Source organism: Phascolarctos cinereus, unplaced genomic scaffold (genome assembly GCF_003287225.1).
Source record: "Phascolarctos cinereus isolate Bilbo 61053 unplaced genomic scaffold, phaCin_HiC Scaffold_7;HRSCAF=346, whole genome shotgun sequence".
NCBI lineage: Eukaryota > Metazoa > Chordata > Mammalia > Diprotodontia > Phascolarctidae > Phascolarctos > Phascolarctos cinereus.
The window spans coordinates 70,920,540-71,064,718 of NW_027556180.1; the positions used below are offsets into that span (position 1 = coordinate 70,920,540).

Below are 144,179 nucleotides of genomic sequence, written 5' to 3' on the forward strand. Positions count from 1 at the left end.
ATTTGAACTCATGAAAATGAGCCTTCCTGATTCAAAGTTCAGTGCTCTATCCACTTCAACACCTAGCTACCCTGATTTGTAACATTTTTAGAGGTATAAATGCTCACACTGAAAATTTAACGATTAAGCTCTATTTCAGGCTGGCTCAACGTATCTATGACCTGTTCCCTCCAACTGTGCAGATCACAACCTCTCTCTGCCTTTCCATCTTATATGATTTTTGTCTATCCTTCCATAGATAGTCTGAGGGCACTACATTGGTGATGGGGGCCTTTTTCTAGGTCTCTTAGCATTGCTTGAGTATCAGTTCAGCATGTAAACAGTCCATTTCTTACCCTTTGTTCTCATTACATGAATTTTCCTCTTTTTCTGCTTTTAACTTTACAAAGCATAGTAAACTAAAAATTCAGAATCACAATGTACAGAAGTACTGGAGAACTTTAGGCCAAGTTTTCTGAGTTGGGATATTGTCTAAGGAATTCTCATTAAGACATAATTAAGACATGGGCTTGGGAAGAGAAAGAAAAACAAAGATAAAAATTTTTATGCAAGAAGGGAAACATTTTTTCATTTGACATATTGTGGGCTCAGATTGAAGTATGTAATTCCTCTGAGCCATCTGTATTAGGAAAACTATAATTAAGTATGCCAATTATAATTTTCCTCTATATTTGCTTTATATTGACTGGAATTTATATGAGCTTGTAGTATGTAGTCTATAGAGCATTTGTCTTCCACTGCCTCATAATTTGATTGTACAATGAATGTAAGAAGACCAATTAAGATTTGTGTGAGCATATTCTGAAGCAAATTAGTTAAGAGATTTAGAAAGTTTTCTGAGATTTCTTTAAAAAGAAAGAGAGAAAAAACAAAATATGCTCAGTCTGCTATAAAACTAGAAGAAACTTGGCTATACCAAAAGATCCATGATTTCACTGGGTCTGGCCACTGCCTCCATCCACACAAGTCACAGGCTTTCTACACTTCAGTAGACAGTCTTTATAAATTATTACAGCCAAAAATTTCATCATCTGGTGGTTTACCCTCCAGTGGTAAGCCTCTCCCAATTTAGCTAGAGGGAGCCTCAGATGACAGTCCACTGTAAAGCCCATAATCAAAGTTTGCCTGCTTAGTAGAGCCTTCCAGAGCTTACACTCAGCTGGCACAGCCTACAGGGTTACCTCCACACCACAATGAGGAATTTCCTCCTTCATGGAGGAAAACTAGAAGACAAACTTCCAAATACTTCTTCAAAGTGTTTGTCACTGAAAGGCAAAGTTTTACTAAAGTGTCTTTAAGAATGCTCATCACAAGATTTTTCAAATATCCACCAGATCCAAATATTCTAGCTTCATGAGGTTTTTAAAGCATAAATTGACACTAAACTTCTATGATTCCTAAAGCTATGTAAAGCAGCAAAATATTGTCTATTTTCATTTGGTGCCAAATTGCCACATTGAATCCCTATAGGGCAAAAGGCAAAAAGGGTTGAAAAATATGGTCTGCAACAAGAAATAAAGGGGTCAAAGTCTTATAGATCATTCAAAAATCTCGTGCCAGTACTTTACTATTAATTTTCTAATTAAGAAAAGAATTGGAACATCTGAGAAAATGGCACACATTGAACACGAAAAATAAGACCAACTATTAATTTAACAGTTAGGAAGCAACAAATCCAGAATCAATTACCCTCCATTCTATTACGTCATCAACTAATTAGGGTAAAGGCAAAATTAAATAACAAATTAGAAGAAAGGATAAAGATGGGATAGAAAAATTTTGTATTATGATCGCAGAAGCTCCCACCTGACCTATTTAAATAAGCTGTTGACTGAGTAATGAAAACTCCACAAAAGTGAAGATAACTCTGTTACCATTTCTTAGAGAGGTTCAACCAATGCAAAAGCTGCCACTGTGAGAAGGCCAGAATTGCCTAGAAACAGGTTTAGCCAGAGCATATTTGATCTTCTAGCCAAGTAAAGAGACATGGCAGCCAATGGTGAAATGGGTTTGTATTAGAAGCTCATTTTCAAAATACTATGGAGGAGGATGACAGAAAACTAGAAGCCAACTTGCCTCACAAGTTAAGGAAAGGTAGTGAGAGAGAAAGCAAGTCTGCAGAGAGCTTGGTGTGAGATCCAGCTAAGCCAGATTATCTGAAGCATTGGAAGGTGGAATTGAAAGGACAGCAAACAGATTCAAAATGGAATAGAATTGCTACAATATTTATAGTGATCAGTTTGGATCAGAAATGATAGTGAAATCACCACATTTGGACTCCTTCAACAATACTATGTGAGAATAATAGGAGAGGGAGAGGGAAAGAGAGACAGAAAGAGGGGCAGGCAGAAGGAGAGAGAAAGACACAGTCAGACAGACAGACAGACAGGCAGGCAGAGGATGTCCACAGTGATTGACTGTGCCTGCTTCCTCATCTCTATGAAATCTTTAGGAAATGGTTTACCTATGCATTTAGGGTATTTTGATGAAAACATGACTTGAGTACAGGCAAAACTTTGCAAATGATTTCCTGTAGCATATCTCTTTACAATCACACACCAAACTCTGAGATGTAGAGATCATAAGACCCAAGGAGCAGCAAGATTACAATATGGAAAAATAAATCCAGACCTTGCTCTCCTCTGCTACAGTTTCAGTTATTGCATATTTCTGACCAAACAAGCAAACATTAATAGTCCAAGAACTACTACTCACAATCACTTTTTGGCATCAGCAAGTATCCTTGGAAGGTGTAGGTATCTTTACATATAGTTCATCCTCTACCAGACTATTGTATTACAGGGACACATCTGACATTTCTGGAGAAGTTCCATCCCTCAAGGATGAGTAGGCTAGAATTTCCCAGGATTCCATTTCCTATGAGATTGTGTATCTGCCCTGCAGGAAAATTGCATCATGAGGTGTAGACTCTTGCAGGGAGATTCCTACGGAGAATGAGATGGAGAAATGATCACAATGGTTACCCACTACAGGAAGGGCACAGTAGCACTGTGATCTCCTTTGCTTGCTACCAAGAACAAACTAATGAGAACTGAGAGAGAAAGAAAACTGCAAACTTTGGCTGAGATAGCAGAAAGTGGGACTGTATTGAATTGTCCTCACACCACAGGGACTGCCTATGACATCTTTTGATTCATTTCATTCAGTCATTCTAGTGGATAGATTAGAAGTTGACAAAGATGAATTATAGTCACTGTCTTTTGCCTCTTTTGTATTGCCAGAGCATAGTACAGTGCCTGGCACATAGTAGGCTCTTAATAAATGTTTACTGATGGATGATTGATTGATTGATTCTCTAGTGACTGTGAGATCATGGCCAAGCCACTTAACCTGTCTCTGCCTTTAATTTCTCCACGTACAAAATTGGAATAACATTAGCCCTTTCTTGATGTCTTTGGAAGATAGTAAGGTTAATTAATGCCAGAGCACTTGAAACTCTCTGGAAGGAAGGTACTATGTAAACCTTTAATATGCTTGTTATTTTTCAGTAGTTTAAGTCATGTCCAACTCTTCCTGACCCTATTTGGGGTTTTCTTACTGAAGATACTGGAGTGCTTTGCCATTTGCTTCTCTAGCTCCTTTTACAGATGAAGAAACTGAGGCAAACAGGGTTAAGTGACTTGCCCAAGGTCACACAGCTAGTAAGTGTCTGAGGCCAGATTTTAACTCACATAGATGAGCCTTCCTGAATCCAGGCCCAACACTATTTCCTCTGAGCCATCTAGCTGCCCCTTAATATGCTTGGTCTAGTATTTCATTGGTGTAGGGAACTGCCCAGTAAGGAAACTTCCCCTACCAATACAGATGATCAGCTTCTCTGCAACTTAGAGTCTTTGCACATTGCCTTGGACATTCAGAGGTCAAATCACTTGCCTAGGGTCATATAGTATATATCATAGGAAGGATTTGAACCCAGTTCTTCTTGATTCCCAGGTCAGCTTTCTATTCACTGTTACACAGACTCTATCATCATTACTACTGTTATTATTTCATTTTTACAATGCATATGAATCTGGTCTTAATCCCATACAATAGCAAGAGCCCTATTGGCCAAATATATTAAAATACCATGTTTTGGGGTGGGGGGTGGATTTTAAAGATTTAGGTGTTGTTTTGCAGGAAAAAATAAACATCTTTGACTTGGTTTTCCGTTTTGCTGTCATGACAGAAATACATTTGAGAGTAGGGCTCTAAAAGTCTTAATGCAGCTTTCAACTTTAATAAAAGACAATTGCACTAAGACTTTTGGGATACAGTTCAGCTTTATTGGATTAATGCTAATTTTGCAAAGTCTGCTGGGAGTTTACACAACTGTAAGCAGAAGTGTCCACCTGTTAAGAAACAAAGGAATGGGTTAGGTTTTTTTTTAAATGCTAACTAAAAATCGATTAACTTAATATATAAACAGAATGCTGATTCAACGAAAATTAGCTAACTTTCAAAGCAAAAATCATACTCTCTTATGTATGTTCTCATACCATTTCAAGCACCAGTCCAGTTGTAGGCAAAGTTGTTCAGATCTTCAACACATTAAAAAAAAGTTACCTATAGGGTACAGGTTTCTTTAAATGGTCAGGCTCAACACCTGCACCTAATGAATGGCATTTTCAAGATCTTTGGACTTAGTTTAAATCAACATAAGGAAAGAAAATCACCCCCTTCATCTTCATCCAACCTAATATAGGAAGAGCTCACTGTGTCCTGAATCGTAAAAAGGTCATGGATCCTTTGAAGTGAATGGAACCTCTAGGGGTCATCTTGTTTATCACCTGTCCTTCAATAAATTAAAAATGGGATAGAATGCAAACATTCAAGAAAGAAAGGTCACCTTCTTACTACCTCCTAGGCATCAGGAAAATCAGTTGATCATCTAAGCTAAAATTTTTACGAACAAAAGATTTGAGGACAAAAACATTGCCTGTGATTTGTATCTCCTGTTATAAAATAAATTTTTTCAATTTGGAAGACAAAAAAAAGCAAGAGCCCAACAATTCAGTTCAATTTAATAAGGTTTTTTAAGTGCCTACTATGTGTCAGGCACTGTGTTTGTGCTTAGAGATGCAAAGGCAAGAAGGAAACTGTCCCTGCCCTCAAGCAGTTTACATTCTGTTAGTATTTTTTTTTACACATTTATTACCTAATTTGGGCAGCTAGGTGGCGCAGTGGACAGAATACTGGACCTGGAGTCAGGAAGACGAGTTCAAATTGGACCTACACACTTACTAGCTGTGTGACCCTGGGCAAGTCACTTAACCCTATTTGCTTCAGTTTCCTTATCTGTAAAATGAGCTGGAAGGAAATAGCAAACCATTCTAGTATCTTTACCAAGAAAACTCCAAATGGGGTCATGAGGAGTGGGATACAACTGAAATGACTAAACAACATTTTAAAATTTATTTTGACTCTTTTTTAAAAGTCTTAACTGCTCAGCTCTTGTGCTTTTCTTGGGATGGGGGGTAGCAAGTCTTTATTATATATTAATTTTTATATGTGCTAAACATAATCTTCAAATGAAAATTCAAGGAAATTAAATTCAGAAGCACATGACTACTCTTCCTTCCCATTAACTTCTTTCAACCAAAAAATAAAAACAATGAAACCACAAACAGCTTTTCTTCTTACAGTTACTCAAAACAAAGAAGTCTTCCTGTGCTCTGAAAGACATTGAAATTCAGCTTGCTTTGGGAAATCCAGAGACAAGAACTAGGATTGGTCCAACAAATCATTTGTACAGTACAGGAGGTGAATTCCAGTCCATGATAAAGGAAAAACCTTTCTCTTAGGAAAATTAAAAAAAAAAAAGTCAGGACTCCCTTTCTATACTATTAATCTTAGAAGTGGCTTTGAAAAAAAAATCAAGATGGTAAAAACTAAATATAGCAAATAGTATTTTTAAAAATCCATTACATTCTATTAAGCTTTTCTTCCTGGAGTTCAAATAAATAAAGGAAACTCAGTGATATTCCATGTAAGGAGTGGGGAGAGGGAAGGTTGTTTACCATAGTACACCCCACCCTGTAAAAGTATCCTTTAGAGTTCCCAAAAAAGTTCATCTAAGGGACTACACATATCAATTAAGTATGAACAGCAGACCAAGAATCAATACAGTTTTTTAAGATTTAATTATCTTTCCAGTTAGAGATAATAGACTAGCTTATTTACAAATCATTCTGTAATGAAAGAAAACCCCTGTAATGAAAGGCAACCCCTGTTATCTAAACCAAGGAAATGTCTCAATATCCAATAGTTTTTAAAGAGGAGGGGAATCTTTCAAATAAATAAAAGGAGAAAACTATCCTGACATCCCTATAAGGTACAGTCAAATATCCCTTCCTTTTTGCTAACAAGACATTTTTTCTCAATCTTTTGAATCATACATATGTCAATGGAGTTGTACAAGCCTCTTCATAGTTTTAGAGTGGGTGGGTTTCTTTTTAAGTTCTTGCATTATTCTAATGCAGTTTGGGAAGAGAAAATATCTCAAACTCTTTTAGTTCACTAAATATTTCCCTAACCATTGATTACTTTCTCCCAGAATCTATGTATTTTAAGTAAACTTTCTGCTGTATGTTTATTGTGCTTAAGCACTGATTTCCAAGTATCCTTGCTAGGGAATACCTGATTTCCCAGAAACTTGCTAAAACTTCCACAACGAGCCTTTTTACTTTTGAAGGAAAAACACTATTTTGTCAGGTAATGATGAGAACCCAAAAAAAAAAACTCAGACCAGACAGAGAGTGAATAAGTACTCTAAGTTTGGGAAAATCCACAATGTTCTTCCAACTTAAAATGTTGGTCACACAGTGGTCCCACAAGAGAGATTATTTTATACTTCTTGTAGGAAACCCATATTTGACTATTCCTTTTGCAATATTTCCTTTTAAACTATTCCCTTTTTTTTGTTCTATCATTGACAAAAGGCTTTTTTTGGTCATTTTAACAGACTGAGTATTTTTCAAATCCTGGCATTAGGATTGCAATATGGAAAAGGCTGAATGTGGGACTTTGGAAGGAAATATCTTGCAGAGATAAAAGTTACTTGCTACCAATCAAGCTGACATTTTTTCCTGAAGAAAACATAATTAACATACCTTTTTTATGTAAATGTACAGACCTAGGTTTTGGTCTATCATGGGTTACTAAAGGAGGCTGTAAACTCTTCTTTGAAAGCTTTAAAAGCAGAATGATTTTGAGTTGTCAAGAATGTCCACTAATGTCCTATTCCCATGCTCCATCAGAGCACTGAGGCAACCCTGGCTTTTCAAGGCTATCTCCATGAAGTCCAAGCATTGATAAGCCCATGCCAGCCAAAGAGGCATTAAGCGTAGGCTACATGTCTATTGTTTGAGGACCAGCCTGACTGAATTTGAAAAGACTGATCACAAAGTTTGCCTTGTGCAGTGGTGTGCTGGAACCAGCTTGTGCAAACCCAGGAAAGCCTGTTCTTACATTTTCACTATGAGCATTTATGCCTTGGAAACCAGTGAAATGCTATAAATCGGGGCTTGGTTTATTGTTTCATTCATTGTCTAAAATTAAGAAACTGATAGAGAAAATCTTAATAATGCAGATTAAACTTAAAAATGTGTTGTGTGTGGTGGTATATATGTATACATATATATATATATATATATATATATACACACATACATACATACATATATGTACATGTGTATATATATTCCCCCAGAAAGCCAGTTGTCAAACATTTCCCAACATGGTCAAGAGGGTTTAGGTATAGCAGCTTTGAGAAATCACCTTACCAAGTCCTAGAAGGATTTTGATCAGTCCTTGAGGGAGGAGTATTCACCCTACCCAAATCATGAATCCTTGAAGTAGGGAATGGGAGACCTGGTCCTGTCTGAAGTAAGAGGTTTCTCAAGATGACTTTTTCATATTTCCTTCCACTGAGTGATTCTAGAGGGAAAGGAGGAAACTTTTCAGTGGGAAAGAGTTCTCACAGAAAATGTAATTCAGATGGAAAATAGTTGAATTCCTTTTTATTTTCCTTGATTAAGTGGATGGCTCCAAAAGCCATTCCAAAAAAAAAACAGACTAAGAAACACATTTTAACTAATAATCTCCATCTACCCTTATTGTATTCATCCAGAGAATCAGAGATTTAAAGTGGAAAGCACCTTCTCCTCTGATACATAGGAGGAAGCTGAAGGTTAGAGAAAAGAAGTAATTGACCAAGGACACAAAATGGCCTGGCTGGGCTTAGAGATGAAGAAACTGAGGCTTTTAAGAGTTAAATGAGTTTCCCAGGATCACAAAGCTACAATCAACTAGCAGAGGTAGCATGGTGGTGTGAATAGGGCACTAGACTTGAGTCAGGAAGACTTGGGTTCAAATTCCACCTCAGATAATTGCTAGCTTTGTGACCATGGGCAAGACCCTAACCTGTCTGTGCCTCAGTTTCCATATTTGGGGGTGGGTTGTACTTGTTGGCATATGGGGTCTTTACCAGCTCTAATTCTGTGACCCAAGATCTGAACAGAAGACAGATCAATGCAGCATTTAATCCAGTACCTGGCACATAGGTACTTAATAAGTGTGTATTGATTGACTAATCAAAGTCCAGTGCCCTTTCTTCTATAGTCCAAAAAGATGCTTTTTGTATAAGCAGAGAATGTCTTTGTCTTAGGGTCATTCTGCTATTCTCTGTCTTCAAAATGGAAGGGGTTTATTTGCTTCTGCTTATTAGGTTGGTTTTTATTTTGCTGCGAGCCCATGAAGGTGACACAGTATCTTATTTAGCAAGGAAGAGTTTCCTATATATTTAAACAATAACAACTAATTTTTTTCATTCCCAGACCTCCAATAAATCTCATTTGCCCATGGCTTTCAACTGTTCAGAACTCACCCAGGGCTTGGCAGGTGTGGCATTTGTACGGAGAGAGCTGAGCAAGGATACCTAATGAAGATAGAAAGAATCCCAAGTCCAGAACCACAGCCTAAAGTGAGGGAAAAGTACGAGGGAAGCCAAGAAGGGTCAGCCTGGGCCGGGGGCGGTGGGCAGCCTCTGGACTCTTGCTCAGTTTGCAGAAGGGAAGCGTTGGTGACTTTGGTTTGTCTTCCCACAAATACCACTGGAGTGAGTAGACTTTTTTCTGCTGAGGTGATGCAATGTTCTTAAACTAGCAAAAAAAAAAAAAAGAAAGAAAGAAAGAAAGGGGGGAAAAGGAAAAAGAAAAGAAAAAGAAAAAAAAGAAAAAAGAGGGAGGGGAAAAAATTGGAATAACCTCACTTTACACAACTCCCACTACTCTTTCCTGCTTCTCTCCTGCCCCCCACCACAGAAGATGGGGGGGGGAAAGGAGAGAGGAAAAAAGTTTGGCGACTGTTAAAGGAAACAAAAAAGTTCTCTTTTCCCCACAGCCTGGCCCATGATCAGCATCTCTTTTGTTAGAGGCCCGGCACAGCCTTCCCTACGTGACGTCATGGAGCCCCTGGACCAATCGGTGAGGTGCTGGCCCCGGCTAGGGAATCGGGCGGGTCCCACCTACCTCGGCTCGCCAGTGGCCTCGCGGGGGTCGGGAGTAGAGGGTCCCATATAAACCCCCGCGCGCCACGGCTCTGCGGCTCCAGCAGGCTGCAGGGTTCGAAGGGGTGGAGAGAGGAGCACTGCACTGGAGAGCAGAGGGACCTGTGGCAGCCCCATCTTCGATTTTTCTCCCCGGTCCCTTTTCCCTCCCCTTCCCCACCCTTAGTTCCCTACCTTCCCGGAGAAGTTCGGAGCAAGCCAGCGCTCCATGCAACTTGTTCTCCCGCGGGTTGCAAAGTAAACCAGAAACTTAGGGTGGGGTGCGGTTTGTAGGAGTCTCTCTCACTCCCGCTTTGCAAGATGCACAGGGACCCAGTCCCGGGACGGCGGCTGCTGCTGCTGCTGCTACTTGCGCTATGTATGGGAACATCAGCGCAAGCGGCAAAATCGACGAAAAACCGGAGACAAGCCCAGCAAATGATTCAGCCTCCGTCCCCGGTGGCTGTCAGCCAAAGCAAAAGTGAGTAACTTACTCGGAGAAAAGGCTTTCTCCCAGGATGAGACAAGTCCGCTCAAAGTTGCTGGAGGAAACTTTTCTGGGTCGGTTAATGGATTTCTTAAAGCACCCAACCGCAGGGACAAAGGCATTTCAGGGATTTCAGCGCCTGCTGCTCTAATCCTGGGCTCCTTTACTAAATGATCTAAGAATTCACTGGGGATGGGTGTATGGGGGCGGGGGGAGAGGCGTATTTCATTGGAAAGCCTTTCAGTTCTATAGATCAGATGCTTTTCCATCCAGTACTTTGGTGGATAAATCTGAGCAATGGGCGTTTTCTTGGGATGTCCATTCAGGATTTGGTTGGCCCTTTGTGGACCCTTTGCATTCTCTTCCTTTCCGTACGTTTAACTGCTGAAATGTTTTCAAGATGAAAGGGGGATAGATAGGGAAGGTGGGGAGCGAATGCCTGCAAAAGACTGTTCTTTGGTCAACTCTGAAACTTGGGCATTTGGTTCAAATTGCCTTCAGCCCCTGGAGATACTTCACCGTGTAAGGAAGATGGAATTTCTTTTCCAGCTTTGAGAGTGAACAGTTTTTCGATGGTCTAATGGAAACCACTAAAACTTGCTGAGTGGGACATGTTTCTGTCATTAATCACTGCTCCATTTACCTCCACAATAGCAATGTGGCTTAAGGGAACTTTTCTTTTTTTTTTTCTTTTTAGTCAAGCCTCCTACTGTCTGTTTTTTAGAAACGTTTTCACTTGTGGCCAGTTGGAAATCATTTCACCAAGTAACGTTTAGTTCAGTAACAACAACCAAAACCCACTCTTACTTCCTATACTCCCTAAAATATTGATTTCTGCTGGCTCTAAAGATTACTAGACAACTTCTTAAATTCAGTGCTTTTGGATCGGCTAGTTCTCTCTCTCTGTCTCTGTCTCTCTGTCTCTCTCTCTCTCTCTCTCTCTCTCTCTCTCTCTCTCTCTCTCTCTCTCTCTCTCTCTCTCTCTCTCTCTCCTTTCCTGATGCTCTCAAGGCTCGAGCTCACTTCTATTCACTTCTCATCTTTGTTAATTTCGTTTCTTATTAACCCTATTTAGTTTCTTCATTTCATTATTGTCACTTGAGCTGAGTAGAAAAGTTTCCCTTTCCAGACACGAAATGGAAAGTCAATAAATAATAGATAATACTTTTTCCCCCCTATGCATTCATTGCAGCTGGCTGTTATGACAATGGAAAACACTACCAAATCAACCAACAATGGGAGCGAATTTACTTGGGCAATGCACTGGTTTGTACCTGCTATGGAGGCAGCCGAGGTTTTAACTGTGAGAGCAAACCTGAACGTAAGTGAGATAGTTATTCTCTTTTTGTTAGATGGAGAAGTACTGATCATCAATTAACTAACTAATTAAAATTCTAGGAGATTTTCCTGAGTTCAGAGCTTTTTAGTGTTATAATTTATAATTTTAAAATCTAAAAATAATTAGTAATAATTATCTTTATCCACTCATCTTTGTCTCAGAGGTAACATCTAAAGTCAAAGTAGTTTTTACTTTTAAAAAGAATAGAATGAATTGCTTCCTAAGCCTCCTCCTATTCCCTTTTTTAATAAAAAATATACTTATTATTTGCTCACAAGAGAAAATGGGTAGTTATTACTGAAAAGTGATAGGAGACTTTAAATATGTAAAGAATAGGGGCTGGACCTTCGAATTCATTGGGACCTACTGGCTAAGTCCCTCAACTAACCAGGTTGGCACTTTCTCTGCAACTTATAGTCTTCAAGTCTTAAATGTTTAAACTGCATAGAAGTAATTTTTGTGGACTAGAAACAATACTAGGAGGATCAAATAGCCTTACATTTCAAAAGTGATTTGTCAATTATAGCTTTAAATATGACCCCTAACCTCTTAAGATAAACTTTGCCCCTTTGTTACCACTGATATTTTTCTCTTTAAGACTGTTAAAACTCACCAAAAAGAAGCATTAGTGGGATTATCATGGAAATACTATTGAATAATAAGTTTGTTTGCCCAGTGGGGGAAGGGGTGGGGTGTCAATTAACTGTAGACTTGTGTATAGCACTCCTGTTTGGCTTCCTGAGTCAGGCATCTATATCTCAAACCTCTTCCCTAATAGCATAGAGTGTGTCAAAAGCACAATGCCTTATATGGCACCTATTCTTTATAATGATAATCAGGTCACAAAAAAAGCTTGAGGACCTTTCCAAGGCCATAGAGGCACTATCTGAACCAAGAGGAGAATATGAATCTCCTTAATCCATGTCCTTCACTTTTTTTCATCTACTCTGCCATGTTCTCCTATAGAATGGGAAATGGGTTTTTGTACAGATGGGATTCTAGGAATGTAAAGTTCTTTCTATAATCTTCCCTTTCAGCTGAAGAGACATGCTTCGACAAATATACTGGGAACACTTACCGGGTCGGGGACACTTATGAGCGCCCAAAGGATTCAATGATTTGGGATTGTACCTGCATTGGGGCTGGTCGAGGGAGAATCAGCTGTACCATTGCAAGTAAGGAAGACTTCCTTATGACTGCTTTTCTTCCTAACACCCAATGAATGCCCTCTGGAAAAGGTTACTTAGTTCAGACAAAGTGTGGCCTTCCCTACAAATGTGAACTCAGTTCCAATCACAGACAACTTTCTACTATTGGTAAAGTGCATGATCCATTTTGTGGATACCCATGAGCATCCTGGGCAACTTTTATGAAGCTGCCTAGCCAGATATGAGCTTCTGAACACAAAATGGAATGTATGTTGGAGTGTGTGTGTGTGTGTGTGTGTGTGTGTGTGTGTGTGTGTGCACGTGAGCATGTCTATACATGTGTCTGTGTCTCTGGTTCCATTTCAGAATATAAATTAATTGAGGAATTATTGGTGCCTATTCTTTACTTAAAACACATGAGCCAGTTCTATCAACATGGCATAGATTTAAGAGAAAAAGTGTATATTTGGTAGCTTTATATGTGACAGGTTAACCTGATCATAAGTGTGATTGATCCATACATTCTGTCCTTTTTCACAATACAAATTGATGATGATCCTCAGAAGCTGTTAAATTTGGGTGGGGCAAATAGTTTCATTCATATGTGCTTTCTGTTTTCATTACTACAGCTCATGGATACACTCTAATTTCTTACTGTTTAATACATTACTCTGCAAATAGAACTTTTCTGTATTTCCAAAAGGAAAATATAATCAAATGCCCCAAAGTGTCTAACAGTGAGGGTGCTTTGAAGACTGCTACTTCTCATTAGTTCTAATAGGGACAAGGAATTCATTTTAGTTTGATCTGCATCTTATCAGTTGATTCAATTAGAAGGGTCTATGTGTGTGTGTGTGTGTGTGTGTACATACATACATACATACACACACACAATGTCTTTATCAACTTAAAAGTCTGAGACACCATACTCAGGCATTCGTTTATGGTTAGTCCAGACCAGCTTTCTTAATACTTCAGTTTGGAGATATTCAAATTTAAGGGCTTAAGATTTTCTCTAAAATTTCTCCACCCCCTCTTCTCTCTATCTCTGTCTCTCAAGGATATTTCATGTTTACTATAGTTTCTTGATTTAGGATAATCCATTTAGACATATATTCCATCAGTGTCATCTAGTCTAACACCCTCATTTTGTAGTTAAGGCACCTGAGCCTCAAAGGAATTAAGTGACTTGACCAAGGTAACAGTCTGTAAGTTTAAGAGCCAGGATTTGAACACAGGTCTCCAGACTCCAAATACAGTGCTCTTTCCATTGCATATGTGAGTCTAATGTTTTTGGGAAAGTAAGAATCAGTGACACTCTTAGTTTTACCTTTGTGATGCTTTCCCCAGAGTTGTAATTCTACTCCCAAATTTGTTGAACTAGATAAACACAAAAATAACTCCCTAGTGTTGCTTCTGCCCACTCTGGAAAGGAGGAGTAATATGTATGAAGTGATGACTACATCAGAATTAGAGTTAGGGTCAATCCAGCTGTATTACAGCTGTTTGTGGGAGGGAGGTGGAACATTTACCCCATCCTCTTCATTCTTTTTTTTTTTTACTTCAGTCTGGTCTTAGAAATTAGATTTTCTTTGAGCTTCCAAGGAAGGCAAAATCTGAGATATTTTGTGATTCACCGACCATTCAGATTTTGTGGTAGATATTCCATTGTGAAATGGGTAGAAGAATTAAGGACAATTAACAATAGCGCATACCTTTTAGCATTTCCAGCAGGGAAACTATGGACATTTCCAGTAATATCTCACATTTCTGGAGAATTTCATAATCTCACAAAGCACATTCTTCATAACAACCCAGTAAGATAGAGTAGAAGTTTCATTATCTCCATTTTACAGTGAGGAAACAGAATTTCAAAGAAGTTATATGACTTTCCCAAAATTTCACATTTTGTAACTAGGAGTAGCATTCAAACTTAGGTCTTCAGTCTTAAAGTCCAGTGCTGCTTCTATGTCACTATACTGCTTTTTTCTTTATAAGTTAACATTTTTACGTGTTACATATTAAAAGTTGAATGTTTTCAAGTTACATGTTTACATTCATGGAAAATGACCCTGGAAAAAAATGCCTTCTCTTCTTGCCCTCTTGATAAGAAGCAATTAATTGAACTTCCTTTTTTAAAAAAAACAGATCGCTGTCATGAAGGGGGTCAGTCCTACAAAATAGGAGACACCTGGCGCCGACCTCATGAGACAGGAGGCTACATGCTTGAGTGTGTTTGTCTTGGTAATGGAAAAGGAGAATGGACCTGCAAACCTGTAGGTATGTGGCTTTTTAAAGGTGGGGGGAAAAAGGATGGCTTTCAAGGAGAGATGAGCAGGAACTGTATTTAAATGGACCAAGCTAATAGGACAAGGGCCTTTGTCTTGATAAAAAAAAAATGGAATTGAGTAAAACTCCAAATTTTACATCATCTCTGTTTTGCTGGGTAAAATTGGTAAAATAGTGATTGGTATCACAGATGTGTAGAAGTGAAACAATCCACAGAGACCGTCTAATCCAATTACCTTGCTTTACAAAAGAGGAAACTGAGGCCCAGAGAAGTTAGGAGACTTACCTAGACTCACACAGGTAGTAAGTGTTAGAGGCAAGAACACAGCCAGATCCTCTTGGCTCCAGAGAAAGTATAAGTGTATCATACTGCCTTAGAACGATAGACTTCTAAATATTTCTCTAAAAGAATACCGGACAGAATTGGGGAGGCCAAGAAGCCATTTGCCTGGGTAGAGGGGAACATTTCTGACCCCTGGTATCTGATTCCTATGAGATTCAGAACATTTCTTTAGTCTATGTTGTAAATTATTTATAAGGGCAGGGGGAGTTGCAAGGTTTGGAAGTTTTTTACACATATTTACAAAAATGAGTCCTGAACTAAAACATAAAATGTTGCACTATGTCACTCCTGAACTTTTTCCTTGAAACTGTCAAAATTTATAGAGACTTCAGAAAAAAGAAAAAGAAACCTTCACTCAAGTATTAGAAGGAAAAAACAAAAGTATTTAAGCTGTACTCACTTCAATATCAGTTACCAATTCAAGAGAGTGGGCATTTTTAAAATAAAAGTTGGAGGTTTTGAATAGCTTTTTTGCTATGATCATTCCAATGAAGATTGGAATTTTGTTCTTTTAGATTGTTTTGAGTCTTTTACCAAAAAAAAAAAACCTCAAACCTGGTTTTAATTTAAAGTTCTGATGAAAATAATGTCCTCTAATCTAAAAAGGATGGCAAAAGTCTTAATACCAGTGGGTAAAAGGCAGATAATCTATTAACGGGTGAAAACAAAATCATCTGTCTCCCAATTAAGATGCAGCCTCTTTTATTGTTGGTTACTGTGCACCTAAGGCCTAATTTTGGCAATGGATTTCTTCTTTTTAAAAAAAAAAGTGGCTAGATTTCTGCTGACCTTTACACTTTAAATTATAGGGAGGTTGCATAATTCCAAATAATGCTTTTCTTTTTGTTCCACAGCTGAAAGGTGCTATGACAACACCGGTGGGACCTCCTATGTTGTTGGAGAGACTTGGGAGAAGCCCTATCAGGGCTGGATGATGGTGGATTGTACCTGCTTAGGAGAAGGCAGTGGACGCATCACCTGTACCTCTAGAAGTATGTCTGTTTATCTCTAGAATCTTCATATAGAGTGATAGACATCTGGTCAATGCTCAAAATACTGAAAACTTTGCTCTGGCCCAGAGTTCAGACATTAAGTCTGCATGGAGAAGAATGCGCCCAGAATTACTTTACCTAGCCTAATGATGCTAGTCAGGAATGAATAATGAACTAGCTTCTAGACAGAGAGGGTTGTTTTCCAGGTGAAACTGAATGCAATTACTGACAATAAGTCAGAATTTTTAAAATTCTGTACAGTCAACAAACCCAGTGTCTCCCCAGTTTTAGAAGGGAACAAGCAAGGTGGGAAAAAAGAAAAGTGAGGGTATTTAGAGCATTTGGTTCAGAACAGAAGCAGGATGAGATACCTGGGTTAACCAGTCAAAGGTTTATTAAGGTGGGGATAATTTAACCCAATATCACCAGTCTCCTTCCTCTCCTCTCTTGCTATGCCATTATGAATTCGTTAGAGTCGTTTCATATGCTCAGTCCCCCATCTCCCTACTCCTGCTCTATCCTTCTTCACTTAGCCCTTACTGAGAATCAAAACTCTTGGTTCTCATGAGTCGTGCAAAGAGACCTCCTCTGCATTCTTCAAGAGAAGATGCAATCTGATATAATTCTTAGAAGTCAAAAAGACTTTCACAGATTTTCAGAAGCAGTTTTTAGTTTCAGGAAACATCTGCCACCTGGTTCCAGTGTTATCAGTATCTATGGTACAAGCAAAACAAACACGGTATTCTGAAAAGAATGAACCAATCATCCATTAAAAGGGAGCCTATGGAAATTAATCATCTGCAAAGAAAGGGGGACCTGACTATATATTCAGATGCCCTGATGACTTGAGTTAGAAATCATTAATGATCTTCCGCCTCTCTTTAATATGTTGAAGTAGGACCCAGAACAACAAACATTCATGGGAGAAAAGGTTCACTTAATCTGATAGCTCCTTGCTTTTACAATTTGGGGACATTTAAGGTTTAGCAAATAGAAGCAAAGCCCTAAAATGTGAGTCTTCTTGGTGGGGATTTGAACTTTGAATGGTGCCTATCTCTTGGCTGAATTGCTGGGAGAAAAATTAACCTGAAAGCCAAAACAAGTTATTTGAAGGGGGTGACTTCAGTGAGGTATGACTTCTCCAGGGCCTTTAGTAGACTTGAAAACAAGCAAAATACCTGGGCTCCTGAATCTTTGTCATTCACCTTCCCTCAAACTCCCAGGTGAGATCATTTGTTGCCTTAGGGATTCAAGGCTTTTCAAACCTTTGAGCTAATGAAAACTGTAAGGGTTTGCAGAATTGATAGTAAGGATAACAGGGCAACTTGTAAATATAAATTTGGATTTAAGAATTCATTGTTAACTAGTCTAAGCCTGTATTTTTTTAAATTTTATGTGATTTGGTTATCTTTTCAGGCCCTTTGGTCTTCTAAATTTGTTTTTTGTTTTCTGTTTTTTTTTAATGTATGTAAGCAAAAGAAAGGCAATAAATTAAGTGACAACTTATGTCATGATGCAGAGAAAAGAGTATTGCATTTGAAGTCAAGAAGACTTGGGCTAAAATTATGGCTTTGATATTGCCTTGCGCAAAACATTTAATCTCTGCCTGCCTCAATTTCCTCATCTGCAAAATGAGGAAGTTGAACTAGATGATTTCTAAGGTCTCTTTCAGCTCTAAATTTAATTCAAGAAACATTTGTTGAGTGCCTACTATATGCCAAGCCTTAAGTCTAGGGGCTAGAGATGTGTACCATGGCAAATTGTAAGCTACAATATTTGCTGTCTTCCAGTCAGTCCTTTTGACTGAAATTGGACCATGTCATAGTTTTGGACCATATTAATCTTTTGTAATTACAGTCATTAGAATTTCCATACCTAATTGTGATGTTCCAGCTTAAAAATAAATGAGATGTTCTAGAAGGAAAAAAAACAACCCCATTGTTAATATTTTACTCTTCTAAAACTGTAAGGGACAAGGAAGGATATCTGGAGAGAGAGAAATGATTCAACATTAAGTGCCTTTAATATTTTGTGTGGGAGATGTGAAGACGAATAAGACAAGTCTAATAGCAGAGGTGAGACACAAAAAGATGATTATAAAAGTGAGAATATGGTGAGTGTCATAAGAGAGATATCAGCAAGGCACTATGAGAACCCATGAGGACATAGATAGTGGGAAGGAATTTTAGAAACCGTCTAGTCCAATCCCGTCATTTCACAGATGAAGACATCTGAGGCCTAGAAAGGAGAAGTAACTTGTTCTACTTGAGTAGAAAGCGTCAGAGCTGGAGCTCAGACCCAAACCCTCTAACTCCAAACCTTCCACTCATCCATCAGCGTGACAATGTCGCTCCAAAGGGAAGTGGGGGAGGAGAGGAAGAGGAACATTAGCCCCTCTGTAGTAGGGATTGTTTCATTCTTTGTCTTTGTCTAGTATGGTGCTTATCACACATGACAGGGGCTTAATAAATGCTTGCTGATTGGTGGATTCAAACTTTTACCCTCATTCTGGGGATTTTTCCAAGTCAGGGTCTAGTCTCTGAATTCATAAGGACACCATGCATCAAACACACTGAACTCATTTTTTTTCCTAAACCCAACAGTTTCCCATAAAATCTGGGAGAACAGTTTCAGTAAATTGTGCAGCATAATTAAAGCTCTACTCTCTTATGTTTAAACTGTATCTTATGAGCCAAACTTTCCAACACATGGACCAGCGTTTGCTTTGTTAACCTGCTACTAATGTGTAATAATGATTCTTTCTTTGCTCTGAGGAGGGAGAATGTTTGACCCCCTCCTTAACTGCTGAATGGACATGGCTTTTCTGGGATTTGGAAGGTATCATCAGGAGGGGAGAAGCAATCGGTACCTAAAAGCTTGTTGGTCGCCTGTGGTTTCTACATAAAAATGGGATAAAGAAGCACTTCTGTCTTTTGAATCTGCCTCCTTTGGGCTTAGGGAAAACCTGCTGCCTTCATTGTTTCTAATTCCCCAAGCAAAGGTTCTTACTGAAAAATCAGCCTGTAAAGAACAGTTAAAACGTGAGAGAGAGTTTGGAAGAAAGACCAGTCTGACAGTGATAACAAATGACTACATGAACAGGAAAAGAGCTTTTTTTTTTTTCTGGCCACCGAAAAGGGCAGAAAGTCAAATCCTTCTGCTGTCCTCTTTCACCAAATTGATTCTGTCTTTCAGGAGGCTAAAACTGGGGGCTGTTATTCTTTGAGTTTAAATATGTCACACAGTGTTGAGCTATTGTGGGACTTTCCTGTGTATTGATTGAAATACTAATCATTTCCCGGTTGGGGGCTGATCTGGTCATTGAAATATCCTCTTTCTTTTCATATTCAGATAGATGTAATGATCAGGACACCAAGACATCCTACCGAATTGGAGATACCTGGAGCAAGAAAGACAATCGGGGAAATTTGCTTCAGTGTATCTGTACTGGTAATGGGAGGGGAGAATGGAAATGTGAAAGACATTCATCTTTGCAAACAACTGCTACAGGTAAGGGGTGCCTTCCCACAGAGTGGAAGCTTGAAATATAGAGACATTTTTGGAAATATGCATGAAAATTATCCTTTCCACTAAATTTACCCGCTTGCAATGGTTCTTTCATGTGACTTTTCCATACAGTTAGTTGGAACATCTGGGTGGATTTACAGCTTAGTTGCTTAAGTTTATTTTTTTAATATCAATTTTTCATTTCTAACAGAATAGTTCACATTTATATAATGCATTAAGGTTTACAAAGTGCTACCTGCTTGACCCTCGCTTCCACCCCCAAAAAAGAAGCCTATAAGAGTAGGTGGGACAAGGATGATTATACTATCCCAGGATGAGAATGCTAAGGTAGAGAGAAGGGCAGAGATTTCACCATGGTTGGCCAGCTCCAAAGTCTCTTAGGAATCATTCAAACCCTGACCTCCTGGCTTGCCACTTTTTCTGCTATACTGCATTGTCTCTCTGGAAGTGATGATAATAATGATTAGGAGGAGGAGGAGGATAATGACAATGATGATAATAATAATAAATGACTCTATAATGGATATTTGAAACTGTGTTCTTTCTCTCTCCCCAATTCATGGCCCACAAATCAAAAATAAACAGAAAAAACATTTACTCTCTGAAGAATTCAAGCATAAGACCTCTACTTTATAAGCAAACAAACAAAAACAATTTATTCATCTTTATAAACAAGCAAACAAGAACAATTTATTCACTTTTATAAACAAGCAAACAACAACACATTTTTCACCTTTTTCTGAATTGCCCTACTTTTCAAAGTGTTTTTTTTCCCCTCTTGGAGATGAAAGAGTAGGATTCTGATATACTATATTGTATGTCTTATTGGCTTCTCCCCTATAATAAAGTAAATGTATATATAGACATCTTTCAATTTCTTTGTCTCAGAGGGAGTATGTTTCCTTCTTTTGATACTTAGCTCTTCTACATGAAAAGGCCTTTGAACTGTGTAGCTGCAGTGCATTTTTTTGTATCCCTTAAAAAATTCATGGTCATTACTTTCATGTATTGACATTGCTTATTTGATAAATTCAGAGGATCTTCAGTTTTGTTGTTTAGTCATTTGTCAGTTGTGTTCAACTCTCCCTGACCCTATTTGGGATTTTCTTGGCAAAGATACTGTAGTAGTTTGCCATTTCCTTCAACTTATAGATGAGGAAACTTAGGCAAACAAGGTGAAGTAACTTGCCTAAGGTCACACAGCTAGGAAGTGTCTGAGGTCAAATTTGAATTTAGTTCTTCCTGACTCCAGGCCAGGCACTCTATCCTCTGTGCCACCTAGCTGCCCCCAACATAACAACTTTTAAGAAGGGGATTTCAGAAACTATAGACAAGTAGACTTGCTTTCAGTTCCCAGCAATATTCTTGGAATGATTATTAAACAGATGGTGTGTGAACATTTCAAAAGGGAAGGAGAGATCACTAGGAGCCATCATAGGTTCGCTAAGAATAAAACATTCCTGAGTGAACTCAATAATTTTTGATAGGATGACTAGAAAAGTTGTCAATATTTCTGAAAAGCAAAGCCTTTGACAGAAGCCCTCATGACATTCGTGTGTTCAGGATGGAGAAGAGATAAATTAGATACATAGATGGATGAATTAGTGCCAAAAGTAATGGGCCATCAGTGTCAACCTAGAAGATAGTTCCCATTAGTGTCTAGTAGGGCTCGGTTCTCAACCCCAATCTGCTTGACAACTTTATTGATAATTTAGATAAAGCTATAAAAAGCATGTCCTCTTGTGGAGGACACAAATGAGAGAGGTAGCTGATATTTGGAATGAGGAAACAAGTACCCAAAAGATCTTAAAAGACTGGAACATTGGTCCAAATCTAACAAGGTAAAATTGAAAAAAGATCAATGGAAAGTCCAGCTGTCCATTCCAAAATATCAACTGCTACCCAAGTACAGAATGAGGGAGACTGGCTTAAGAGCAGTTCATGTGAAAAAGATGCTGCAAGTTGACTGCAAGGTCAGTAATGAATAGCAAGGCTCTTTTAAATGTAAATCCTAGGTTCGCCTTCATTCGTAGAATCAAGATCGTTTCCAGATCAAGGGAGGGAACAGTGTGACTATTTTTGTGCATCCCAATCTTGGAGTCATATTTTAAATATCATATGAAGATTGTTTAAAAAAATTGGGGCTATTTAGTTTGAAGATTTAAAGGGAACATGATAGTTGTGCAGATATTAGAAGGACTTGTGGAAAAGAAATGAATTGTATTCTATTTAGCTCAAGAGGGCAGAACCAGAACAAATGAGTGGAAGTTATAAGAGAACAAGGACAAATGGGTCAAAGTTACAGAAATGTAGGCTTTGGCTCAATAACAAAATAGACTTCCCAACAATTAGAGCTGAGGAGAGTGAGCTAACAGTCTCTGGAAGAGTTCAAACTCTAAATGACACTTTGTTAGAGATATTGTTGAAGAGATCCTTGCATCAGATGATGGGCTGACTAGGTAGACAATCCCTTCGGTTGCTTTTACTCCTCTTAACTAATGTGTTCCTCAAATCCTTTGACACTAGACTCAAAATTGCCTTCCATGAAGAAAAGTATATATATATATATATATATATATATATATATATATATATATATATATATATATATATATATATATATATACTATATACTATATATATATACTGTCAAATAGTGTGCCATTTTAGCACTTACATATTTCAAGCTACTTAAGAGCATATTTACTTATATGTGGTATAGAAAAAAGCTCATTGTACTTACTGGTCAGGAAACCTGCATTGTTATGTTCTCATTGTATGATCTTGAGCAAGTCACTTCAGATACTCAATAAGCTCCTTAGAATCCTCATCTCCAAAACAAGGGATTGGAATTTATTTTGCTTGACTGTTCATATTTGTAACAAAAAGTTTTGATTTTCCTTTTTCTTAATGGGGTAGAGGGAATAAAAGTAAATTTTTATTAATTAAAAAATTAATTTAATTTAATAAAAAGTGAAGGATTAAACCTGGTCTCCACCCAGCTCAAGATTCTTCAATTTTGTGATACACTGAGTATTCTTCAGCAGTTTCATTAGGGCTTGTCTTATCTCTCCCATGAGACTATAAAATCCTTCATGCAAAGAATGATGCTTTTTTTCACGCAATTTCCTGATGACAGGTCTGCTTCAGAATTCTGCACTCAGTTTATTCTTGTGAATTTTGAATGCCAGAAATCTATTGAGAAGCTCCCTATTGTGCTAAGTAATTGCTGGCATCTGTAGGGCACTTTAAAGTTTTCCAGGTACTGGGTAGGTGTTATCACGTTTGATCCTTGCAGCCTAGTGAGGCTGGTGCTACAGGTGTTATTATCCACATTCTAGATTTGAGGAAACTAAAGCTCAGAGAAATTAAGGGATTGACAGCCCTTACTGAATTCAAAATGGAAAACTGTCTTTGCCCTCAGGGAGCTTCCATTCTATTAGGCAAGCTTCCTCATATTCTACAGTAAATGGCTTAAGTTTTTCTCTCAGGGAAGAAAAAAAAAGGGAAAAAAATACATGATAACTTCATTATATATTTAAAAGGAATAGAAAGTTGTACATAATAGATTTGCAGTTTCATGTATAATCATCTTTTTTATGTACTATGTTATGGAAAATGTTTGTTTTATTCCACAAATAAAAAATAAAATTAAACAAATTTTTTAAAAAATCAAATGAGGCAATATATGTAAAGCATTTTGCAAACCCTTAAAACACCATGTAAATTCTAGATACTATTGCCATTCTTCTTCTTATTATTATTACTATTGTTACTGTTATTATTATTATTAACAACCTTCATCTACCTTCCTTTTAGGGCCCGGCTCAGTCACAGATGTTCGAACAGCACTGTACCAGCCCCAGCCTCAGCCCCAGCCTGCTCCATATGGTCATTGTGTCACTGATAGTGGAGTGGTCTACTCTCTGGGAATGCAATGGCTCAAGACCCAAGGAAACAAACAAATGTTGTGCACGTGTCTGGGCAATGGTGTCAGCTGCCAAGAGACCGGTGAGCATGACTGGCCATGGCGCCGTACAGTGGATTTTGTGAAAAAGTAGAATTCAGTAATTAGACCTGGCTTTTGTATTTTACATTTTCTCTTTATATAATAGCTAATGATTAATATATATGCATATTTACATATATATTTTAAGTATATATCATGTATAGTTTCTGATACCTAATTTGGGACAGCTGATCATGTGAACTCTTCTCATTGCCCCAGCACAATTGTGGGGTGCTAGAGTGTTTTTTATTAGTTCATCACAGGAGCTCCAACTATGAGAGGTTATGGACAAAAGAAGCACAGGAATAAGTAAGCATAGATGAGTTTTGAATTATTGGAGAAAACCTCTGCATGAATGAAATTGTAGATCCCTGAGTATACATGTACTGCTTTTTTTACCCCAGTCATTATATAGGAGCACATATACCATCAAACTTGTCAAAAATTGTACATCTGTGTGGACGTTGCATGTTTCACCCTTAAGGCTAGGCAGCTAGGTGGTGCAGTGGATAGAGCACCAACCTTGGAGCCAGGAGGACCTGAGTTCAAATGTGGCCTCAGAAACTTAGTAGCTAGCTGTGTGCCCCTGGGCAAGTCACTTAACCCCCATTGCTTCCAAAAAAAAAAAACCAAAACCAAAAACACATAGAACCTTAAAGCTAAAAGCCACTGGTTACTGAGGAGGAATGCACGACCACCTCAGATACATATTTTCCGTTCTTGACGTTGTTACAAAATGCGTCTCTCTGGTCCTCCCTCATCACAACACCTTTCATACAGTGAGCAGAGACATATGATGTCACGGTCTTCTTCGAGAACCCAGCAGAAACCACAATCAGCAATCAGTTTGAGTTTAGTGATATAACAATCCATTGTGGCTCATACATTTGAAGTTTAGCTCAATGCCATGGTTTGCCCAATATTGTGTGATTAACACAGAAAAGCTGTAAAGTAACACTTTTTTTTTGGCTCCTAAAGTAATTTAAACTAAGTTATTTAAATTTTTCAATCTGCTAGTTTTTCTTTTTTTTTGTTAGCATACCTACAAACATGTGTTTTGTTTTGTTTTTTAATGAAAAAAGCATGTAAAAAGAGCCTCCCTCTCTACTAAAAGTCTTTTACGGGGTGCTCTTGCAGACAAAAGGACATGTCCTCCAAATGCCTTGTGAGGGACAGTCAGGAAGCAATTAGCATTTTCACAAAGGGAAGCATAGCAAGGCAGCAGTAGAATCCAGTGTAAACTTCCGCATTGTCTATTAAAATCGTGCTACATGTGAAATTAAGTAGATTATCACTGAAACTCGGTGTCTCCATTTTTTAAAACTGAAGGGCGGTAACTTGTCTCTTGTTACTTTCCTGTGTTAAGATGCACCTCTTTTTTGCTTTGTTTGCAGCTGTAACTCAAACCTATGGTGGCAATTCCAATGGAGAACCATGTGTCCTGCCATTCACATACAATGGCAGGACTTACTATTCCTGTACAACTGAAGGTCGTCAGGATGGACATCTCTGGTGTAGCACCACTTCAAATTATGAACAAGACCAGAAATATTCTTTCTGTACAGACCAGACTGGTGAGTGGCCTCCCAAAAAATAGAAGGGGAAATAAAAAATTTTTAAAAAAAGCAAATTTTGAATTGCTCATTTCTCATGTGGAATTGATAGTGTTTTAAATCCAAATTACATAGACTCATAGAATCTCAGAATTGGAAGACACTTCAGACCTCCCCTTATTTTGATGAATAAATTTGTTCTCTGCAATATCCCTGACAAGTGGTCACCCAGGTTCTGACTGGAAACATCTGTGGAGATGGGGAACCAGATGAGGAACCCATTTCACTTTTAGGAAGCACTAATTGCTAGGAACACCAAGCCTAAATCTGCCTCTTGACTACTTCTACCCATTACTCCCAAACAGAGCAAGCCCTTCTACAGGGCAGACTTTCAAATACTTGAAGACAACTCTTACGTCCTGCCGAAGTCTACTTTCATCCAGGCTAAAAAATCCTCAGGTCCTTCAGCTAGTTTTTGGATGCCATGTTCTCATTCCCCTTCTACTATCCTGGTCTGTTAACCAGTCATCAAGCATTTATTGTGCCAGGCAGGCACTAGGTCTGGACATACTCCAGCTGAAGGATGTCCTTCCACCTAAAATGTGGTGCCTAAAATCAAACACAATGCTCACCTTTTTCCTTTCAACTTATATATTGATTTTAGGCCACTCTGGAAGTATCATTTTTATTCAGATGTCTGGCCCATTTAACAACTCTAAAGCCAGAAGTTAAAAGAGCAAGCAGTACTTTGAGATCCCCCAATTCCCTTGAGAGAATGGTATCTACAAGAAAAATCCTTTCTGACTCGTTTATTTTGGCATTTTATGATTGCGGTGCTGTTAAAGATATTTGTAGTGCAACCCATAGAAAATCCCACAAAGTTGAAGAGTGCAACAGATAGAATGTCTGCATATCTTGGCTCATTTTCTGCATATAATGGCAAATTTTCTTGAAAGTTAGAGCTTTGATCAAAGCTATTATTTTAAAATGTCTTTGCTTGCTAGATGTGAGTGATGATGAAATTTAAATCTAGTTGGAAGGTGAGGATGAATGTGTAAATTTCATATCATCAAACATCTTTGAGGCTGAGGCAGGGTCCTAGGCATGAGGCATCTTTGTATAGCAATTCTTTGTGGTCTAAGATTACAATCTTTTTTTCTTCCTATTCTTATGTCGTTCTCTGTAGTTTTGGTTCAGACTCGAGGGGGTAACTCCAATGGTGCCCTGTGTCACTTCCCATTCTTGTACAACAACCGTAACTACACTGACTGTACCTCCGAGGGACGGCGAGATAACATGAAGTGGTGTGGCACCACTATCAACTATGATGCTGATCAGAAGTTTGGGTTCTGTCCTATGGCTGGTAAGATGAAGTCCTCATCTTAGAAACTGGTTGTGGGTATGGTGTCCACCCTTAATACCTACATCACTGAGATGCTGAGAGGTCCACATGAGATATACTATGAAAACTTTGAAGCACTGTATTAATGAAGCCCCTTTATTATTACTATATGTGTGTATAAATACATGTCTGGTCATTTTTATTTTATATAACTTTTAAGGTATGACTAAAGGTTTTTTCATAGAACTGGGTAAATAAGTAAGAATATTTAGAAATAAAAATTGAGAAGTAGGATTTTTGTATTTTTTTTCTGTAAAGGGACCTTTGAATATTTTGCACGTCTAGAATAATGTAACCATAATTACAGTCGCATACACACTCTATCTGCTTTATCGTGTTGAAGATGTAGCAATCACTTTGTCCTATATTAGTGTTCCAAATCTCAGTTTTAATAGCAAATTGGAAGAGGAAAGTTTAATTGGCATGAAGGAAGCAAGGGGCCTAGTACATGTATTGGAGCCCTTCAGTACGGTCCTAATGCATTAGAATATATTTCCTTTCTACTTTGTAGGGCTCATAGCTTGAAGTCTCAGTATATGAACTACAAGAATGAATACAAAAATTGTATGTCATTTGGTATGCATTCATTGAAAGAAGAAAGCTAATTCTATTCGACTCCAATCTAACACTTAGGTACCAAAAAATTGCCAGTCATGAGTTCTGTTGGATGTGGAAGCCGTGAATCATCCTATAAAAGTTCCCCTTATGCTTGAATTCATTAGATTAGAACTAATTAATACAGAAGAAACAATGCTATATCAGTATTCTCAACACATGCGCTACTAGCAGTTGAGAAGGTCTGTACATCTCCGTTATCTTTTTGCTTTCCCCTAGTCTTAACCCTAATTGGATTCTGTACCAGGTCATTCACAGGCTTATAGTTCCAAGGTAGAAATCCCACTTAGCCTAACCTTTGTCTATACTTAGAAAGGTAGATGAGGCTTTTGTACTACTTGTCTGTTCCATGTTATCCACAAGAGATAATTAACCTCTTTTATTTCTAATATAAAAGTTCTTATTTTTAGATTACAGTCTTTCTCAGATTGTCATTCATTTTTTACCAACTAGCCCATGAAGAGATCTGCACCACCAATGAAGGGGTCATGTATCGCATTGGAGATCAGTGGGACAAACAGCACGACATGGGCCACATGATGAGATGCACGTGTGTAGGAAATGGTCGTGGGGAATGGACCTGTGTGGCGTACTCACAGCTCAGAGGTATGCTCTGTTATATTGAAATGCCATTCATCTAGTCCATGGTGCTGGGGGAACCGAATGGGGCAGACAGCCAATGACATAGCTGGCTCAGCGATTCTGGGATACCCTGGTGTGTGAGCACTTGGACAGAGCCAGAAAATGACTTCAAAGGGCAGAACACAGACATTTGATCACCCTCCTGCTAGTTTTTTACCACTGGAGTCACGCCTAGAAAAGGGGTAGAGTTACTGTAAAGGCTAAAAGAGAAGGAAAAAACAAAAGGCTATGCTGTCGCCATGAGTGCATTGATGAAGATTCAGTTTCAGACAGATAAATGGAAAGGAATATAGATGAGGAATCTCTTGCTTAGAAAAACAGCTCTAGCTTTTTAGTGCTTTGGAAAAAAAATTTTAAATTTGTTTCTTTTTAGTGCTTTGAGGCAGAGGACCAGTATTGTGCCCCCTAGTTCACTGTTTCTGTTGTTTTTATACACGTCCACCTAGCAAAAAGGGCTTTGGCCTGAGCACTGTCTTTCCTCTCTATACCCTTTTGTATTAGTATGTACCTGATGGTATTAACGTTGGACCTTGTAATTTCCAGAGCCAGGCCTAGAACTCAAGGATTCTGACTCTATACGACAAGCTCCTTCTAGTACATCATGTACTCTTTAGAATAGAGGCACTCTCATACTCTTTTTTTAATCTGGTCTCTTTTACTATCACATCATTGTGGAAGAGAATTAAAGGAAACAGTGAAATGGAAGAGATTTTTTTTCCCAGAAAATAGGTATTGTATTTGTGAAAGAGTAAATTTTCACAAAATAACACACTTTATTTCCTGCTTCTCACATATATATGTTATTTTAACTCTTAATTCCCTACATCTACATGGTTCTGAGGAAAACAAAATAAGTATATTACACAGGAGTGTTTTTGTTTCTTTGTTTTGTTTTTCCCAAAAAGTGGTCACTGTTTACATGTTCATCACAAAACAGTAAAAAAACACCATGTAGGTTGGGGACCTAAATAAGAGGGAGGAATTATTTACTCTAAGAAAGAGTAACTTTATTGTTCCCTTGTGAAAACTTTATTTTTAATAATATCCTTCTTGTTACAGACCTATAATTTCATCATTGTAGGGAATTCATGGTATAAACTTTATTATTATTTTAATGATAGTCTTCCTATCCAGACCTATGATTTCATCAGTAGATGGAAGTTCCAATGTGACATTGGAACAGTGGAAGTTCCAAAATCGGACACGGATTAGCAAATAATCCAAAAATTTCTTAGGAGCACTGAGGTTAAGTGACTTAATCAGGATCGCACAACTAGGAGGTGTCAGTGGAGGGACTTGAACTCAGTACACCTGACTCCAATGATGCCATGCTGGCTCCAGACCAAATCCTTTCTGATATTTCCTCAACAGATCAATGTATCGTCGATGGCATCACCTATAATGTGAATGATACATTCCACAAGCGTCACGAAGAAGGTCACATGCTGAATTGCACATGTTTTGGCCAGGGCCGTGGAAGATGGAAATGTGACCCTATTGGTAAGTTAAATTCAAAATTTGAATGTGTAATGCAGTATGTTTAAGGTTTAACATTGGTCTTTGGTCTTAGAAAACATTATGGGCAAATACATGTAGTGCTGATTCTATTACCTCTTCATATTTTAGACCAATGCCAGGATTCAGAAACCCGTACATTCTACCAGATTGGAGATTCATGGGAGAAATATGTTCATGCTGTCAGATATCAGTGCTACTGTTATGGCCGGGGCATTGGAGAGTGGCATTGCCAACCTTTGCAGGCCTATCCAGGTAAGACTCATTAGTGATAGCATTATTACAAATGTCAGTCTGTGCGAGTAAAAGAAAATTACCTATCCTGTAATATATTTTTATAGATTGAGAGTCTGAAGGGACCTCAGAGGTCATGTAGTATAATCTACCCATTTTACATTTGTGGAAACTGAGGCCCAGAGAAGTTGCTGTCTTTCCTAGGGTTATAGAGGTAGTAAATAGAAGATTTGAATCCAGAAACTCTTATTCCAAAGCCAACACTTCTGCTACCATATCAATGTCACTCAGACTTTGAATGAACTTCTTAGTCTTAAAATCATAAAATAAGGTTAGAGCTATAACGAACCCTTTCATTTTAGAGATCAGGAAACTGAGCTGCCCAAGAGGTTCAGTGACTTAACCCAAAGTCACATAGTAACTATGGGCCCTCTGACTTTATATTCAATGCTCCTTCCACAAGACCATACGGTTCCTTGTTACTTTACAAAATAACTAATTATCAACCAGCACGATTCCAGAGTGATTTTCCCCTGATAGCTAAGGTTATTGAAAGCTACAAAAATGTATCTCTGTATAGTTTAGGTTTTAGCCATGTAGAAAATTCCATTTGAATCAATCATTTCTGTTGTATTTTAAAACAGAATCTTTACTACTGTAGAGTTATACAGTCAGATTCCACAAACTAACATTTCTCAGAAGTAAAGGGTTCAGATATCATACCAGTCAATAGGGACAATTTTCTAAATAGGTTAATTACAATTAAATATAAAGCGGGCAGTCTATAACAGCTCACATTTCTGATTTCAGTTCCTACCTAATTCTCCTCGGAGAGACGAATATTTTTCAGTTTGACCTGATGAAAACTGGGTCAAAGTACCCATGATCAGTCAGTATTTGAGTAACCTGGGCAGTTTCATCTGCCCTCAAATGATTTACTAGAGCTAGTTCGGTCTTTATGGGGAGAGAGAGAGACAGAAGACACAACCAACCTTCTTAGGCCGATTTCTCTGAGCTTTCCTTTGCTCTTTAGTGGTTAATACAGAATTATAATAAAGCCTCATGAATTATGGTATCAAACCAAAATTTCTCATTCCCATTTAAATTCACTTTGATGTTAATATAGTGGAATTTGGGCAAGAGTATTTTTTGAGGATCTGATGCTGGGCAAACAGTCAGGAAATTTTGGAGGAGGTGAAATGCATGAAGAAAAGGAGATTAAAGTAATTAAAACCTTCCATAATGATGAATTGAGTGTGCTATAAAATATGAAGGAGGCAATGTAGAATTGAATCAGAGGAGCTGTATGCTACTCTCAGCTTTGGCTGTGTGACCTTTGAATAAATTGCTTCATTTTCTTTATGTGGAAAATGATGGGTTAGATGGAATAACTTCTAAAATCTCTTCAAGCTCTGAAATTCAATGACTTCATTTTTTTTTTAAAGAATTCAACAAGTATTCATTAAGCACAACTTTATGGAAAGCATTGTGATTCTAAATAGTGACCACGTGGCATTGCCACATACAATGTGAGACAAGGAGATCCTCTCCTTTCCTGGGCTCCCAAGTACTTCAGAGACTGTTAAATTTATGCTTTATAAGGCATGGCATGGGATAATGCCAGTCTTAACTTACTTCTCTCCAGGGAACTACTTTAATCATAACAACAGATAAGTAATTTGGATAATTGAGGGTCTATTCTCTCCTTAATTTGCTAAATATAAAATCTGACAGAGATTTCCTATGACTTTCTACAGACTAGTGATTCGTCTCATAATATTTCTTTGAGTCTAAATATAAAGGTGATGTGGCTTTGGAAAATATAGTCTTTTATCATGGTGAAGACAGTAAATACCCAAATATGCTCATACATCTTTGAAAGTATATATGCCATGAAAAGATTATTGAATTTGGTAGGACTTAGGTTAAAATTTCAACTCTGGTACTGACTGTTTGTCTTGGTCGAGTCATTTAACCCTCTCTGAACCTTAATTTGCTCATCTATAAAATAAAAACGGTAGGCTAGGTGATCTCCAAGATCCCTTTTCAATCTCCAATCCTTTTTTTGCAGAATAATCTCTTAGATTGCTAGAATTATAAAGTACATTATAGGTCATAGATTCATGTTATCATAGATTTAAAGTTCGATGAGACCTCAGGGATCAGGCAGAGCAACCCTCTCTATCCCCTTTTATAGATAGTGACCAGAGACATTAAGTAACTTACCAAAGATCGCTTCCAAATCCATCATTTTACAGTTGGGGAAACTGAGGCTCAGGGCTATAAGGTGATTGACCTAAGGTCACACAGCAAGGTAGTGAGAGAGCCATGATAAGGATCCAGATCTCTCAAATTCTAGCAGTGCTCTTGCCTCTATACCTTGCTAGACCTCAGAAGAAAGTTGTATTTGTTTATTTTACTATTAGCAGTATAGTCCTACAGTCTATTGCAATGGTTTTCGAAAACCATCAGAGTTCGGGAAAATGTACTTTTCCTCATAGTTGCCTGTAGGTTTCCATAGAGTGAACTGAAAATGGTGAAGACATGGCACCTAAATGAGGAAGACCCATTAAAATGACATTTCTCCGTTCTAGAAGATGACAGCAAGCATCTTATGGACCATAAAAGACAGAGACATGGGCAGCAAGTTGCCTTTTGCCCTACCTGTGTGGCTGAGTACATGTGCACATAGGTATTCAGTTTATCTCCCTATTCTAAGGTAACCCAGTATATCAAGCCGGGTTGGGCATAATAGGAAAAAAGATAGATGAATGGATGGATTGACAGATGGAAGAACACAGACAGACTGAGAGAGATAGGTAGATGGAGAAATGAGATGGATAAATTAAGTAGCTATTATATGTAGGGTTCTGTAATAGGTGCAGAGATCAATGACACAGATCATGACCCCAGGGAGCTTCCATTCTTCACAGAAAGTTCCTGTTAGGGTTGTAGAAGAAATAGAATAGCAAACAAAGCACAAATTCCTGTAACAAATTATCTCTGAGCTTGCTCTGTTTGAAGAATTCTGTTTGGCCCTCTGTGTGAACAAAGCAAAGATAAGGGACATTTGGTGTGTAAATAAGCAAGTAGGAAAACATAGAGTTCAGCAAATTAAAGAGGGAGATTTTGTAACGGGAGAAAAAAAAACCTGGGTAGAAAACTCATGAATGTTTAACTTCTCCTGGGTTACCTCTGTGGGTTTTTATTTGAACAGTTTGTAAAAATGTACAAATTTCTCATATCTTAATAGTTTTGCTGATCAGGACCTAGAAGGTCAGTAGAGTCCATGAAAGGTTTGGTTTTTTTTTTAAAAAATATGGCTTATAATGGAGAGATTTCACTAATTAAAAACATCCAGCCATTTAGCAGAATGCAAGTAACAGCTAGGTAACAGCAAAGGCAAGATGGTTACATCAATAGACTGGCATTCATCCTTTAACACCTTGTGGGTACTGCTTCCATTGAGATAGTTTGCAACTTTAGTAAATGGTTTTCATGAAGTGATGTGACCGCAAGAAATAAATCATCCCTTGGTGGCCACCCTTCTGGTTGTGAGCCTGTCTGAGCATACCTGGGCTGGTCCTCACATGATAGCTACGTAAGTGTGACATTGGGTTTACAGTAGGAGAGTGCCTAGCTGCTCAGACTTACTAAAGCTTGCACTCATGGCACAATCTGGAAGACTTTCAAAGCCATCTCCATGCCATGATGGCAGTCAGAAAAGGAGGTTAATGGAGGTAGTTGATAAGTAATTTGGATAATTGAGGGGCTATTCCCTCCTTAATTTGGTAGGTGTAAAATCTGACTTAAACACAGATTTCCTATGTCTTTCTACAGATTTTAAAGGTATAGCACTTGACCTTAAGGTCCATTTGCCCATATAATTGAGAATAAAATAAAATCCAGGCCAAGGTCTGAGGTAGGGAGAGCACCAAAATCTTGGGGTGGCTGCAGTTCTGATCCCTCACTTTTGAGTGGGTATGAATCCTTTGAGGACCCTCCATCCTTTTCTAATTAAATCCAATACAGCAAAAGCATACTATGTGTAGAAAACAACGCTATGTGCTAGGGATACAAAAATAAGACAAGCCAACAAACAAAAAATAACCCAGACTTTAAGGTGCTTACATTCTCCAGGTGACATAAAATGTGTAAACACATAGGTACATACATGATTATTTGAAGAGGGAGAGATTGGGAAAAACTGGGACAATCAAGAAAGGCTTCCTGTAGGAGGTGATACAAGAGGTGATTCTTCAAGGATGCCAGGGAATAAATTTGAGAAGGTTGAGTATTCCAGGACAGCCTGTACAAAGACACAGAGGTGAGATATGGAATACTCAGTTTAGGAAACAGGTAAACCAGTTTGGCTGAAGCTGCATCAGGGAGAATAAAATGAAATAACCTTGGGAAGGTGGTGCAGTACATAGGGTACCGGCCCTGGAATCAGGAACACCTAAGTTCAAATCTGACCTCAGGTATTTGTGACCCTGGGCAAGTCACTTAACCCCTATTGCCTCAAAAAACAAAAAAAGCTTTAAATGCTAAATTATGGGGCTGGTTTTTCAATCCTGGAGGAAATAAAGAGCCACTGGAGATTCTGGAGTAGGAGAATGGCATAGTCAGACTTGTGTTCTAAGAAAATTATTCAGGGGAAGTATTAAAAAGGAGAAAGACTAGAAGCCAGGAGTCTAAACTCTAAACCTACCTTTTGATCCTCTTTCTCCTTTCATTTGCTTTTCTTTTTTTGGCGATTGGGGTTAAGTGACTTGCCCAGGGTCACATAGCTAATAAGTGCTGAGGCCAGATTTGAACTCAGGTCCTTCTTACTCCAAGACCAGAGCTCTAGCCACTGTACCACCTAGCTGCCCTTCAGTTGCTTTTCTTGCCTTCCTTACCAAAGCCTGAATTTGGCTGTAGTAGCTGGGTCAAGCTTGACTGAGGGTGAGGAAGCAGAAGGGGAAATAACACTGGGGGAAAACATTCTGGTTATTTTTCTTTTCCCTTTTTAAATCCCAAAGCAAATACACATGGCAGTCATGCCAACTATTTGATTCATAGTTGGAAGAGAAAGTCGGTTGTACTGAATTTCAGTGGCAAGAAGGGGACCAGAAATCCACTAATAGTATTTCAAATTCTTAGCATTTAAACAACGTGAGTGCCAAACACAAGTAATGTGTTGGCGTGCTGTGTTTGATTCCAGATATCAATGATGTTAATGTAATATAAAAACATTCCTAGCCCTCTCAAATGCTCACACCTTTACAATTCTACATGAAATGTCTGTTCTTCCTAGTGTTTTTAGATACATTCCTTCCTTCATTCAACAAGCATGTATGAAGTTTCAACTTCCTTCCTTAAGTAATGGGCCATGTCTGATAAACCTGCTTCTTGGACCAGAAAGCAAACTGAATTCCTGCTTAGGGTTCTTTGCCTGGTGTCCCTTAGGGCCTCTTCTTGGCTCCACTGATAAGTTCCAAATGACTTAAGAAATCATCTAGCTATACTATGATACTATGGTACTATGTACCTCTTACACTGGGAAACTGAGGATTTTACTGCCCCAGTTTTGGTAGCTGGATGATTAGGACGTGTGTGAATATTATGAAAATACAGATGAGAGAACTAAAGCTTTTGGTTTTCAACCAGCTCGGAATTCTTTCCAGATTGGGGGGTGGATTTGTTTTTGTGGATTTCTGAGTCCATACAGGTCTGCAAGTTGTATGTTTGTTCTGACAGAGAATTAAAGGAAACTTTGGGTATAAAAAGACCATAACAGCTAAAATAATAATTAAGGTTGAAAATGAAGACTCACTTTTTTGGTGTTTTCAGAAAACTTAGACCTGTCATTAAGCCAGTGAAGTTTCTTCATTAAACATCCATACTTCTGTATTTGACTAAGGGGAAAAAACCTTCTGGAAAAGGTTAACAGATTAGGGTTTTTCAGTTTTGTCTTAATGAGTTTTAGATTCACTAAAGCTGGAACATGAACTATGCAGTATTCTGATATGTAAGCATGTATGTTCCAGATGGTCCTTTTCTCCATTTAGAGATGTAAGCACTCTAAAAAATTGACTTATCCTCCCTAAATTTCGGATTTCTTCAAATGGGATCCGTACTGTTTTTCTCATTTGTTTTACTAGCCATGTCTAATAAGACTTAGAGGCTGTCCCATTTGCCATATATTTTACAGTTTGAATTGGAGAGTTATAATTGCTTTCTGGACTGGGGAAGTGAGGGACAAGTCTCGATACTTTCACTATTTGAACAGTGAATTAGTGCAATCTGAGGATGTGTTTTTTTAGGAAAAAAAATGAGATCTGGCCTTCTTCCAATGTGAACTGTAGACTGGTTATAAGTTTTAGAAGTGGGGCTAGGTCCTTCATTCTCACCCTATTCTTCTTGTCCAAGATTCTACCATATTCCAAAATATGTTTATGTGTAATTTATACTTTTGGGGCATAGTTTGTGCTAGAATGTCTTAATAATGTTTCAGCATTTTCTCACAAACTTTTTTCATGGCATATTTGGCTAAACAACTACATATCTATAGAATTAAAACAGAGTAATAACATTATAGGGAATAATAATTAGCAAATTAGTAGACTTATTATGGCTATATTTTTCATGCTAAGAGTAATCCTTTGCTGGCTAAAGTGAGACTGCCTTGATTTCAAGGCTTAATATTTTTAAAAGTATTTACTGAACTACTTTAAAATAGAAAACACTGAAAATTCAAACAAAAGCACACATACACACATCACTTACTTAGAGGCAATAATTCAGTGCAACTCATAAAAGCTTGCTGTCTAGTCTTTAACTAGAGTATACTTTAAGACATTTGTGATTTCATTAATGTGAATACTCCCTTCACTGAGGCAACTCACAGCACCTTCCATACCTCACCAGACAATTTCATGAATTGAAAAAACTCAGAAAACTGCCTGGAGGCCAAACTCCTGGTGATGAGCCTCTTCAGATTTAGGTAGGCTGGTGCTTAGGTGAAATGATGCTCACAATCCATTATTCAGTCCATACTTGTAGTCTTTTCTGGCTTGGTAGAGGCTTCTAGAGCTTGCATTCTGCTGTTATAATCTTTAAGAACCAGAGTCACCTCTGTCGATTGATGAGATATCAAAGGAGAACTTTAGTGGAGAAATCATGGCATACCTATTGACTATTAAGTTTGAGGGCATGAATTCTGAATTAAAATGCCAAATATTCATTTTTCAGGTGCAACTGGTCCAGTCCAAGTAATCATCACTGAAAGCCCCAGTCAGCCCAACTCTCATCCTATCCAGTGGAATGCACCCGAGCCATCTCACATTTCCAAGTACATTCTCAGATGGAAGGCTGTAAGTACCATAACCAGGAACCTGGGACCACATTTATCTGGCACCAATGAACCATTTAAGAGTTTGTACTATCATCAAGGCATTTAGTGGCTTAATGGTGGAATATTTACTATATTAATTTTAATGTGTTCTAGTTACTTTAGCTATTGAGCCAATCAACTTTGCTTGACCATTCATGATCCACTTGATTACTTAGCTATCAACCCATCAATGGACAATCAGATTAACATGAAAATTGAGGATTCTAGACTGGTAGCTTTTTCTCTATTTGTGGCATTTCATGGAATTGGGCAAGATTTTTTGAATGGACTTAGTAGTAGTTATGCTAAGAGAAAGAGAGACAGAGAGAATCACCTCTTCCTTAGTATAAACAGAAGGGTAAGACTTTTCATAGATTCATAGAATTTAGAGCTAGCAAGACTTTTAAGACATTGACCCAAACCCTTCATTTTATAGAAAATGAAACTGAGGCTCATTGATGTTAACTAATTTGCCCAAATTTATGCATCTTGCTTGTGGCAGAAGTGAACGTAATTGTCCTAATGTCCACTGGACTTTCAACTATATTTTTTTCATCCTGAAATCTCATGTATCAATAAAAATAAAAAGAGGGTGTGTCATAATCAGATCATCGTTTATTTAGGTAATTAGTTGGCCAACAAGGATTTATTAAGCACTTACCATGTGCCAGGTACTGTGCAAAGTGCTAAAGGTGTAAAGAAAGATGAAAAATATGATCCCTCATTCAAAGAGCTCATGTTTTAATGGGGGAGCTTACAAGCAAAAAAAAAAAGTACATTCCAAAAAATATACATTGTAAATGGAAAATACTCTTAAAGAGAAGGTCCTAGCAGAGAGGTGGAGTTGGGGTTGGGGTAGAAGGAGATTGAGAAAGGCCACATTTAAAAGCTTGAGATTCTTATCTAAACTTTTGACTATCTCCATATGAAGATGTGTGGAGTGGAGAAGAGAAACAATTGTGACTTGTTCTGATGATGGAGAAAAAGGTAACAACAGTTGGTTTTGTAAAGAATAGGTAGACATAGTGGGGGAATAAAGAAAGTTCACTGAAAGTCAACTCTGGGCTCTATATCTCTTAGTAATGCCCTAATTACTATACCATCCAAGGGCTGTGTTTCCTTTTCAAAACTCTAAGCCAGTAGGTAGGCAGTCATAGAGGCCAAAGCTATTGTCCTTGTTTTCAGTTCCAACATCCTAAGACATTTAAATGACAACTTTTACCTTCTCCTCACATTACATTTAACCCTTTTAGGGAAATAAAATATAAAATAGAATTTTAGAGAAATAAAAGGACTTGTTGGAGACATACCTTTTCTTCACTTATCCAAACATCTCAGTGTCAATAGCCTCTTGGAATTTGGAATTTGAAAGAACTTTGAAGATCATAGAACATTAGAGCCAGAAGGAACCTTAGAAATTATCTAGCTCCAACCTTTTCATTACGTACATGAGGAAATTGAATTTTGGCATGTGATTAAGTAATGAAAGAGTGGGTACTGGAGTCCAGGTTTCCTATGCCACCACATCATCCTCTGGAGTAATTTGTTGTTGTTTTCAGATATTGTTAAGTTTTTAAAGCTTCCTTTAACCACTTATTGTTTCGTTTCTTTGTGGTGCCATTTCTGGATGTTTTAGTCTATTTATTCCACATTTGGAATTTTGACTGTGACAGTTTCTCAGACATTAAAACCCTGGTTGAATTAAATAGGTATAAAAGTGAGCAACTTCTAGAGCATTTTTTAAAATTGGAAGGCTTTTCAAGAGCTACAATTTTAATAACTTTGAAACAGATCTTGGATGACAAAGAAAAGGTGAACATTTCTCCCCTTGAACCAACTGGTAGCTCATTTTTCAGTCTTTTCTCCCTATACTTACTCACCAGCAAAGACACACCATTGATGGGAGAGATCTTGGAATTTAAAGTACAACATTGATGGGAGAGGTGTTCAAATTTAAGGTGATGGAAGTTACACTATAGAAATGCCTGGTTTAAACTATGTTTTTGCTTTTGAAAATGCGAGCTAAACTTTAAGATTGAAGAAGGCTGTGATTATTTCCATTTATTCAACTAATTTGGACATGTGAATATTTGAGGTATTTAGGTACCGGCTGATTTGGTCAGAGTTCTTCAGCTATTGGGCATTTCTAACAATTTTTTGGCCTGCCAAGGCTGGTCTAGTTACACATATTCAAATGTCCTCCTGTTTTAAGTAAGATTGGTTCCACACTCCACATCTATCTCCTGGCTCTGATTTGTGTGGTCAATACCACATGAATGAAGCTGGGCAGGATATGGACGTGTAAACAGCATCAAAGGATTGAATAAACAGGAATCGCTTACTTTCTTCTATAGACATGTCCAAAGTCGGCTAACCACTTCTCACTGGGACTATTCATTCCCTTTGAACTAGTTCAAATGAACCTGATTCATGATGACCCCAGAAGCAGGTCTCATAAAGACAACTGCTCTTCTAGGCTAGGTAGACCCTCTATTTCTGCACCCCTTTCCCCTTCAAAGCAAAAGAACTGCTTTGGGTCTTGCCAACTTAAAAGAAAATAAATTGGAATATTTTGGTCACTTTAATCTCAAAATAAAAGATTTCTGTTTTAGTAGTGTTGATATCAAGCATGAGATAAAATTAGTCAAGTCAAAACAGACATATTAAGTTTATTAACAGTATTATATTATAATAGTATCATATCAACAGTCATATTAAGTTTCTGAATTAAAATAAATAGCCTAACAAAAATGAAAGTACCCTCATTGCAGTTGTCCACCCCCTGTTCCTGACCTAAGGATCATTTTGGTAATAATCTTCACAAAAGGGGATGGGCCTGATGCTTTTCATTAGAGATTTTGGAATATATTTCATGATTTTATCCCTGTATACTTGCACGTCTTCAGTTGGTTAATCAACAACCATTTATTAAGCTCCTATCATGTGGTAGGCACTATGCTAGGTACTCAAGATTCAAAAACAAGAATAGAATTAATGAGAGGAAGGAAGGAAGGAAAGAAGGAAGGAAAGAAGGAAGGAAGAAGTAGGGAAGGAAGGAGAAAGGGAAGGCAGGATACATATTTATTAAATGCTTGCTATGTGTGAGACACTACAGATACGAAGACAAAAAGTGAGAGTCCTAAACTGGGACAAACGTAGGAAGGGTATATACTGGCAGCATTGGATGATGGTGGCTAGAAAGAGGCAAGGTGAATCTGGGTCTGGCCTAGATAAGAGAATCTCACCAATCAGAAACCCAGGACCACAAGGTGGGAGCTGGAGTGCCTTATTGAAGGAGGAGGCTAGAGCAAGGAAACATGGGATAAAGGTAACCACAGAAAGTGAAATTATTTTTGCCCTCAAGAAACTTACATTCTATCAGAGGCAACACCATGTCCATGAATGCTTAGGCTAAATATAAGGTACATTTTTAGGAGGAAGACCATTAGCAACTGGGAGAGATCAGGAAAGAAAATGTAGAAGGTGTCACCTTAGTAGAATTTTGAGGGAATCTAGAGATTCTAAATACTGTCTATAATTGCAAAACTTTTTTTGTCTTAAAGAAAAATTCTCCAGGTCGTTGGAAAGAGGCTACTATTCCTGGTCACTTAAATTCTTACACAATCAAAGGTCTACGGCCCGGTGTGATTTATGAGGGACAGCTTATCAGTATACAACAGTCTGGACACAAGGAAGTCACTCGCTTTGACTTCACTACCACCAGCACCAGCCCTGCTGTGTCCAGTAAGTTACTCTAGCCTATGTTACTTTGGCCCAAAGGTTGGGAAACCGACTCTCACCAAGATATTCTTCTCTTTCCTCCCCAAATTCCCCCAGAGATATTCTTCAGCATTGTTTTCCCTGGGGATGGAGAGGGAGGAAAAAATTCTGGGGCAACCAAAGATAGGTACTCTTTTATGCATAGCCTGTTTCCTCTCTGTGCTATCTAGCCAACACAGTCATAGGCGAGACAACGCCATTTTCTCCTCTTGTCGCGACTTCGGAATCTGTTACGGAAATTACAGCCAGCAGCTTTGTGGTCTCCTGGGTCTCAGCCTCTGACACCGTCTCTGGATTCCGGGTGGAGTATGAGCTGAGTGAGGAGGGTGATGAGCCACAATACCTTGGTGAGTTTGCTTTTGACTCATCCTATTACTTGGGGGTTTGGTCCCTAAAGGGCTTGGGAGAGGACATCGGTGTGACTTTGAAATTGTTGATAACATAGTCTGAATTGCTGTTTTGCTTACACAAATGAAGACATTGGCTTCTTCTCATAGTGACGCTGAGTTAATTCTGATACATGCGTGTATTTCCCTGGTCCTCCTTATGTTCAGTGACATTCATTTGCAAGAAGCCGAAGAACTCCTTTTTTGTCATTTTAGGGGACTTGTTCCCGCTTGATGAGCCATGGTGCACCCTATGCTTCTGATCTGTGGCTTTGAACGGTTTTGTTTTTTTTTTTTTGATCTGCAAACTATTTCAATACTTCCTTCCTTATCCCAAATGCCATTTTGCCTCATGCTTTTCTGAGTTCAATTTTTCGTTGACGAATCCACTTAATGCCCTTAGACAGACTGTGCTAACTGTTGTATATCTCTGAACTGATAAAAGGGGATCGTAGCATTGTAGACATCCATAGATACACCACACAGAGACTTGCCTGATCTTCACAAATATGATAATCACAATCATACAGAGAGAGACAGATGGACACACACGTATACACAGCATTTTCCCACTAAAAAATATCCTGGAAAGCCTTATCCCCAACCATGTCAGGAACCATTTCAGCATTACCATGGCACTTTGGGCCTCTCTAATTCATTGATTCATTTATTCTTTCAGTAGGATTTATTGAGTTAGTGCACACATGACATCTGGAGAATTCTTCTGGTTCCATGGACTAGTTTAAGAACTAGTGTCTAAACTACTGAGCTAAAAAACCCAACTGGAGAGTCAGTCATGACTTGGAAGAGGACTTTCTAGGGAAATGGGATGGTTATGGGATGAAATGAAATGGCAAAACATTCTAGAGCAATGATTCTTAACTTGGGGTCCATGAACGTGTTTTTTTTTAGTAACTTGATAACTATGTTTGTATCTAATTAGTTCTCTTTGTAATCCTACGTATTTTATTTTATGCATTCAAAAACATTCCTAGAGAAGGCTTCATCAGATAGCCAAAGGGTCTATGATACACACGTGTGCACATACACATTAGGAGCTCCTATTCTAGGGGGAAAATTATATCATTTCCTGTGCTGGAGATTTCTGGTACTATCCCAGCTCTGTATTTGTTGCATTATCTAGGTAATTTATCCCTATGACTCAGTTTTGCAATTTAAAAAAATATCATAGTAATGGGAGTAAAAGGAATTTTGCTACTTTACCTTCTACAAACATCAATATCGACTAGTCTTATGGGAGGGAAGGTTGGCTTTGGGACAGGACGCTATCTTTGCTCTTGAACAGAATCTGCTTAGTAAATTTGATTTTTCTTTTCAAAGATCTTCCAAGCACAGCCACCTCCGTTAACATCCCTGACTTGCTTCCTGGCCGCAAATACATTGTAAATGTCTATCAGATCTCTGAAGAAGGAGAACAAAATCTGATCCTGTCTACCTCCCAGACAACAGGTGTGTTTACACTTCACAAACACCCAAGACTTCATCTGTAAAACATCATCTCTGATTTTGAGGACATTTCTCTCATTTCTTCCTTGTTCCTTTCACTTATCAGCACCTGATGCTCCTCCTGACCCTGCAGTGGACAGAGTAGATGACACTTCAATTGTTATTCGCTGGAGCAGACCACAGGCCCCCATCACAGGTTGGTTTACTTTCCTCTGCCTTTGGCTGGAAGGGTGTCTTCTGCTATTGGCGGGAGAAGGGGGCAATGGAGAGCAAATTTTGAACCAGGGTCAAGCAAGTATTTTAACAATTCAGAGTTTTACTGAAAATGTGGTTATCTGCAACAAAAAAGTGATGAGAAGTGTAGGTCTTACAATTAATCTGACATAGCTCATGTCTCTTGCATACATCATACTACATATAAACACATATTCCAAATATAAGATCTTGCATAGCAACCATACACATAAGTATGAAAAACCAGTTAGTGACAAAGCAAAATTGTTTACAATTGTTGTTTACAAAACCTTCCACATGCTATTTAGAATATTTCTGATTTTTCCTCACTGTAGCTTTCTAGACTTTCAAAGCAGTAATTCCCGTAAAGGCCTAGTTCAAAGGAAAGCTGTGGAAAAAGAATAAAAAAGGGGATTCTCCTTTCAGTATTTCAACCCACCTTGATCAACAAGCATTTTTTAAAGCACCTACTGTGTGTAGGGCTGGGAATATAATAACAATCCCTGGCCTTAAGAACCTTACAATCACTTCTCCCTTCATATGATAAATTATTCCAAGCTCAGTGAATACAACTATTTGTTGGAAAATCTTTAACCCTCCTATTTCTTTGAGCATTTATGATTGTACGTGAACCTTTGTATGGTGTATTTTGAGAGTTATTGTGTAGAGAATAGAGAACTAGCCCAGAATCAGGAAGATTTGGGGTCCAGTCCTATCCTGATACATATTGACCTGGGCAACAAACTTTACTTCTCAGTACCCTAATCTTCAATCTTCAGGCTAGAAATTGCAGGTCTGTCTTGATATAGAGAGTTTCTATACCATTGAAATTGTCTGTCTAAAAAAAAAGGTATATTTTAAAATTCTTTAATGTCTTTCTTTTAGAATTCTATTTGTTTTGGTTTCTGATTTATCCTTATGTTAAAATGTAGGAGCAGGTGGTCATTTTTGCAAATGACACCATTATATGGATTCAGTTCAATTCAACAAATACTTTTTAAGCCCTTACCGTATGCACTGTGTTGAGCACTGAGGCTTCAAAGACACAGTCCCTGCCCACTAAGAGCCTATAATAATAGAAGGGCTATGACCTCTTCAGTTAGGAAAAAGTTATCAAATAAGTATTTTCTTAAGGAAAAGATGCTTCACTTTTCTTTTCTTTGGCCTTACAGGTTACAGAATAGTCTATTCCCCATCAGTTGAAGGAAGCAGCACAGAGCTCAATCTCCCAGAAACTGCTAATTCTGTAACTCTTAGTGACTTGCAACCTGGGGTTCAGTATAACATCACTATTTTTGCTGTGGAGGAAAATCTAGAGAGCACCCCTGTCTTCATTCAGCAAGAAACCACTGGCGTCCAGCGTCCAGGTAACATTCAAAACGTCATCTGTGATAACATTATCAACCACGTTCTATTCATTCTGTGAGCTTTTGTGTTGTGCAAAAAAAAAAAAAAAAAAGAAAGCAAGAAAGTATTGTCCCTGTCGGAGAGTTTTAGCTCTCTGCCAATACTTCATATGTGCAAATAGTCTTGGTGACATTTTAGCTAAAATGGCCACTTTACGTACTATTAGTTATCATTGATTAAAAAATGAACCATCTGTAGATTTTATGCAGCTTTACCAAAGGGTTACAGGTGAGCCAGATGTTCACCAAGTGCTCTTAAGTGTTACTCCATAGCTCAGTAAAAGGAAAAAGCACAATATATGTCATCATAATGATTTTTTTTTTTTGCTGAGAATATATTCATTGTTTGGGAAACTCATTCTGTTATCTAAATATTCCAATTAAAAGTATCAAAGGCCAAAAGATAAGCCATGTCAGCAAACTGAGAAAGCATTCAGAAAAGCTTTTTAATGGAAAATGTCATCATTGATTCAATTCGACAAGTTTTGCTCTAAGCACTAACCACGTACAAGGGCTGGGAATACAAACATGCAATCCCTGGCTTTAAGAAGCTTATAGTCACTTCTCACTTTCTCCCTTTCTCTTTCTCCTTAGGATAATTTTTTTTTAAATATAAACTTCACCGGAAATTTTAAATGACAGTTCATTAATCTCTTGTTTCACATTTTCAGACAAGGTTCCTCCCCCTACGGACCTTCAATTTGTGGAAGTGACAGATGTCAAAGTCACCATCATGTGGAGGCCCCCTGAAAGTGCAGTGACTGGCTACCGAGTGGATGTAGTCCCTGTCAATCTCCCTGGGGAGCACGGGCAGAGGCTGCCAGTCAGCAGGAGTACCTTTGCTGAGGTCACTGGGCTCTCCCCTGGAGTCACCTACTACTTCAAGATCTTTGCAGTGAACCATGGAAAGGAGAGCAAGCCATTGACAGGAGAACAGACCACCAGTAAGTTATTTTGTACCCCAAATTCTTTTTTCTTAAAGTACAGTATGAAATGCTTGAGGTCAGTTGGTACAATGGAAAGTATATTGGATTTGAAGTCAGAGTCAAGTTTGAATTGGATTCCTAACTCTGTCATCTGACCTTGGTAGGTTGATTGGTTAATTGTTGTCCTTTCTTCTTGAAGAGGATCAGAACAACATCGCTAGGTTGGGGTCAAGGTACACTGTCCTACTGTGGCTGATCAGACCAGTAGGAGCTCAGAGGGTCTGCCATAGGTCGGGCACAAATAGCCCATATGAATATTTGGAATGAAGATGTTTCTAAATTTGCACATCTCACATTTCTTTTGAGCTACTGCAGTTCTGCTTCACTTATAGAGCACAGAGCCTTCTTTGATGTGGTCATACCATGCTGGGTGGTCCTTTGCCAATGTCTCACCTTGGACAAATCACTTGTAAAGGAGGGAACTAAAAATCTTCTGACATTTCTTTTGGCTCTTAATCTATTTGTAAAGCAAACCTTAATGCTATTATTATTGTTATCCTCTATTGCTATCTGCAGTCTAGTTTTCATCATGATCAGCAAATTTTGGAACCCTTTTGTATATTCCATTTGTAGTTGTAAACTGGACATAAGCTGCTACATGGTACAGTGGATAGAGGGCTGACGTGTAGCAATAAAGACCTGAATTCAGATCTTGCCTCAAATATTTATTAGTTGTGTGACCTTGGGCAAGTCACTTAACTCCTCTCAGACTCAATTTATTCATCTGTAAAATATGGGGATAATAATAGCACCTACCTCCCAGGAGGATCAAATGATCTACCATACATAAAGCACATTGCAAACTTTAAACTTTTACATGCTATTTTGATGAAGGTGATCGTTACATTTAGCCTTAGAATGACCTGTGTAAGGGACACGAAGTACTTTTAAAAAAATTCAAATTGTTATTTATGTATCAAGTAGAATTTCATGGGGGATGTCCCCCATGCCTGGAATATTCTTCCTCCTCTTCTCCACCTCTCGACTTCCCTGGCTTCCTTTAAATCCCAACTAAAATGTTATCTTCTATAAGAAGCCTTTCTTAAACCTTCTTAATATAAAATATGCCTGTGGCTGAACAAAACTAGGACTTAGCCTCAGCTCACTACTAAATAGGAAGACTGCCATTCATTTTTTTCCTGCCATTTATTTTTTTTTCATTGAAAGTTTTAATGGTTATTTGAAAGATCATAATGGCAATATGGGACCTAAAATTATTTGAGAATGAAAGTCATAGGATGGAAAGCTGGTAGGGAGCTTAGAATTTATAAAATCTAACCCACTCATTTTATAAATGAGAGAACAAGCCTAGAGAGTTTGATCTCATTGGCTCCCATGAATTTAATTAGCATCTCTGTGCTGATGACTCTTAAATCTGCCTGTCCTGCCCTATCCTCTCTGCTGACTTCCAGTCTTGCATTTCCAGCGGCCTTTCAGACATCTGAACTGGATGTCCAGTAGACATTTTAAATTAAATATGTACAAACAGAACACATTATCTTTTCCCCTAACCCCCACCCTCCCACACACACCTTCCCTGTTACTGTTAAGGGCAACATCATCCTCCCAACCCTCAGATGCACAACCCTAGGCGTCATCCAGGACTCCTCACTATCTTTCATCCCTCATATCCAAACTGATGCCAAGGCCTGTTGGTTTCACTTCTGTAACACCTCTGAATATGCCCCTTTCTCTCCTCTGACACTGTCACCACTCTGATGCTGTCCCTTATCACCTCACACCTAGACTACTATAATAGCCTGCTGGTGGGTCTGTCTGCTGTAAGTTTCCCCCTCTTAACTCCATCCTCTGTTCAGCCACTGAAGTGACTTTCCTAAAGGATAAATCTGATCATGTCACCCCCTGCTCAGTAAACTCCCTATTGCCTCCAGGATCAAATGCAAAGTGCACTGGATGGCATTCAAAGCTCTTCACAGCCTGACCCCTCCAACATTTCCTGTCTTCTTACACCTTACGCCCCAACATGTACTTTTAATTCAGTAACACTGGCCTCCTGGCTGTTCCATGAACAAGACATTCCATCTCTCATCTTCAGGCACTCTCTGCCTGTCCCCATGTCAGGAATACACTCCCTCTTCAACTCTCCTTTCACAGGAAATCCTCCTCAAACCCTCTTAATTCTGGTACCTTTCTTCTGTTAATTATTTCCTATTTATTCTGTATATAGCTTGCTTTGTAAATAGTTGTTTGCATATTGTCTGTCCCGATAGATTGTAAGCTCCTTGAGGGCAGGGACTCCTTACCACTGTCTTTTAGCACTGTGCCTGACACATAAGAGATGCTTAATAAATGTTTACTTGATTAATTGATTAAAGAGATTTATCCAAGGTCACACAGATATTAATCAGCAGATCTGGAATTCGATCCCACTTTTTCTAATTCTAAAGCCAGGGTATTTTCTGGTTAAACCAGAGGTTTTTAACTTGGCCTTTGTAAATTTTTTTTATATATTTTGATAACTATTTCAGTATGATTGTGGTTTCCCTTGTGATTTTATGCATTTAATTTTATGATTTGAAAACATTATTCTGAGGAGTCTACAGGTTTTACCAGACTACCAGAGGGATGTATAACTCACAAAAAAATTTAAAATTCCTGGGTTAAATCATGGAGCAAAACAATCACTAAATTTTGCCATGAATAGTTCTTAACCCTGAAGGCAGGTGCTGAGTTAAACTACTACAAGTGAAAAGCCATAATTTCTATAATTCCTTCTTATATATAAATACCTCATTTTATCTTCACAACCATACTGGGAGGTACCCCCATTTCAAAGGTGAAGAAACTAAGGCTGAGGAAAGTTAAATGACTTGCCCAGGGTTACCTAGCTAGTAAGTGCCTGAGGCCAGGTTTGAACTCAAGCCTTTCTTGCTGACTCCAAGCCCAGGGCTCTTATCCTCTGTGTCACTTATCTGTCCAGATAAACCAAGAGTTGGTGTTTCCTTTCTGTTTTGGTTTGCCCACAAAATTTCAACCCTGTCAGGACAGATAAACTAGGTAGCTGTCCTTAATTAATTGGTCATGTAAATCCTGCCTCAAGAAACATCCTATTCCTTATTATCCCTTTGCTTTCTTTCTTAGAACTAGATGCTCCTACTAACTTAAGGTTTGTCAATGAGACTGACACCACAGTCTTGGTTATCTGGACTCCACCTCGTGCCAAGATAGCAGGATATCGACTGACTGTAAGCCCTACAAGAGGAAACCAGCCTAAGCAGTATAATGTGGGGCCATCTGCCACCCAGTACCCACTGAGGAATCTGCAGCCAGGATCTGAGTACACTGCTTCCTTGGTAGCTGTGAAAGGCAATCAACAGAGTCCTAAGCAAACTGGAATTTTCACTACCTGTAAGTCAAACCTTTGTACAAATGATGTTGAATTGGTCAAGTTCCAATACGTAGATCTCCCATATGCAAAGTCATTTTTCAAAAGAAAGGATTGTCAGTAATGCATTTTTCATTGGGACATAATTCATAGCAAAGATGGTTACAGGATTGGTTGAAAATTGAATTCAGTTCAAATAGATGACCTCTGGTTAGGTATATCATAGAAGGAATTCTTTTCATATATACATTGGGTTAGATGGTTTCTGAGATCCCTCCCCGCTCTCAAATTCCATGATCACTTTGTAACCAAACAAGTCTCCACAGACCAGTTAGATCAGGATATGGAGGACTAAAGAAAAAAATCAGAATTCATGCCTTTCCATTAATATTTTAAAGGTATTGGATGCTAGCCAATAGATATAAGACAGGGGCTAATAGGTACATTGAAAAATAATAAAAATAACTTATGTTTTCAAAACCTTTAGAGTTTACAAAGCACTTTCCTTGTAAGCGTACCATAAGTGGTACAAGGAATATCATTATCTTTATTTAAAAGATGTGAAAGTGTAGGCAGAGAAAGGCTAAAAGGCTGATACAGGCAGGTACTCAAACCCTCCAATACTACAGATAGAAAGCAAACATCAGAGAAGCCAAACCCAGAAACAATTCATTCTTTTATTTAGGGTGGCATTACCAGGAGCAGATTAAAGTACTTCTACAGAGCACAGCAGGTTTTTTTTAAAGGCTCTTAAATTCTATAGCAATAAAGACATGACAATAAATTGTGATCATATGCATATCTGCTCTTTTCTTGAAATTGTTTTATAGAAAATGGTCTTAAATCTACCACCCTAAATGCAACGACATTATAATAAAGGGCCTTATTCACAAAGTTATTTCTGTTAAGTGCCTTCCCATTGACACCACAAAGGGGAGTGTGAGCCTTTATTTCCAGCTGAACACTGTGTGTTTCATTGAGACGAGTATCTTGAAATATTGCACCCACTTTTTCCAGGGCAAATTGAAAACCACTAATCTGCATGAATGATGTACATTGTCTTCCAAACACTTTCAGCAGATCATGCTTATTGAAGGGAATGAAATGGATGGATGACAAGCAGCTTTCATTAAGCATGTGCTGTTTTTAGTCAATAACATTCATTTTTGACATAATGAAAATAGACTTCTTAGGATAAGGGCCTTTGAGTTTTTCAGCTATAGCCCATGTTGTCCTGATTTCTATTGATCACATCTAGAATTAGAGATAGGTTTGTACATGAATATAAACTGTACAAGTTTTAACTGGAATTTGCTTGAAATCATTTCAAGTGTGAACTGGTTCCATACTCTCCACCCCCACCCCTGGGAATTTATGACATAATTCAAAATTTATTCCACATTTAAATTTAATGAATGAGACTTGGTCAAGGAGCTCACCTCCACCCCTAATTATTGTACCTTCACCCATTGTAAATGACATTTCCACTTAATCATGTTAAATGATGCCTTATTATAAGAGAAAATCAATAATGCAGTGTCCCTAGCCATGCTTTGATGTAATTTATCACCAAAGGATTAATTTCTCTCTTGTGATGACCTATAAGAACTATACCATTAAGAGAACAGAGATTCTTGTACAGAAGGAATAGTTATAACTGATTCCTAAAAAGGTTTTTTGAAGTTAATTTTTTTTAATGCTCAGAAAACTATCGTGGTTATTTCTGAGAGCTATATTATACAGTAGAATTTCTGTGGCCTTTCTTTGTTAGATACAGCCCCTATTAAAGGAAAAATATTTTCAATTATGTCAAAGCAGATATGTCAACATAGAAGCCTTTCAAATATCCTTTTAGACATCTTGGACTATCAGACTTGTGATTAAATGTTCATCTCAATTTGTGAAGTACATTTTAGACCTCTCACAAAAGTGAAGTAGCAGTGACTTGTTCAGAAATTGAAGGAATAATCAAAACTAAAGGTGCTTTGAAGAAGTTTGCGGCATGTTTGGGAGGTACTGAGTAACCCAGTTTAGCGGGAGGAGAGGGGAGCCCTAGGAAAAGGTAGAGTGATCTCAGATTGTTAAGGTCCTTGAAGACTAAGAATTTTGAACTCTACTCAAAAGGCAATAGGAAGCCATTGAAGGGTTTTGAACAAAGGAGTGGTATGACCAAGTCTCTACCTTAGGATGATAACTTTGTCATCATTGTGAAGAAAGGGTTAGGGTGGGGAAAGAGTGGAAGCAAGAAAACCCTTTCAGGAGGCTATGATAATAGTAGTCCAAGCAGATTGTAATGAGGGCTTCAAATGGGGCAGAGGCAATGGGACTAGGAAGAAGATGGTAGATATAAGAGATGTGTTTATAAGTGCAATCTATTCCATGCTGAATTTGAGTTGTTGGTGGGATACACAAATACATGTAGGCTCTGATTTCCTTAGCATGAGATTGTAACTTCCTCTGACTTAGTGGGTAAACTCTAGAGAGTAAATTAAGACACAGAGCAGTTATGTGACTTCCTCAGGAACACATAGCCTAGGATCAAAGGCAGAATTTGAACCTACAGCTTTCTGATTCCAAGTTTGTACTCCCAGGAGGTATTCAGGTACAGATGTCCTTTAGTCAGTAATTAGCATTAATTACTAATTAATTATTAATTAGGCATTAGCAAAGCTGCTAGAATCTGTAATGTGTAGTACAAGTCAAAGCTTTTGTTTGATGTCATGATGTAAGTTTGTAGTTTGGGATTTTTTCCCCCTGATTTATCTTTTTAACCAAAGATGTTCATCAAACCACAGTCTGAAAGTCTGCAAGTAAGTAGGCTAATTTCTATAAAGATACCCAATGGTAGAGCCTTGTTCATGTGAGGAGTAGGTGACAACAGAAAGTTATCACTCTTGACTTCAGATATCCTTTTGCAAATATCATTCTTGCAAGTGTTAAATAGTACTAGTATCTAAAAGGAATTCTCCAATGCTGGTTGACTTTCTGGGTCACACTGAGTGGTACTTACCTGTAGGCAAATGACATGACCATTTACTGAGATGTGATGCAAAGACAGCATCGATTCTGCCATTGGAGGGAGGTTTCCCTTTAGCTGGTGGTTTTAGTCCCTTTTTAAGAAGGGACTATACAAATGCCTTTAAGAAGGCAGTATTTAAAGCCTTTAATAGTCATTTGTGCTTGAGTGGGAATGGATTTACCACATTTTCATGAGAGCAGATTTTTATATGGGAAACAGTAAGAGCCTAGGAAAAAAGACACTTGAGCCAATGTTAAGGGGTTTCCCCAAATGGGATGGAGAGAAGGCTGCTGAATGCTGAAAACATGCTTTGTCTGCTTAACAATTTTCCTTGAGGCCTGCCCAGTTAACACATTGGACATCCTTCAAATTGTCTACCACGCCCGCTGAGAACCTACCTCACTAACTCCAAGAGTAGTTCTCTCCAGGGTAGAGATGAGCTGCCTTTCCTCCGCCTGAGATGGAAAGGATGAGTCATTGGCAAGCCTGTTCTCTTCCTTAAAAACCTTGTTCTACCTTTCCATCCATCTTTTCACAAGTTCTAAATGTGGGGTGATATTTTTAAGGCTGTTGGAAATGTCTACCTCAAGCCATGCTTATACAAGGCCCCTTTCTATTCTTCTTATTGTAAACATCAGGTCTCCATGAAGGGAAATAAGCATGTGGTCAAGATTCTAGGAGACTCAAAATAACAACCTTTGCTCTGTTCCCTGATTTTAGGGTCATCAAACAGATGCTATTTTTAAACAAGAGCAGTAGGTGTCTCTGAGGGAGAATTGATGATAATAACAGGGATGTCAATGCTTACATGGCCTGAGTAGAAAACCTATAAAAATACAAAATATGTGACTATGTCATCATCATTATCATTATGACTGACATTTATATAGCAGGGAAAAGGGAATGAACATATAGATAATGCTTCCTGTGTTCCAGGCACCATGTTAAGTGTTTTTACAAATATCATATCATTTGATCTCACTTCACACATGTTACCAAATAAGAGTTTGGTAATATAGGGTCACAGATTCTTTTGCGCCCTTCTCCCACCCAAAACAACATCAGCAGAAAGATGGCTAAAGAAAAAAAAAACAGCCCCCTTGGAGTAGCATACCACCAAGCTTCTTTTTAAAAATCCTAATCTAGAAAGTAGTATACTCAATATTGTTGTTGTTCATTGCAAGTGTGAACTCTAAAATGATAGTCACCATTTGCTGTGGCAGACTGGACTTAGAAAAGGTTTTTTAATTAAGGCAAGTATACAGAAGAAGATATACTGTTGTCAGAGCCATTGCCTTGGCCATTAAGAAATCAGGACAAATAGAATACTAAAGAGAGGTTGTAAAATTCCAAGGAAGGTTTAAAATATTTATCTAGTTTGTGTTGTGTGCTAAGGAATTTCAAAGTCCAGAACATGGCTCATTCATTGATTTCACTCCACAGTGCAACCTGCCAGTTCCATTCCTCATTACAACACAGAAGTGACCGAAACAACAATCATCATCACCTGGACCCCGGTCCCAAGAATCGGTTTTAAGGCAAGTTGAACTGAGTCTGAACCTGAAAGAGCTCTGAGGCACTCTGATATTTTGTTTCTTTCCTCATAAGAAAACAAAGCCTTTAGAAAAATGTAGAAAAGTGCATCTTTAATGATTTAACATGAATATCATCTGTAAGTTCAAGAAAAATGCACTTAACAGTCCAGACTCCTTTGACAATAACATTTTTATCCATTCTAAAAGATTTTTGTTCAGTAGACTCTCTTGATGATGGCAGATAAGAAATGATATCCTCTGTGTAAATAGCTGGTTTCACATTTTGGCTTTTATTTTTTAAATGAAGATGGGGAGGGAAGAGTTAAATACCAATGAATGATGCTATCATCATCATCTCCATCATCATCATCATTCTTCTTTGGAATATAAAAGGCAGTAGGAATGGTTAGGTTGTAAGTTAAGTTGTAAGTTGCCCATAAATCAGGGCTGAATACATCTATGTAGTATTTTGGGACTTAAGGGATGTTTTGTTTGTTAGATCATCAGGAGTCTGAGACAGTGTGTGGCTAGGCATGCAAATGCTGTGCCTAGTAGGGTGTCAAGAGAAAGCTTCGCGGTAGGTTGCCAGCGTGCCATCTAAGTCCCTTCTTAATGTGCCATCCTAGCTTTCAGAAACCTTTTTATGTAAAAAGCCTGTGCCTATAATTAACACTAAAAAAAAAGGTAACTTGTGCCAAAATTGATGTTTAAACGTACATTGTATTATTCTGTAAAATTCCAAAACAATGTTGAACTCTTCACTTATAATACACGTTTCTGTAATGGAAGGAATAGTCACAGCTTCAGAGTGTGTGGGGACAGGGATGATGGTGTCATCACGTAATCCTTGCTACTGGGAGGGTTGAAGCTTGTGGATCTCGAGCTCTGGAGTACTGAGCTACAGAGCAATAAGCCAGCTGGGTTTCCACACTAAGTCTGGCACCAATATAGTAATCCCCCAGGACAGGAGGCCTGGGCCAACTTAGAAAAGCTCCTGTGCCAATCAGTAATGGGATTAGCCCACGATAAGCCTCTGTGCTTTCAGCTGGGGCAAGATAGAGAGGACCCCTCCCCCAGTCTCTGTACACCGTATCCCTAAAAAATCCTTGGGCTTTGCTTTTTTTTGTTGTTTTTTCTCTACAAGGTGCAACACTTGCTGTTGTCTCTAAATTGCAGCCAAAAAGTCTCCTGTTCATGAATAGGTCTCATTAAATCAGAGAGAGCTACAGGAGTTTCTAGCACATTAAATAATAATGAAATTAAATATTTTGCGTTTACATAGTATACCACCATTCATGAAGTCTTTTTCACATACATTATCTCATTTGAGCCTCAGCACTCTCATGTGAATTAGGTATTATTATTCCCCATTTTCCAGATTAAGAAACAAATATTCAGAAAGGGGAAATGGAAAGAAAGGGAACAAGCCTTTATTAAGTGCCTCCCCTATGCCAGACACTGTGCTAAGCCATCTATAAATATTACCTCATGTGAGGATCAAGGCCACACAGCTAGTTAAGTGATAGAGCCAGCACAAGAACCCAAGTGGACTCCCAACATTGCGTTCTTTCCAAAAGAAATAGACACTGGGTTTTACCCTGAGACTCCTCTACATCAGTGTCCAGAGGGTTTGGGCATGTATCTCTCCCAGAAGGAGAGGATTATAATAACAACAATTGGCATTTTCATAAAACTTTTAAGTTTTCAAAGTGATTTACACACATTATCTCATTGTTGAACCCCACAATAACCTATGAGGCTGATTGTATTCTTATCATACCTATCATACATATAAGAAAACTGAGACCTAGAGGAAGTTGCTGATTTTCCTCTAAGTATTGGAGGTGACATTCAAATTAAGTCTATTCCTGAAGTGATGTTCAGTGCTCTTTCAATTCTACCACGTTGCTCTCTAGTCTCATTTGGGTCTTTCTACTCATTATTTTCCCAGTAGACAAACATGCTAAATTTCTAGCCATAATGGATAAAACAAGATTCTTGTCTACTTTGCCTAATTTTCTGTATCTTTCTGGGATTTCCCAATGGGATCATATTACATAAAATTATATGACTTTAGATCTTTAATCAGTAACTCTAAGCACTGGAGGAAGTTACTTGATATTGGCCAATCAAAAACCAGATAAACTCACTACTATATTCTTTTGAACTTGCTTATCTCCTTTCAGTTGGGTGTACGACCAAGTCAAGGCGGAGAAGCTCCCCGTGAGGTGACTTCAGAGTCTGGAAGCATTGTTGTGTCTGGTCTAACTCCAGGGGTGGAATATGTATATACTGTTTCAGTCCTACGAGATGGTAAAGAGAAAGACGCTCCAATTGTGAAGAAAGTGGTTACACGTAAGGAGATTTTATTTTTCAGTACTGGCTTTTCTAAAATGTAACACGCATCCTTTTCATCTAGTTTATCAGCATAAACTATTCTCTCCATGTTACTATCCCATTTTATAGATGAGACAGTAACATTATTTGTTTTATCCCCAATGATGAACAGCAAGATAAAGTCATGTTACCTATCTTATGGCTTCAAGAAATGGTCATTCCATGCCTAGATAGAATTTTGGTCAACCACACCAAGAGAACTGTTGCTCATAAGAAATACATCTGGCAGAATATTAGGTTTTCTGTAACTTTTCCCAGTGTGCAAGCTCTAGAATTATTTGTTAATTCACAACAATTTAATTTTCTTGTTTTGTATAGCACTGTCTCCACCAACCAACCTTCACTTGGATGCAAACCCTGACACTGGAATCCTAACTGTCTCCTGGGAAAGAAGCACCACCCCAGGTAAAAAGATACTGGAAATAGCAGTACAAGTAAAAGCAATAGTCTCCTGAGACAAGAATTTTATTCACTGTTTTCATTTTGTAGAAAGGTGGGGCCATAATTATAAACATTCAGTTCTTTATAACAAGGGAATAGAGGAGCTAAGATACATAATACCCCATCAGATAAATAATGCTCCAATAGTGTATTTTCTTTTCTTTTCTTTTTTTGGGTAGGCAGTGGTGTTAAGTGACTTGCCCAGGGTTACACAGTTGGTAAGTGTTGAGTGTCTGAGGCCGGATGTGAACTCAGGTCTCCTGAGTCCAGAGCCTGTGTTCTATCCACTGAAAAGTATATTTTCTATAGCAGTGCTGTCAAGGTCAAATTGAAAGGGGGAGCCACTAAACTATACATTTTGACTTAGAAAACCACACATTCACATTATCTACATTCTATTGCATTTTTCTTTATTTTGTTAAATGTCATCCAGTTAAGTCTGATGTGGACTGCATTCAGGAATGGAGTATGTGTTTGACAATTCTGGTCTAAATCTATGATTATGTTTTAGTAGGGGGCTATTAGCAGAAATGGGGGTCACCCAGGGAATGCAGTCTGAGGATACTGGAAAAGAGGGACAGGAGGAAGTGCCGAGAGTCATGATCGGAACTACACTGGTTCATTTCTTCTTTCCTTAATCCAAAGTGCTCATGAGGGCTTGGAAGGGTCAAGAGGGTCATGCTTTTAGCTAGATGGCATCCACAATAGAGAAATGAATGTCTTTCGGTTCCACAGCTGAATAGGTTCCACTTTTCCTTGATTATGAGTGGTTTGCACAGCTCCTTGATACAATTCCATCTAAAAGGCAGGAACTATTCTCTGGTGCTCTCTAATGCTTGATAAAATGGTTCTGGACAGCCTCCTTTTTCTGCTTTGTCTTAAAGCTAAGTATTAGTGCAAGCGTAATGGAAATGTAGCTTGACACATGAAGATAAGAGCAAATTTGCAAATAATCATCTGAAACTGAAATGATTTATACATGCTTTTTATTCATCACTGAAAATTTGGTCAAATGGATACACAGGTGTGATTTTTTTCAAAAGAGTTTTATCCACAAGATGCCTAATGTGAGGACACACACACACACACACACACACACACACACACACACACACACACACACACAGAATTAACTAGCCCATCTCCTATCACCATTTTGAAAAATTCCCTTTGAATTTGTTTCTGTAATGGGGCCTTATCTTCCATAATGGGGCTATGAAAAGGCTATGTTTTGTTTTTCTTTGCAAATATATGAGATTAGAAAAATTCAATGTTATTCATGTTAATTATTTTTATTCTTCTTTATATTTCTAAAAATTTTACTTTCTACCTAAGCAATCCTAGGACACAAGGAAAATTATAAATTCATTCTATTTCTAAAATATATAAAAATGGTGATCAGTCTTAATGTTAATGATTAAATGTATTTTGAAAAAATTTATCAAATTATGGATATTTTTGTTTCAAATCCCATCCATCACATGCAAAGGGAAAAAAAAACATACATTGTTACTTAATGTTTCGCTGTTGGGCAAAACAAAGGTTAAAACAGGAAAAGATGTTTTCTTGGGAATTATTGACATACCTAATGATGCTGTTCCCTGCATCACTGATATGATGGTAAGGATGACAATACTGGTTCCTACTGCACTTTGAAGTTTGCAAAGTACCTTTGCAAATCAAAGCTCAATCTCATTTGATTCTCACAACTCTCTGAGGCAGGTGTGATTATGACTCACATTTTACAAGTGAGCAAAGTGATAGTACTTCTACTCTTAGGGTATGAAGATCAAAAAGTTAGAACTGAAAGAGTCCTCAGAAGCCATCTTGTCCAATTCCCTCATTTTACAGATGAGGAAACTGAGCCCCAGAGAGGTTGAATGACTTGCCATTACATCATACCGGTAGCATGAATCAGAAGCAATATATGAACCCATTTAAGACTTTCTTCATTGAAAAAGACCATGATCATTCCATGGTTTAGTAGATGGTTGTATGAGTTTTTGGGGCCAACAAGATTCATTCCCTGGGGGCCAGTGTTATGCTGATGAACCTTTGTTGGCTGATTCTCTGACAACAGGCATGCAGTCTCTCCAAAGGGTATTACTGAATGCCTTCCCAACCTGGTAGGACCCTCCAGAATTTAGACTCTGCTTGTATAGCCTCTGAGAGCATAAGACTCTAATTATTAATTTTTCCATTTTGGTTGTATCTAGACATCTCTGGGTACAGAATAACCACCACACCTACAAATGGCCGAGAGGGTTATTCTCTGGAAGAAGTGGTCCATGGAGATCAGAGTTCCTGCACTTTTGAAAACCTGAGTCCTGGCCTAGAGTACAATGTCAGTGTGTACACTGTCAAAGGTGACAAGGAAAGTGTCCCCATCTCCGATACCATCATCCCAGGTAAGGCAAAACAAATTGTAGTCGTGGCTATTGACTGCGGATGAGCAGTTTCAATAGCAATGGGGATTCAGCCCTTAATCCCCAAGGGGGTCCTGTATATCTGGTATGTTTGGGCTTTAACTTTTTGTCTCTTCACCAAGCCAAGAAATTACACCAGCTGTTTGGACAAATGCTTGCTGATAACGCAGCTTTAAATGTCTCTGCTTTCCTGGGATGCTATTTGCTCCTACAGATACCTGATGCAGTGGCATAATTATAGCAAATATTGGCATTAACCCTGCACTGTTTTCTAAAGTGGAAATTTTACTAAAATGTTGTTATTTGTGCATATTCAATATTCACTAAAAGTAATATGGTAAATGCATCCTATTACAGCTTTATTTTATAGATTACTCCTCTCACACGTTTTGTAAAAATGTTATAATTGTTCCCAAAACTAAGCCCTAACTTGAGCTCAGTTATTAAACAAGTCAGTATCTTGAAACATCTTAGCCTATATATATACTTTTTTTTTTACTTAAAAATATTATGCTGGGGGTGGCTAGGTGGCGCAATGGATACGGCACTGGCCCTGGAGTCAAGAGGACCTGGGTTCAAATATGACCTCAGATACTTGACGTTTCCTAGCTGTGTGAAGTCACTTAACCCTGATTGCTTCACCAAAAACAAAAACAAACAAAAAAAATATTATGCTGGCTAAAGAGAATGCCTTCAGGGTGTGATATGAAAACCAACATGACTTTTTTGATCAAATAAGTGAGCAGGAAAATTCAAGCCATATTATTTAGTTTTCCTTGGCTTTGATCCATCCAAAATGAAGTTGTTATAGAGTGCCATGCACTGGACAGATATGCATGGAATATTGCCCTTCATAGCTTTTAGCGTATTGCTTACCAATTATAATTGATTTTGATGAATATATTAAACTTAGAGGCAGCATGTGGTATTGGCTAGAGTGCTGGGCTTGAGGTCCAGAAGACCTCAGTTCACTTCTCACTTTTAATGCTGTCTAGGTGTGTGAGTCATTTAACCTCTATATAGCTCAGACAATTCCCTAGTACTTATCTATTGAGTTAAGAGGGATTGAAAGCAATATTGATGAAGGGAATTCCCACACTGACAATTCCCTTACAGTGACAAAAACCACAGATTCTGAGCATAATTCTATAATTTGATAAAATAAAATAGTAGTGAAAGCCTATAATCCAGACCTATCTGTTCTATGCTTACATTCATCTTTGGATGGCAAGTGTCATGTGTAAAATACAACGTTATGGGGTATGGTGTTGCTTTGAGTTTTCTATAGAAAACCCATTATCCAGGAACCTCCTTAAAAAACCAAATGAGCCTTTTCCAAGCAAGCTTCATGTTACTATTCCTAAAGAGTTTGGATTTGGGTTCCATTTTTTTTTCTTTTTTTAGTAACTGATACATGTTGAAGATGTAATATTGGGATTCTGGGAATAATTTTGGCTTTCTAAAGAGTTTTATTATGTTATAAACCTATGTGGTTCAAATTGCACAGTTGGGGTGGGGAACATTTTCAAAATCCATAGAAATTTAAAGCAGCAGTTTGTAATATATTTTGTGCTGGAAAGAAACCAAAAAATGTTGATCTGGAAATCATTTTCAGATAACTTTAACAAGGAAAGTTTGCATATTACCATCATTGCTTTAGTATTCCATCAATTTTACTACTTGTCACCTGACGAACACTGCTTTATTTTTCCTCTTTTTTTGCCTCTATTTTCCTTTTGCCCTTTTTGCTTTATAACCCAATAGAGGTACCCCAACTCACTGACCTAAGCTTTGTTGATATAACCGATTCAAGCATCGGCCTGAGGTGGACCCCGCTAAACGCCTCCACCATTATTGGGTACCGCATCACAGTAGTTGCGGCAGGAGAAGGTATCCCTATTTTTGAAGATTTTGTGGACTCCTCAGTAGGATACTACACAGTTACAGGGCTGGAGCCGGGCATTGACTATGACATCAGCGTTATCACTCTCATTAATGGCGGAGAGAGTGCCCCTACCACTCTGACACAACAAACGGGTGAATTTTGAAAATTTCTGTGTTTAAGACATGGATGGTGTTGCATGTTGGTACCAGCTGCTTTGGTCAAAGGCGTGGCAGTTTCAAAGGAGAACGAAATCATTTGCCAAAATTGAAAAGAAGGGTGAATATGCATTTAGTAAAGTGAATTAGAAAGGGAGGGGAAGCAGAAGACAGTGTCAAATGTGGTATATTTAAAATGAATGTGAAGTTACCCCTAAAATTAGATTCCATTTGAAAATATATAGAGCAAAAAAAATATCTGATCCCTTTTATATTTATGTCTGAATGATATCATTAGTTATATTTGCATATTACCATGATGCTCATTACAAAAGTGAGTCCTTACTCAATGAGATGAGCATTACTGAGAAGCCTAAACTTGCATCCAGATGACTGTTTTCTAAAAATATTGGTTTGTACTCTCTGCTCCCCAATAAGGTTCTGTGATTTCTGAGTCAACGAACACGTGTAGTGCCTCTGTTGAAAGGAAACCACTCTTTAATCAAAGGCTAGTGACAAGCATGCAACATCGTAAAGGTTCTCTGCTATGCATGGTTAAAAAAAAAAACATGCTGAGAACCTCTTTGCATGAGTAGAACCCACTGACTCAGAAAATATAGCCATACCAGTAGCTGTAGATGGACCAGTCATGGGCACATACAGGATACTCTTCTCTTTCTTTCTATCTGCATGCATTTGTATTTGGAAGTCCTGCTCTTTCTTTGCTGTGTGGCAACTTAAGCCTCTCTTAGCCTTGGGTTCAATAGTGTCTCCAATGGCACTGATAATGTACTTGAAATCTGTTATTATGTTTGCAAAATAGGTAAAAGTCATGTTTTAAATATCAAAGATGGCAGAAAGGTTAAAGGAGCCTAACAGTATTCTGTGTGTGATTATAACAGTAGTGGAAAATTAAGTAGATTAAAAAAGTGTTTGCATGAATCGGATTTTCATTTTTCCTTTTTTTGCATGAAATGGTGTTTCTTTTAACCTTCTTTGTAATTTCATTTTAATTAGATTCCATTTTCCAGTTTAACTTTTTCTTCCTCCTTATCTGAACTTAGCTGTCCCTCCTCCCACTGACCTGCGATTCACCAATGTTGGCCCAGACACCATGCGTGTGACCTGGGCTCCACCACCATCTATTGAACTGACTAACCTACTGGTACGATATTCACCTGTGAAAAACGAGGAAGATGTTGCAGAGTTGACCATTTCCCCTTCAGATAACATGGTGGTCCTAACAAGTAAGTGATTCAGTTGAGCCATCAAAGAAAACCTGGTCCAGAGCATATTGAATATGTTACTAGCATCCCAATATAATTGTAATTAAAAGCAAGAAATTTGTTGGAATGCTTATAGATTCAGCTCTTAAATTCAAGCAGATAATTATGTGAATCTTTATATGTGTATATAACTTTCTTAGTATGGCTTTGATTATTTTGGCATAGCTTATTTGTGGATGGAAAGCTTTGGTGGTGAGGACCTAAGATACAAACCAAAGAAACGCGTGCAACTCAAGCTAATGTCGGAATGAATTATGTAAGATTTGAGGCAAATGTTTTGGGAAGAAAGGAATAGATTTGAACTATTGTCACTACATTCATTTTCTTAAAATAAAAATGTGTCATTGGACTATATGTTTAGCACCTGAAAACTCAGAATGAACTTTTTGGAAGTTCAGAATGAGCAATTACTTGATATAGTAAGATGTGTCTTTGCTTATTTTAAATAAAGAGAATAGACATTTAAATTCAGACTGCAGTAAGCATCTGTTAGGTAGATATTTCAGGACAGTAAGCGCTCAGAGAAAGTAGCACTTTGCAAAACTGACTTCTAGAGGCAGTATGTTTTTTCTGGCCTAAACCCTCATAAAATAAAAACAATTATAACTTGCTATGAAAGGAGAAGCTATGAGAAATAATTAATTAACTCCTAATAAGAGTTTTTAATAAAGGTTAAAGAGCTATAAAATATATACCTATATACACATTCATATGTATATGTTTCAGTTATAATTACACATACACACATATATGTATATACATACACCTATTTCGTTGTTATTCAGTCATTTCAGTCATGTCCAGCTCTTTGTGACCCCATTTGGAGTTTTGTTGGCAAGGATACTGGAGTGGTTTGCCATTTCCTTCTCCAGCTCACTTTACAGATGAGTAACTGAGGCAAACAGGGCTAATTATACATGTGTGTACGTGTATATCTAATTATAACTGAAACTATCACATGAACTGAAGAAAGTTTAACTTCTAGGCAAGTGACCTAGATAATAGCCTATCTTCTATATTTCCAACATTATTTAGAGATGGGCAGTTTCCTCTCTCCATCATGACTGAGTTGAAGAACCAGTTAGTATTGGGGGGGGGTGGCTTTGTTTTAGGGAAAAAAGGATCACTGAAGAGCACTCTAGCCTTATTTGCCTTCATATGGTTGAGAAGCATCACTCTGTAATTTAATCACAGGCTAGGGATGCAATAATATATGAGCTCTATTCCATGCATGGTAAGTAACATGCTGAGGAAACCTGCTTAATATTGTTATGAAAACAGCCTCAGATTTTATATGTCTAAGAGAGAAAATGTGTTTGCATATGTATGTGGTTTTTCCTCTCCCACTGGTACTCAGTTGTGGTACTTTTTAGCACACTCTGAAAGTACTTTGTAACCCAACACGTCACTGCCAAATGGCCTCTTCCTAACTGATACTTCAGAATAAACACCTGGAATAAGTGAAAGGTACATATCAGAATCCCATCAGAGATCTTAGAAGTAGGTGAAACCTCAAGATATCTTACCTTCTTTAGGTACATATGGTATTAGCACACATTTTGCAGATGAGGCCAGTGATATTATATGTGGCTAGAGGTATGGAACAATGGTAGATAGAAGAGGGCTAATCATAGACTCATCAGACTGAAAGAAGGAAGAGACCTCAGGAATCACTGAGGTCAACCCAGCTTTGGGGATGGGAACTGGTAAAAACCACGTATAAGGCATTTTCAGACATAACTAACTTCCTTAGAATTTCAGCTCAGTCATTACTTCCTACATGAAGACTTTCCTGATCCCCTCAGAGACTAGGGACCCCCGTTAAAATTATCTACCATTTATTTTTTATATATTATACATGTACATAAACATATTGTCTTCTCCAGTAGAATGTAAGCTCCTTAAGTGTAGGAACTGTTTTATTTTTGTCTTTGCATAAGTAGTGTCTAGTATAGTGACTGGCTCATAGTAGACCCTAAATAAATACTTTATTGATTGAACAATTGTTCAGTTCAAATGAATATAATTTACCCAAAGTATTAATTCAAGTAAGTAACAAGAGTCAGGAATTCCTGCCTCCTTATATAGTATCTATCATAACATGCAGGGCCCTTATTCCAAGAATGTATTAGCCCAAAATGTTGTAAAAGGTCATAATGGAGTAGATATCTAGGTCAGGATCAGACTGCCTATTTCTCAGTCCCCACTTAGATATATTCAAAATAAAAACAAACAAAAATCAGAAAAGGTATCATCGGTGGATATAAAACTGGCCTCAAAGATAGTAGGATCTGGATTCAGGTCTCACCTTTGACACATACTGGCCAAGTGACCCTGGGTAAATCACTGAACCTCTCAGTGCCTTATGCAACTCTCTAGGACTATAAGTTGGAGAGGTGCCAACCTGCATTGGTAAAGAGAGTGCATTCATCTAGGAGTTGCCAATGAAAACACAGTTACAGTCTATTCCTGTTTTCAGTATAATATAGAATCTTTCCTTTACCACCCAACCCCTCTCCCCATGAAGTGGCTAAAAAAAGGGAAACCCAAGCTAATCACAATAGCCTGTCAAGTCTGGGGTTAGTCTTAACTCCCTTGAGAGTCAGCTTTCTTCTTGAAAAGTCTTCACGTGGCTTAGTTACTGGGTGATACGGATGTTGCGCCTTTGCTGGAACAGATCTACCTTCCCATGGTGCATGGCCACATACGCTACAACATGGTGCCAGGGGAGATAAGCCTCCCCTCTCCCAAATGCTTCCAAAGCCAATGTCATGTCTAAAAAACCTGATTTGGTCTGTATAAGATGGAAGAATGGGTCAGGGATTGCTCTCTCATCCACTGAAATGGTCCAAGGAATTCCTAAGATATTTACATTTTCATCGTTTTCAAAATCAAAGCTAATTATTATTTTTTTTTTTTTGCCCTTCAGATCTCCTTCCTGGTACTGAGTATTTGGTCAGCGTTTCCAGCGTGTATGAACAACATGAGAGCATACCTCTTAAAGGAAGACAGAAAACAGGTGGGTCATATGGGCAAGATTTAGTTCATTCAGTTTGCCAGGTTGTTAGCACCTGCCAAGTGCGCAATCAATTGATTTGTTACTGTTACTACTTTGTTGTTGCTGTTGTTATCACTATTACTACTGTGAATAGAAAAGACTTGTTGCTGAATAATTCTTCAATCCCTTTGGTCCCACAGAGTAAGTTCAGAGTAGTTAAGTCTCCTGAAAGGGCTGTCAAAGATAAGCAATTCCAGGAAGCTAATTACTTCTCTTTTCTCTTAAGATCTCCAGAAAAGAAGCTTTTACAATCCTTCTTATTGACCAAATCAGCATTTATAATTCTTTATCAGAAAGTTCTTTATAATGAGTAACCTAATTCTCTCCCATTGTTATCCATCTTTTCCCTCTTATTCTCTCTTCAGTGAAAATATGAGCTCTTTATTTCCCTTCATCTGCCTGAAGATCTAGCACCCTTCTCTTCACCAAATTAAACATTTCTTTAACTGTGTGCAGGTCGGATTTACTTCAATTTATCATTATCATGTTCAATGACTGTATTCCCTTCTCCTAAATATTAGCTCTTCTTTCATCACTTTTAATTACAAAATACAATACATAGTTTGGTTTAGGTAAAATATTTCAGGTGAATACAATCACAGACTATTGGTGTTAGAAAGATTCTTCTGAGATCTTTTCCTGCAATCCTTGATTTCATAGATGAGAAAACTGAAGTCCAGAGAGTTTTGGAGACTTGAACTTAACAACAGTTGGCAGACTTTGCCAACTGTTTTGAACTAAAAAAATCATTGGATTTTAAAACTATAGGGGATCTTAGAGTTGTTCCTCAGGAAATAGACTTTGAGAGGCAAAGAAGCTTATCAAAACCTCATGGCTATCTAGAGACAAGACAAGAACTCAAGTCTGCCAAGTCCAGTGTTCTTTCTACTATATAATGTTTCTTCTACTGGTTTTTTGCACTGAATAGGAGTATAGACATCAGGCTGAAGACCTCTTCTTCCTAAATTAGTGTCTCCCAATAGAACTTTAATATTTACTTTTGGAAGTGAATTTCTGGCATATCAGACATACCTACAGTCAACCGTGAATCAATAAATATACCCCCAAGATATGTGGAAATGATTTTGGAGTTATCTACAATTCCATTGGTGGGATTACTTTACTGTTGCCTGTATATGAGCTAAGGCCTTGAAGTTTCTTTATTATATATTACATGTCATCTTTCTTCCTAGACTCTTCCCTTCCTCCTGCCTTCCCTGTCACTGTAGAGGTCAACATCATGCTCCCAGCCCTCCAGGCTTGCAACCTGCATGTTATCCTGGACTCTTCACACTCTCTCTCATTCCCCCCACCCAATATCCAAGAGGTAGCCAGTTGATTTCACCTTTGCAACATCTCTTCAACAGTGTCTCCCACCCCAACAGCCCCCGCCCCTGCCTTGTCTCCTTTGATAGTACCACCACTCTAGTGCAGACCCTCATCACTTTACACCTTGACTAGTGCAATAATTACTGGTGGGGTTTGCCTTCTTCCAGTCTCTCCCCACTCTGATCCATTCTCCATTCAGCCATTAAAGTGATTTCTCTAAAGCACAGATCCAATCATGCCACTCCTGACCCCTTCCTACCTTACTCCCCAGGCATACGCTTCAATCCTTTGACACTGACCATCTGGCTATTCCATGAACAAGACACTCCATCTTTCAGCTTTGGGCATTTTCTCTTGCTGTCCCCTGTGCCTGAAATGCTCTCCCCTCCTCCACTCTGACTACTGACTTCCCTGGCTTTCTTTAGGTCCCAACTAAAAGTCTACCTTCTACAGGAAGCCTTCCCTAATCCCTCTTCGTTCTAGTGCCTTTCCTGTGTTAATTGTATCCTGTATGTAGCTCACTTTATATATATTTATTTCCATGTTGTCTCCCCTTCAGATTATAAGCTCCTTGAGGGCAGGGACAGTCTTTTGTCTCCTTTTGTATCTCCAGCACTTAGACCAGGCCCTGGCGTATGGAAGGTGCTTAATAAACATTGATCGATTGAGTGATGTATCATTTTAATTCAGTAGATCATATCTAGAATATCATTACTGTGTTAATGAGGTTACTTGGTTGCTTTTCCCTTTGCACTCCTTTTCCCTTCTTTAGTTTTTTCTTTGTCTTGGTGGAAAAACAGGTCTTGATTCCCCAACTGGCATTGACTTTTCTGATATAACTGCCAACTCCTTCACTGTCCATTGGATGTCTCCACGAGCCCCCAACACTGGCTACAAGATTCGCCACCATCCTGAACATGCTAGTGGAAGACCTCGTGAGGACCGTGTCCCCCCCTCAAGGAACTCCATCACACTTACTAACCTGAATCCAGGCACAGAGTATGTGGTCAGCATTGTATCTGTCAATGGCAGAGAAGAAAGCGCCCCTTTGGTTGGGCAACAGTCAACAGGTAAGCTACTTCCCAAACTGTAGGTAAATGCAGAGAATTGTTCTATATTATGTGGTGTCTTATATGAAGTGGGTTTTTGTCTTATCTGCCTCAGCCTATTTGACAGACAAAGCATAGAAATGGAGAGCAGAGAGGGGAAATTGTTTGTATCACCCCAATGAAATTTTATGCAGCTATTTATGCATATAAACAAGACCAATAGTTTTATTCAAAATTGAAGTCTGAATGGGAAATTTTTTAAGTTGCCCTAAAGAATAGTTCTTCTCATAGATTTAAATACCATGATAGTTTACACATTTCATTTATCACACCTTTAGTAGATTACCTCACCCTGAATTCATTTTTACTCATACATCCACGTGTAAGATTTGTGAAAAATGTTATGTTGGGATTGTCATTAAAGTATTTGCAAACTTACATGATGGTAAATCTCAGTAATACTTGAAACTAATGGAAATGGAACTTTTTTTCCAATTATTTCTCAGTTTCTGATGTTCCAAGGGACCTTGAAGTTATTGCTACTACCCCAAACAGCCTGCTTATTAGTTGGGATGCACCTGCCGTTACCGTCAGATATTATAGAATCACTTATGGTGAAACAGGTAAGACAACAAAATAATATCCACTTCATTCACACTTACGGTAAGACTTATGATCCAAGGCTCTTCCACTCCCTAACCCAATCTCAATGTTAGAGTTGTAAAACTTAAAATCTTTGCCATCTTCCTTAGTTTCTGCATTAGTTGGAGTGAACTAGAATTACCTGGGCAGCTAAATGTTGCAATAGGTAGAAGGCTGGACCTGGAGTTCAAATCTGGCCTCTGACACTCACTTGCTGTGTGACTCTGGGCAAGTCACTTAACCTCTGTTTGCCTCAGTTTCCTCATCTGTAAAATGAGCTGTGGAAGGAAATGGCACTCTAGTATCTTTGCTAAGAAAACTCCAAATGGGGTCATGAAGAGTGAAACATGACTGAACAACGACAAAAATAATTACCTACTCTTTCAAAGTGAATGAGTAAAGTACACTTCAGTTTTCTCTCTTTGAAATATTTATCTGCCATATTTTATCCCCTAACATGTCCTTTGTTTCTACAGGAGGAAATAGCCCTGTGCAGGAGTTCACTGTGCCTGGTACCAAATCTACAGCCACCATCTCTGGCCTTAAGCCTGGAGTAGATTATACCATCACTGTATATGCAGTAACTGGTCGTGGAGACAGTCCAGCCAGCAGCAAACCTGTGACCATTTCATACCGAACAGGTAGGCACAAACCATTCTAGGGCTACGGCAGATTTATTTCTACTGATGATCATTCCAGTTTTTCTTTTGACCCCATTTTCTCCTAAGCCATTGAACCAAGAGTCTCTCTGCTACCTTTCTTGAGAAGTAAAGCCAATCTATAAATAGTCCCAACAGCACTGACACCAAAATTAGATGGGAGGAATGAGTACCTTGAAGTTGAAGGTAGATGTAAATAAAGCAGCAGAATGACCGTTTTGAACGTGCTTTGTGTGTGGATCACATTTCTACCAGAAATAAAATTCTGGTTTAATTGCATTGATTTCTTGAACTCCAAGGTCATCTGTTCACAAATAATGGGAACTTCTTGCTATCTTTTTCTCCAAGTGGCCTGAGGAAAGGAAATGACCCACAGCTGAGCAAGCATCATTAGATCAGGGCATTCTGAAGATTATGGTGCCAAGGTACAAACTCACCTGGTCCTCTGACAGGCTTTCTTGACTTCTCTTTGGTTTTTGTTTTTTTCCTAGAAATTGATAAGCCATCCCAAATGCAAGTGACTGATGTGCAGGACAACAGCATCAGTGTGAGGTGGCTGCCTTCAAGTTCTCCAGTTACCGGTTACAGAGTGACCACTGCTCCCAAGAATGGCCCCGGACCATCTAAAACAAAAATGACAGGCCCAGGTAAGAGCAGTCTCAATTTCTCATACAGCAAGATAAAGATAGGACAGTCAGTACTCATTATTTTCTTAAAATAAATAACTGTCATTAATTCAATTAAATTGGACATACATTTGTTGGGCAATTACCATATACAAAGGGCTGTGGTAGACATTGAAGAATACAAAAATACGATCTCTTTTTTCTAGATACAAAGAATTGTAGGATTTAAACTTGGAGGGACCTTTAGGGATTATCCTGTTCAATCCCCTTATTTTATAGGTAAGGAAACTAAAGCCTACCGGGGTGATACCCAAGGTCACACAGTAGCATAGCTGGGAATGGACCTAGATCTTCAGACTCTAAATCCAGTGTCTTTCCCACTGCAGTGTGTTATCATATAACTGAGTTTGCTCGTTCATGAGCATAAAGTTCATCCTTCTTGTCATCCTACTCTACAATGATGGTGTGAGGATGCTATATGTATTATTATTTCCATGTGGATAATTCCATTTTAGGAATATAAACATCTTTAACAGTATAAGATACACTTACTGGATTGACAAGACCTCCATACCAAGAGCAAAGCAAAGTATTCCTTAGGAAAATATAAGCCCCTCTCCTAATAAAATGTAAGGTTTTTTGGAGGGAAGGACTTATCTGTGCCTTTCGTTTTTGTATCTCCAACACATAATATGTACAAAATGCTGATTAGTTTGGACTAGCCAGCTTCTCAGCCCTGGCCACAATATCCCAGCCCTATACTTAGGTTCTTAGGATGGGTCAGTGGATAGAGCACTAGCCCTGAAGCCAGGAAGACCTGAGCTCAAATATGGCCGCAGACAGCTCAGACATTTAGCTGTGTGAACCTGGTCAAGTCACTTAATGTTGTTTGCCTCAGTTTCCTCATCTGTAAAATGAGCTGGAGAAGGAAATGGAAAATCATTCTAATATCTACCAAAAATACCCTAAAAGGGGTCACAAAAAGTCAGACACAATTCAACAAATTTATGTGCTATATCAAATCAGGACCTGAAAAGATCATCTGGAAAGTTAGCTCAATACTCATTATTCAAAAGTTAAGTGGGTTCTCACCTTCCTCAACTGGTTTAACAATTAACTATTAGACATAATTCTCTAATATACATATATATGTATACTTACACATACATACATATATATGTATACTTACACATACTATAGATATATGTATACTTACACATACAAGATATATATATGTATATATATACATATATATGTATATATATACATATATATATACATATATATACATATATATATACATAATATACATATATATACATATATATACATATATATATACACACACACACATATATTTCAATGGGGTTAAAAAATAAAAATGCTTGTTCTAGATGAACAGTGCCAAACTCCCACCGGATGATGGGACCACATAGGACAATTTTCCATAACTATCTCCCTTTTTTTTCACTTTGATGACAGATTCTCTTGCTTTTTCAGTCAGGGGTAGACACTTACATTATGTCTTATAATACATTACTTTTGTCTGAGTCTTATGTTAACATTTTTTTTCCAGATCAAACAGAAATGACCATTGAGGGACTGCAGCCCACAGTAGAGTATGTGGTTAGCATCTATGCTCAGAATCAAAATGGAGAGAGTCAGCCTCTGGTTCAGACGGCAGTCACTAGTATGTATCTTACTTGTTTTTCAGTTTCAAAGGTAAAATTCTGTCTTTAGGTATCCAAAAGCCCTGTGCCTATTTCTCCTACTAGAAGCTGTCTGCTGGTTCACATCCTCAGCCAATCCCTCAGCAGACAATTTTCTTTTTCAGTGGCGCAGTAGTACACTTGTGAGGGAAACATCGCCAAACCTCCACACTTAGGTGCTATGCTTCAGATTCCTTTTGCTCAGATGGCCTTGGCAGAACATGATTTGGCTTTAGCAAATCTACAAAATGTTTGTTTGTTTGTTTTTTTGTTTTTTTTGTTTTTGCCAGGACCTCATTTTCTATGTCTGGATGGTAAAAATTGAATTTATGTGCTCCTCCCTCCATTTAGCAATAACATGTAGTAAATTTAGTAGTAAAATGTGAAGTATGTGTTAAATGATGTCATTGAAAACACCCAATAGAGGAGGGGGTGAAGAACTGGTGTTGAAGAAGTATGTGTAAGAGTCTAAAACTCACTTTGGAAATCATCTTTACCATCCTCAAGGCACAGAAAAAGTTGGTCTGTAAAACTAACACCACATTGCAAAAAACGAAAGAATGAAATAAGAAGAATTATTACTTTGGAATTAAGTAGATACATAAAATCCCAATTGTGGGTACATTTTGCATGGTGTCTGGGTTTCTCATCCATGTGCACCTGGCTTTTGTTTTAGTTTTAAAGGATAACAATTTTTTAAAAAATTTTTAAATCAGAAAAAAAAGAATTTAATCTTTTTAGAAACTGTCAAGTAATATTCCATTTAATTAATAGTGGTTTGTTTGATTGGAGTTAATTTGTTAAAGGAAATGGTATCTGCAGAACTGCTTTGCATGTTATAAAATGCTTATTTCCCTACTTGCTTTTCCCATAACCTCTCACCGTTAATTTGCCTAACAGACATTGATCGCCCTAAAGGACTGGCATTCACTGATGTGGATGTCGATTCCATCAAAATTGCTTGGGAAAGCCCACAGGGGCAAGTTTCCAGGTATAGGGTGACCTACTCAAGCCCTGAGGATGGAATCCATGAGCTATTTCCCGCCCCTGATGGTGAAGAAGACACAGCAGAACTGCAGGGCCTCAGGCCGGGGTCTGAGTACACAGTCAGTGTTGTTGCCTTGCACGATGATATGGAGAGCCAGCCCCTGATTGGAACCCAGTCCACAGGTATACCTTTCATTGTACCACTCAGGTGGTCATGGGAACAGTGGCTTTATGCCCTGCTAAGTGAAAGATACTGCCGTAAATAACTGGTGCCCATCTCAGGAATTTAGAAAAAAAATAATAAATTTTTAAAAAAAGAGAAACCTCCTGCAAGAACAGGAATTGAATGTTCCTCTTTGGAGGAGGAAATGGTGGACTACCAGGATGCTTAGGTGAGATCAAAGACAAATAGGCCTAATACAAGGAAATCTCAGAAATGCATGGCTTGTGCACAAGACCAGGAGCTAAAAGCAGCAGACTAGAAATTGGTGCTTTGCTTCAAACTAAAATATGTGGATTATTTCCTAAATCATGTTTCCTTGTGATTTGCCTTCACTGTGTTTGTAAAGGCCTGGCATCATATCTGCTTACTGTTTTCTTTTTTAAAAAAAATGGTACTTGACAGCAGCATCTTTCTGAGACAACAAGGGTAAGTTTTGGGTTTTTTTCCCAATAAATAATCTGCTGGGTGTTTGATCACTTAAATCTCCTTAAAGGAACATTGATTATATGCATGCAAAATAAAAACATATAAAATTAAAATTTTCTGGAAGCCATTGGAAACATGGTTGTTTTCCATGAACAATTTGTTCCTTTCTGCTTTATGAACATAGAAACAGAGAAAGCTTGTAGGTATGGTCTTGAGGTGTTGTGAAAATCTGGGCTGTATTGAATTGGCCCCTGAGTCCCTCTGTCTGAAGTCAATCAAACTAGCTTGGATTGAACCATAGATAATGCTCCAAAGTTAGCCAAGAACTCTCCATAAGAAATGGAAACCTTAAATGTTCTTATATATTTAGAAGTGTGGGGAATGACTCTACAATTGATTGATTATTATCTTTACACACCAATAAAAAAGGGGGGGAATATGTGCCCCTCAATCAGTTTGGCTTGAGAGATACATGGACTGTAGGACCTATTGGGTCTGTCTAAGAGCGAACACTTCTTTATGAGAAACAGAACCCAATGACCAGCACCCAAGACTTTTTTTCCGGTAGCTGACAGTTATCCTTGCTGTTAAGATTCAGGGAAGATGGAAAGAAAAGTCACTTATGCTCTAACATGCCTTTTTCTCGTGGTCTTTCTTATCCACAAAATTTACACATACTTCTCTGATAAAAAAAACCCCCAACAATTTCACAAGAATGATCTGTTATGTCAAGGCTGCTTTATACTTTTCAGAGATCCATCTATTTTGCTTCTTTGAATGCTTATGACTGCCTGTCCCCTGGTTTCTGCAAAGTAACCTCTAACTAATGATCATCTTGACAGCTATTCCTTCACCAGCCAACCTGAAGTTCACTCAGGTTTCTCCAACCAGCTTCACAGTACAATGGACAGCACCTGATGTTCAACTCACTGGATACAGAGTGCGAGTGACACCTAAGGAGAAGACAGGACCGTTGACAAAGGAAATCAACCTTGCTCCAGATAGCACCTCAGCTGTGGTGTCAGGACTGATGGTAACTCATGTTGTTATATCTTATCAAGAGTAAAAAAAAAAATAAAGGATAATTCTTAATTCTGTTCAGCCCATACCAAAGAGGTAAGGATTAAATTTTATGATAAAGCTAAAACTGTATTACATACAATCCTGAGATGAAGGATAGTTCCTACACACATTAATTCTATTTAATTGATACCTATATTTTTATACCAGCCATTTCCCAATATACCAATCACCTCTGAACCTTCTCATGACATAAAACAGTTTAAGCAAAGCTTGCTGATCTCTAATTAGTACATATGATGGCTAGGCAAGATTCCATATGCATCATCTCCCAGTCCTTTACTCAATGTAGGGAAGTATTACATACATTCTTAACTGCAGTTCATACTAAATAGTATTTCTTCAGGGGAACATTAGCATTTCCAACCATATATGGGATATCAAGCTGAAGATAATAGAGAATTCTGGATTATTGGCTTCTCAATTCAACTGATTCTCTTCCCCAACTATTCCCTCATCCACATTATCTCTAAAAAGATGAGAGAGCCAGCCTTTAATTACATTCATGGGCTAAATGCCGATATTCTGATGATGAATTGTAAGAACTTTGCCTCAAAAAAAGGACAGACTTTGTGACTAGGATGTAGCCATCTGCCAACAGCGTCAGAGCGAGTGATGTCCTATTGGCACTCATATTCCTTTACCCTGCCCCCATTACAACTTCCTGTGGGTACAGAAACTGCAACAAAGATATTATTTTGCCAGTAGCAGTCACAGAATTCCAAGGAAAGGGTGTTTTTCTGGAACCTGACTTTAATCATTTCAAGGAGGGAATCGAGGAAAGATAGGCAGGAGAAAGTATTTTCCCTACCCTGCAATACCCCGGCCCATCCACTGCTGATACTCACCAGATCATGAAAGAGTGAACCATGTATCATCATGTATCTCTATGGCCAACCCTTCAAGTGTATGTCTCAAATATTTAAAAAAAAATTTAACCTACAGTTGATATTTCCAAAGACTCTAGCTTCTGGGATAAGAACTCATTATTTAGCAAAAACTGCTGGAAAAACTGGAAAATATTGTGGCAGAAACTACTAGGCATAGACCAATATCTTACGCCCTATACCAAGATAAAGTCAAAATGGGTATGTGATTTAGATATAAAGACTGATACAATAAACAAACCAGGAAAGCAAAGAATAGTTTATCTGTCAGATTTATGAAGAACAGAAGAATTTATGACCAAACAAGAGATAGAGAACATTATGAAATGCAAAATGGATGACTTTGATTACATTAAATTGAAAGGGTTTTCCACAAACAAAGCCAATGCAACCAAGATTAGAAGGGAAGCAGAAAAGTTGAGAAACACTTTTTACAGCCAGTGTCTCTGATAAAGGCCTCATTTCTAAAATATATAGAGAACTGCAACAAAATTTTAAGAATACAAGTCATTCCCCAATTGATAAATGGTCAAAGGATATGAACAGGCAGTTTTCAGACGAAGAAATTAAAACTATCTATAGTCGTATGAAAAAATGCTCTAAATCATTATTGACTAGAGAAATACGAATCAAAATGACTCTGAGATACCACATCACACCTATCAGACTGACTAACATGACAAAACACGAAAATGATAAATGTTGGAGAAGATGTGGGAAAATTGAAACACTAATGCATTGTTGATGGAGTTGTGAACTGATCCAACCATTCTGGAGAGCAATTTGGAACTATGCCCAAAGAGCTATAAAATTGTACATACCCTTTGACCCAGCAATAGCACTTCTAGGGCTGTATCCCAAAGAGATCATAAAATGGGAAAAGGATCCACATGCGCAAAAATATTTATAGCAGTTTTTTTGTGGTGGCAAAGAATTGGAAATTGAGGGGGTGACCATCAATTGGGTTATGGCTGAACAAGTTGTGGTATATGAATGTAATGGAATACTATTGTGCTATAAGAAATGATGAGCAGGCTGACTTCAGAAAAACCTGGAAAGACTTATATGAACTGATGCTGAATGAAATGACCAGAACCAGGAGAACATTGTACATAGTAACAGTCACATTGTGTGATGATTGACTTTAATAGACTTACCTCTTCTTAGCAATGCAAGGATCTAAGACAACTCCAAAAGACTCATGATGGAAAATGCTGTCCACATCCAGAGAAAGAACTATGGAGTCTGAATGCAGATTAAAGCATACTATTTGCTCCCCTTTTCTTTTTCTGTTTTGTTTTGTTTCTTCTTTCTCATGGTTCCTCCCTTCAGTTCTGATTATTCTTTACGTCATGATTAATGTGAAAATACGCTTAATATGAATGTACAAAATAGAGCCTGTATCAGATTGCACGCCATCGTGGGAGGGAGAAGGAGAGAGCAGGGGAGAAAATTCAAAACTCAAAATCTGATGGAAGTGAACGCTGAAAACTAAAAATAAATAAATTAATTATTTGAAAATCTTTTGATGTTTTTGTTTGTTTTATTTTGTTTTCCAAAGATTACAATGTTCATGCTGACTGTTAGTGTTCCTGTGGTTTCCTTTTTGTAGGTGGCGACTAAATATGAAGTCAGCATCTATGCTCTCAAGGATGCTCTGACCAGCAGGCCGGCACAGGGCGTAGTTACTACTTTGGAAAGTAAGTAATTCAAGCTTTCCTGTGTCCATGACTATGTAGGAAATAGAACAAAGAGACGAAAATAGCAACTAAGTCTGTAGGGGCATGATACTCAACTGTGGTGGAGATGCAGGCCTTCCTGAAAAATGAATTTCTTTTGAGGATGATACCTTTTTTCCAACATTCTACCTCCCCCCCCCCAAAAAAAAGAACTTATTGGCATATACAGTAAAGTCTCTTAATAATGCTGCAGGACAGGGCCAGAACTTATCTGATAGGATGCTTATTTATAATAGACTTTTGTTTTAGTAATAGGGTGTATGTGGGGGGTAACAATGGGCATGGGGAATGGAGATGTTTTACTCTCTGGCATATCCAAGAATACAAGTGCATGATTTGGTTTCTGTTGACAGCTCTGATGATAACTAGCTTCGAGACCTTAGGTGCAAAGAATTATGCCCTTACTATGGCTCCATTTTTTCATCTGTTTAAGGGGGTCAACTACCTATTTCAAAGGATTATTAGATGAATCAAATGAGTTAGAAGATGTGTGGCATTTTGAAAAGAATAAAAGCCAGTATATCAATGCGTGATATTATTAATTTTAATAACTATTCATTATTCCCTTGGGTATAACATTAATAATAATGGAATATTGTCATAATAGCAGGATTCAGAAATGCTAATGTTGATTTCCCTTTTATAATGACTAGATGTTAACATCACAATCGTAAGAGGCCAACATTATGCTCCTAACGATGGAGTCTTTGAAATACTTATAATTGTATATAGTAAGAAATAATAAGATATGCTTTTAAAAAACAACTCCAAATCATCATTTTGTGGATACAACAGCTACTTACAAACCATATACTTTGTTGTCATGTAGATGTCAGTCCTCCACGTAGGGCCCGTGTGACAGATGCCACAGAGACCACTATCACCATCAACTGGAGAACCAAGACAGAGACTATCACAGGCTTCCAGGTTGATGCTATCCCATCTAATGGTCAGAGTCCTGTTCAGAGAACTATCAGCCCAGAAATCAGAAGCTATACCATCACCGGTGAGAATTAAGGGCTCTTGCTTTACTCTGATCATTTAAAAAAATTTTTTAAAAAGCTTATTTTGGAAAACAGAAGACACTTTATGTATTTTTCCATGAATCTAAATTTAATCTATAAGATGCTCTTCAAAATGGAGTTTCCAAGGTAGCCAAGTATTTGTCAAACTGGGAAAGAAGGGAGGCAGTTTTAGTCTCTGGTTTTTCTAATCAATAAGGCATTGGCATTATTTATTAACCAATACTATTCTTGAGAGGCAGCCTAGACCTAGATTCATAACTCTCCTGAGACATTGGCTGTGTGACTCTCCACAAATCACTTAACCTCTAAATGCCATAGATAACTTTTTAATACTATGAGCTGCACAGCAATTGATGACCTGCATTGTAGAAGAAATCCCTTCACTGAGATTTCCCTGCACCAATGAAAATCACAATTCTGGACCAAAAGAAGCAAAATTCTGCCATAAGCTGATTCTATTTCCTTGTTGTCTTAGAATAATTCAATTATTTTCTTTATTATGGACTTCTTTTCTACCCTGGCCACAAAAGCATGACCTCCAAAACACTGGTTTCTTGTATTATTGATCAGAAGAAGGGAACTAAACCTCAAGTCTGGATATTTTCCAACCTCATCCTTTCCTTCTAAGGCACTAGGCATGCCACTACTATAATAGAAACGGGCTAATTAGTGACATGTAGCTCTTAACCCTACCTTTTGTGGTCAGGATTAATAGAGTCGACACTACAAATAAAGACATGAACTTAAACAAGAGAGCAAACATTTGTCCAGAGAAAGCTGAGGAAGTGAGGTCACTTTCACCTCTAAAATTCTGATTGTTTCTGTGAGAAAAAAAAAAAGCACTTAAATATTAACCCTGTCAAAAGGATCTCCTAAAGGGAAATTTTGGTTTTTGTTTTTCCTGTTTGGGAAGGATTACCAACTTATATCCCCAGTGAGGTTCTTTGCATTTATGATTTTCTTTTGGGATATAGCCCCTAATAATTCATATAAATAATTCCACCCAGTTGCCCAACTTAAAATGGCTCTCCATGTGATTACTTACTTGTTTAAGGAAAAGAGAATGATAGAATCCATATAATCAAAGGAATTTTTGTTTTTCATTATAATGTAAGAACAGAGACATTTTTTAAAATTTAATTTCTAGGTTTACAACCAGGCACTGATTACAAGATTCACCTCTACACCCTAAATGACAATACCCGAAGCTCACCTGTAGTGATTGATGCTTCAACTGGTAAGCACTTTTTTAAAAAACATGGAATGATCTCTTATTTTGCATTGAACTTTAAACAATGAAGCCATATATGCACACATCTATAGTTATCTATATGTATAATTAATTAACCATAATATGCCCATAACAGCTTGTTACTCCTTCTATATACCCTTTTGATCTTTGACTATTCGTCCATCTCTATCCTAGGGAATATATTTTCTTTTTTCATATTCATAGTTAGCATGGAAACTATTCCTCTGGTTGAAAACTTTTATAGTTTTCCCATTTGCTTTTATGTGCTAAATAAAGTGAACTTTGGTGGTGGTGGTACTGGCAGGCTGGATAACTTTTTGTATTTTTTATAATTATATATGTTTCATTTCCTTAATTATTTATGGAAAACTCCAATATCCATCCTTTGATTATGGTTAAGCAAATGGAACTGGGAAGGTGACTTAATTTTCATTCAATGGCTATTCGTTTTTTTTTTTATTCCAACTTTGATTTCTTTCAGCTGTTGATGCACCATCCAACCTTCGGTTTCTCACGACCACACCTAATTCACTGCTGGTTTCATGGCAGCCACCCCGAGCTCGGATCACTGGCTACATCATCAAGTATGAGAAGCCTGGGTCACCTGCCCGAGAGGTGGTCCCTCGACCTCGTCCTGGGGTCACAGAGGCCACTATCACTGGTATGTCTCTTCTCCAGTGGGAATTTTCTACCTCACTCCCCAAGACTCTTCACATAGATAGGAAACCTTTAAGCATTTCCTTACAGACACGCTAGGGAGGGACTTTTAATAACATTATTCCTCCGGGACATTGATGATAGAAACTTACAGGGTCAGCAGCCACTATCTGGTTTCTTCTAACAACATTCTACATCTAAGAGCAGCCCTAGATTCTGAAGCCACCTTTCTACACTGTGTAGAAAGTGATGAGTTGAGTAAAAAGCTACCATGTCACTTCCATCAAAATGGCAACAATTGGATTTTTTCAAATCAAATTATTTATAGTAACCTAAAACCAGTCTTTTTAATCCCAGATGAAGGAATTTTCAAGTTTGAATGGCTTAACGCCCTCATGTTGTTGTACGAGGTTGAAATAAATGATCTCTATGCACTAAGCATCCAAGCACTAAGGTTCCAAGGATAATTATGATAAAACATAGATATATTATCCAGAAAATTATTTCAATACCTACCCACAAAACATCCTTTCTCCTTCACGTACTGATCTAACATACTGATCTAACTACTGAAAGACAGATGTCAGTGCCATCACTATATTTTTTACAATATAGGCGTTGGTTCCAACTACTTACTCTCCATATATGATATATGTACCCAGTTATTTACATGTTGTTTTTCCCATTGGAATGTGCATCCCTTTAGAGCAGGAATTGTGGTGGGAGGAAAAGTTGCTTTCCTTGTATCCTCAGAGCTCATCACCCTGCCTAGCATATAGTAAGCGTTAATAAATGCTTGTTGACTGCCTAACTGGTTCTGAATAATTAAGGCATGGCAGCCCACCCACACAAATATCAGTTCGTGGCCATGATGAGAATGGTTTTCTGGATGCACAATGTGTTCTATTCTAAAACCTCTGGGTGAAGTGAACTGAAATACAGAGAAGTAGCATATCCCACTCTCTCTCCATGACTATTAAGTTTTGAGCTCTCAAGCAACATTGAAGTTCTTATTACATGATGATCTGAGTGTCATCTTTGATAGTGAACTCAAAATTGAGCCTCTGCGCATTGAGAAAACTGGCTGAACATGTAGAGTACCATTGCAATGGATTTTTCCTACATCCCAGTCACCAGTGTTGGGAGGAGGCCTGATGTAAATTAATCAGGTTTTTTTTGTTAAATGTAAGATCACAGAAGGAATCCTAGAAGCCATGTAGCCCAACTCTCTCATTTTTTCCCCCTTTTATATATGAAGAAACTGATGCCAAAGGAAATTAAGTGACTTGCCCAAGGTAGTAATTGGAAGCAGTCAGGTTTGAACTAGTGAAAGTTCCAGTTATTCTCTCAACTGTCCTATGCATTATTGACAAACTAAAAAACTAATGGCCCCATTAGAATCCCTTACATTTATTTATAATTAAGTCTTCTAATTTCTACAAAGATTATTCAAGAACTTCCATGACATTCAAGTTTTATCTTTTTGAACAAGTACTACAATTTTTTTTTCCTGAATTCAAGGAAGCAAACATGTCTGTCTCATGAAAAAGAAATATGCAAAGATGCCTTGATATTCTTCCAAGTAGAAGCATTAAAGTAATGATTCACTAACATTCATTTGGAAGCAGCTTCTGTGTTCTATAGGCCATTCACTATGCCAGGTGTTTTACAAAAGAAATGAGTTATAGTCATCTAACTAGAGGTCTAGCCTTCCCCATAATAGCATGATCAAATTAGATAATAGGTAGAGCTTTGCAAACAACCCTCAAGTAAAGGTTAGCTGTTATTATTATCATCACTGTGTGTCACTGAGTACCTAAGCCTGCCTGACTCCATTTGAAATTCCTATAGTAAAGCAAATATAACACTGGAAGGTTTGTTTCCATGAAAATTGTTTTGTTTTGTTTTGTTTTGTTTGAGAAGAGGATAACCTGATTGTTTTGTTCTTCTACCAGGTCTGGAACCAGGTACTGAGTACGTCATCTATGTCATTGCCTTGAAGAATAATCAAAAGAGTGAACCATTGATTGGAAGGATAAAGACAGGTAAAGAATGCATTGGTTGTCAGGAGAAATTCTAACCAAGACTAAAAGCGAATGATCATGTTGGCAGTACGAAAAGACCGCATCTAACTTACTATTTTTTAACAGCATAACTTTGATCTCTTTTTCCCTCTCAGTAACAGCAATTGTTCAACTATATTACAGCTCTTTTTTTCTCCTTTGCAGCAGGCAGTATAAAAGAAGTTGGTACTGACTGTAAAAACAAATTCAAACAAAATCTCTTAAGTAGCTTGGCCCTTTAAAGCCTAGTATCAAAATTTTAAATGTTAAAGAAATGGATAAAGATACTGCCAAATCTTTATTCTTTTCTCTCCCTCTGAAGCCCTGGTGTTTGATTTTCCAGTTTGTTTTCTGTGAACAAAATGTTTCATTTATGTTTAACTGAGAATTTTTTTCTTTTTTTTAAAAATTGACTTAAACATATATTTATCTAGTTTACTATTTGAATCCATGGAAAACCAATAAGCTAAACCTCGCTAATTCTCATCCATCATATATTGACATGAATAACCTGAAATTACATCCTTTCAGATGTACTTCTCAAATGAAAAAAAAAATATGATGCATCTTATAGCCCCATTCATTATGTTTCTAAATTTGAGAAGATGTAGCTTCTTTGGGGTGCAGGGGCTCATAGCTTTGTCTAAGTGGTATGAAAAATTCATACTAACGCTTTTTCTTTCTAAGCTATAAAGAAACTTTTGGGAATATCGTAAAGATTTCTCCCTGGAAAAGTGTGCTGTGATTCTGAAAGTTGCTAATTTATGAGTGGCTTTAATCAGATTGGAAAACAGTCTGTAATTATTGCTTGATTTGATAAAGATTAATGCTGCTTTTTTTTTTTTCGGGAGCTTGATATGCTTTGCTTCTAACCTCTCTTTGGCTAGATGAGCTTCCCCAACTGGTAACCCTTCCACACCCTAATGGACCAGAGATCTTGGATGTTCCCTCCACAGTTCAAAAGACCCCTTTCATCACAAATCCTGGGTATGACAATGGAAATGGTATACAGCTTCCAGGCACTACCGGCCAGCAACCTAGTGTTGGGCAACAAATGATCTTTGAGGAACATGGCTTTAGGCGGACTACACCACCCACAGCAGCAACCCCCATAAGGCATAGGCCAAGACCATTCCCACCGAATGTAGATGAGGAGATTCAGATTGCTAACATCCCCAGAGGGGATGCAGATCATCTTCCATATCCTCATGTTCTTGGGCTCAATCCAAATGCCTCTACAGGACAAGAAGCTCTCTCTCAGACTACCATCTCTTGGACACCATTCCAGGAAAGTTCTGAATATATCATTTCATGCCATCCCATTGGCATTGATGAAGAACCTTTACAGGTAATTGTTTATTCTCTTGTCATTTGCATTGTGAGATTAAAGAAGGTATAAGCCAAGTGATTTAACCATAGCTTAGTTGACTCCTTGTCATGAGACCTAATTCCAAATGGCTTCATTCCCAGAAGCCTTTGAGAAGATGGCATGGTTAGGATCTGGCACTTCCCCCAAGTCTGATCGTATTGTGCCTTCCCAACATTGAACCATTAGTCTTAAATGAAGAGAAGGAATGAAGCCATGATAGAGTTGTTGAAGCTCATCAAGCTAAATCTGTGTAATTCTCACATATCTAGGGGTCTTGATTGACAGGTCATTTCAAACCCTATGATTCTGCCTGAATTTGCAGTTATTCAGGAATGAGTAAAATACTGTCTCTGCAGTAAGCCCATGCAGGTTCCCACTGAGACATCCATGAGAAAGAAATAACAAATCTTGATGTCCTTCCTGTGCATACGGTCAAGGTTAAAATGCAAAAGCAGCCTGAGGAGGTGTTACATGTGACTCTAATAGTACCAGAAACTTCCCTTACCTATAAAGTTTCTCTTTCTGGCATCCATTTAATATTCTACTCTTGTCTTTTCCCCCAGATAAAAGAATTGTTTCCTTCGTCAAATTTTCCTAGCATACTTATCTCCTTTGCCCCATCACACTCTACTTTGCATTTGTTGTTTCCCATGTCCTCTCTCCCTAACAGAATATAAGCCCTTTATGGGCAGGACTGTGGTATTTTTATCTTTGTACTCCCACCCCACCTCCACCCAATTCCTAGTACAGTGTTTTAGACTTAGGAGGAGCTTAATAAGTTTTTGTTCAATTTTATTGACTATTTGATAGGGTTAAGGGTGTGAGGAGGTGGGCTTGTTAGGATACATAGAAACGTTACAGCCCATACTTAATAGCAGAAGTCGATAGCCATTACCCTTATGTGGCCAGGAGACATGGGACTTTGCTAATGTGGTCTCTGCCACAGAGTCTGGCCCTTCTTTCTCATTTTGCTAAACTATGCTTTGGTAGCAGCATTGTGGGGCCCTACTGTCTCTAACATTTTGAAGAGGGTGGTTTAATTTCAAGTAGCTACTTATTGTTTCCCCTGTTAATTGTGAGCTCTTCAACAATAGGGACTGCCTTTCTTTATATTCCCAGCGCTTAGCACATCATCTGGAACACTTAATAAGTGTTTATTGATTGACTGGCTAACTGCTTGAAATAGACTTTTGGCAAAGAACCCTAGTAAGGCAAAAGGAAGAGATTTGTTGGGAGGTTGGCCCAAAAGACAGCAGGTTCCATTAGAGACAGTACTAATTCTAGAGTCAGAAGAGCTCAGTTCAAATTATGCCTTTGATGTTTATTATCTAAGTGACCATGGGCAAGTCACTTAACTTTCCTGGGCCTCAGTTTCCTCCTCTGTAGAATAAGCAGTTTGAACTAATGGGCCTTTAAGATCCCCCTAGAGACCTGCGATGCCATGACCTCATTCCCATCCTCTTCTCAGCATTGCCCCATCCCCGGCCCTTCCATTCCCCTTCTTCCCTTGTTTACATGTGAGGGTGGAGTGACTATTCCTTAGGAAAGGCCACATCTATTGCTTACTATAATGCTTCTCCCCCACCTTGGATTTACTGATAATTACAGTTCAGAGTTCCTGGAACTTCAGCTAGTGCCACACTGACCGGCCTTACCAGAGGGGCTACCTACAACATCATAGTAGAGGCACTGAAAAACCAGAGGAGACACAAAGTTCGGGAAGAGATGGTCACAGTGGGCAACTCTGGTATGTTTACATTTACAGCATGTGGTCAGAGTACTTTCCTTTGATCAGTACCAGAGACGTTCTTTCCAAAAACTTTTTAAAAAAAAATCCTTTTGAGTATCAGTATCCACATGGATTAAGTTGAATTGGGGCAAAGAACTTAACCTTTCAAGTGGATAAATCAACTTTAGTTTGATGATATTTTCCCCCTGCAGATGTCCTCTTTAGGAATACATACATGTATAAAATATCAGTTCTAAGATACCTCCCTTTTAGGAGGTCTTAAGTTACCTTTAGGATGCTTTCCTCATTTTTTAGAAGTGAGGTTAGAGTTTCCTATAATTGAACAGATCTGAAATATTTGTACCTGGCACAAAATGCAGCTCATGCCTTTCTCTCCAAAGCATGCTGTTTTCTTTTAGGAAAGTTTTATTTCTGTTCCGATTATATCAGCAAGACTACTGCAGTTAGCTGCTGATGGGTTCAGCACTTCTCTGAATTACCCCTAATCTCTCTTTTAACAAACTGGTTATAGCTAAGCCTCTCTTGGCAGCAGTATGCTGGACATGAGGCCAGGAATATTCAGAATTAAGAATTCTGAATCTTCTAATATTAGGATTTTCTGTACTGTACAACTGAAAGTATTAAGTAACAGATCTCTCGAGGAGTTATGGTTTACTGAGGGCCAGTTTGGTTTCTAAGCTCTACTCTATTTCCTCATCTAATGGATGAGAATACTGCTTTAGAAGTCATTCATACTCCCTATGAATTAAATTGAATATTTCTGAAAAACGAATTATAAATTTTGTGTATATAGTTTATCTGAAGAGTATGCATAATACTTATCTAATGCCTAATATTTATTCCCAGTAGAATTGTCACTGGAAAGGCCTCTGGACTACCATGATGAGCCTATCATTTTCTGAAATTCGTTCCCCCAACTGTGAACACAAAGGAATTTTAACTCCTAGCTGTTTTCAGAAAATTGGAGTCATTGTTGATAGTTCCAGATTACTTCAGTTCTTTTTCCAATTCCTTCAGCCCAGTAGCCGCAGCTTGGGTTTTAGCCAACTTTCCCTGGCTTTGAGAACTTTCAGACTTTCTAGCTGATGCCAAAAATTCAATTTTTTTTCCCAGGGTGATGTCTTTTTAAATACTAGGCACTTCAAATAACCATTGCCTTTTGATTCATTCCTTGTGAAAAGAACCATAGCATCCCCAATTTGAATCTGAAATCATAGTAAGTTTGTTTCATACTTAGTGGAGAATAACTTGGAATATATTTTGTTTACATCCATCACTTTAGCTTAAGCTTTTAAGGAGATTCAGGACCGGGTTAACAACCAGACTCAAATGTTATTACTTTTGCCTGCGTCTCTCAGATTCCATTTCCTTTTATTGGGACGGTTTCTTTTGTGAGCTGCCATAGCATTAAAGGTCTCGATAATGTTCCTATCATGATTTATTCAAAACTGACTTGTCATGCAAGGGATGCAATTTTACTGAAATATGTTCTACATTCTACATTTTCTAGCCTGGTCATTCAAATGTGTGGCCACTAGAAATGGAAAGGTATTATGTTTTCCTTGGAAAAAACCATCAGTGCTTATCTTTGCCAAATCCAAAGAACATGATCGGAAGTTAATGCTGCATTAGAAGTGAGAATATAAGCTAATTCAGATTGTGGTGCTTGATTAAGCATTTATTCTTTAATGGTTTGAAACACACCCATAACTCATCTGTTTTTATCCCCTTTTTCTCCCTGAACAGTTAATGAAGGATTGACCCAACCTACGGATGACACATGTTTTGATCCATTCACTGTCTCTCACTATTCCATCGGAGAGGAATGGGAGCGATTATCTGACTCTGGCTTTAAACTCTGGTGCCAATGCTTAGGTTTTGGCAGCGGTCATTTCAGATGTGATTCATCTAGTGAGTAGCCTGCTTTGTGCATCCCTTCAGCCATCTATCTATCCATTCATCCATTCGTACAGATTTCATGCATTATTAGCACTAATGGGCCAAGTAAGCATGTTTGGCAAACATTGGCAGTTCCAAACATGGAGCAAACAAACTAGCTCAAAGCAATATTTTGCATCATTAAAGGATGATGGGAAATGCTGCTTGTTAAATGCGGCAATAAATCAAGGGGTCGCACGTGGATGTCATTATTTATCAGAGATTAGTTGGTAATGATAATAACACTTTTTTCTCCTCCTGATACACAAACAATTAAAGGAGTTCACCTCTTGATTAACAACATTAATGGAAGAGAGAATAATGTATAAAGTTGTTGATTGTGACAGAATCTTTTACTTAGTTGAGCTCATTTGATTTTCATAATAACTTTGTAAGGTGGGGGAGTACAAGTATGAAGGTTGAAAGAGATTGAGAGATATGACTCTCACTTAAGATAATTATATCCAAACCATTTGAGGCTGGTGTCAGGATTTCCCAGGACATTACTGCTACTTAGATTTTTAGAAGACCTTATCCCTGCTGATGAGTGTCTAATTTTTTATATTTGCTTCATTATTTGAAAGGTTCCTGTGATGACTTAATAAATGGTCTTTGAGAGTTGCAGTTATCAAAAACTCAGCCATTTCATGCTCTTTTCACACTTAGGTAGTCTCGTCTCAGGAAGCCATGATACGAACCATCCGTGATCTCATATGCAAAGTCTCCCTAGCCTGATGCAGTACCTGTCAGATTTAATGTCCCACAGTCATAGTCATGTAGGTCCCCAGGGTCACCACATCATGGTGCCTCTGCTCCATGGAGGCCCTGGAAGGGGGCTGTAATAAAAGGTTAATTTTTGTACTTTTTATTTATTTACAGAGTAGGTAAACTTCTCTGGACCGACCAAAATATATGGATGAAATCATTCACTCTTTCTATAATTGTAAAAAGAACTTGTTTAAAAGCTTACCGTACATAACTAAAACATATTTGAGCCAGCTAAGTTTTTTAAATTCATCTTCACAGCATTTTGCTTTGATATAAATGAGATGATTTAATCCAGATTATCATGGTGATTCTGAAAAACAAAAAGTAACATAGCTATAAGTATTTTGTGATGTATAGATATGGGAAAAACTCAGGAATGTGAAAGCAACTCATTATTTTGTTTAGGTTGTTTTTTTTTTAATGCTGTAAATGTTCTACTTTTAAGTTCTGCTACCTAAGCCCTTAGGTCTAATAATAACACATTCTACATGTTCTCAGATCATCCTTTAACTCCCCTTAAATATTTTTGATCAAATGCCCTAACTGTTCAATAGTCTCCTCTTAAAAGTTTAAAGATCAGCAGGAAGGACCTGGAGTCAGGAGGACCTGAATTCAAATCTGTCCTCAGACACTCACTAGCTGTGTGACCCTGGGCAAGTCACTTACCCATTTGCCTCAGTTTTCTCATGTGTAAAATGAGCTGGAGAAGGAAATGGCAAACCACTCCAGTATCATTGCCAAGAAAACCCCAAATGGGGTCATGAAGAGTCAGACATGACTGAAAAAGACTGAACAACAACAAAAGTTTAAGGATCAGCAGGGAGGACCTGCTAGAGCTGAATGAACTAAAGGGTCTATAGTTCTATACTGTCTTTTGGATTGTGTTTTAGTATAATATAAGCCTCATGGGTAAAGGAGCATCTTAGATGTGTTATAATGAAATATATATAAGAGTACCTCTAAACATACAGTTTTCAGAATAAGGCTTTAATTTGCAGGTGTTACCATTGGATTTTTTATGGTTTTAAATATTTTTTTCCTTCCAGTTATGTGAAATAAAGAGTAACTTAACAGAATCCTGAAAAGACCAGATCTAGCTTTGTTTCTCATTTCATCCAATTTTAATCTGTACTCATCTTTGGAATTCCTAGAAGAAACATTTATTTATAATCTGTTCCTTGAACCCTATACGTGGGCACTCAAATGTCAATCACCCGACTAATGTTTCATTTTTCGAACTGCTGATTGTGGAGTGAAATGGATCCTATCAAATTAAAAATTTATGTATTTTTAAATTCCCACAAAATGATGATGTTGGCTAGGTCCTGATTAGTGTAGATAATGAATCCCCTGAAGCAGTGACACATATTTGAATTCACCCTATTTGAAGTTATAATTATGTAATATATGGTCATTGATTCCAGCCCAATGGAAATATGCAGCATGAATTCAAATAATGAGACCACTTCAGGGGATTCATTATCCACAGTAATTGGGACCAAGCTGTAATCACAGATTTCCTTATAACTTTTCTTCCTCCCTGTAATTTTCCCTATTCTGAGAACCAGTCACAAATGATACTCACCTTCTGTTGTTCTCATCAATTCAGAATGGTGCCATGACAATGGCGTGAATTACAAGATTGGGGACAAGTGGGATCGCCAAGGAGAGAATGGACAGATGATGAGCTGCACCTGTCTTGGAAATGGAAAAGGAGAATTCAAGTGTGATCCTCGTACGTAGTAACATTTTCAGTGCCATGTTAAGCACTTCCCTTTGTCAGAGCTGGGCTATAACTGCCACCACTCTCATTCATCAGAAAGATTTGGAACTTAAGGTCTCCTTGGGGGAGGGACTAATATACTTGTTAATCTCATAGTCTAAGAAGGGACAGACAAGCTTCAGAAATGAGAAATGATTTGTGGTTGTTAGGAGGCTCTTTAACCCTTTATAGCACCGAGTGCTTTGAACATTGTATATAGTGCAATGTTCTATGGGAAGCCATATTGTTGGTTGGTGTTTGTATTCATCTTTTTTCAAATGATTTCCAACTGCCCTTCCATTTAATCCGATTTAATAGTAAGATTCATTTTTTTTTCAGAGTGTGATAGTCTGTAAATGAGCTTAGCCACACAGAAGCCCCACTTTCTGGTCGGGCAAGAAGTCAATGTTGAGTAAGAGTCCAGTGGCCACTGATGAAATGAAAATCTCTGAACTGGGTTTTGCTTATACATTATATAGTATACATACATACATACATACATACATACATACATACATATATATATATTGTTACATATATATTACATTGTCTTTAACAGATGAGGCCACCTGTTATGATGATGGTAAGACATACCACGTAGGGGAACAGTGGCAAAAGGAGTACCTTGGGGCCATCTGCTCTTGCACGTGTTTTGGCGGACAGCAGGTATGTCTGAGCATTATGTTCAAGAGGTAAGGGAGTATACTTGGGGGCAGGTGATAAAGGAGGCAAGAAAATGCTTTTTTCACTCAATCATAGAGTATTGGTTGAGCAGCAATCATGTGTCTACTCGTGGTAAAAGCTATGGGGAATATAACAGATCTGTCCTATCCTCAAGAGGTTCATAATCCAGTTATAGGGTAGAATTTAAAACAGGTCAATTCTGTGGAATTGATTAGAAGTGCAAGAGGAGCTCAGAGATGGAGAGAGGAATTAAGGATTGGACTGCATATCCAATATCCACATGTCTAGTCACAATTATCAAATCCTATCATTTTTGTGGTTTCCACAACATCTCTCAAAAACAGCCTCCTCCTCTTCACATAGCCTCTTTTAAGCCCTCATTACCCTTAATGCAATAGCTCTCTATTTAGTCTCCCTGCCTCCCTCCCTATCTCCCCATTCCACTCCATCTTCCAAACTGCTACCAGTGATTTTTCTAATGCCCAGGGCTGGTCATGTTACTCCAACCCCCTTCTTTATAGACTCAAGTGGCTCCCTATTCCCTCCAGGACCAAATAGAAAACTCCAGTTTTAAGGCATTTAAAGCTCTTTATGACATGGCCCCTTCCTGTCTTTCCAGTCTTCTTACATCTTCACAACTGGCCCTACTGGTCTATTTACTATTCTGAACACCCAGCTCTCTGTGGCCCATCTCACTACCTCTAGACTACCTTATTAGAATATACTTCCTTCTCCTCTCCCTTCTTGGACTCCCTCATTTTCTTCAAGATTCCCCTTCTACATGATGCCTTTCCTGATCCCCAAGCTACTTTATTCATTTTGTATATATTATGTCTGTATTTACATATGCACATGTTGTCTCTCTTGTTAGAATGGAAACTTCTTGAGGGTAGGGTGTGTATCATATCCTCAATGCCTAACAGTGCCTTGAACACAGACAGCACTTACTAAATGTTTGTTAGATTGACTCAAGTTGAATTGCCAAAATTAGCACCATATGAGGAGTTAACCAGTCTGGCTTCTGGTCTGGGCTCTGCCATTAATTTGCTACGTGTTATGAAGCAATTTATATCACCTTGCTAGGCCTCAGTTTCCTTGTTTGTAAAATTTAAAAAAAAAAAGTCACCCCAGATGCTCTCTCAAAAGTTCTTTCTGTGACCTAGTTGTGAGAGGTTTCTTGAAGGAGATGAGACTTGAATTGGAACCTGAAAAATGGGTAGAATGTTAATAGGGAGTAAGGACAGGAGAGATCATTCTAGGAAGGGGAGAAAGAATATGAACACATAGATATCATTGAGGATCTATAAGGCTTTTGCCTGACACAGCAAGCTTCCTTGTAAGAGGAACAAGAGCACATAGATATTGAGGTTCACTTAGAGCCTTAACTTTTTCACATTGGCCCTGAATCCCAGACGAGACCTTGGAGCAGACTTCTGCATCCAGGTGTTCTCATCATTCAAAAGCCCCTCATCATGCTGTTCTCTCTGCTTGGACAGGGCTGGCGCTGTGACAACTGCCGAAGGCCTGGGGTGGAGACCCCACCGGAAGGCTCAGCAGGCCACTCCTACAATCACTATTCTCAGAGATATCATCAGAGAACAAATACTGTGAGTATATACACAGGCCTCAAGCCTTCTCCCCTAGGAGTTTTTGTCTGTATGATTCTTCCTTGTTGCTATTACTATTATTTATTATTATTATATTATTATTGTATGTGCCATTTTTGTTTTATTAACTACATTACTATTATATAACATTGTTTATTACTATTATTTATTGTTATTGGTTATTACTATTATTTATTATTATATGCTATTCATTATTTTATTTATTATTGTATGACGATTATTATATTGCTATTATGTATACCATTTATTACTTATATTACTATTATATATAATATTATATTATTAAGGTTACTATTATTTATGTTACTATTATGTGCTCTTTATTATTTACTTATTATATTACTATTGTATATGCTATTTTTGTTTTATTCATTATATTACTATTATATATAATATTGTTTATTACTATTATTTATTGTTATTAGTTATTACTATTATATGCTTTTCATCATTTTATTATTCTATTACTATTAGATATGCCATTTATTACTTTACTTATATTATTATATATACTATTATATTATTACCGATACTATTATTTATTATTATGTTACTATTATATTCTATTTGTTATTTTACTTGTATTACTATTATATATACTATATGATTACTATTACTATTGTTTAGTATTATATTACTATTAATATATTATTATATTACTATTACCATTATGTATACTATTCATTATTATACTATTATATTATTATTATAACTATTACTTAACAGACTAAGTGTTGAAAAGGGGGAGAAGTAGAGAAAGGGGGAAAGAGGAAAGTTTTAGAGCTTGGAACCTTGAGTTTAATCCCTGGGTATAAAACTTATTTGTTGTCTGACCATGGAAAAATCACTCATCCTCCCTCAGCTTTTGTTCTGTATCTGTGAAAAGGGATAATATTATTTGTACTACTTAACTCACAGGGTAGCTCTAAGAAAGTGCTTTGTACCTATAGAATGTGAGTTATCTGTTATGTGACCATGGTCTCTGCTTTCCTATGCTGTAAGGATGCAAACCCCAGAGCTGTCCCCTAGGAGTTTTTGTTTGTATGATTCTTTCTTAAAACCCAGCACTCCCTCTGTAAATGAATAAAACACCTTTGATTTTAAAGAAATAGGTCAAGGTGGAGCATATGTACATACTGTAGTTTATAACACAAATTCAAAGAGATTTTAATTCAGTACAGTTATTGATTGCTTGACTTTTAGTATTTGTTACTAAGCTTTTTTTTTCCTTTTCCCTTTGAATAGAATGTCAACTGCCCAATAGAGTGTTTCATGCCTTTGGATGTACAGGCAGACACAGAAAATTCACGAGATTCCCGAGAAAAGTAATATTCTCCAGCCCTGAAGAGCAAGCAACTTTCCGCTGAGACACCGTCCAAACTGGAGTGATGCTAGCAAACCCATCTTTCAGGGTAAACATTCAAAAGCCTTCTGCTCTGGAGCAACTTCCCCAGCTTAAGCTCAGCTCACAGCTTCTACCAGCATCACCCTGGGAGTGTTTTAAGACTTTTCTCCTTCACCATTGGCAGCAGGGCATTGTCCTCTCTGCCCTATAGTGTTCCTACCACTCAGTATTTTAAATGCATTGATTGTGACTCCTGATTTGGTTGAGGATAAGTAGGTCAATTATAGGGAAGCATCTGGAACCAACCAAACTGCTGTGAACAGAAATGACATATTGAAATTTAGAAATAGGAAAGTCAGTAAACACTTCTGCTGTCACTTAACTGTGTGGCCTGCAAACCTTGAGGCCCTGCATTTCCCTGTCACTGTGATATTTAAAATATGCACAGTCCTAATTTTGTTTCTTAAATGATTCTAGTAATTTCCTAGCAATAGCTCTATCTTACCTGTTATTTATCAGTTTCCCCCCCAGGGTTTTTTTTAAAATATGGAAAAAGAAATTTGTATTGGAGACACTTAGTACGCAGTTGATGAGAGGAATTTGGTGTAATGATGGTTGGTGATTATTTTTTTATACTGTAAGTGCCAAAGCTTTACTACTGTGGAAAGACAACTCTTTTAATAAAAGATTTACAAACCAGAGCTCTGTGGTCCCAGGTTCTTCTTTCTACAAGGAAATTAAGGGGAAAGCATGAGTATTCCTGTTTCCACTAAGGTGCCTTGAAAATGACTTTGATAACTTAGCATCGTTACCTCAATGGGGAATTTAAAAATGATAGATTTCTATGGTCTAATGGTAAGAGGCCAGACCAGGAGTCAGGACAGAAAGCTGTTTTAGTCTATTACCTTTCCCAGAGTCACATAGCTAGCACATATCTGAAGCCATATTTTTACCCAGTTCTTTCCAGCTCCAAGACTTCCCTCTATTCACTACAGGATGCTGCCTGTCCCCTGAAATTAAAATTAAATATTCATGAATATTATTTTTAATCAAACGAATATTTATTGAATGCTGATTATATATCAAGAACTTTAAGAGCAGAAGTGCCTTGTTTCACAAATGGACTATTGGTTATGATATATTCAAATAGATTTTTCAAATAAATTTTTAGCTTCTTTCTCTTGGTCATTTAATCTCTCTTCAGTGATGTAATTTCCAAATCACCTTAGCACGTTACTACTTCATACTGATTATAATCAACCATAATTGCCAAATGTTAATTGCCACTCAAATCTAAATATTTACCAAGCCAGGTTCAAGGGCCATCTTTGGAAGTGTAGAAGTCATTTAAAGAACTTAGGATCACAAGAATCAGAGCCAGAAAGAAATGGAGATTATCTCATCCAACTCTTCTATTTTATTATGAGGAACCTCGAGCCCTAGAGAGGTTAAGAAAGGAAACAAGAATTATTATGCCAGGCGCATTGCTAAGTGCTTTACAAATATTATCTCATTTGATCCTCACAACATCCATGGGAGGTAGATATTATTATTATTCCTATTTTACACTTGAAGAAACTGAGGCAAACAGATTTAGGTGACTTACCCAGAGTCACATAGCTTATAAGTATCTCAGGTCACATTTGAACTCAGGTCTTCCTGATTCCTGGCCCAAGGATCTATCCACTGCATCACTCAGCTTCCTCCAAGGACTCCTCCAAGGTCATATAAATAGTTACAGAGCAGGATGGTAAGTCAGGCCCTCTGACTACATCAGAGTCCCATTCTGTACATGGCTTGTGGTAGGAAGGTGGAATATTTCTTCATTTAATCATTACCTTTGTGCAGCAAGGTGGCACAGTAGATAAAGTATTGGGCCTGGAGTCAGGAAGATTCATCTTCCTGAGTTCAAATCTGGCCTCAGGCACTTATTAGCTGTGTGACCCTAGGCAGGTCACTTCACCCTATTTGCCTCAGTTTCCTCATCTATAAAATGAGCTAAAGAAGGAAATGACAAACTACTCTGATATCTTTGCCAAGAAAACCCCAAATGGGGTCATAAAGAGTCAGACACAACTGAAATGACTGAACAACACAATGGTATACCTTTACTCACTGAATTTCAGACCCTATTACTCCCAAGAAAAAATATAAAATCCTTTGGCATTTAAAGCTCTTCATAACCTGGGCCCTTCCTACCTTTTCAACCTCCTTACACCTCAGTTTCTCCTATGCATTGCAACATCGCACCAACATCAATCCATTTGTAGTTTTTCTAGCACAATACCATCTGTCTCTGTGCACATGTTATTCTCCCTCTACCTGAAATGCTCTGGCCCCTCAGTTCTGCCTCTTAGTTTTTCTCATTTCCAACTCAATTCAAATCCCACCCTCTCAAGGAGGCTTTTTATATCTGTCTATACCACCACCATCACCACTACCACAACCCCAGCTGCCAATGGCTTTCTCTCTGAAAGGGTCTTTCATCTCCTCTACATGTCTTGTGTGTTGCTAGTTATTGACATTAGAATGTAAACTCAGAGAGGGTAGGGACTGTCTTTTGGACTTTACTTGTACCTTAATACTCCTCACAGTGCCTGGCAACTATTTAATAAATGCTTTTTGACTTGACCTGACCCAAAGCAGCCTTACCTGGTACAGCTGAGATTTGTGCTGTTTTATACTGAGAAATACAAGCTTCTGGTTGGCATTTGATTCTCATTCCATTTGATCTCAAACTCTAATGACTTTACCATTTAAGTTTCAGGATAAGGTAACTGACTCGTGGAGGCAGCTGGGTGGTACAGTGGATAGAGTGTGGGGCCTGGAGGCAGGAAGATCTGAGTTCAAATCTGACCTTAGACACTTACTAGCTGGGCAAATCACTTAATCCTGTTTGCCCCAGTTTCCTCATCTGTAAAATGAGCTGGAGAAGGAAATGGCAAATTGCTCCAATATCTTTGCCAAGAAAACCCCAAAAAGGGGTCATGAAGAGTCAGACACAACTGGAAAGGACTAAACTTACAACTGACCTCTAATTCAACTTCAAGCAATATTTATCAGTGGCTAATTATGTTCCAGTACCAAGGACAAAAAAATTAAATGTGAGGACTAGAAAGGACTCTGAAGATCTAGTCATACTCCCTTGGCCACCCTTTGTTTTACAGTTGAAGATATATACATCCAGAGAAGGGGAGTGACTTGATAGCGTCACACAGCTAGTTAGTGACACAGTCAGTTCTAAAATCTGGATCTTGAATCTGTCTGGTGCTTCTTCCAATATGCCCACTCTTTAAATGAGTTTCTTCTACTATGCTCACTACTTTAAATAAATAGAGTTAGAGAAATCTGAAGGGAACATGTTTTGTCTAAAAATGGGCAAATGATATCTCAAATGTCTTCTGTAAGCATCCAACTCCAGGCAAGAGCATGGGAGCATGCCCAGTGATGACTGTAGGATATACTCTAAACCTAGACTACCAGACCTATAACTGCTAAACTTTGACCTGAAGAGTCACTCAAAAGTTGATGAAATCTCTTAATCATTAAAAAAAAATTGGAACAGAGGTCAGAGTGTAAAAGGCAGTTGAACTCAACTGCTGCCATTCTATCAATTATAATGACCAATCACGGTCTGGGAGAACACACAATAAAAGATGCCTCCATCTTCCCAATTGAGAGGCAATAGACTGAGTTTCAGATGCATTCACTAGGTCTGTTGGTTTTACTTGGCTGTTCTTTAATAAAATGGCTTAGTTGGGGGTGGGGTAGAGGGCAATGAATATTATTGTGGTTTAAAAACAAGGCATCAACAATTTTTTTTTTTAAATGAGGCCAGGGAGAGAACAATGCCAAGAGGAGAAGAGATTCTTGCCCTCATGAGGGCACCTTCAAGAAAGGTGTTAAAACATACATAACCAATTTGCTAAAATAGAAAATGATACATAAGTAGATGAAAGAGATGTAAAGGAAGCATTATATGACATCTAAGGGGAGAAGGCTTATAAGTCCCTGGGAAGCAGTTTGACATAGAAGAAAATCCACAGGTTCTGGAATCAGAGGATCTGAGTTCAAATCTCACCTCTGACATTTACAACATATGTAACCATGGGCAAATCACTTAATTTTACTGCGTCTCAGTTTCCTCAATTATAAAATAAGGGGATTGGACAAGATGGTCTCAGAAGCTCCCTCCCAGTTCTATGATCCTGTTCTGAGAGGATCAGGGAGAGTTTCATCAGATTGTGACCTGTCAGTCTTTTATACTTACAAAGAAAGCTTTTTCTGAAATGCCGGATTGGCCTTTGGTATTCACAAATAGTGAACAGAGGCAAAGAAGGAAGTGAACAAATTCATAAATTTACATTTTCAGATTGGTAGGACACACTGGTCAATACATTTCTTCGTACATACTACATGTGGTGTAACAATGCCTGCCCCCAAACAATACATAGTGCTGAAATCTTTAAAGAAGAATAATCAGAGGATAGCTAGAGTAACAGTTCATATACCGCACAACGGTCACCATAAGTAGAAATGTTCCTTGGGTGGGAGGGAGAGAGTTTGGTAGGGAAGGGAAGGGCATATGGACCTGTGATTTCATCAGTGTAGGAAACGGGTGAGGACCCTTCCTCCTCCAACGATGCACCTATGTAGTTGCATGGCTCATGCAACCATTTGCATAGAGAGGTGTCTTAGAGTGGTGCTGGACTAAGTGACTTGGTCACAGTCACACAGCAAGCATATGTCAGAGGCTGGACTGGAACCATGGCCTTCATGACTCCATGACACTATACTGTGCTGCCTCTCTATACTTAACTCTTCATAACGGTTCACAAATGCTATAATGATTCATAAAATTACAGAGAACTAATTAATGTGACCTAAGGCTTTGACTAAAGCTTGAAAATTTGAGGTCCATGGCTCAGCTATCTGAAGGAATCCAGACTCCAGTGTTTAATCCTTGTGTGTATGAGCCAGTTAGCTTTCCTCTCCTAAGTATTCTATTTAAACTCAGTCAACAGGTTTACAAGCATGTCATTGGTCACAAGGGACATCAGATTGGCCCCGTGCAAACACTTTTTCTTACAACACAAACAGTTCAAAGAATGTGTTCCATGATATGGGTGGTGGAGGGTGAGCTGCATTAACTCTGTCTATGAAGAGGCAGCCCATTCCCCTTAATATTGAAAAAATACACCTCTACTCCACCCTGTTTAAAAAAACATTTTTTTTTGGACAAACTTAATGAAAGAACAGCTTTGGATTGAGGCTGTGTTCCTCTCAAACAGCCTTACCACAAAGCTAAAAATATCCCTAAAGAGTACTTTGGGTAAAGCTGGTGGGATTGCAATGAATTAAACAGGACAAGAGACATCTGCCTCTCTGCAGCCCAAACCACAAACTTGTTCCCCGTTTCAGAAAACGACATAGGCTGTCCTCCTAGAGTGCCAATCCGTTTTATTTCTTTCCTTCTTTTTAATGAGCGGAGAACAATTTGAAAATGAATGCTTTCCAATAATAGACTGGTGACCCCATTTAAATAATCAGAGCTACAGACCAAATTAAAATGGCCTTTTAGAGGCCCCCACCATAGTAAAATCTGTTTTTATGGATTGGTTCTTGGAGAAATCATTTGACCAAAAGAACTCAGGACGAATTTATAAACACCATTTCACATTTCTCCCAGATGTCTAACTAATCCTTTTTCTAGAAGAGTTTTTTCATCAGCAAACCAGTCTGAAAGCAACAACTCCTCACTGGCACACAGGAAGACTTTGCCATTGGAATGTTGCTTTAATGTCAGATAAAGAATTCTAGAACATAAAGAAATTTCCAATGCAACTGGCTATGATTCTGGGTAAAAAAAAAAAATAGAAATCTCATAATTCTAAGGACATTTTTGCCACAGTGCAGATCTGATTTGTACTGAGGTCCCTGATTTAGTAGGCAGGCACCCATGAGTCTCTCTGCTGCTTTGACCCCAGTGAACTGTGCAAATTAATTTCAATAATAATAATATTACTAGAAGTCCATGGTGTACACTTTCAGAGGAGAGTTCAAAAAAAAAAAAGAAAGAAATGATCAGGTGAAAATTACAAGTATAGGAGATTACTTTTCCATTTAATTATGTTTCCATTGAAAATTCCATTCCACTTCTATTTGTATGAAACTCATTAAAGTGATTAAGAAACATCCCATCAGCACATTTAAGTACTAAAATTGCTTCTCATTCAGTGAGTTCCCATTACTATGTTGAGGGAAGATGCAAGCAACAATTATAAAATCCCATTTTCAGGGGATACACATGTGGGCGTGGGCGCGCATGCGCGCACACACACACACACACACACACACACACACACACACACTCCTGGGACTTCTCATGTTTAGGAACATCTAAGGATCAAGCATAAGCACAAAGATGACTTTGACCTACTCCAGATTTTTCTCATTAACTCAGAAAGAATTCATATACTCTTTGAAAAGTATAAAGAACTCCCTAAATGCAAGAAGGGATTTTCATGGCCATATCCTCTCTCTATCCTAATTTAAATAATGTGACTCATTTTGGATTGCAGACAAAAACTATATTCAATACAAACCAATTAGAAGAAGGAAATACTATCAGGAAGCGGGGTGAAAGAGTACGGGGTTTGGGTCCAAAGTTATAATCAGGAATTGCCTTTGTTAGTGTTCCTCAGTGCACTTAGGAATTAAATATCTGAAGGTATGTTTTATGCTTGACTCAATTAATTTTTTTTCTTTTCTTATTTGTCAAAGGAATGTAATGTTTCCATGTAATACTCGGACATCATCGTTAGACCTCTTGTTTCACTTTCAAAAGACTTCAAATTAGAATCCTTTTGGAGTTGTAAGAATTCTCAAAATATTTCAGAATAGCTATATGGGACTAATGACATAGAAAGCGTTCTATCCGGTGTCTCAGGGGTGGCTAAGTAGCACAGTGGATAGAACGCTGGACCTGGAATCAGGAAGACCTGAGTAAAATCTGATCTCAGACACTTACTAGCTACATGACCCTGGGCAAGTCACTTAACCATGTTGGCCTCAGTTTCCTCATCTATAAAATGAGCTGGAGAAGGAAAGGGCAAAGCATTTCAGTATCTCTACCAAGAAAATCCCAAATGGGGTTACAAAGAGTTGGGAACAACTGAAATGATGGAACAACAACACTCTGGTGTTTCACCATGGCTGAGAAAATAAACTTCCTGACTTTTAAGCTACATGCTTTAGGTAGAATCTCTATAATGTCTCATTTCCATCACACTGTTACTTGGAAATTCTCCTTTTGGGCCAAAATGAAGGCTGATGCCAAAAGCAGGTTTAAAACAAAACCTGGTTAATATAATTCAACATTCGTAGAAGGAGGGAGGCCAAGTCCTTTAGTTCTTCCAAAATATGTCACTTACGGATCTAAAACCATAGGATCACAGATTTAGAGCTGGATAGGACCTTAGAGGTCCCTCTGAGGAAGGCCTCCCTCTAAATGAAATCCCAGGAGCCCAACTCTCTCATTTCACAAATAAGGAAATTGAGGCTGAGAAAGGTGAAGGGACCTGGGTCACATAGCTAGGTAGTTAGATCTTCCCGATTCTTAACCCAGTCCTCTATCCTCTGTACCACTTAGCTGCTAGAGTAAGGTTTTGGGGTAGAAAAAGAGAGAACAGTTGGGGCAAAAGGAGTTGAAGGAATCCAGAGTTATTCATAAAGCTGCTAATTCTAGAATCCAGATACAATGAATAATAATTGCTTGAATTAGTATTTTATGCTTAGCATATTCAATTTAACAAACATTTGTTATGTGGGTCATTGTACTAGGTGCTGAAAATACAAAGATTAAAAAAGGAAATTGTCCAAGCTTGGTTAATCAGACTTTTACAAAAACCCTTTGGCATAAAAAGTGCAAGTATTATTATCTTGGGTGTATACCTAGGAAAACAGACACAAAGGATGTTCTGACTATGACTGGCCAAACTCAAGCTAGTTAGTGGCAGACCCCAGAGAGGGATCCAGATTGAACTAGATTAACTTTAAGGTCCCTTCCACTCTGAAATCCTATGATTTCTAGACTTAAAACAGCACTCTTTTCATCATATAACAAAATCTAATTTAGTTTCTATTTTTTAATGGGTTTGCTGCAACATCCTTTGAGATTCTCTTTTGGGGGTCTTAATTATATAACATTAATCTCAATTCTACCACAAAATAATGATTATCATCACAAAACAATGATACTTTAAAATTCATCATCTACAGGCTGACCACCTATTTGATGAGAAGTCATTCAATTCAATTTAACAAGCATTTCTTAGGCACCTATTAATATTGGGCATTGAGCTGGTAGTTGGAATACAAAGGCAAAAAATGGATGGTCCGTCCTATTAAGAAGCTGAAATTCTATTGGATTGATTAAGAATTAACCATCAGCTTTAAAGCTACTGTCTGTCATTGGAAGACAGGGCAAAGACAATCAACGTCTGTGGAATATGGCACTTCTAGACTACAGTAAACTCCATTCCCTCCAAAGACTATCTCAGCCCCTTGGTGAACCAACTCAACTTTACACTGTCCTCCACCCTTAATTCCTTTGAACCCTACCCCACCCCTTGTCCTATTGCCCATTACTCCTTGGCAAGCCCCTGTATTGCTCCCACCATCTCCCACTTTCACTTCTATAGACATATGCTGAAAAGAGCTAGAGAAAAGCATGGAACCATGCTGACAGCCCACTACTACAAATTTATATTATGTTTTCTCAACTGGGTCCTTGCTGTTTCAAGGCAGCATTCTATTCCGACCTAATTGATTTGCCAGCCCACACTCCACAATAGTTGTTCCAAACCTTCTTGTGTTTCCTCAAGCGTCTCTTCCTCTCAAGGACTCACTCCCTTTCAAAGACCTCACCTCACACTTCACTATAAAATTCAGAAGCTTTGCCAAGAACTCCCCCTTCTTCCCTTCTCATCATCTAATATCACTAAGATGCCTTCCCCTTCTATTTCCTCCTCCTCCTGTCTCACATAAATAAGTGGCCCTTCTCCCTGACAAGGCAAACCTCTTTACATCCTGTCCCATCTCATCTTTTCCAGAAGATTGAGTATTCCCTCACTAATCTTCAATCTCTTCCTATCTACTCTTTCCTTCCCTGTTACCTATGACATGCTCATATCTCTCCCATACTAAAAAAAAGACTCTATTGTCTACTCTTCTCCTACATAGCTTCCCCTTCCTGGCTAAACTCCTTGAGGAAGCAGTCTACAACTGGCACCTCAACTTTCTCTCCTCTCATTCTCTTCTAAACCCTCTCTAGTCTGGCTTCTGACCTCATCATTCAACTTGAACTGCCCTCTCCAAAGAAACCAACGATCTAGTTTGCCAAAGTGATGGATGTTTTCTCAGTCCTCATCTTCCTTATTGTCTCTGCAGTATTTGACACTTTTGATCACAATTTCCTTCTGGATACTCTTCTAGGCTTTTGTGACTCTGCTTTGTTGGTTCTCCTTTCTCTTATTTTTCCAGCTGTATTCTCAATCTCCTTGTCCCATTAACCATGGATGTCCCCTTAGGCTCTGCTTTGGGGCTCCTCTTTTCATTCTCTACCATCTTGGTGATTTCATCATCTCCCCTGGGTTTATTTATTATCTCTATATGGATGATTCTTAAATCTGTATTTCCAGCCCTAGTTTCTTTCCCGAGTTCCAATCCCACATCACCAACTACCTCTTAAAGATCTCAAATTGTATGGCAATAGGCATATCGAACTCAGTGAGTTCAAAATAGAACTCAGTATCTTTCTCCACAAACTCTCACATCTAAATTTTGTCATTATTATTGAAGGCACCACCATCTTTGTTCAAGCTTGGAAACTCAGCACCATCCTCAACTCCTTGCTGTAAGTTACCCCCTATATCCAATCCATTGCCAATTCTTGTCATTTCTACTTCAACAATGTTTCTCGTATATGTGCCCCATTCTTCACTCACATAGCCACCATCCTAGTTCAAGCCCTATCACCTCTCCCCTGTACCAGTGCAATAGCTTTCTGACTGAACTCCTTGCCCAAGTCTCTCTTTATTCCGATTTATCCTCCATCCAGCTGTCAAAGGTGATTTTCTTTCTCCCAGTGAGATTGAGTGGTTCCCTCTTAGTTCCAGAATCATACATAAAGTCCTCTGGCATTTAAAACTCTTGGCCCCTTCCTACCTTTCCAGCCTTCTTATATTTCATGATGCTCCCTACTCCTGATGTACATACACTGACCTGACTGCCATCAGTAACCAAAAACACTCCACTTCCATCTCTGTAACTTTACACCAGGAGTTCCCCTTATCTGGAATGTTGTCCCTCCTGATCTCTGCCTGTTTTCTTAGCTTCCTTCAAAACCTACAAGAGTGGCTGTGGGTTTTCCCAGTCCTCTAGCTGCTGATACTTTCAGATTACCTTTATCTACTCATATCTCCTCCTCCTCTTCCTCCTCCTTCTCCACATGGGGAGTCACACCCTTACATGTGGGTACTCTGTACAAAGGAATACAAATTTTGATTGCTTATACTTAATAAGATATCTTGGGGTGGGGCTAGATGTTTTCTTCCTGATTTATTTAATCATTTCCTCCTCCCGCCCCCCCAAAGCAATTAACACCTTTGTTTCAGGTAGTTTTCATTTATAATTTCTTGAAATATAGCTCTGGAAAACCAGATAAGTCAATCGATAAAGTCCATTGAGATTCAAATTGAGCTACTTTACTATGCCTTTAAACCCAAATCACTCTGGCCCTCACTGACAGGCCAATAATGGGACCTCCCTACAGAAGCCTCACTAGCTTATTGTTTGAGTTTTGATGGCTTAGAATGAGTGTAAAAAGCAATTGTTTCTGTTCTGGCCAGAAAACTCTGAAGGTCTTCCCCTTCCAGAATGATTCTTCTGTGAAGTCAAACTAGATCATCTTTTGCTTGAATTCTTACCTAGCCTTTAATCACTAAATGGGTGTTACCTCAGACAAATGGAGAACTGGAAAAAACCTTAGCTTAAAAAAGCCAGGGTTTCCCACTGCATCCAAGGCCATCACCAGTCATTCTGACCTGTGTTTTGCCACTGGACTCAGATAACTCTGGAGGAGCGACGCTGATGACTTTGCACAGCCCCGTCTTACTTAAATCCAATTCATCTGGCAAGTCAAGACATCTTCCTGATGTCATTGGTTCTCTTCCAGAATGCAGGATGAACATCTACTCCTATGGGATGTATGGGGTGTTCAGGGGAGGATCAGCACCTCTGGTGGTGAGGACTTGCCAAGCCCCTTTCAGGACTGCTCATCCACCTTTGGTGTCCACCTATCACCCAACTCTCATTAGTAGCTCCAAGAAGCTATAGCATGTACAGCAGCCACACTTCGGTAAACCATCTTGGCAGATGGCTAAACCAGGTTGGGGGTAACCAAGAGGCCGCAAACCTGTCAGGTGAATTAGGAGGTTTCCTACTCCAAGTACGTGAAGTTTTCTTCTGACGGAATGGACGGATGAGAACAATTTATTCCAACAGCCTCCAGGTTACCCAACTTGGCAACTTCAGTTATTTTTTACTTTCTTACCCTGAGTATCCAATATGTTGCCTGATCTTATTAATTCTATGTTGACACACTATGCACCATTCCCCTTCTTACTAGCTGTGTGATCCTGGACAGGCTATTTATCCTGTTTGCCTTATTCTCATCTGTAAAACAGGTATAATAGTACCTGATTCCTAAGGTTGTTGTAAGGCCTAATGTAAAGTGCTTTATAAACCTTTAAGAGCTATATATATGAATTGTTAGCTTATTAATATGACCACCTCCCATGACTTCTCTCCTTGCAAAGGCCTCCTAATTGCTCTCCAATCCATCTTTCATACAGCAGCTAAAATAATCTTATCTAACAGGTATGACCATGCCATTCCTCTAATCAACAATCTTCACTAGCCCAGAGTATCAAACTCAGTCTGACATTTATAAACTTCCTACAACATGGCTCCCACTTTCATTACTCCCCATGTTGCACTTTACATGCCAGCTGACGGAATTACTTGCTGTTTCCCAAACTTGACATCCTATTCCTTCTCTCAGTGACTTTGGCCAGGTTTTCCCCAGGCCATGTCTGGAATGCATTCCCTTCTTACTTCGGCCTCCTTCAAAAATCAGTACAGGTGGGATAACCTTCAGAAAGCCTCTCCTGAGCTCCACAGCTATGAGTACTCTTTTCATAATTAAGTTACTTTACATTTACCCCATGCTGTATCAGCTAAACCTCCTTTCAGCCCTTTGCAACCTGCCTCCTTCTCTCCAAGACTGTGGTTTGTCCATTGCTAAACTCACTGGTCTTTTCTACGTCTTCGTCCTTTATGATCTCTCTGCAGTTTTTGACAACGTTCACCACTTTCTAGATGTTCTCCCCAGTTACCATATTCTTTCCTACATTCTACTTCCTTTGAAGGAACACCATTCATGCTCCAACCTCTGCATGCCTATACCCCTGGGCTGATGTCTTTGGCCTGCTCCTCTTCTCTCCACATTCACTAATTCCCATCATTTCTATGACTACCAAATCTACATACTCAATCATCTTTCCCAAGCTCCAGTCTCACAATCTACAATTGCTTGACATGATCGCTCTGATGTCTAATAAGCATCATGAAGTGTTTCCAAAATTAGTCATTTTCTTACTTCTTAAACTCACCTTATCTCCTAACTTCCTTCTTTATGGTGAAAACACTGCCATTCTTTTAGCCAAGATTTGCAACTTAGAAGTCATCCTCAGGCTTTCACTCACTTATCCCCTTGCTAAGCTAAGCCCCATCAGCTGCTGAGTCTTACTAATTCTACTTCCATAAAATCACTCGCATCTTTCCCTATTCTCCATTCACACGTATACCCCTTGTCACTGTAGCGAAGGCTTTTATGACCCCTTGCCTTGACTACAGCATTAGTTATTTCTTTGTACTGTCCTTCCCCTCTTCAACTCATTCTTCACAGGTGCCAAATTGATAGTCCAAAAAGAGAGGCCCGACTCCCTTGCTTGAGCTCTAATACCTCACTACTGTCCCCAGGACAAAAGAGAAACTCCTGTTTGCAGTTTGACAGAAATTAGGTATGAACCAACACATCACACCACATACTCAGAGGCATTTCATTTAATTCAAAGTTCACAAATCATACACAAAAAAAATTGAAATGAACCATGTGAATGCGAGAATTAAAGCAGCAAGACTTTAAACGTGAAAAAATTAAATATGATAAAAATTCACACTCCCTTCACAGAAGTAAAACCAGAACTGATCAGAGACCACTAAAGTCTAATTTCATCTTTATTAGGTTAAGTCCAAATTCTTGCTGCAAAGATCAGTCCAAAGAATGTTTTATGTGGTATTCACAAATCTCAATATGTTAATGTTTGAAAACTGGGAATACTTTAGACCAAGTGAAGGTTGATGATATACTTAACTGTTGAGGATGTTGAAAGAATACTAAGATAGTTCAACCTAAGGTACATTTGAGCTGAATCAATTTGAAAGAAAAAGATATCAAAACCCAAATAAAAAGAAAAAAGGATTATTGATTTCAGTAGAACCTGAGGCTTTTCTTCATAAAAATGAAGTTAAGCTTTCTTAAGGATAATCATGAGGAAGCATTTATTAAATGCATCCTGGCCCTGCACATGGTGAGAGGGCCTTTGTGTTATAGACAGTGATTCAAATCCCACTTGCAACATACTGGGTACTTGATCCCGGTCAGATCACTTGTCTTTTCAGTACCTCAGTAATATTCTAACACTCTAACTTGCAGGACAATTGCCATTCCGCATTGGCAGAATTTTCTCATCAATCTGCAATGGGAGTTTTCTATATCAATGAAATCTGAAGTCTACATTTAAAAAGAAACATACAAAACTAAAATGTTGTTAATTCCATCACTAGTTTTGTGAAAAATCACAGGTTGTCATCTTTTTGCCTGTACTCCCGAGGTTTACTTTAAGCAAACTATTTGTGTAAATATAAGCCCATAAGAAATTCAAGGTTAAGACAAAAACACAAAAACAGAAACATCTTATTATTACTCATTTGTAGACGTCTTCCAGCACAAAGTCTAGGCAGAAGGCCCAAAAGGGTCAACCTGGGAGATCCAGGTGAAGATAAAACTATTACAAGACAAGGCCAGCCTAACCCCTGGAGTAGCACCAGGACTACCTAATGAGGCCTGCTTTTTCTTTAAACATAAAACTATCATATCACTCTCTAGCTACTACTGCTCTCATTTTATTTTGGAGTGAAAATACAATCACTCTCCAGAGAAAATTTTCAGTTTCATACTGCTGGTTGTTCTGTCAAATAGTAAGCTTAGGCCATATTTTTCTCTGACTTTAAAAAAAAAGAAGGTGCAGAGATATTAACTGTATTTCAATAAACAAGAACTGAATACCAAAAGGGCATTTTTCTTTGAGTGGGAAAGTTGACCTACCTCTCTACAATTGATTCTAATTTGCTTTTTCAAATTACCTGGGAGATTAAAAATTAAATAACCAAATCTGTTGTATGTTAGATCTGTTAGTATTTGCACATACAAGTATGTAATCTGTCTGGTTATAAAGAATAAATAAGTTCTGAGAAAGCGCCCAAAAGAAAAATAGAGTTTTGTGACATATCTTTCTGCTGCTCAGTCCTTTTTTGCTTACTTCTTGGCTGTGTTTAGATAAGTATACTTAGACAGCTTTCCAAATAGTTGAGATGTTCTGTATTCTTACATAAAGATGTACAGCAGAGATTATATACAGCAGCTGCTCAATACTCAAAGAAGAAATTATATATATGAAATTTACTCCCGTGATTTAATCTTTTGTTTCAAAAACCAAAGAATGATAAAGCATTCTTTTTAAGTTTCTTTGTAAAGGATATCCATTAAAACTTTTCCATACATTATCATTATTGTCCACAATTATTCATGATATACTTTTGCAAATAATCCATGAAAGTATGTAACAAAATCAATGATGAAATAGTCGAAGGTTTGTATGAATGAGTACTATTCCAAGCTCATCACAGGCCTCAATCACAATCTGGTCAGCAGCTGAACCTGAGGGGGCCACGATGAACTCTACACCACTCTAAAAGATTAAAAAAAAAATGTTACAAGAAAGCAACTGAATTTTCTCAAATAATTCAGATTAGTCATTGACCCTACAACAAAATCTGATAAATAGTTATACATTTTCTTATCAATTCAATCAAAAAAGTCACCCACACATACAAGAAGTTAAGAAAACCACAGTAATTCTGGAAAATGCCTACATTCTGAAAACGTTCCCTCATCCACTCAACTTACCCTCTTAGCCCTGTCGACATTATCCCTAAAAGGGAAAAAGGCATCGGAGCTGAGAGACACTTGTTTCAACGAATCAATCCATTCCTTCTTTTCTACCTCAGTTAAAAGTTTAGGAACATCCTCAAACATTGCTTCCCATTTGGCCAAATCATCATTCTACAAAAAAGAAAGAAGTTTATCTAACAATTTAATACTCTTATTCTAAATCACAGAAATTGAGACTGGCCCAGGATCACACCACCAGTATGACACAGATAGCATGTGGAAGCAGGTAGGTCATCTTAACACCAGGGCCAGCCCTCTACCCACAATGCTGTTTCATTCCTAATAGGAACAATGACACTTTTTTCACAACCCAATTTACATGTTCTATAGTCCTTTTTTATCTGATGCTATCAAGTTTTTATGTGGAAAAATTATTCATTTTATAATGGAATTCCAGGTCATTATCAAATATAGTCATAACTATATCATTTCTAATCCACATATTACTCACAAATTTTATGCTTTAATTCCTGCTTGTTTGGGTGATATAGATGTACTGTATGCATATAAACCAGAATTTAGTATTATAAAGAATTTTCAAGGGTTATCAGAACTGATAAGCAGGAATTCTAATTACAATTCTTTTTCTTTTTTTTTGGCTAGGCAATGGGGTCAAGTGACTTGCCCAGGGTCACACAGCTAATATGTGTTATGTGTCTGAGGCTGGATTTGAACTCAGGTTCTTCTGAATCCAGGGCCAGTGCTCTATCCACTGTGCCACCTAGCTGCCTCTACAATTCATTTTCATGAACTATACTTATACACCAGTTTCTTAAGTAAATAACTGCAAGACATGTATCACTGGGATTCACAGTATTTTTATTTAATAAAAGTTCGTATTTTGGACAATGGTTTTCAACTTTAAAAGACATATTATTAACTAAGTTAGAGTTTCTGACAGAAAAAAGATCAGCAAGGAATCTGATCAATTGGGGTTGCTATGGGAAAAATCAAATAACAAGCAAAATGCTTAAAATAAAAAATAAATCAACTTCAAAGATTCTCCTCGGCAGCCATAGTGAACTATATAATGTATGACAAGAGGGCACCATCATTCTCTAATCTCATGTAATAACAGTTATACAGATTGTCCTTATTAAACAGGAATAGAGGAGAAAGAAATGTTGAGCTCAAGTACAACTCCAAATGAATTATTCAGGAGGCCACCAGTGCCTACAGCATATAAACTTTGCTTCCTTTTTTTTTATCCTGTGTTCATTTGGCATTTCAATGACAACTAATACCTTAGAAGGACAGAAGGCATTCAAGTAGTTGAAACATAAATCACACAATCGCATGGCTATGTTAGTAGTAGATTTTGTTGGAAGACAGGCTGAAACTAAAAACTATCATCAAATTTATATTACTTTATCTAATCTAACACAATTTATTCCTATAACACAATCAATTCCTGGTTAAGAACAAGAAGGCAAGATAAAATTGTAGTCTCATAATTACTACCATTAGGTGTACTTCCTTGTGAATGATCCATGGAAGAGAAAAAAAGCATGTGAAGAAATGACAAGAACATATTGATAAAGTGTTCCAGTTAAGAAAAGCTTTGTTGGCAAAATGCCTGTTTCCCCTTCACTTTGCTAGCCATTTGTTTTCACTGTTGTTCAGTTGTTTCAGTCATGCCTGACTCTTCACGGCCCCATTTAGGGTTTTCTTAGGAGAGATATTCAAATGATTTGCCATTTCCTTCTCCAGCTCATTTTACAGATGAGGAAACAGGCAAAGAAGGTTAAGTGACTTGCCAAGGACCACACAGCTAGTAAGTGTCTGAGGCAAAATTCAAACTCAGGTCTTTCTGACCTCTATCCACTGCCCCACCCATTTATTTATGTCAAAATAATATCTAGAAACACCCTGTACATACCTCACCAATGCTGCCACTCACATACTGATCAATAGCATTAGAGATTTCTGCTCTCTTTACTCCAGCTTTAAATTTCATTGAAAGCACCCGGGGATGATGTCTAAGCCACCAATTGTTTGCCTTCTCTCCTGCAAGGCGTGTACAGTGTATTCTGGATTGCTGACCTGCTCCAATACCAATTACCTGAAATACATTAAGTTGGTTAAAATGAACAACACATTTTCTCAAAACAGTGATTTTTCTTTCATATACTTATATCCAAATAATTTTCAAAGTAATTTTAATACGATACAAATTAGAAACACATCAAATACAGACATAAAGATAAATTACAGGCTATAGATTGGGTTTAAAGTGATGAATTAGTCTGAAGACCAACAAGTTCCATAACCACAAAAATAAATCTTTCCTCATTATTTACTACATACAATTTTTTAAAAAAAGTATTTATTACTCAGATTTATTAACCTCAACAATGAGAACAGCAAAATGCCAGATTTTCCAAGTAAGCTATTGAGCAACAGATGTTAAAACCATAAACTGGGAAAATAGCAAAATAATAGAATCACTTGACATCTCATTCATTAAGTTTCATCTTGTAGCACAATCAAACAAAATGCAGCAGCACGTCCCTTCATTAAATGAAAGACTATTATAGTTAAGTGATTAATGTCCACAACTATGTTCAATTCAGAATTAGGAAAACATTAATTTTCCTCTTGTTTTATGAAGATAAAGACCATGGCTTCTCTAGCTAATTCCATTTTTAAAACCAACTAAGTTCTGTTTACACACACATGTATGTGTGTGAATACTGCATATGTAGGCCAGGAGAATTCTGACAATGTATTTTTCATTCTCTGAACAAAGTGAGAAAACTGCCAAGTTTCCAAACTGTCCCAGTATCAACTAGAGGCTTCAAGCCTTCCCTCTAACAGTTACAGGAACTGTTTTGTCACAAAAAAAAAAAATGATCACATGCCAGGGACAGTAGATTGTTGTTTTCTGAAAAGTGCATTAAAAATAATATTTAAAAGTCTCTGCCAACTAAGCAGCTAACTACCTACCATTTGTCTCAGCTCTTCGAATCACTGTGACACCTCTGAGATACTTTATAGGCAAATAAGAATTATAATACATTGAAGGCTAGTTATAACACTGTGAGAGGAAAATATGAGTATGTAAATGTGCCATTACTTCATAGATTTGGGCACTAAAATACTAAGGAAGCAAAAGAGTTTCTGGGACTCAAGAGCTTTTCACACAATTGTGGTATGTAAAAAGGTTCCACTTCTGAAAATTTAAGAAGGATGTGCCATATCTACTTCAGAATGAAGTCTACGTCTAAACATCAGAACACAATCACAAATGCACTCAGCCTGAAGTTTCACAGAGATCACTGAATAATTTGTGGTAATGGGCTAGTAACCCCTGCTATAAGGACAAGGAAAACTGGCAGACTATTACTTATTTAAAAGATTCCTGACATCATTACTTCATAAACAAACACTGATACCTAGGTAAAACAAGGTACAGAATATCTTGTCTGGTTAGGAAGAAAACTGACTTTTACTCACTGTCCCCCCAAACAAGCTGTGACACAATAGCAAAGATATGCATGCCATTCTTTAAGCAATTTACCTGACCATTCTTAGCATAGCACACTGAATTGGACTGAGTGTACTTGACAGCGATTGTAGCTATGATGAGGTCCCTGACAGCAAATTCAGGCAACTGAAAAAAAATTAATTATAATTTTACACTTCACAAATGCATTAAAGCTCTTCATTGTATCTTATTCCTTTAATGTTACAAATACAAGCAAATGAAATCAATGGTACACACTAATAGTTCTGTTGTTTTTTTGCTGCTGAAGTAGTAGAATGCTATTAGATTATGTGTAGCAAGCCCTTATCTATCCAGGTATCAGAGAACTATTTTAATTGACCTGAAAATATATATACACCTGGCTTAATATATTGTTTTTGGAGCTCAGTAAACGTGACTTAATACAGAGAACCTGTTTGCAAACCTTGAAACACTCACAATCTATGTCATATTGTGATGTCCTATACATCATATAGTATATATTTATTTTATAATTCACACCAAAAACCAAACTCTTTTTGGTATTTCGCCACATTTCACCTTCAGAGAGTTCATTTTATCACGGACTCACAGAAGCAGTTAAGAGAACCTTTAACTTATTATCATGGCAAAGAGATTTAACTGCATTTTATTTTACAAAAACTGAAGGATAAACAATTCAGGAAGTTGTCAAGTCACCTAGAAACTCAACAAAGAAGCAAAGACTTGACTTTTCCTTATCCCATAGTCACTAGAACTAATAAGACCATCTATAACTGAAAATGTATACCACGAGAACTCTGTACATGCAAAACTTTTTATTTGATTGTGCCTGAAAATGTCTTATGGCATTATCATTTACACTACAGACTAGAATCTTACTGGCCTTGATGTTAAGCTGCCTTCTGTACCACAAAGAAAACAAAAAGAAAAGCAAAAGTATTTGTTTTTTGGTAATGGTGGTGGAGGAAGAATAAACATAAATTTAACTCTGAATACTCTAAATGTAATTTTTGACCAATGATAAACAAATTCATTTGTTTTATTTGTATTTCCAGTCCTAGCACAGTAAATACTTGGCACACATTAGATGCTTCATAAATTAATACTGAGTGACTGAAATTACATACTTTTTGGTTTTGTTTGTTTAGGCAATTGGGGTTAAGTGATTTGCCCAGGGTCACACAGCTAGTTAAGTGTCAAGTGTTTGGTCTGAGGCCAGATTTGAACTCAAGTTCTCCTGACTTCAGGGCCGGTGCTCTATCCACTGCGCCACCTAGCTGTCCCTGAAATTACATACTTTTTGGTTTTGTTTGTTTAGGCAATTGGGGTTAAGTGATTTGCCCAGGGTCACACAGCTAGTTAAGTGTCAAGTGTTTGGTCTGAGGCCAGATTTGAACTCAAGTTCTCCTGACTTCAGGGCCGGTGCTCTATCCACTGCGCCACCTAGCTGTCCCTGAAATTACATACTTTTGAAGAAACTAAAAATATCAATGACATTCTAGTAATAAATGAAACTAGAACTCATAAAGAAATTGCAAGTAAATGGCTAACAAGATGATAGAAACATTTGAGGTACATTTGGTCACTGTGACTTGTAGTGTTCACAATGACGATACTAATAATAATTTAAAATAGCATTTGTACAGTGATCGAAAGGTTTACAAAGCACTTTACAGATGTTATCTCATTTAACCTTCACAGGCCTATAAGGCAGATGCTATTATTATTCCCATTTTACAGATGAACCAAAGAAGGGTTAAGTAACTTGGCCAGGGCCAGTGTCTGAAGGATTTGACCTCAGATTTTCCTGACTCCATGTCAAGCACTTTATTGTACCACTTAGCTGCCCCTTGAGCAAAAACCGATAAAAACACTACAAAACAAGTATTTCAAAGAATGAGAATGAAAAATTCTACTAAGACCAAGACAAAATATTTCAAACAAGTCAATACATACATAATTAAGAATTAATGGCTTCAAATCTGATGGAAGGCATAGAGTTAAGACTGCAAAAAACATAATTCAGGATTAAGAAATCAAAGAAGTTTCTCAGATGATTCTCAGGTCGCTCCTGCAATCCTTACCTTGAATATTTTCCTGACACTTGTAAAGCAATGAACACAGCAAACACTGAATAATATCATAAAAAACACAGGACCCATTTCTGAATGAAATATTTTTATGTATAGAGGGAGTCAAGTTAAAGCAAAGTTCAAAATAATTTCCCCTCTACACTTTAAATGAAAAGAGAAAAACTATATGTTGACTTTCCCCTTTGTTACTAATTCACTCTAAATCTATGACAAAAGGCTGTACTGGAGATGATATTTGTTAGTGAGCCAATGCCTGAGACCTATAGAAAAGAATAAATGAGACAACAGGAAGCTGGCCAGCCTGAAACCTATCCAAGAGTTTTATTCCAAAAGGTGCCTTACATCTAATACACGTCCCCATCCAACTGTTGTGTCTTTACACCTCTACTTATGCTTTATAACCTTCAGTGGCTTGGAACTGACAAAGCTCCTGATCCCATGGTATAGGTGGCTACTGAGAGGGGAGATTTGTTCCTGCATTCTTAAAGTTTGTACACTAAGTATTTTTTCTAATGAAAGCACTGATACAGAGTTTAGATTCTATAGTACACTTGATCAAGCTTCTGCAGTGTGGCCTGAGAACTTAACCACGACGTATGGAACACAAAAACTGAGAAAAAAAAAGAAACAAATAACTGACCTTTTGGAAGACAATTTTTTCATAGATCAGAGGCTGGCTTTTATGTAAAAAAATTCATATCAGTCAATCCTTTAACATCTGCGATAAAACGTTTAATACAACTGAAATAAATTATACTTTAAACTTACATCTTTATGCTTGGTAACAATATTGCTAAATAATGACTTGTCAATAACACCATTATTCCTCTTCTGACTGAGATGTAATCCAAAAAGAGTGCGAATTTCATCCTCATCTGGTTTGTAAGATGGGTCCATCTAAAAACAATAAAAATTTAAAATTTTCTTCTTGTATGATTTGATGAAAGTAATAGGAAATATATAGTTCTCAAAACAATTCTTTCTTAGCAGGATAAATCAATAAAGTAAAATTCCTGGCATACCTATCATAATGGAGACTTGTCAAGTCATTTCAACAGGAGAATAATGCAAACTGGTTGGGCCCTATTACTTAAAACAATGTTAATGCATTTGTATTTCTTCAAATTTAATGTCTCTTAAGACTTGTGAAGGAAAAGATAAATATAATAGCCAATAGACGTCTCTGCTTGCCAAGCATTAGGAAAAGGTTGAAAATAGGTAATTGTAAGAGAAAGTAAACAGGGAACACTTGTCAGTAGCCAAATTTGAGTAACAACATAAAAAGGAAACCAGATTTCTTTTTTTCTCATCACACAAAATGTTTAGTAAACATTTGACGACTACTAGTTATCTATGCCTTAACAATCTAGGATGCAAAATTTAACTCTTTTTAGCATTTACGCACTTTTTCTCACCATGAATCTGTTTTGCTAGCTTGATAGGGGAAAAAAAGCACTTTTAATGGAATGCAGGACTTACAAGGACTGGATGAAAAAACTAAAGCTAAAAAGGAACAATTAAACATAAACACAAGGGTCAAAAGAAAGGTAAATTTATTTCAATAACTGGAAAGAGCTAGATGATGGTATACTACTAATATTCTAAAAGAAGAAGAAGAAACAAGTGTCCCTTCAGAATCTCAGTATCTTCAAAGGGTACTGAAGGAATTAAATATGAAAAAAGAAGGTCCTAGGAATTGACTGGTTCTGTTCCAAGGATTTGAAGAAGAGGGAAAAAGAAGGAAGGGTAAAAGGAATACACTAGTGTAGGAAGGAGAAAGAAAAGACAGACTTGCTACTTCTCATAATTGGGGTTGGTGAGAAGCAGCACACACAAAAGAGTGGAGGAGTAAGCATCAGATAAAACTGCTTTCTGAAATGGACAAAGGAAGACTCAACACATACATACTGTGTGTGTATAAAATACATCAAATTCAACAAGGAAACAACTGAGGAATAAGACGAGATGGGTAAGAGGGAATATAATACCAGGGAGGGAACAATCATAAACAAAATATATTTCCTGAGTCTGAAGGGGGATTGAAACGGGAAAAGAGGGAAAAAAGCAAAGAATTAGAATCTAAGGAGGTACCTTATATTGCCCCGTTAGATTACTGGGAAATAGTTAAACAAACTGTGGAAGGTGAATGTGGTAGAATGTTGCTGGAAGGTAAAAAATGACAAAGCAGATTTTCAGATAATCCTGGGTAGTATGAACTGACAAAAAGTGAAATGAGTAGAATCAGGAGAACAATTTATATGAAGACTTCAATATTATAAAGAGAATAAAAACTTTCCAAGAGTCAATTCTAATCAGTGCAATGGCCAACCATGTCTCCAGGGGACCTATGATGTAGTACATTGCCCACGCCATGACAGATGACAACAATAAGGAGCCAAAAGAAATACTCATTTTGGGATGTGGCCACTCTGCAGATTCCTTCTGCTTGACAATGACCATTTGGTACAAGGTTTTTCCTTATCTTATTAGAAATTTTTAATTGGCATAGGGAAGAGAGGTGAGCACAAATGATATACAAAAAAGAGGCCATTATTAACATTTTAGAAGAATATGAAATAGTTTCATGTAGAATCCTTTATATTTTCTGCTGTGTTTATGGAAAGTCTCTTTTTTAGGATCTTTAAGAATTTTAAAAATATTTTTAAACAGAATAAAAACATAACCAGAAGGATTAAAACTAAGAGGAAGAAGGGTATGTTATCTGCATGTGTGTAAAAGTAGATAGGGAACCATAAAAAGGCAATAGGGTTGTCTTGTTTTTTTTGTTTGTTTTTTTAAGGAAAACAGAGTAATATCCCACGGGACATAGATATAAAGCAAAAATGTATTTATAAGAGGATGTAGGGATAGGGGGAGGAGGAAGTAGGCTGAAGTTTAGTGACAGAGCGGAAGGAGAGAGTAACAAAATATGCTAGGGAAAAAAAACAAAACATGCCTGTGATTGGGGGGGGGGTTGGACCTGGACCCAAAACACAAAGACCATGCCTCTGGAAGCAACCCAGCCCCCTGTTTCCCAAGAAAATTCTCCTTGTTACAGGCAGAAAGCTGATCCTGTAATTCCTTTGATAAAAGGCTATCAGTAAAAGACACAGGGATACTGACCCAAGGACTCTGCCTTTGGTGCTTTATCCCCAAGGACCAGCCTCTGGCAGCTAAAAACAAACTGGGGGAAAAAAAAACACCAAAAAAAGCCCTGCTTTTTTTCCCCTTAATGTCTGGTATCAACAGTTATCTATGCAGACTCCCTGTATTTTCCCATCCATAGATCACCACAGAACTTAATTAGCATACTTGGCATCCTCAATGTCCCTTTTCCATATTAGCTTTCAAATCACTCCTGTCAGGTTGCAGGTTCCCTAAAAACTCTTGCCCATTTCTATTGATGTCACAATAAACTTTGCCACTTGACTGGAGGATGGTTTGAGTGTGTGAATTCGTTTCCAGCAACTCCACCTTGTACCCTGACACTTTGGGGTCCCAGCATCCCTATACTGTATCAGCACCCCCCAATCCTCATTGTCTGCACTAACCTGAAGTACACAGTAATTCCCATTTTTCTTTTTGGAGAGGATCTTCAAGGCTTCTTCTTCATATCCAGGTGCAATAATACCATCAGATACCTGTAAAGATACAAAAGAAGGGATTATTTTTGCCTAGAAATATAAGAGGAAATCACCCTAGTTATCATATGGCTTCTTAATTGCTTTCTGTATATAAGTTGTAAAACTTAAAACAAAGAAAAAAGATCTATCCTGTATCTGTCTCCTGCAATGAATCTATTCTTTTCCACCTTGGTACTAGAGTAAGAATTTATCTCATCTGAACATTTCCTCATTCTATTTTTTCTGGTTTCAATACTCATTCTTATACAGAGACTTACTGAATTGACAAACCTAACTCCAATTGTTCATCTAAACTCCTATCCTATGTTTTCAACTACTAATTAGACATTTATCCTTAGAAATGTCTCACTAGCACTTCTTCTCAATACTACTCTCCTTAAAAAAAACCCTGCCTTACCTTATAATGCTTCTTTATCTCTACTGATCCTTCAAATCAGAGTGCAGCAAATTTAGAAGCGGAAGGGACCTTAAGGTCATCTAGCCCAGTTCCCTTATTTTACAGGTGAGAAATTGAGGCCTGAAGAGATTAAGTGACTTGCCTATAGCTCCAAAGCCTGTAAACCCTGGCAGAACCAGGATTCAAACTGAAGTCCTCTGATTCTAAATCCAGTTTGCTTTGCATCAGACCACATTGTCTCTTGAAGCCTGATTTTCTTCTCCATCCCCCCTCAGTTGCCAAATTTGACTGATTCTTGCACCAGAATATATTTTGATCTGTCCCCTCCTTTCAATGAACATTGACTGACACCATCCTAGTTCAATCCATATTACTTCTTGGCAGAACTTCTACAAAAGCCTTCTCCACTCTCAATCCATCCTTCACACAATTAATCTTCTGACCTGTGAACTCTTTCAGTTGCTCTCTTGTCTCTATCGGATAAGATAAAGACACTAATCTAGCACTCAGGGCCTTCTATCATCTATTTCTGAACTATCCTTCCAGCCCTATTTCACAATGCTCCCTCCATCATCAACTCTATTCCAAACAAAGTGGGCTACTAATTGTTCTTCAAAGTCTTACACTTCTGTGTCCCAATAAATTCAAAATACTAGAAGAATGAACAGTATGAAAAAAAATTCACTAAGCACCCACTCTGTGCAAAGTGATGTGCTAATAAGCACTGAAATCTTTTCTCTCCACAATATATCCTGTTGAAAAACCCTCCTCTTCTGTCCCAGTTCAACTCAGTTAAATCCATGAAATCCACTGAGTCCTCAAAGAAAGTGGCCTTTCTTTAGCTGTCACCTCATTCACACTTATTGGACTCAGGCCACAGGGCCTCCATTTGACTCTACACTTGTATTTCCCATTTAGACTCTTAGTGTTGTTCATGGAACCCTGCACATACAAGGAACTTAATCACATTTTTTGAATTAAATTCTTTGATAGGTATATAAAAGAGACCCTATTCTCTCCACTCTATTTCCTGTTAATACAGAGAAGAAGTTAATGAAACTGTCAAGTACAAAGAATTATCTGACATTCCTTCTAAAAAAGACATTCACATCACCCGCCCCCCACCAAACACAAAGCCTGATACACTTCACTTTTCTACTTAAATTAGTCCTGTAGTATTTAAATTACCATCAAAACAATGTTAATCACAATAGCTGACCAATAACTTGAAGCTTAATATTTTGATATCTCACGTCAAAAATATTTTTGATGTGCATTCAGAATCTGTTGTATATTCAAACATGCTGCTGGATAAATAAATGGTATCACCTTTGCTTAAAGGGCAAAGACTAAATTCTAGTTAAATATCTCAATTTGCATAGTATCTACATAAAATCAATTGATTCTAAATTAGATATAATACCCCTCAAAGCAATAAAAGCCAAAGCCAAAGCCTATGTTCCACTTCTTAAATAGCTAATTTCTGTTTAATTCCTATGAAAGCCCAAATGTGACCCTGAAAGAAAGATGCAGAGTATTCTTAATACTTACTAAAAAACCAGTGTGTCTAAATTGATTAAAATTTAAATTTGGCATAGATGATATTTTCTAATAAGTACCTTAGAAATAATTCAAAATAGTTTTCCTACCCTATTTCTGAAATACTATTGCATTTTAATAGCTCTGAAAATGTCCAATAAAATTAAATAAATATAATTAATAAATAAAATCAAATAAAATTAAAATCCATGCTGGAGACGACAATTTTAAAGGTACATAAGGATCAATTTTCAAGATCTCTCAAAAGAGAAGATTCCAAAAAGAATGAAAATAATCAGTCAGTATTATCACAAAAAAAAAAAGGAAGAAGAAAAAATAGTGACCAAGATAGGAACTACCAACCCACTGTATTGTTGGTTGATACAAAGGAAAAAACCCAACCAAAACTATGAAAATGTGAAATAATTTACAATCTGAGTAGGAAGGTCAAGCAAGAGTCAAAACAGTGACACAGGTTAACCAAATAGTGGCTCATGAGTGTCATGAGGAATGTCCTATAAAAATTCCAAATAGTACACTTACAGACATTCATTATTCAAATGTTCGTGAATGACTTTACTAGTTCACCTCATCTCAAGAAAACTAAAGGGCCACCTTCAAAAGGTTTATCTACAAAAGAATTTAGGTATCCATACAGGTAAACCCAAGTGGATGGAGAATACCTACTGCCTATAGTACAATTTGAAAGTGAATGGATAGCCCAAAAAGTTAATGCATCTCCCATATGGCTATCATGGACAGTTTCTGCAGATGGACAGGAACTTGGGCTCATAACTGAATAGAAGGAAAAGATTAGGCATTACTACTTTTGGCACGTAAGACTGTGCTCTCAGTGACTTAAAGCCGCTCCCTACTACCAAAGACAACCAATTAACAACAGGGACAATCAATGGAAAGATATAGGGTAGGTTTAAATATGTAATGAGTACGTTACCAATGAAGACCTGCATAGAAAAATGGTATAAAAGATAGCATTAAAGACATTTAAGATCAGCAAAAGGAGGGGAAAGGAGAAGGGGAAGTAGATGGTAAAGAGAAAAGGGGAAACATAGAGACACTCAGAATGCTGCACTGAGTTGCATAAATGCCCAATGTGTGCAGCGTAGACATTTTATGGAACATTTATTGATGGGGATATAAAATAATCATTCAAGATAAGACAGCATGGATTAATTTACATCTTCACCAGTGGAACAAGTATTAATGAAAATATGATCACAGTTTCACTGAAGTTTAGTATATTACTAAAAATCATTCTAAACTTGCAGGATCTACATCTCTCCACAAACTATACTCCAAAGAACAATGAGTATTCTATGCCAAGCCTAATGAAAAAGAAAAGAGCAGAAACATTTTTAGGGGGGTGAGAGTGGAAGTACAGGGGTCACTCATGGGTAATATCCCACCACTGATTGGTACTACAGGTATTTCCAACCTGGGCTGTTCCTCCCCTCCTTAGGCAGCCTGGTGGCCTGGCCCTCCCCACCCATATTGGAGTTAGACTTATTGCAGATGCCTGAACAACTTAGCCCTCTACAGATTAGTATGCCCAAGCAATCTACTGGCCTTAGCCTCCCCAGCCAGCAGCAGCAATTACAGGAGCGCACTGGCATGCCCAGCTAACTCCCACTTTCAATAAAGCATCAAGAAAGAACAAGATAATTAAACTTTTTGATAAGTTGGGGCTATTATTATGAACATCAATTATTTTAATGATAGTTGCTGGATCATTAATGTACTAAGCTGTAACTCAGTAAAGTGCCCAAGGACTTTCGAGATACCTAAATCTGTTTACTGCCTCAGCTGTGTTCTAGTTCTCACTTTTCAGTTCAGGAGCCCTACTCCTTTATAGCTGATAACTGGAAGACACAACTGTGGTTTTTTATAAAACACCAAAGCCCCCTGACCCAAGAATTGTTCTAGGTCTCCTGTGAGGGAGAACCTGTAACAGCTCTTTTGTGCAAGCCAATTTTTTCATGTCAATAGAAATTACAGGAATTAGTCTACGATACTGAACTACTCTCTCAGTCACCCAGGCTTAAATTTCAATGTCATCTTTGCGTCTTCACTTTCATTCATCCCATCTATCCAATCCACTGACAAATCTTGTTTCTACTTACACCATATCTTTTACATATGTGCCCTTGTCTCCATTCACACAGTCACCACTGAATTCAGGTCCTAATCACCTCTTGTAAGGATTATTAAATTCAACAAACATTTATTAAGGGGCTACTATGTGCCAGGCACTGCGCAATAACAGCTTTCTAACTGCTCATCTTTCTCAAGTCTATCCCCATTCCAATCCCATCCTCTCCTCAGGTGCCAGAATGATTTTCTTCTATATTGTAGATCTGATCATGTCCCTCCTCTATTCTATAAATTCCAATGGCCTCCTATCACCTCCAAAATAAAATATCAACTCCTCTGTTTGGAATTTGAAGCTCTTAATAACCTTAGGTGTTTTATAAGGTTTTTTCTGTCTTAGCACTTAACACAGTACCTGGCACACAACAGATGCTTAGTAAGTGTTTTTTGACTGTTACTGGTCTGTCTCTCAAACATGTGTTTGATTACTATGAAGAGCTACTTTGTATTTTAAGTCTAACTTATTAAATAGTTCTGTGGTTAACATACATTCAGTCTAAGAAAAGTCAACATATGAAAGTTTTTAAAATTACTATTAATATTGGAAATGATTCATTAATAATTTTTCATAACTATTAATGAATTTGATAATTCTGGAAAACAAATTTACCCTTCTGCAAGGTACCTGTTAATTTACAGAATAAATCTTAACTTCATAAAAATTTATTAAACAAGTTTTGGTAGCGGTGGAAATTGTTAAATGGCAAAACATATCACTGATCATAAATAGTAGGAGAGTTGTGTGTGGGGGGTTTCTTTGAGTAAAATTACTAGGAGACAATTTTGAATATTTTATTTTTAAAAAGATTTGCCAATACTATTAAAGAAATGGCCAAAATCTTTTACTAACCTCTCTGGAGATGATTTTAGCAGTAGGGACATCACAAACATCAGATACAGCAATAAAGTCACCAAACGATGACATTCTATCAGATCCTGGAAATAAAATACAAAATGACATCATTTTCAAAATACCAAAAGCTATGCTATGCTAAAAAAGCTATCCTATACTGCTCTGGCACAAAGTCTATTGGTAATATGAAAGCACAAGTTCTTTGAATCAAAATAAGAATTATAAAATTATCATTTGGGGAGGAAAAACTCTCCTTAACTGCAATGAACAAATCCAAAGTTCATATTCATAACATAAATCCCTAAAACTGATCCCTCTTCTTATTAACCAATCTCTACTGATGGCAACACCATAATCCTAGTCACCATCATTTCATACTGCAGTCATCATAATCTCTAGATCTGAACCTAGGCTCTGCCACTGAAGTGTCTCTGTGACCTTGACAACGCCATGTAATCTTGCTGGGCCTCAGTTTCCTCAAGTGTAAAGTGAGGAGGCTGGATATGACCACGAGTGTTACTTCCAATTCAAATTGTGTGCTCCTGTGATCTACTAGCTGCCATGTCAGTGATTCTACCTCCACAAGTCTGCTTTATCCATTCTTCCCTTTCCCCTCCCTATCTATTCTAAGAGCTTTCTCACTGGTCTCCTTCCAAGATCTTCTCTACTCTGTCCTTCACATTCTTCTGTCTTGCCTATAGCACAAAACACAAACTTCTCATTCTGCTCCAAGGCCCTTTAAAACATGGTTACCTTTTCATTCATTTACACTCTTTAATTCACTCTTCTTAGTATTCTCTTGGCTGATCTTATCCTTTTCAACTTCTACTCATCTGCTCCCATCATCTTACTTCTCCTTCTAGTCATGTACAATAAATACCATATAACACAAATCATTACTGAAGCAAGCAATACGACTGACCATCCCATTCCCCTATCCAAACCCCATAAAAGGTTGTTTTTCAAATTATTCAAAACTCTCAAAAAAGCACTCCACAAAAGGTACTTATAAGTTACTAAAATAGAATATAAAGGCATTCCCCATCTAACATCAGTTAATTCTATAAAAAGGACATTAAACAAACCATTACAAGGGACTGTTAGATTCCCTAAGAGTGATTGTAAATGGGTGATTAACCAAAAGATAAGTTCCAAGATCACATAAGACCAGATATTTAGATTTATAAACAGATATTTAGATCTAGATTACAAAACATCTAGTCTAACTCTTCTCTTTTTTAACAGGTGAAGAAAGTAAAACCCAGAAAGGTTAGTACCTTCCCCAATGTAACGTAGGCAGTGAAGTCCTGTGACTCCATAGCCCATAGCCAACAATTTTTCTATTGTACCATGCTGCTTCCTCAAGACCTTAACATGAGGCTTGAAAATAAATTTCCAAATGACATTGAAGTAAACAATATATTTAGATGTGCCTGGAAAATTTAAAAGTAACATGCTGAAATAACATTTTCTAAAAAGGCACCTTTAATTTTTTATCACAATACTATTACAAGATAAATAGGATTTTTCTTTTCCAGAGTTATTATCCTTCTACCTCTTGCTCTTGCATATGCAGTTGACAATGGAGTAAGGCTCTTGTAGAGATCATGAACCATGCAAACTTTAGCCTCTTCCTCACTAAGTGGTATTCCAACAGCAGCACCTGGTGGAGAAAACCATGAAACCATTCAAAAATTCAACTTAGCATTACAAAATCTAAACATTCATACTCAGGCCTACACATTGTTTAGACCAAGTGAAAAGGCACCAGCTGACCTGTACATGAACAGGAAGGGAGAACTAAACAATAGCAGTTTTAGCAGATTTAGGCTGGGTGCTAAAGAAATGATTAGCCGTGATCCCTAGGCTACATGGACAAATACACCCACTGCCATATATTCACCTGGGCACCTTGTTGTTTTCTCAGTAAGGAGGAAATAATCATCTCTCATTTAGGTACCTCTCCTTCCCTAACCTCTGAGGAATACAGTGCTCCCATTAGACTCTAGCTATTTTGTACATAATGAAAAGGTGAAGTCACCCCCTTCCACTAGGTCTTTATTTTTGACAAGATGACTCTACGTGGTGAGAAGGAAACCCGTGTGAAATACAGGGCATGGGTTCCTTTTCAGTCCACTTGTCACTTGGTTCCACATTTATCCTACTATAGGTCAGGTTTCCCTTCTCCATCATATTCTTAATCATTTGTTTTATGACATGTTAATATTCAGTCATTCTAAAAATACAGAACATAAATTTGGCTTCCAATAAACTGCTATGACCTCAGTTTTATCTCATCTCAATTTCCTGTCTTGGGTCCTGATCTAAAAGATAGTTACGTCACTTGCCCTCTCTATGTCATAGAGGCACCTAAACAATAAATCTGATGATATGTGAAACGCCTTGTACCTTTCATGACAAAAATCACCACATAAACTGATAGTGTAACTTACACTGGTTAAGAAGGATGTGGCAAAGATGGCTTCAGGAATCACAGACCTTATCAGCAGTTAAGTACTCAAGATGTTAAAGACAGAAAATAAAATAAGAATGAGACATTTTGAGCACCTCTGGGGTAAAAAATTTTGGCTAAAAACATAATGTATTACCTGCTGGACTGACATGCTTGAAGGAGGTAGCTGCTGGAATGCCTAGAGCTTCTCTGAGTTCTTTTACTAGCTGCCAGGCATTCAAGGCATCACACAGGTTTATAAACCCAGGGGATCCATTCAGAACTGCATATGAGACATACAGACATATTTAAAACATCAGACCACAAAGTTCAAATGGAGAGCATATTCTTTTAATGCCCTCTTCCTTACTGGATGTGTACATATGCACACACAAAAATATATATAAAAATAATTTTGTTATGGAAGTTAAGCTACACTAAAACATAGCCCAGTTATTACTTTAACAAGACAACATACTACTGATCTTACAAATAAAGCGCAGGTCATTTTGCTTAATTATAGATAACAACAACAAAGGATACTTAATATGCAAAACCAACAAGGAACAGGATATCCACTCACATAACAGTACCCTTTCTTTTCAAAACTATTTTACTACTAAATGGAGAGGTAGGGAAGAAATGTGTAATGCTGCCCAAAAAGACTGCATAGTTACTGAGAATTTAAAATGTAGTAAGAATAATGAGATATTCGAGGTTGTTTAATTCTCAAATCAATGCCAAACTAGAAAAGCAGGATTTTTTGTCTTACTGAAATAAAAACAAGACCCAATTCTTCCCCCCGCAAGAAAATTCTCTTCAAATACATTTTCTTTCTTTCTCAATTTTGAGGTAAGTAGTATAAGATGTAATAACTGGGGGAGGTGATGGCTATAAGCACATTATTTCATATAACACAGTAGATTAAAGATTCAAAGAACACAATGGTACTGAAAGTAAGGAATAAATCGCTCAAAGATAAACATGTAAACTTATACAGAACCCAATAACAATTAGGGAAATAAAAGGTTGGATGTTACTGAAGAACAAAATGATACCTTCTGTTGATTTTTCCAAATATGGATGGATGAGTAAATTTATAAGTAAAGACCAACAGAATTATGATGAATGCCTTCCTTTTTCACTTTTAAAAGAAAGCAACAACTGTAAAATGCTAATGTGTCCCCCAGATAATACTGGTGGAAGCAAAAGAATAAAAAAGTTTTAAAGTCTCTACTTATATAAACATCTGGACAAATTAAACATGGAATAGAACTTTTAGTTTACATAAGAGGTTATGAGTTTTTATTTTTCTTCTAAATTAGTCTAATATTCAAATACCGAAGCACTTAAGATACATTTTTCTTCCAACTAATGACATAACATCTGCCAAGGCAAATTTCCAGAGGTCACGTAGAAATACCCTTAATTCCAACACCCAATGGCTGATGAGAAAAAAATGTTGAAAATATAACACATGGATAGAAAAATTGATTTCCACAATTTACCTTTCCAATCTTCCACTTGAGTACTTCCACCCAAGTACCCAGGGATTCATCATCCATGGAGGCATTCTGCATTCTCAGTCTGTAGCAGTACAATATAACCCAAGCAATGGCACATCCTACCAAGCAGCTAGAAAACCTCTGAGTACTATGTCAGTGACATATTATGTGCATATATATATATATATATATATATATATATATATATATATATATATATATATTTATACACACACATATATACACACGCACACACACACATATATATCTATACACACACACACACATATATGCAAAAGTTTCTGCTATCTGAGGGCCAGCCTACCTAAAATTGGAGAAATTCATCATCATTAGTGTGATGAATTGTTTTGTCCATAGCAACTAAGGGCCAACACTGAAGTCACCTGACTTCTAATCCACATGAAGTAGAGGGAGTGACTAAAACAAAATCACAGATCGTTGAAGAACACAGTGATTATAAGCATATATCTGACAATCTGAATTAGACCAAATACAACAAGTTGAGTATCGACGGGAATGGCTGAAAAAACTATGGCATATCAATGTAATGGAATATTACTGCAATATAAGAAATTACAACTACTGAGAATTCAGAGGAACTAGGAAAGATTCATATGAACTGATGCAGAATGAAATAAAAATTTAAGACGACTACAACAGCATGAAAGCGAATAGTGAAACAAAGGCAGTAGCCAGTTGTGACTTCAGAGGACTAAAAGTGAATGAGACCACTGAGCCAGTATGCTACAAATGTGGAACAAAGCACAAGCTTTCAAACACAGCTGACCTGTTTTGTTTTGCTTGACTATACTTTTTATATTGGATGGTTCTACTGTGGAGACCCTGGAAGTGACAATGATATGAGAAATGAAAACTTTTAAATATTTAAAAAGAAAAAATAAAACTACAAATTCACTATTCTCTCTGAAAGCTTTTTACTCATCATAAGGGAAAAACAGAGCCACAAAAACAAAGACTAAGAGACTGGTCGTCTGGACCATTTAAGTATAATGTTGATATTTCTAATTTTTTGAAAACAGTAGATGCCCATCAATTTTGGGAATGGCTAAATAAACTGTGGTACGTGTATTTAATGGAATATAACTATGCTGTGAGAAATCACAAATGCAATGAATACAGAGAAGCATGGAAAGATTTACATGAACTGATACAGAGTGAAGTAAGCAGAGGCAAGAAAACAACAGACCTAACAACTACAGCAATGTAAACGAAAAGAACCACCAAAAAACCTAAAAGTGAATGTTGCAAAATTATACAGAACAATCATGGCTTGAAAGAAGAGATACTTCCACCCCTCCCCCTTTTGTTGAGGGAAAAGGCCACAGCTACTGCACACTGCAAATTTTCAGTTTTTTAATACATTGATAAATTACGTTGACATTTGTTTTTGGACTTTATAAAATATTATTTATTCCCTCTGGGAGAAAGATACTGAGGGACACTATGGTAACATAAGAAAACGAAGACATTAAATTAAAATCTTACTTTAAAAAAAAGAGAACTCATGAATGAAAAACTCATGGGCTTCTCATAAAACACTAAACTCTAAAATCAAAACATTCTTGTTTAAAAACATAAAACAACTTCAGATATTTTTGTATACACAGAAACCAGAATGGACAAACACAAAACTAGAACTTTACCTGTAAGAGGAAGTCTGGGCTTCACTGTATATAACTGTGCAGAGCTTTGGTGAGGGTTCATTCCATACCTTAAAGGAATCTGAGATATTCCTTTACTATATTCCTTCCTGAAATAATCTGATATTGCTTCATCATACTGAGCAGTATGAGTAAAGGCCTACAAACAATACAACAGGCATTTAAATTATAACACAACCACTTTATTTTTCAAAAAGCTTTTCCCCCCCAATTTTTAGGCAATTGGGGTTAAATGACTTGCCCAGGGTCACACAGCTAGTAAGCGTGTCAAGTGGTTGATATGAGGCCGGATTTGAACTCAGGTCCTCCTGACTTCAGGACCGGTGCTCTATCCACTGCGCCACCTAGCTGCCCCAAAAAGTTTTTTAAAGCGCTTTCCTACCTTTAATGCTAGCTGCCGTCTAGTCTCCATAGTAGTATCTTTAGTATCAGAATTTAGCATTTCAGTCGATACCATTTCATAATCTCCTGGTTCACACACTACTGTCACTCGAGCATGGTTTTTTGCAGCAGCTCTAAGTAAGGTTACTCCACCTGCAATAAAGTATCAAAACTTTAATTTTACTTACCCATAAAATCATCTTCTTTTCAAAATAAAATAATCTCAAGTTATTTAAATGACATACTTCCATTCATGTCTTGGGACGAAGACTAGACCTTATTTTTTAAAAACCTATTCACTAAAAACCAAAGAATTAGAACACTATTTACAATTTCTACAAGAACAGATTAAGATAGACAGAGAACAGTTAACTTTTATTCAATAATAATGAATGTCAAAATCAAAACTCCTAACTGTCCTCATTATGTGCTCTACCAAAAATCCTTCTCAACTTACCAATATCAATTTGTTCAACAGCTTCCTCAACAGTTACATTTGGAGAAGCCACAGTCTTCACGAAGGGATATAGATTACAAACAACAACTCTAAAGGTGAAAAAAAATTAAAATTCACTAAAAACAGAAATTTTCAAATTTTTCATAACCTACAAAAAGCATTATTACAATATTTAAAAAATGAAAGTAATCAACATAAATAGACTAAAATCAGAAATCCTAAAGTATTTGGTGTAATTTGCCATAATGAGTTCTACCTTCTTAGACTCAGACTATGTGCCTTTTTAGAACTGATGAAGTTCTGTATGGTGCGATAGAAGAATACTGGATTTGGAGTCAAGAGGATTGGATTTTGATTCCTATGTGACTTTGAACAAATCCCTTTGTTTCTAGGCTTCAGTTTCCTCAACTCTAAGCGTTTAATCTGTGAGCCCAAGTGTTCAAATACACCAAAGTGGACAAAGCGCTAGTATCCTAATAGCTGCTTTTGTCCATAGACAAACCCCTGAGGTTTTCTAGAGGTAACATAATCATTTAATGCTACTGCCTCTTATGGAACCAAATTTGGTGCTGTGGAAAAGAGCAAGCTGGGAGGACTGGCCCCATATTCCAAGTTCTCATTTCCTGTCCCAAAAACTTCCTCCCTATGACTGTCCTGAGGAGCATCTGAGCATACAGAACCAAGAGGGCTGGACTTGGAATCAAGTTCTGCCTCAAACACTAACTAGATGCAGGATCCTTAGCAGATCACTTAATCTTTCCCAGCCTCAATTTGAATATATGAAAAATAAGGGTAATAATTATCACCTATCTCACAGAGTTGCTGTGAAGATAAAAAAAAGCTAACAATGTAAGTGCTCTGCAAACATTAAAGAGCTACATAAATACTATCATTAAGTGCTTTACATGCTACAGTCTATCCCCTCCCAAAGTATAAAAGCCTGAAGGGATAAGGACAAAAATAAACGAAGTGAGAAAATAAAGGAAAAAAAGCATCAAAAAATGTCCTTCTTGTTATTTCAGCAGCTTGGGTTGAGCCAGTGTGATCCATGATAAAGAATACTGGACTAGTCAATGCACTTGGACCTGGACACTATGTCTGCCACTTCTGTACCACCCAAATAACCTTGTCCAGGTCCCTCAGTTCCTCTTTACTCCTCACCCCCCTGCCATGAAACAAGAAGGGGAGAAAGACTAGATGACTCCTACGTTCCCTTCAAGCTGCATTTATAATATTCTAGTTGATACTGCAATAAATTCCAAGTGTGCAAATAACAGTCTAAACTAGGAGAAAAGGTAATAATTTTCACAGTTATGGAAAGGACAATTCATAATTCAATATGAGATAGAAGAAATTATAAAAGACAAAGTAGTAATCTTGATTATACAAAATCAAAAATCTTTCGCACAAAATAAGAATCAATCCCGCTAAAAAAAAGGTGCATTGGGGGGAGGGGGAAATCTGGTATTCAAAATTTACAGAGTCATAAAAAATATGAGATTAAAAGTTATCCCTCAAAGGACAAATGGTCAAATGACATGAAGTTGTCAATAACTACTACGAAAAAAGAGTTCAAAGTTATTAATGATCAAAAAAATGCAAATTAAAGCACTCCTGAGTTCACCTCATACTAGCAAACCACTAAAAGTGCTAAAAGATGACAAAATTTATATTTGGAAGGTCTATAGAAAAACAAGTGTTAATTGGCTGCTAATGTTGCTGTGAATCGCTTCAACCTTTTCAAAAACAATTTGGAATTATGCAACATATAAAAGCTAGAGTTGGTTCACTCCACAGCACCTCCCTTCACCGATGGCAACACCTGGACGAAGCACTGAGAGAAGCTGAGGCAAAGACCTGTATTCCAAGACTGCACAAACCGCAGGAGGCCAAAAAACAAAGGAAAAGGAAGTGTATCAATTTGGCTAAGGGTGAATATGGAGGGAAAAGCAGGCAAGGAGTCAAAAGGACAAAGGGCTTTGAATTGAGAGGTGCATTGCTTGGATTTTAGAGACAGGATGGAGTCAGTGAAGTTTCCTGAGAAGCTGACATGGCCTCTGTTTTAGTCTCATCAATCCCTCAGCTATGTGCAGGATATTGACACCAAGAAAAATGACACGAAAATGTCAACAGCAACACTACTTGGGATAATAAAAACTGGTAACCAAAACAGATGTCCAACTGGGGCACAACTAAATAAGTTGTGGCATACAAATATTATTGTGCCATATGAAATGCCAAGTATGAATTAACAGAAGTACAGGAAAACTTGCACTGGAAGAAAGTAGAGTAAAAAGAATAATAGCACAATTACTTCAACAACATAAATGAAGTTAAACACAGAGAGGCAACAAAACTGAGGCCAAAGAGTCATCAATCCTATGTTGTCAAAGTTCAAGGACATAATTCTTCCTTTAATCAAAAACATTGTTATTTAGGGAATGTAAGGATGCTTATTCAAAGAATGTTTTGTCAAAATGAAATTCATCAATAAATTGTTTTAAAATTAAAAGTCAGTTCAGATAGTAACAAAATGATAATCAAAATTACCTCTCGGACAATTATAACTTCTGTGATTTCTAGTTTCTAATCTAGATTACCCACATAGCAAAATGTTATGTATGTATATATACACACATAAATATATGTTTAAGCGATCACTAAACAAAGAAATAGAAAAGCAATAGCAACTGAATTCAAGAACTTTATGAGAAAGGGGCCTGTTCATTTTCATCATTTCTCTAGCTGATCATGTGAAATTAATAATGACTTAAAAGATTACCTTATAAGACTGAAATCAAGTCTGGCCATGTCAGCTTCATCTTCTGGAGAATTACGAGCCAGGATTCCTGATTTATCAAAGTTAGAGAGAAGTTAAAAAATAAAATTAACAAAACAGTCACGTTTCACAGTTTTGACTTATTTTAAAAAAAAGTATCATAGTATTTAATCACTTTTTAGGAGTCCTCAACAAATCTACTCCTTACTATTTAGTCACAATCAAAGCAAGGGGGGATACATGGTAGGAAATATAATCTTATTCGCTCAGCTCACAAATCTAGAAGTGATTCCTGATAGGACTATATGTCCAAATGGAGTCACAGTGGAGCCCTAAACATAAGGGTATGCAGAGTGGAAGGAAAGCTTGGTAGCACTGCTCTACTACAGCAACTGGTCCTCATCAGGGGTGGGATGGAGAAGGGAAATACAGAACAAAGTCACAGAGAGTAGGCAAGATAAATACATTCTGGTAGCTTCCAGGGTCCTTTGTTATTCTTCCTCAATACTGGTTCACTGTGCACTCCAAAGGCTTCCCATAGGAAGAGGTGGCACCAGACCTGTATTCCAGGATTGTGCAAAATACGGAAGGCAAGAAATGAAAGAAAAGGAAGTAGTCCAGTTAAGCAGAAGATAGAGAGATGTGAAATAAGACTAGAAAGGAAGGCAAGGAAACATTCTATGAAAAGCTTTAAATGGCAAGCTTAGTAGCTTGTATTTTATCCCAAAGTCAACAGAAGTCAATGAAGCTTCTTGAACAACAGAATGACAGTCAGACCTATGTTTTAAGAATATCAATTTTGCAGTAATGTAAAAGGGGAAAGACTGGGTGACTGGATACCAATTAGGAGGCTACTGCAGTGATGAGGGCTTCAAGTGGGAAAGTGGTCATATGAGTGGAGTGAAGGGAAAGAAATGAAGAGATGTTCTTAAGAGGTAGTAAGAGAGTAAGCAAGAAGTAAGAGAGAAGCAGGGAGTTGAGGATGACTCCATTCCTTCTATTCACTAATGCTTTTAAGTAAGCCATTCAACAACTTTCTAGTAAGCCATTCTTATACATTTCAAGTTATAAGTACACCAAGCAAGTACTTACCAGCATGAACTGCAGGATGAAGTGTTTTCACACGTCCTCCTAACATTTCTGGGAATCCTGTCAGTTCAGAAACATCCCTAGAAAGAAGCAAAAAGAACAATACAATGGCTTCTATTCAATAAATCATGCAATTGATAAGTTCACAAGCATGTTTAAGTTTCACCATGGGCAATTATACAAATAGACACCATTTTTAAAATAGGTTTTTATTGATAGCTATTGTTTTCACATCTCCTAGACTTCTCTGCATCTCCTTCTCTTCTGCCCTTGTAGAGCTACCTCTTACAGCTAAGAACTTTTTTAAGAAAAAGAAAAATTTCAGCAAAACATACCAATATATTGAAAAAAAACCTGATATTATATATACTGTTCCATACCTGTAGATCCCTTCCCCACCCTTGCACGATGGGGTATGTTTTCTCATATTTCTTCTCTGGAGCCAATCTTGCTCTTTACAATATTTACTTTCAACTGTTTCGTGGTTATTTCCACTTACACTGTTACAGTCCTGTTGTATATTTTTCCCCGACTCTGCTTACTTCACTTTGTATCAGTTCACCTAAGTCTCTCCATGTTTCTCTGTATTCATCATGTTCATCCTTTCTGACAACATAGTAACATCCAACTACATTCATATACCACAAAACTGAAGTATATGTACTTTGCTTCCAGTTCTTTGTTACCACCAAGGGTTTCTGTTTAATATTTTGGTGTGTAAATTTTAGAGTCTTTGATTGGCAAACTTAGAGTTTAAAGCTACCACTTTAATCTCTGGACCAAAGATTACAGACCTTTGAATCACTTAATTTAACTAATTTCAAACTGTTTTCCAAAGATGGCTGGAACCATCAACAATACACCAGCGTTTCTATCTTCCCACAAACTCTGATTATTCCCATCACTGGTCATATCTGCCAATTTGTTGGATGTGAGTAAAACCTAATCATTATTAATTATTTAGAACATTCTTTCATGTGGTTTTTAATAGTTAGCATTTCCTCTTTTTGAAAACAGTTTGTTCATATCCTTTGTTCTCTTTATCTTGGATAACAAACCCTTTTCAGAAATATTTGATATAAATATCTTTTCCCAGTCAGACACTAGATGCATTCTTTTTGTTTTTGAAATTTCATTTAATCGAAATTATATTCTTATCTTTTATAATTGTTTCTATTCCTTGTTGGAACTAGGAATTCATATCCTACCCATAGATGCATAGGTATAAGATCTGTCGTTCTCACTTTTATATGGTTTACAGCAATCTTTTGTTATTCAGATCACATCCATTTTGATTTTATTATGAAATAGGAGTTAAGACTGGTCTAAATCAACATCATATATTTTTTGGTTTTTTCTTCTTAATCAAAAAGGGAGATCCTCCCTAGGTAATTTAAATTTTCAGATTTATCAAACACTGGATTACCAAGTTCCACCGATCACCTTTCCTATTTTTTACAACAGTACCAAATGTTTTTGATGACCAGCACTTCTTAACACAGTTTAAAGTCTGAAAGTGCTATCCTCTACTCCTTCCTACCCTTTTTTTTCCATTATGTTCTTTGATATTTTAGATCTGGCTCCATAAAATATTCTTTTGACAATCTGATTGGAATAGCATTAGAAAGGTAAATTAACTTTGGTAGTACTGTCATTATACTGACAGCCCCACCATGAGCATTTAATATTTCTCCTGCTATTTTAAGTTGTTCTTAATTTCTTTAAGAAGCATTTTTCATTGAATCTATGCAAGCAAAGCGTGTGTAGCCTCAGATATCCATTTTGTACTTAGTTTGAATGAGATTTATTTTTCTATTATTGCGTGAAATGCTTTTGATTTTTATGGGCTTATCTTGTAGCCAGTAATTTTGCTGAAGGTATTCACATTATTTTAAGCAAAGTATCTTATTTTACTTTCTTCTATATTTTTAATCAGATTTGATCTAAAACCATTTGATAAGGAAATTTAATAAGAGCCCTGATACATATAGAACTCTTGCTTAAGAAACTGACTTTAGAATCCTCAGGGAGTTTCTATACCTAAAACTAACAAAAAAAATCCTCATCAAGTATATTCTTTGTAATCTTGTTCTTAATTAACAGGCTTTTCTGTCTGCTTATTTATTTTTTGTGTGTAATTTACCAAAAGACATTTCTATCCAAATCCAGAAAGTTTTACTGCAGAGCTTCAGAATCCTTGCTTACTTTCTAGAAATTTTGTGAAAGGGCATTCAATATCATGTTATTAAAAGGACGTTTAAACCTCTGTTCAGATACTCTACCACTTAAAACACAGGTGACCATGTCATCCTTTACTTAAGAAGCTCAAGTGGCCTCACCTATCTTTAGGATAAACTCCACATGGCTGCAGCCATTCTTTCCAAACTCATCACTTTCATGGTCTTTTCCAGCTAAACTGGCCTTCTGTTGTTCCCCTACACATCATTCCATCTCCCATCTTCTCTCTTTCCAATGGCACAGCTTTTTCAATCAAATAGTCCCTATGAAGCATCTAGCATATGCTGGGTAACGAGGGTAAAAAGGCAGAAATGAAAGAGTTCCTGCCATCAAGAAGCTTACATTCTGCCCAAAGAGACAACACACACAGAGCAGTTAATTTTTTGAGAAAAGAGAGATTTCAAAAAGTAGAAGTGAGGAAGGAAGGTATCTCAGACATGGGAGAGAGGAAGTCCAAAGATGAAGCATCATGTGGAAGCAACAGGAGAAAGGGCAATTTGATTGGACCAGAAGGGGAATTGGGAAGGAAAGTAATGCATAAGATTCTAAAGGCAGGAGGATGTAAAGGGCTTTAAATGGAATTTATATTTGTTCCCAGAGGTAATTGGGAGCCAACAGAATTACATGACTTGGTGAGACCTGCACTTCAGGCACTTGGGCAACTGTGTGGAGGGTAGACTGGAAAGGAGAGACCTAAGGAAGGAAGATCAATTAGGTTACTGCCTTAATTCAGGAGAGGTACAGTGAGGGCCTGAAGTATGCAGTGGTAAATATGAATAAAGGAATGTCAGAAGCACAGAGATCTCATGAAAGTAGAAACAGCAAGATTTCCCAACTGACTAGGTATGTGAGGTTATAGAGAATGAAGCATGCAAGATCACAGGATGGTGGGTAGGTTTATGGGGAAAGTTAATGAGAAATTTTGCAAATGTTGGGATTAAGCCCTGTAGGTCATCTCACAAGGGCCTTTCCTGATTGCCCCATCATCAGTGCATCCCTACTCCAATTCCCCCAAAATTATTTTGTCAGTCAGTTAACAAGCATTATTAAAAGAAGGTACTTGCATTTACTTTGGATATATTCTGTATTTGTTTATCTACGCTCTTAGCTTTCTCCCATTACAAGGTAAGCTCTCTTTGAGGGCAGAATATGTTTTGGTTTTTGTCATTTTTTTTCCCCTAGGAACTTACAGTGTACTTGGCACATACCTGCCATTTAAATACATGGTGAATTGAGAAGTTACCACTCCTATTACTAGCCACCATTCCATGCAGACCGTGTGACCCTGAAAGGACTCTACTTACAGTCTGGAAGCTTCAGGTTCATATATGGCTTGAGGGTTTGTCAAAGTCATTTAACTTCCACCTGCCTCAGTCAATTCCCTAGGATTTCATCTGCTTACATATACCCCAAAGTTTCCCAAACCAAAAGTTACAAAGCATTCTATAATAAACTGGAGGTGAAGATGACTTAAGACAAAGTCTCTGTCCTGTATTTCTTGCAACCTCATATTACTTTCTGGCCCAACTTTGTATTAAAACAGAGAAAGCCCTCTTTTTTTTACCTGACGGTGAGACCAGCATCTCTCAGAGCTTTTGCTGTCCCTCCAGAAGCAACCAGCATCAACCCGACGGAATTCAGATATTTGGCAAAGTCCAACAGTCCTGTCTTGTCAGAGACACTAAGCAAGGCTGATGAAACAAAAAACAGACTTTGTTTCGCTTTTTTATTTTTAAATATTCCTCCCCCTCACCACCACTTAACTCTTCTAGGAAAACAAATCGTCCTGTCCACCAAAATATCTAAGTCACAGGGGTGGAGAACTTGTGGCCTTGGGGTCACATGCAGCCCTCTAGGTCCTCAACTGCAGCCCTCAGACTGAAACTCAACTTCACAGAAAAAAATCCCTTTATTAAAAGGACTTGGGGGAAGCTTGGTGGCGCAGTTAAGAGAACCGGGCCTGGAGTTGGAAGGACCTGAGTTCAAATTCAGCCTCAGACCAGACACTTGACACTAGCTGTGTGATCCTGGGCAAGTCACTTAACCCCAATTGCTTCACCAAAAAAAAAAAAAGATTTTTGACTCAGTCAAGAGGCCACACCCGAGGACCTAGAAGGCCTCAGGTGGTCTCGAGGCTTCTGGTTCCCCACCCCTGAGAGGATGGGGAACAATCTCAACCTAGGAAACTTTACCTAAAGAGAGGAGTGTCTCAGAATGACCTGAACGTGGAGCCAAATTCTGACTCTGCCAAGTAAATGAGTATTTATTATGCGCCTGCTGTGTGCAGGGCACCCCGTCACTCCCAGTGTAAGGGGGAGACTGCACGCACACAATTATGTGCAAGCTCCGGGTCGCCCCGAAGGGAAGGGCCGGACCCCAAGGCCTGCGGCGAACTCCTCGGCCTCACAGACCCCAGGCTTGGGGCAGAGCAGTGACCAGCTCCAGTCGGGCTTGGCCTCGCCCCTCTGCGGCCCCGGGGGTCCCCACGCCCGGCCCAGTTAAGGAGCGCACCCTTCCCTCCCGGCCTAGGCGGGCCCAGGCTCCAGTCGGACTCCCAGGCTCTCCCGCCCCTCCCCCTTCCAGGCCCCGCGCCGCCGGGCCAGGTGAAGAGGTGGGGAGCTGGGGGAGGTAGGTGGGGGGGCGGCCACCGCCCTGCCCAGGGGAGGCTCCCAAGGCGGAGAATCGGGACCCCAGGCTGGAGGCCTGCGGGAAGATTATTACCGAGATGGCGGGCGGCCATGTTGGCGGCAGCAGTCTGAGCCCCCTCAGGCGGGAGGCGTGTGCACTCTCTTAGGCCCCCGGAAGCTGCGCGCTAGGCGATAGCAGGGAGACGCACGTGCGCTCCTCAAAGGCCCCCTGCGGAGTGAGACGCGCATGCGCGCTCCACGTGGGCAGTCAGCCTAGCCCCGCGCTTGCCGTCAGGCAGCCTCGGAAGCAGACAGAAGGGCGGGGCTACAGCAAGACTGGTCCTGGCGCGCAGGTAGGCGGGGCTAGAGGGACGGAGGAGGAGCCGCGTGCCTTGACACGTGGTCGGGTACGCACCGCTCCCAGGTGCGCACGCGTGCTGTGGCGCGGAGGAGTGACCCCGCCCCCTGAGTTTTCACACCTATTACCCTACAATCGAGTTTCTTTCTGAGGATCTTTACTTTTCCTAGGGGCGGTGACCCTAAGAATCATTGGGTCTTTCCTATGTTAGTTTACAAAGTGCAAATGAGAGTGAATACATGACACTAATAATAGTAGTCGCATTTATATACCTCTTTAAGGTTTGCAAAGCAGTTTATAATGATCTCGATTGAGCCCCACAATTTAGTGAGGTGGGTACTATTATTATCCCCATTTTACAGATCAGAAAACTGAGGCTGAAAGAGTAGTCACACAACTAGTGTCTGAAACAGAATTTGAATTCAGGACTTCCTGACTCCAAGTCCAGTGAACCATTCAGTCATTAAATATTTATTAAGTGCCAACTATGTGCCAGACACTGGGTTAAAGAGTTCTAGGGATACAAAAAGAGGCAAATAACAATCGCTGCCCTCAAGGAGCTTACAAACTGAGAAGACGTCCAGAGGTTTCACTGTTAAAGGGTTCCATGAAAGAAAAACATGCAGATGAGAAAAAAATGAGTCAGGTTGAGTGGTTTGTTAAGGGTCACACAGTTGGTGTTTCTGAGACTGGATTTGAACTTGGTTTCATCTTCCTGAGTTCAAATCCAGCTTCAGTCACTTACTAGTTGTGTGATCCTGGGCAAGTCACTCCATCCTATTTGCCTCAGTTTCCTCATTTGTAAGACGAGTTAGAGAAGGAAATGACAAACCACTTCGGTATCTTTGCTAAGAAAACCCCAAAAGGGGTCACGAAGAGTTGATCATGACTGGGGGAAACGAGAGGAGAAACAGCTAGAGAAAATGCTAAGATGGAATGTCTTGTTTAAGGACCTCCCTACTAAGCAAACATCCCCTACCAATTAAGGCTGGCGTCTTCTCTGTAACTTTTTACCAACAGAATTCAGATTTTTGACCTAGAATACTAAGAAGCTAAGGGGTTGCACAGCCAGGATGTGTCAGAGGGGGGAGGTACGCCCATGTCTCCCAGCCTTAGAGGGTGGCCCTTCGTTCAACATGGGGTGGAGAGGGGGGCTTTCCTGGCAGACTTGTTTGCATAGTGATAAATTAAATCAGTAAGCATTAATTGTTTCCTATGGGTTAAAGCACTAGGGATACAAAGAAAGGCAAAATATGTCCCTGCCCTGAAGCAGATCACAGTCTAATGGAGGAGATTGTAAACAAATACCTATGTACAGATAAGATTTGCTTTTTTCAGTAGCATGGACAGCAGCCACATCCTGGTAAAACTGTCTCAGCAGATGGGATAACCAAGTTAAGGGTAACCAACAGGCTTCAAACCCATCAGTGAGTTAAATGGGTGTCTACTCCAAGCATGTGAAGACAAGAATTCGTGGATTAGAACAACTTGTTCCCACCGCCATAAAGGCAGCTGAAGTAGGCACTGTGGAGTGCTTAGAGCTTGGTCAGACATAGAAGATGGCAAGGTCATCCACCGAATTCTGGGCCATCACCAGTCATCTTGACTTTTGTCCTGCCACTGGACTTTGAAGACTCTGTAGCGACAGAATGAGGCTGTGCAACCCTGCCTCACTTAAATCCAATTCATGAACAAGTCAAAATATCAACACTGGTCCTCTTCTAAAGATAACAACAACAGATAAGATATGTAGGAGATAAAAAGAAGTAAACTGCCAGAAGACACTAGCATTAATAAACACCTGGAAAGGCCTCTTATAGATTGTAAAATTTCCATGGAGAAGTGAAGGAGTCCAGGGAAGCCAAGAGGCAGAGGATTCCAGGCTTGGGGTTATCCCAAGTGGGAAGATGGAGTTTTTTGTTCTAGGAACAGAAAAGTGGATTGTGCAGTGTGTGAGGGGAATAAAGGGTGAAAAGACTGGATACATAAGAATGAACCGAGTTGTGAAGGGCTTTAAAAACCGAACAGAGGATTCTATATTTGATCCTGGGGTGATAGAAAGCTACTTGAGGAAAAGGAAGGTGACGTGATCAGGCCTGTGCTTTAGGGATGTCACTTTGATCTCAAAGTCACAGGAGGTTTTGAAGTCACCAAAACTGGGTGTAGAAAGAGGAAAGAAAGGATGACCCAGAACAAAGCCAAACCCTTACTTCCTCTGTGACCTTAGAGTCTGTAGGTCTAGATTTCCTTATATGAAAGAAAAGGGCTTTGAGTGGATTCTGGTCTCTAAGGTCCCTCCTACTTCTAGATCTATGATCTTATGATAAACCTATGATCCTATGAACCTCATGGGTATAGGCCTTCGGGGTTTAGACCTAGTGGTGATACTGCTGTATCAAAAGGTCTATACAGATTGGGACGTCTTTTGGGGCATAGTCTAATAGGGGAAGACAATACATAAAAGAGATCCCAAACCTGGATGAGGAGGAGGCCGGAGGAGGGGAATTGTGAAAGCAATGAAGCTGGCCCAGGCCCTGGGCCCTTCCTCAAAATGACTGTTCCAAGAAGGACTCAACAATGGGAGAACTCAACTCAACAACCCAACAGAGGTAGAAGGATGTTCCAAAGTAAGAAGGCCACAAGCACTGAGTGAAGTTCCAGGGTGCATGGTGGTGGAATCTAGAGAGCCAGAAGCAAAGCTTAGAAGATGAAAGTGATGGCAAGGTACAACATGGCAGGCAGACATAAAGACTAGAAGCCAAGACTGGGCAGGAGACTATTGTGATGCAGCAGTGAGAAAGAAGAGGAAGAAAAAGATGAAAGGATTTCAGGGGTCAGGAGGGAGAGCCATTGGGAGAGAATGGAACGAAAAAGAGAATTTATAAAATCTTTGAATTATAAAGGAGAATTTTGGTGTAGCCACCATTTTGCCTGAAACAGAAGATCACATATTTCACTGAAGCTTTTTGAATTTAGCTGAGACCTCCAAAAATTTAACTCAGGTAATTAGCTAGTTAATGATAAAAGAATTTCTGGATTAGCTTTATTTTTACAAGATGAGCACTGGCTACTTGCAAATTCCAGAACAGATTCCCCTGGTATTTACCAATCAATTTACAATTTCACCTAAAGTGGATCTCATTCTACCTTTGGATACATAAACCTTTCTCTTCCCTTTGCCCACTGTAGCTAAATAATTCCCACTATATCCTTTCTACTCACATAACTAATGTAAGAGTTTTGGAAATTCTACTCGTGGCTCGCTGGTTATTTGGATACTATGAACCTATGCTGAGCATATAATAAACCACAATTAAAATGTCTCTTAGTATTGATAAGTATGATGGCAGCAATACCTATCAGTAAATCCCTGAATATTTTCATATCACACTTTAGATAAGAGTAGAAAATATAGAATGGTAAAGTTGTAATGAACCTAACAGTTTATCTAATTGCACCCTCATCATTTTTTCAGGTAAGGAAACTGAGACCCAAAGAACTTAGTGACTGGGCCAAAAATCACACCAGTGGTAAGTAGGCAAGTGTAGAACTAAGACCAGAAGCTACTTCTCTTGAATCTCTATCCTGTACCAATCTGGATTTTCCTGCACCAGTCTGCCAAAAGGGATAAAGTTAAGTCTAAATTCTTAGTTTTGGATTCCAAATCAAGTTGCCAGGACTGTATCAACTTTTTTTTTTAAATCACAGTTTTGTCAGTGTAGGCAATTCTCTTTATCAGATGCAATTGCTGAAATTCCTAAGTACAGACTTCAATGAGGTGCTAATGGTTCTGGTACTTCAACAAATAGAAACAATCATTGAATTTAGCCCCTAATTAGAGGTTTTACTAGAAAGTCACATTTGCTTCAACCTCTTGAGGGATCCCAGTTCTGTGACTTTTTACACATTTGTAACCTGAGCCTAGGAGGATGGGGAATGGTGTAGAGGACTTATCAAGGACATGACTATTTCTAAACTTTTGACCGATTACTTTTTGGGTGGTCTTTCATTTGTGCTGAAGACCTCTATTAGTTTGTATTATATTCCCCATCAGCTACTTTTCAGACACCCTCCTTTTCAGTTTTCATATGTGTGTGTGTGTGTGTGTGTGTGTGTGTGTGTGTGTGTGTGTGTGTGTCTTCTTCCATTTGACTGTAAGCTCCTTGAGGGTAAAAACTATCTTTCTTTTGGTATTTGTATCTCCAGCACTGAATAGAACATCTGATACATAGGAAGAGCTAAATAAATGTTTATTAAATATTGACATACTCAACACGAGGGACAGAAACAGATACACACAAGAGAAGTCACCTAGAAATGCCAAATCCCTATTCTCATAGTCATGAGAAAGAGGGCTAATGCAACCATTTCCCTTCCTCTTCCAAGGACAGTTATCTGTGCAACATTAACATAATGGGTCAACTTCTAAACACAAGCTTTTAAACATCTTTCTCCTAGCTTTTACGTGTTGGCTGTAGGCAGTCCCAAGATGGAAGAGAGGATAACATCCTCATTAGGGCTATTGCTAGAACATGCTACCTTCATGTCCTCATAGCTCACCTTTCCTGCCTTCCAGATTGTAGTAATAACATCCCCTCCTTCTAAGTCCCTTATTCCCCTATACCTCAGTAAGTCAAGGTATTCCAGTCTTTATACATTAAGTATGGAGAATTGGTTTATTAAGTGTAAAATAGTGGAAAGTGCATTGGATACCAATCTAGAAGACATGGGTTCAAGTTCTAGCTCTGACCTGGAGAGGGCACTGTGGGAAGGTAGAAAGGTTGCTGGACCTGAAGTTTAAGACATAATTGAAGGAGCAGAGACTTTTCAAATTAACAAGCTCTAGCCAAACATGAATGCAGAGCCGCAGTCTCTTGAGGCCAGAAGGAGCTTTCAGGGGTGGTATCTCTGGCAGCAGAGAAGAGAGCTGACTTTGGACTTAAGGAAGAGCTAGCCCTGGCATTCAAGAGCTGAGCTGCAGAGAATACTTCACGAAAAGACAAAAGCCTAGAAGTAGAAGAAGAGTGAGTAGACTTGGCCATACCATTCCTTAACATGTGTGCCCCTCTATTGCTGTTCTTTGAAGTTTGTGCCCACTCTTTTTTTTTTTTGTTAGGCAATGGGGTCAAATGACTTGCCCAGGATCACACAGCTAGCAAGTATTTGAACTCAGGTACTCCTGACTTCAGGGCCAGTGTTCTATCCACTGTGCCACCTAGCTGCCCTGTGCACACTCTTAACACCTACAGCAAGTATGGTTATGTATTAATGGAAGAGTAACCCTAAGTATAGGGGAGGGAATGTTTTAGAACTCCTACTCTGACTATATTAAATTTTAAATCATGCTATACAGATCCCCAGAACAGATTTTACAGGAAGTATTTAAGGCTTCATCTTTGACTGTACTAAGCTCTCTTAAGAGGAGGAAGGAAGTCAGCCAGTCAGTCAGTCAATGAGCATTTATTAGAAAGAAATTCCTTTTGAATATCAGTCCTTGTTAGAAGTTTTAAACCAGGAACATTCTTACCATTTCCCTTTGAATTGTGATTATATTCATATTCCAGATGTGAAATACATCTGTAAATTTAGGTTGGATCCAGAATGTGGAGAACTTTAGGTCCCAATTCCTATTGTTTTAATTTTTTAAAAACAGTGATGTGTGTATGTATGTAATATGTGTATATATATACATATATATGCACATACACATTATTTACCATAGAAACAAAACAATATTTGTATGCATGTATATATAACATGTTTCTAAATACTTATACATATTTTAAGTTCATATGGAATATTTGATGAATGTGGAATATCTCCAAATATAAATTCTTAGAATTTATTCCAAGCAGCCTAAAAATAAAAGCCCTAACGATACATCTTGTCTTGAGAAGTTGAAAGCAATTTCATAAGTGTGTGAAAAGAAAAGGTCAGTTGGCAAGGTTAAAGTAAAATCTTCAATCTCACATCTAGAAGAGTTCCATGTAAAAAAATCAATAACAGAAGAAAAATATTTTGGATCACTTGAAACAATAAGGGAATAACAAAAAAAACTTGAATGTTTTCCTTGGAGCAAAAAATGAATAACCTTTCAAAAACAGAAAAATCTTGAAGCAAGGGAGTTTGATATGCTCAATTGTAAGATGGAATACAATTGCCATTTGTCACATGTCTCCATTTCCACAAAGAATCTAGTTTAGAAACAAGATTAAATACCAGATTCTAGATGCCACAAAATGTATCTTGTCTTTCCTCTTGGTTATTGAAACTGGATGTTAAAACACCTTTACAATGTAAGACTCATTTGGGAGCAAAATCTATATCATTTATAATGAAATTATTGTTATGAAAACTCATGGTATGTCAATTTTAAGTGGATATAGTTTTTAAAATGTGTCTTTTATGGGATTTATAGATTTAATAGACTTAGGTTCCTTTATGTTGGCTTTTCAACAAACATTTAAGAAAACTATATATACCTTCTTATCTGTGGGACCCGTTTTCACTGAGCATCCTGGGTGCACAGAATAATATACTAGATCTTTCGGTCGTGCACCAAGGAATCAACATATTTGCTCTT

General features: G+C 37.9%; 2 protein-coding genes across 13 annotated transcripts; one reads left to right on the top strand and one right to left on the bottom strand.

Moving 5' to 3' along the window:
- The first annotated feature begins 9,547 nt into the window (after positions 1-9,547).
- Positions 9,548-93,126, top strand: FN1 (fibronectin 1). 12 transcript variants are annotated; one of them, XM_021002740.1, is made up of 46 exons: positions 9,548-10,028; positions 11,227-11,355; positions 12,411-12,548; positions 14,670-14,801; positions 16,008-16,145; positions 19,497-19,655; positions 23,493-23,684; positions 25,077-25,256; positions 26,422-26,598; positions 27,706-27,858; positions 29,266-29,394; positions 29,521-29,664; positions 36,880-37,001; positions 40,585-40,765; positions 40,972-41,148; positions 42,529-42,657; positions 42,761-42,850; positions 44,061-44,255; positions 44,966-45,238; positions 48,383-48,649; positions 53,089-53,183; positions 55,367-55,535; positions 55,896-55,982; positions 58,235-58,426; positions 60,209-60,481; positions 61,549-61,731; positions 64,700-64,789; positions 66,958-67,227; positions 67,713-67,829; positions 68,325-68,489; positions 68,999-69,154; positions 70,710-70,823; positions 71,743-72,012; positions 73,321-73,511; positions 76,058-76,145; positions 77,014-77,190; positions 78,357-78,446; positions 78,943-79,122; positions 81,074-81,163; positions 82,423-82,529; positions 84,159-84,297; positions 86,047-86,211; positions 88,616-88,741; positions 89,328-89,434; positions 90,949-91,059; positions 92,326-93,126. In XM_021002740.1, the coding sequence occupies exons 1-46, from the start codon at positions 9,869-9,871 to the stop codon at positions 92,407-92,409; spliced, it is 7,101 nt and encodes a 2,366-aa protein (XP_020858399.1). In that variant the 5' UTR covers positions 9,548-9,868; the 3' UTR covers positions 92,410-93,126. The 12 variants fall into 12 exon arrangements, with proteins under 12 accessions (XP_020858399.1, XP_020858394.1, XP_020858395.1 ...); XM_021002735.2 differs by having other exon boundaries at positions 9,549-10,028; positions 82,069-82,529; XM_021002736.2 differs by having other exon boundaries at positions 9,549-10,028; positions 82,138-82,529.
- Positions 93,127-105,598: 12,472 nt separating this feature from the next.
- On the bottom strand, positions 105,599-137,562 carry ATIC (5-aminoimidazole-4-carboxamide ribonucleotide formyltransferase/IMP cyclohydrolase). Its single transcript, XM_021002810.2, has 16 exons — positions 137,333-137,562; positions 136,176-136,302; positions 132,377-132,453; positions 131,288-131,354; positions 128,506-128,594; positions 128,050-128,201; positions 127,650-127,806; positions 124,617-124,742; positions 123,563-123,670; positions 122,005-122,090; positions 116,957-117,046; positions 114,174-114,302; positions 111,364-111,456; positions 109,723-109,905; positions 107,799-107,954; positions 105,599-107,580 (listed from the first exon to the last, which is right to left on the bottom strand). Exons 1-16 carry the CDS (start codon positions 137,349-137,351, stop codon positions 107,461-107,463), a joined length of 1,779 nt encoding a protein of 592 aa, XP_020858469.1. The 5' UTR covers positions 137,352-137,562; the 3' UTR covers positions 105,599-107,460.
- Between the last annotated feature and the right edge of the window lie 6,617 nt (positions 137,563-144,179).

What these genes read in the sequence shown, in the direction of transcription:
- FN1 (XM_021002735.2), top strand. Translation starts at nt 9,869, where the DNA reads ATGCACAGGGACCCAGTCCCGGGACGGCGGCTGCTGCTGCTGCTGCTA. An exon ending in CTGTGAGAGCAAACCTGAAC is followed by an intron (nt 11,356 to 12,410) that starts GTAAGTGAGATA and finishes CTTCCCTTTCAG; the next exon opens with CTGAAGAGACATGCTTCGAC. An exon ending in ATGGACCTGCAAACCTGTAG is followed by an intron (nt 14,802 to 16,007) that starts GTATGTGGCTTT and finishes TTTGTTCCACAG; the next exon opens with CTGAAAGGTGCTATGACAAC.
- ATIC (XM_021002810.2), bottom strand. An exon ending in GACGGCAGCTAGCATTAAAG is followed by an intron (nt 127,807 to 128,049) that starts GTAGGAAAGCGC and finishes TATTGTTTGTAG; the next exon opens with GCCTTTACTCATACTGCTCA. An exon ending in TGCATATGCAAGAGCAAGAG is followed by an intron (nt 122,091 to 123,562) that starts GTAGAAGGATAA and finishes TTTTATTTCCAG; the next exon opens with GATCTGATAGAATGTCATCG.